The sequence below is a fragment of the Solea solea genome, chromosome 16 (genome assembly GCF_958295425.1).
Source record: "Solea solea chromosome 16, fSolSol10.1, whole genome shotgun sequence".
Classification (NCBI taxonomy): Eukaryota; Metazoa; Chordata; class Actinopteri; order Pleuronectiformes; family Soleidae; genus Solea; species Solea solea.
The window spans coordinates 10,119,581-10,245,666 of record NC_081149.1 but is presented as its reverse complement, the minus strand read 5'-3'; the positions used below and the strand labels follow the sequence as shown (position 1 = coordinate 10,245,666).

Sequence of the window (126,086 nt, the reverse complement as noted above, 5' to 3'; positions counted from 1 at the left end):
TGTGAATCAGTTAAAGAGCGGGTCAGGACCCACAGACAGGTTTGTGGGAGATATTTTTGAATCTCCACAGAAATTACCTGACATTTCCAAACCTTATGGTTAAGATTTATGTGCATATATTGAAAATAACATAGAATGAAGGTGTAATTCATTTACCATACAACTCTGGACTGGAAATGATTTGTTTTCCAATTCAAAAGGATTTTTGCTCTTGTAACTACTGATATTGTGATTTTGGACATGAAGTGGGTCCCCATATAGAAAGTTTGGGAAACACTGAGTTAAAGCATTTACAACCAGATTTGCACTACTCCAGGTAATTTAAAAACGTCCATGATACTGATATTTATGCAAAAACTAGATCCTGATATTGATTAAACATAATTGTGACATTTGACATTTTGACTGCAAATGAATGATGAAATATGATAAAATGCAAAATAACAAAATAACTTATTCGTCATATTTCAATATCTTTTAACTTACATTTCCCGGCCCCATTGACCAACAATATGTGTTTCAATTAATTTGGTCCAGTCTGTAGTGACAGACCTTGACTGAGCGAGTTCCACCTGTAATACCTGCAAGGTCCACCAGTGGGCCACGCCCCACACTTTGGGAATCACTGGTATTGCTGCATAAAGCAGTGCACACAAGCACAGCTTTGTATTCTTCTGTGAGTTTGTCTAGTTCAAATGTGTGTGTGTGTGTGTGTGTGTGTGTTTGGGGGGGTGGGGGTTATACAGCACAGTGGCTGTTTTCCAGGCCCAGCTAAGCCGGTGTTGCCAGTTTTGAATGGCTCATCACCAAGTTGGCAGCAGCTGCTTTCAGACCTTAGAGTCCAGAGCAAGAAACAGAATGGTAACTTTGTCTGCTGTTCTCTGCAGTTACAGTATTTTAGCTGACTGTCTCTAACTTGCAGTTTGTAATTCAGAGGAGTGAAGTTAGGGAAAGACCAGACCATGGCCACACATTCATGCATGTTACAGTATCATGCACTGACACTCACATTAGATCAGATTTGATGCTTCACACATTCACAATTACATGTGTCTTGCATCTGACTTTCATGTGAACGTGTCTGTCCTGTCATCGCCCCCAAAAGTCTATTAAATCTTTGATTACCACATGTCTCCGCTGACTACTATCACGACTGTCTGTCCTTCCATTTTAGTTTGACTTTGTCGCTCTGACAACGGTGCAGGTCGACAACAGCAATCAGTGCATGTGCTGTATATAGGCAAAAGCAGCTGCTGTAATGGATATATATCCAGTCTAGGATCACATGTTGATAATATAATATCACAACAAGTCTGTTTTGAATATTTCTGTGTGGGAAAAACAAAACAAAACAAAAAAAATCGGATATGAGTCACTTCGGCATGGTGATCTGAACACAGTCAAAAGACACCCTTCATGCTTCACTTTGTTATGAGCAGCAGTTGCATTAATCAGCCTGTGCCTTCCCGATAAGAAAAACACTTTGCGATGATGAAACAACCACTTTGTGGTGATAAAATAAAAAATTTAATTAGTGGTTATTGTTATGTTTTCTTCCTTGCAAGTGGCACATGCTGTAGGTTTGCCGCTGATATCCTTATTTACTGTGCGATCTGGATTTGTTTGTTACGCGATGAATGCTGTGTGTGAGCGTGTCTTTGGTCTAACCCCCCTTTGCTTGTGTGTGTGTGTGTGTGTGTGCGCGCGTGCTCGTGTCTGTGTTTATTTATGCTTTGTGGCAAGCATACATTTTCTTGCCGGGCAAAGAGGAACAGATGAGCAAACAGCAAGTGAAGGAGGGCTGGTGTGTGTGTGTGTCTATGTGTGTGTGTCTCTGTCTGTCTGTGTGTGTTTGTTTGTTTGATTAAACTCTGACCTTGTCAAGAGCAGTAGTTCTCATGAAGACCAACATCTGAAGCCCTAGTTTTAGCAAAGGTTGAACATTAACTGGTTATGGTTAAGGTTAGGGACAAGGCTTTGTTTAGGCTGCACAAATGAATGGGAGTCAATCCAAAAAGAAGAGCTGTGCAAACCTTTGTAGTTTTTAGCAATGAAACGAAACGATGAGCTATGTCAGCACACACAAGTCCAACGTAACTATGGGTCGTTTTGGTTAACCCGTGAATACAACCCATGGGTACGTTTTTGGCATTTTCTTTTTTGTAATCATTTGAAAAATACACCATACACCATAAAATAACATTTAACTGGAGACAGAAACTTACTGAGATAATGACAGACAAAAGGACGAGGTTTTGGGAGGTATAAGTGTGGGTGCTTGACGTGAGAATCAGGGTGCTCATTTCTTTACAGGTGTAACAGGCTAAATTAACCCCTGCCCAGGATAAACCCAGGCATAGTTTGGCCCAGGCCAGAGTATACCCAGGGAATAAACTGTCCTAGAACAAACTATACCTAAATAGATTATACCCCGGGTATATTATGGCCTATACTGCTTTAACCCTGGAGTATAAATTAGCCTATAGGCCAGATTATACCCCTCTAGGCCAGAGTATACCCCAGTTGTTTATACTCTGGGGTTAAAGCAGCCTAGGCCATAATATACCCGGGGTATAATCTAGCATAGGCCGGCTAGGGCTATGGCAATAATGAAAAAGAAATAACGTGTCGCATGTGTAAAAGTCTAACGTGGGAGTTGAACCTGTGTCGATCACATCAAAGTAGTTACTGTATTTGATGACGACACACCCGAGAGTACCAGATTGCTAAAAACGTACCCGTGGGTCGTAATTCCTGCATTGGACCACACAGACAGACGTCCCGTTGGAGGACAGTCTCGTCAGCGAGACGTGCGTCCTCCCTCCTGCAAAACACATAAATCACTGCCTCCCCCTGCTGAGTGACGACACAAACCCATCACTCTAACACAGCAGCGGCCAGCAATGTATTTCCTCGCCCTCACCTTTTACACACACATCTTTGTTGGCTATCGTTGAATGATGCTCATAAAATTGTAGGCTTTTTCTATTGAGGACTGCACAGGGTATTAAAGCTCTCACAAGACTATTTCCCCCCCTCTCTCTCCTTGTTTTCTTCGCCTCTAAAAGAGTGGTGGAAAGCGAAGAAGCACAGTGGTTGGATTCACCTCTCTCTATTAACGTCACATGTAAAATAGAGTACAAGCTGCAGCTAATGGCTTCTTCAGACCAGCGAGAAACTAACTGAGCTGAGTGTGGGGAGGCTTCCAGCACCATGAGTGTCATCCTGGCTTATAAAAGAGTCCTACACCCACGGGGCAGCCCTGGAGCCAAGGTCAAGGTCTGGCACTCTGGAGGAAACGTTGCTCAGCGGGGGCCAGAAGATCTGACTGGACGCCCAGAGCTGGCCACCACCACAGCCATGAGAGCGTGAACGCGTCTTATGCTGAGGGAGATTTCCCCGGGCAAAAACAAGCGCATGTTTATTTTTGTTGACCAAGCTAAAGCTGGCGGGTGCAAGGTTGTGTGATTTTTGTAAGTGGTGCAGATATGCAGCTGACAGCAGGTTGGCGAAAAGGAATACTCGGGATTTTTTGGTTTATTTCCCCTGCTGCACTGCTGTGTTTCATTTTCCACGAGTAATTTCTTCTTGTATGACTTCCTTGTATAGGCAGGGTTTTTTTTGTTGTTGTTAAATAATATCTAATGCAGTCCATGAGAATCCACTCCACCAAGCCAAATACCTCTCACTTGATCTTCTCTCAGGGTGAAATGAAAACACAAAGTTATCACTTTCAGCACGGGCTGCATTTTTCTTCATGAAGTGACTCGTCTCAAAATCCTGCCAACTGGCAGCCACATGCAAAGGTTGTTGGTGACAATAAAATTGGGGAATTGATTTAAGTAAATAAAGCAGACGCGTAATCCTGATGGATGGTGCTTATCTTTCACGATCCAAAGTGTTGACACCTGCACACAGAGATATATGGTCCGACTTAGTTTGAGAAAGAAGAAAAATGGAAGAGGAAAAGTGAACTAAAAGTGTGATAATTGTCTCGTCTGAAAGTCCTCGCCGAGCCACTCAGACACGGGAAACACGGGGGAAAATAGTTTTAATGTTTTCAATCACAAATGTGTCCGTGCCTGATATATACTTTCACTACGCCATTACAGTAATGCTTTCAGACTGAGTGTGAGTCAGTGAAGAAGGAGCTCTCTTACCTCCACGGAGTCAGTGCTGGCCAACCAAATTTGAAGTATTTAAAAATGGATTGCCCGTTTAAACTGCATGTAAAATTAAGCAGCTTATAGATGTTAGCATTTAGCACTTGCACTCACAAAGGCACTCTCTCTCTCTCTCTCTCTCTCTTTTCCCCATCCTTCTCCAATCCCCTCGACCTCAGCTGCCATTCTACCGTAATAATTCAGTCTTTATCTCTTCCGCACTGATTACTTCTTTTTCTAAGACAATGGCACAGACTCACTGTAAATGAGCGGAGATGTGTTCACTGTGGCATCGCCAAGGAAATTAGCCTGTGTCAGTGATTTTAATTTCAGATTTTCATACTTGTGTGTGTGTGTGTGTGTGTGCGCACGTGTGTTCTTGTGTTGGTATATTTGTGAGGACCAAAAAAAAAAACCTTATAAAGAGAGTGAGGACATTTTTAGGAACATGAGGATATTTTGAGGTTTAAATCTTGGTTTTAGGGTTAGAGGTTAGGCATTTAGATAGATAGATATATAGATAGATAGATAGATAGATAAATACATAGATACATAGATTTAAATAATCTATCTAATCTATCTAATTCATTATCCTTAGACTAACCAGCATGTCTTTGTAATCCAACATTCTATGGAAACATACACTCAGCAGTCACTGCACAGTTTTCTGACCTCTGGCATCAACAAGGTATTTCAGAGAACTGACACTTACTGGACATTATCTTTCTTTTTGGAGCATTCACTACAAACCTTAGAGATGGTTGTGTGTAAAAGAAAATCTGCAGTTTCTGAAATACCAACAACCAGACCCCACAGTCATAGTTTTAAATCACCTTTCTTCCTCATTCTGATGCCCAGTTTGAAGCTGCTGTTCCCAAATGAAACACAAAGTAAAATGTTAAAATGTGACCTTTCCATTTCTTCAAAATGTAACTGGAGCAAATTGGTTCAGGTCGAGCTTTTAACTGGGGTGAGCTGGTGGTGTTGCCTCAAAGTGGGTTGGGAGTGGGGTGAATCTGAGTGTCAATGGTTGTGTGTTAGGATGGTGGACCTGGGATTGACTCCAGCTCCAGCTATAAATAATGAACAGATGGAACCATATATAGTGGAATGTAAGCTTTTGCTAAGTTTTTATAATTGATTATGGTTAATGTATAGTCAGAATCATTTATACTCTGCACTTAAAGGCCTCAGTGTGTACACTGTGCACTCTGCACTGCTGATACACGCTTGCTAAGCTTGGAAATGATCTTAAGTTTAAGTTTGTGGTCAACAACCAGATGAAAGACTTGCAGACGAGACAAGCAAATGGACGTCAACTGTCTCCTGTCAGATCACTCAGCGTGTTAGAGGACTGCTTGGAAATTCTGAGAATGCGGGTTTGATACAAGGCTCGGGGAATTACTAACTCCAAAGTGAAAGCGGAAAAGCATCCAGAGAGATGCTCCTAATGCAGTCGGAGTCAGAGTGGGTTTGTTTGTGACTGCAAAGTGCTAGTGGGGCATCATCTGGCCCAAATCCCCATAATCCTCAAGTGTTTTGACAACACGAGCTTTGCAGTGATATCCTTATGCTTTATTTACCTTTACCAGCGCTTCCATACACAGGCTCCGAGTGGAATATATAGGCGGCAGTAGCCACACTTTGTCTCCACATGGATTTGGCAGTGAACATGTAATCAAAAGACACGAGAGGAGAAGGTGGACAGTCATTTTACTGGTAATGTAATAGAAAATAATCTAAAGACTGAAGCATCAGGGAACCAGAACTGACACACTTCTACTATTGTTTAAAAGCAAAATTCTCAAAATGAGACGGAATGAATGAAAGAATCTTTATATATAAGTAAATCAGAAATGGAATGATGATCATACTCAATGGTACAAACAATAGCAAAGTTCTTTTCTCAAATATCATAGATACCACACAACTACATTTATTCAAAGAATTCAAGGTCAGGGAGTTTAACTTTAAAAACATTATCCATTTTCCTTATCCTGTAATATTTCCATATGTAACCATTCTGCTTGACACAGCTGGTATTGTTGCTGGACCTGGTCCTAGGTATAGCCACACACTGGTTCTGTGACATCCCTAATAAGCATTCTAAGGTGTGAGATTTCAAGGTTAGAGCCTCAAATATTTTATCAAAAGAACCAGGATCGAGAGAGAGAGAGAGAGAGAGAGAGAGAGAAGGTCAGAGGGAGAAAGTGCACTGGTAACTTATCATTTTTGGCATCTAGCGAGCAAGTTTATTCACCGAGGTAAGATTTGAAGGCTACGATTGTAAAATAGGCTTTATCAAAAAGAAAAAGGATTAAGTCAACAAGCAATTTCTTTTTGTGAATAAATCCCTGGTTTTGTTAGTATAGATGGAGATTTCCTCAAAATGAAAAAAAAGCAACCCTCAAGAATAAAAGCATCCGCTGAAAGATACCAATTGGCAAACAGATAAAGCGACTCCTGAGAAGAGCCACGCCAACACTCCCCGTGTGGTCACAACACAAACAATCCACAACCAAGGACTTCAAAGGAGCCACACAAACGCCACACACAGGGTCTGTCTGAGACGTCTCCGGTCATGTGTCTCCACGCCAGGTGCACTCCACTGGGTCCTTGGCAACGCAACATGGTCATGGCCTCTGTCAGTTTTGACTAGCAGCCAGTCAGGGGCTCTCCGTCCTTTGAGGTGACTGTTTTGGGGGATCAGGCCACCTCCCACATTGGCTGAGCACCTGCTGCTCTCCAATATGCCCACCCGCTCCCCACAGCGCTACAACAGGCCTCTTATTCACACTCCTTCAAGCACTCCTCCCCATCTATCTCCCCCTGCCAGGTGGGACCAAACACATGCCCGCTGTCTCGCAAACACAAAGCTATGCCAGCGTTGCCCAGTTAGCTGTGAGGAGTCCTGAGAGATGTCAAACCACCACAAAGACTTGTGCCAAAGCCCAACAGTTGCAGGGATGAACCACGCAGCCAAAAAAAGAGAACAAATCCCACAGAACCTGAAAATACAGCGGCATGGAACCTGCTGACGAGCAGCGCACATGCAGCATTCAGAATGAATCAGACAATAGGAGGAGCAAGGCAGTGAAAGCAAAGGAAGACAGAAAAATGGCAGGGTAGGCGAAACAAACGTGACGGATTTTCAGCATGAATAAACACAGTGGAGTTCGTCTCCACACCATGTTTATAAAAGGGAAGAAGGAAAGCAAGGGCAAATGAGAAATTCCCTTTCCCCTTTTGTCTGTTCATTTCCTGCAAAGAGGCAATGATGACCAATACGTCTGCTCATCAAACCATAGCACTTTCCTGTAAATGGACATGTGATGTGGGCAGGAGTGGAGCTCCAGGCCAGCTGATGGAGCCAGAGCGGCTCGCCAATGACGACCCCCCCCCCCCCCCACCACACACACACACACACACACACAGGGGAAATCAAGCCAATCATTCACCCTCCCATCACACCCCCCCACACGCCACTTTCTCTCACTCATTTACCTCCAAATAACCACACTCATGTGTCTTTCTTTTCCCGCTGCCTATGTCAGTCTCTCGCAGCCTCCTCTGCCATCGATCTATTAAGCTCTGCTCCTCAGCAGAGGTGGGGTAATCTCAACCTGTCAAAACCTATTTCGACAGACAGTGTCGTGCTCTCCACTTCAGCTCCAAGCCGCTCCAATTAGAGTTCTTGAACTGGAAATTACATTTTCACAGCTTGCTAACACTGATTTAATGGCAATAATCATGGGTGTTTGCGATGGCGATGCAGTAAAAACTACTCGTGGAGCCAAATGAGCATTTTTGCCTTGAACCAAATGTTAATATCACTCGCGTTCAGCTTTTGTCAGCTGCAAATTGTATATGACACAGTGGACAATACTCGCAGCAATGGTTTCTTCAAACATTCACACCTCTTTTCCCCCACTCTCTTCACTCTGTTTCCTCTCAATGGAGTGAAGTGGTGTCGCACCGAATAAGAAAAGACGGCGGAAATGTAGATCATGGCAGCAGCAACATCCTGTGCATCAAATGACACATTTTAAAGAGTGAGGGGAAGATAGAGACAGAGGAAGAGTGCCACAAAGTGCTTGTGTGTCTAGTCGAGGGAGAGAGAGAATAAATGGAGAGAAAATGATGGCACCAGGGAGGGAAGTTAATAGTGATAAAGTACTGTGCTGGAACAAATTCCCCTCAAATCCATATAGCTGCTGTTCAACTGCCACCAGGAGAGGGGAAGCTAAAGATTTGTTTTGCTGGAGTTGACAGATTTGCAGTCTTTTAAAAATGTTCCATGGTGAATAAATAGAGTGAGTCACACACACACACACACACACACACACACACAAATAACATTTTTTCTCAGATAATAAACCGCTGCATGTGTGTTTTAAAATTATATCAAGACAGCCTACGGAGCAGAGGAGACATTACCTAAGCCTTACAAAAGAATTGTTCAGTCTACACACTGTGCTCTTGTCCACGGTTCGCTGAGATTGGTAGATAATGGATGGATGATGGAAGATAATGTTTTGATCTTGATTTGTATTCGAAATCGGAGTAAAATACGCCGTTTATTTGCATTTTACCTGGATGTGATCACATTCAGTTCCTTCTTACACAGTATAATCTCCCTACACTGTGGAATATGTCATGTTTAATGCAGGTAAATGTGTTTGCTGGAGGAGAGACAACACATCAAGGCAGAGTATTAACAATTAAAGTAGCATCCAAAAGTAGCATTGTGTGTGGATGTTATGACATGAGTTTGAAGTTTAATTTTTAATTTGTGTGTGCAAAATGTATGACACAATGATGAAAACTTTTAATTTTGTGTTCATGTTCAGAATGTAAGAAAGTAAACTTTGTTTTATTTGCAGACACAAATGTGGGGAGAATTAATTTATGGCCTGAAAAATGGCTAATTGGCCACAAAAACAAAAATATTGGTTTTCTATGAACACTGACATAATAGGAATCTCTGAGACCTCTTTTGCAAAAATCAATAATAGCTTCCATTTATGACCAGGGTTGCAATATCTCCCAAGAGCAAGTGAATAGCATGTTGCCCATTTTAATTTCAGTTATTATTGAAAGACTGGTGGCATTGAGTTTGAGATTTCAGCAATAAATACATCAAATTGAAATGATGTTACTGTACAGAAAGTGGATAGTGTTTCGTGTTTACGTTATCAAATAAAAATCTTTTCAAGCTTCAATCATAACATTTTATCATTTCATCATTTTATCTGCTGTATCGCGCCATTTTCCAAAAGCTATTCATGTTCCCGGGCCTTTTCCTTGTGGTGTGATGTGTAGCCGAAATTAGAATTTGAATATCACACATTGTGTAGTGGTGTGTAAATGAAATTCCCAATGATGATCACACCTGTCATTGACACCATCTGGATCCTCAACGTTCTGCTCTCTCGCTCACTCACACACTCTGATGCCTCGCTCTGCATCCACAGCTCTTACCTACACCAGTTGTGTGTGTGTGTGTGTGTGTGCTTTTGATAAATCATTTATCAGGCCGGTCAGGCAGGTCAGGCATCATAGCCTCCTCATATGATGGAGAACCTGCATATTTCCCCTGAATGGAAAAGGAGCTGATATGGTTGCTATGCAGCTCTAGGGTTGCCCCTGAAACTCCTGGCCACGTGAATAGGTACAGATACAACCACTTCTTCACCTAAATATTAAATCAAGCAGGCACATGGCAGCAACTCAATGCATGTCCACCTCAAAATGAGTGTCAGAGTAGTGGAGAAGTGTGAACAAACATCGCTTGTTGGTGCTAGATGGACCAGTCTGAGTATTTTCACGCACAACCATCTCTAGGTCTTACAGAGAATTGTTTGGAAAAGAAGAAATATCAGTTTGCTGGGGGAAAATGCCTCGTCCCCGCCAGGAATCAGAGAAGAATGACCAAACTGAGGTAGTGATAAAGTTCAGACAATGTGTGAGCGTCTCCTTCGGTTTTGTACGGTACATACATCAAAATATGCTCCCCTTAAACTTAGAGTAGTGGTATAACATGACTACATTTATTAGTGGGAGCATCTATCTTTGCTAACTAATATCTAGCGATCTATCTATCAAAGCTGATGTGGAAGCTACATGCAAATAATAATGTTGACAGGTATGAAAAAGGATTTCAAGGACAGCACTCAACCAAGCAAAGTTCAAAATCACCGACCTCACCACAAAGTTTCGGAATTTATGGGCATCGAAATGAAAGATGGGACTAGTAGCAGATTTTGAGAGGTAGCACGGATTGGTACAGGTGGAGCTAGACCCATAACAGTCTGATGGCCATCAGCGCACTCCCCGCCTACAAAGTAAAGGTACTGTTCTCAGTCGAAACCATACTGTACCACGATGGAAACACGGCATAACAGGGAAACACAGGATGCTGGGGAAAACGTGCTGTGGATGTACACAACTCATTAACATTAGCAGCGATAAGCTTGATTATCTCACTAATGACATGTTTGTCTCATAAAGAAGTTACAGCACAGGGATTAACAAATGTACAACAACTGTGTGTGTTGTAGCCTAAAAATAATATCAGATTCACTTCTCACAGCTTTGGACGGCTGAGTGGTTAAACTGCGTCTCCGTAAACAACAGCCAGGGTCAGACGCGGGTTAAAGTGTCACTTCACCCAAATTATTACACAGTGGATTCTCTCTCAAGTGTTTTATAGATATGCAAAAATTTCCCTGCCTCTAATAGAAGGTGAAATCATAGCTGCGGGGCTCATGCAACCTTTGGCCAATTGTTAAATTGCTTCTTTCTTTTTTTTTGGTCTGCACGTGGCGCAGTAACAGGTTTCTGCAGCAGGTTCTTGTTGGAGAAAGCACAACACACAGCTATTGACTGAGAGGCTGCTGTGGGCCAGTGGCCGTCTGCCCAGGAGCAGAGCGATGTTTTTTTTGTGTGTGTGCCCATTTGCTCTTTTCCCCCCACACAGAACCTCTATTGTGATTTTCTTTTGGTGCTCTGCGGTAACATCTGACCGTGTACTGGGACTTACAAGAAGACAGACAGGTGAAGGATCTAATCCAGGACAAAATGTGTGACCGAGGAGCGAGCGATTCACGTGCGAGGATGCGACAATAATGAGTTGTGAAAACATTAGAAATGTTAAGATCCACTAACAACGGGGAGAGAGAAAGTGTTCTCTAAACTTGGCTGTAGCTTTCTGTTTTGCAGAAGCTCATTTTCATCTCCTCTGATCAAGACAGCGTTGTTTTTTTTAGAGGGGGTAATGAGGCTTTTCATTTTTGGTCAGGTTCAGCATTAGACCATAGCTGCAGGTCACTGTGTAGACCAGGGGCCTCAAACTCAAAATGACCTGAAGGCCAGTGAACTTCTAGTCTGGTCTAGGGGGGCGGGGAGCCGGTCAAGCGAAAAAAGTAGAACAGTTTGGGAAAAATGAACTGTTTAGTGATTAGAAAATTAAAATTATATCTTGATAATCCATCATGATGTTAAAATGAATGATATTGCATACCATTTCAAAGTAAAAGTCTTTGTTTTGATATAACGTTCACAATAAAAAAAACATTCATAATGCAAAAATGAATCACAGACAGAAATATAATAGAATCAAAAGATTAAATCAAAATAACATGTAGACCATTGTAATTAAAACACTATACCAGCGAATACATGTATAATTCAATGTTTAATTTAATAATGTGATTAATATAGCCTTGTGTTTTATGACTATTATTATTATACAAATATTGTTCACGGTTGGTCAGTTTTCATTATAGTTTTAAAATACCCCTGGTGTAGACTAACCGTTGGTTGCCAACTAACTTTGTTATAAAATGAAGCCAGTATTTAGTCTCTGATGACATTTTTATTACATATAGCTCATTAAATATCAGCCTCCATGGTTATAAATAGTGAGTAACTGAAGTCTGCAAACATTCTAAACTTTGGATTATTCTGTTTGCTTTACAGAAATACAAGGTCTCAACATCACATCCCTTTTTGACAATAAGAAGCAGTGTGATCAAGTGTCAGGTGAGCACCTTCCTCACTGCAGGTCACTCAGCTTCTCTCCCTCCTCTCCTGTCAGTCATCCCGCTCCCCGCTGAGTGACAACTCTGTCAGCTCGTGGAGAGAAAGGGCCGACTCAGCAGGTCCGGTCACATCTGTTATTTTACAGGGATCTTATTATAACCCGGCCTGTCGAGACGATCAGGCACACGCGAGGATACGTATCACGCACGCGAGACAGCAAAGAACAGCCCCGTGTTCATTATTCTCCCAACAGAGGCGTGTTCATTTAAATAAGCAGCTTATTGAATACATGCATTAAAATAGTATGTGAACATGGCGACGACAAGGCAAAGAAAAGCTGCCGCCTCACAACAGTAAGTGACACGTGTCAGTATTCACTGCTCGTTTTGCTGCTGTTGGTGTGGAATTAAACTTTGGCTGCAAACAGACTAAAGGTGAACCAAAAGCAGACTTCAAAGTGATAAAGGCGGCCGTGAGGAGGTGGTGAGGTGCTGCTTCAGACTGCCCGCCGGCTTCTTGATCAGACAATGTAGTCTAATTTGAGTCACGAAATACTGATTCTGGTTTGCCATGCAAATTGAAGGTTTCTGTTTTAGTGTGTGTGTGTGTGTGTGGAGAATGAGTGCAGGGAGACGAGTGTAAAGGATAGCAAGGATAAAAGCAGCATGCATGCTGGGATATATATATGTTGATGCAAGTCATTGTGTCGCTTTGGTTTTCCATCAGGGCAGGCTGCCCATTGATTCCCCACCCATACCACACACACACACACACACACACACACACACACACACACACACACACACACAAACACAGGCGTACAGGTTTGTGCTGCTATTCTTTTTAGGACACTGCATTGACTTCCATTCATTTGGACATCCTGTATCCCAAACCTTAACTTAATTCAAATCTTAGCCCTAAACTTAAACAGGTTCTCAGAAATGAGGTTCAGCTGATGAGGACTGATGAGGACTACTGGTCCTGACAAGATCATTGTTTATACCAGAAAAAGTCCTAAAAAGTACACACACACACAAACAAATGCACTACCCTATGTGCTTTTTGCTGAAAGAGAGTTTTTATTGTTAGCGTTTCCTCATCGTCTCATCGTTTCTATTGGTTTTTATTCGTAAAACTGCAGCGTTTATACCTCATAATGTGGAATGAGGTATAAAATACCAGGTGATCAGGTGACCAAACGCTCTATTTGACTTTATTTGGAGATAAGCCCAAAGTGGGGTTTTTTTGCCGCCACAATCCCTCATCGTGCACAAACACAACTAAAGATCAAAATAAGACAGGATTTTATTCACTTTTCCAAATTCTGGATGACTCAATTGTAAAAGTATTTTGAGTTTTTTCAGTTGCTCACATTGCACTGGTCAAAAGAGAAATCACATGGATAATTTTTCACTGCTTTCACACAAAACACACTCCATGACCACATTTTCCAAAATCCATGAAGACTTTTTCCATTCGTTCTGCAACCACCTGCGAAACACAGCTAAGTGTCCAAATGCTACACCGCTGTTTTCGAACCTGAATAATGCCTTTTTCTGCAGGAACCATATTAAACCTTAAACCCGACATTGCAAGGTTTAAATCATGCTAAATTGAACGTTCCTCGTAGGGAACACTAAAAGCGACACTAAAACCTCCGATGTTTACAAAATGTTTTAACAAGGCGTGACTGGTGATTTACATGCTCCTCACTGAACACAAGATTGTGGACATAAACTGTGTCAAATGTGGCCCCTTTATGACCCCTGACTTTGAAGAAAGATCGGTTGCGCATTCAAACCTCCCCAAACCAACCTGACTTTCTGAGCAAATGTGATGAAAATGAGTGGTTTCAGTATTGACTGATGATTGTTCATTGAAACTGTAATAGGAATATATTCAAAGTTATTACAATACTCTGAAGCGATTGTTTCAAACAGAGGTGTAAGCAAACTAAATGGCTGCTTGGGGCCCCGCGATTTAGTGCAATGTGTTTTAAAAACCAAGGCTAGTAACCTAGTTTACTAGTTTGCAGAGCTGTAATATAATTTTATTTATTTTATTAGAGTTTAATTTCTTTCAATAATAGTCAAGCACAGTCGAGCATTCAGCTTAGGGCCCCATAAAGGCTTGGGCCGGCCCTGGTTTCAAAGAGATAAAACGTGCAAGTTGCTCTCATTTGTTACATTAAGACTATGTAACTATGTAAAATAATCTATTTAGTCAACAAAGTGGCTGCAAATAAAGTCTCAATACGCTTTGAACTGTGATCCCTTCCTCCTCTAACACTCTGCCTCTCAGTGACCATTAAATAATTCAGCAGACTCCTCGCTTTTAGTGAACACCCGCGACCTGTGCTCCCCGCGTGTCTCAGGATTTGTGATGGGCACACGCCGTGCGCACACTCCATAAGTAAGTCCAGTGTATTTTTAGTGTTTTTGATTTCTGATCTGTTTGGTCAGGAGTGGACATTAAGATTCACAGAGGAGCGTTTCAGATCCAGAGACATGTCAGGAGCGGAGAGCGAGAGAGAGAGAGAGAGAGAGAGAGAGTGGAGAGATGAGATGATAAACACACCGGCCTCAGGTCAACAAGCTCAAGACAACAAGCCCGAGGCCAGAGGAAGGTCACTGTCGTCTCAGTCAAACCACCTGGGCTCGCCGGCAGCATTTCTGTCCACACAGACTATTTGATGTTACATGTCATGATACTTAAGTTTCCCTGGTTATTCAGAAAAGCACAGACAGTTCTAAGCCTGGTTCCAGTTATGTGTCTGAGGGTTTAAGCTGCATATATATATATATATATATATATATATATATATATATATATATATATATATATATATATATTAAGACTCGTAAAGATAGCAGTTTCTGTTAATCTGGCTGCAGAAGTTTAACCTGCTTATCCAAGTGAAGAGGATAATAAACTTTCAAGAGACTAAAAACTCAGCTTTAAATGAGTTTTAATCCAACACAGCGTACAGCCTGAGACTCTCCTTGATCTGATGCATGGCTGTGAAGCACGAACACTTTCATATTTTTTTACAATATAATCTCTCGCCTGAGGCTACACACAATTCTTCTTTTCCTTAGACAATCCTTTGTGACCAGCGTCTTATCCAGAACTTATGTCCACTCCCAGTTATGTTTTTTCCCCAGAAACAAGTTGTGTTTCTTTATGTTTTAGAAACAGTGTACTTCCATTTATACACTCCACGCAGAATGTCAACTACACATGGGGTGTACAAATAAAGCTTCAGCACACACTCACTTTTTAGTTGATAAAGATTGTGACGAGAGCAAATTTGTGGTTTGGACCATTTTTACTGTAAATTTCTGTTATACCTACAGCAGGGCTACTCAATTACAAACTCAGCTGGGCCACATTTTCAAACCAAAATTTAAAACCAGAGCAAATTGATGATGAATTGAGGAAAAAAAAGTCAGAATTGTGAGATTAAAGTCAGAATTTTGAGAAAAAAGTAAGAATTGTGAGGAAAAGTCAGAATTGTGATCTTAAAGTCAGAATTGTGAGATTAAGTCAGTATTGTGAGATTAAGTCAGTATTGTGAAGAAAATAAATCAGAATAATTGTGAGGAAAAAATGTCAGAATTCTGAGATTGAAATCAGAATTATGAGATTACAATTCATGCTGTTTTATTCATTTTTCTTTCAAATTTTTTTTTACATGTGGTCCAAATACTCTTCGGTAGACTCCAGATGTAAAAGAAAGGCAGAATTGTTTAGTTTTTTTCATTTGTTCAGATTTGGTTACATTGCCATTTAAAAATTATAATTGTGACAATGGAAATACAATTGTTATAAAACTGTCTATTTTGTGACTTCTGCACAATTATTGCTACTTTATATCGCTGCTAAAAATTAATCATAACTTTGACTCAACAACACATAAGAAGACGAAGAAAATGCATTTTTTAAAAGCCTGAATATGTAACTTATATGTGTCCATATAAGGATATGTGTATTATTACTACTGCAATACACTTAGAGTGCACCTAGGGCACAGATCCATGCCGCGTGAGCAATGGGGGTTAAAGAAAAAGTTTGGACACCCCTCACATTTCAATTATTAAATAATAAAAAATGTACATCAATAATATTAATTCTGTTACATAAAATGTAATGTGTGAGTCATACTGTGTGGTGTCATTATCTCAGTTGCAATCAATTGTGCAAAAGAGGTAGCATATATATATATATATATATATATATGTATATATATGTATATATATATATACATATATATATATACATATATATATATATATATATATAGTGTTGTTTAGACACTAATCAGTCTGATATACAGTCTGAGCTATCAGTGATTAGGCTCTTGCTGTTGCAGACACTGAGACACAGTTCCCATCTTACGGCAAAGCTTTTCAAAGATGAGAGCAGCGAGGGCTTGTGAAATGCCCTGCATATAAAATAAGACAATTGATTGAAAGGTTTTCGCTGCATTCAAACCCCAACAAAAGCGTCCACATTTTTGCCTTCTCAGTTTGCTTTTTTTGGACGATTTAAACGCTCCTGAATCGATCCCGAACTGAACCGTGTGGAAAGACGAGGAAGGTTAAGAAGTGAGCTGGACACTTTGGTGCTGCACAACACAGGACGGCTACCAAAATAACCTCCATTAAGTCCACAACAGGTCTATTGATTCTTTTCTTTTTTTTTTTACCCCTCTGTGTCTGCCATATGGATGAAGATGGCAGATGTCTGTGCAGCCACAGTGTAAGCAGTGTATTCTGTGACAGTCTCAGAGTGATGAAGACGAGGGAGACCTCTGTGACATCGCTGCTGCTGCAAGACTACGACTGATTTGTGACACAAAAGAGCTTTTAATGTGGAAACACAGACCAAATGGTTGTTCGTGCAAAACATAGCAAATACACAGCACAGATATTATGATTAAGGAGCAAATGCTAAGAATGCTTCATCCAGATGATGATGCAAGGTTTTTATAGATAACTACAACGTAAAATTGTAGAAAATGTTGTCAATTGCTTATTGTTTTTGTTTACAATGTGGGACATAAGGCGATGCAAGTCAAACATAACAGTTGTTATGTAGTTAATTGGGTTGAGTTGGTTCATAAGTGGTTCCAATAACTTTTATTGGATTGTTTTAATTGTGTTTCCTCAGATTGAACTCCCTGAGACTCCTGGCTGTATGTTGTTATGTTCATGTGTGTCTTTAGTCTGTTGGTTGTATTTTTTACCTTTCAAATGATTCAGGTTACTTTCTTATAGGCCGTTACATTTGTGTCAGGCATGGTTGTTCCTCTGTCCTAATAACCTTTTGAAACGGCATCTTTTGCTGGGTTTTTCATGACATAATACTTATTATGACCTTTTTGAATCTTGTACCTGGCAAATTCTCCATATTACAAAAAACAACTCAAACTCAAAACCTAAATTAAAACTAAGCAGGCCTGCTCTAAAAACTAATTAAAACGAACATATTTTAAAGCTAAGTAAACATTATAGCTAATACAATTCTAAAACTATTATAGCCTTGTTATGAAGCCAAAAAAAGTTGTACAAAAGGTGATTCATAAAGGAAAAGTAGAGACTTTTCAAAGACTTGCACCCACAGACTGCAATCACACTCTATTCAGCCCACACTATTCACCAGCAGCACACTCCCAGATGCCCACGTGATCCCAAATTGCAAATCCCTTGACTTGTTTCCTTCCACATTCATATTCTATGTAAAGTCGTAGCCTCCTCTGCGTCCCCCCCGGCACCGTCACTCCCTGCTCCGGTGTCACGTCACGTCTCGTAGCCACAGGACAAATTTGAAACCAGCTGAGGAGACTTTGATCGCGCTGAATCCCAATGATGACACGGCTCAACAAAGAGGCCTCTCACATTTGCCGCTCTGTCGAGCCAGCCCGCTGCCTCTGAGGCACGCGGTGGTCAGATTAGCTGCACTGAAAGCACACGGAGATGCTCGGCCACGCAAACATATACAGAGACGATATACAGGGTACATAAAGGCACAGCAGGTGCTTTTTTTTGTCTGTCTTCCCTACAGAGATGACACAATCAGTTGAAAAATGAACCAGTTGAATAAAACAAATTTTAATTCTGATAATAAAGTGTCTCAAAAAAATGCAACAAGTGCTTGTTTGCACTCAAATTTCACTCGAGTTTGTTGCTTTTATCCATCTAAGATGATTGTACATTTACTTTTACTGAGGAATCTGAGCATGTGACTATCTCTAGTTTATTTCAAACATCTGTTAATGCAATGAGAGTCTGTCTGTCTGTCTGTCTGTCTGCCTGTCTGTTAGGGCACCAGTGTGTGCAGTGCTGACTTTGACATTATTTGGATAAGAAATGGAGGAGATACTTGTAAAAAATAAATAAAACAGGCACACATTGAACAGTGACTAAGTTACACTGAATGATTGATTAGATATCGTGGTATCTCTTTTGACAACGAACAAAAAGGAAGCTACCACTCGCAAGAACCACAAGAACAGTGTTGCACTCTCACAGAGAAGAAAGTTCTCATAGATCATTTTTAAACTTAATAGACAGTGCACTCTTCCTTTTGTCTCAAAGTTCCTTGAAGATAAGGGATGAGGGGAATTAGAGCGGAGGCCTAGCGAACTCGGTGTGTGAAGGTTCAGAGACGGGTGATATATCGTCACAGAGATGTTGGCTCTGTGTGACTTATTACTCGTCTAAAGCTTTTTCATGTAGTAGAAAAATCTTCATGTCTTCTTCTACCTTGATGTTCATAGTGCCGGCTCTGTGGGAGATGATGGACAGTCAGCCTGTGAACTACAGGCAATGCTGTCTGTTCTGTCTCAGCGTCTCGGCTTTGCTATTCGTCTCTTCTGGCAGTCGGGGTCTCTGCAACAGGGAAGCAACATTGCCTTTCATTGTTACCTCACTGGCTTCATCTCGCTGGAGCTCGTTCCAGTTGAGCAGCCATGACATTTTGAGGGTTGTTCGATTTGTGTTCGCGGGGTTGAGCAGCCAGAAATGATGTGTGTGTACACAAACTTTGTGCTTTTGGGGAATGTTTGCCGGGCTATTCTGGGACGGGAGCATGGGAAAATGTTGATTACCACATGTTGCAGGTAAATGTCAGAACAGAAAAGACCTTTTCTTTGAAACATTGCAAAAGTGTGTGGCTTCAAGTTCATATGAGATGATTAAACAACACCGGGGAAAACTGGTGTGTGAGTGAGTTGAGTTGAGTACAAATGTGTTCATAACTCTGGAAGGTCAATCATTTCATCTTTGTTAAACCTCCAAAATACAGAGTTTGGGTCACAAAAAATGTGTGTGCGTTTATCTTAAAAGGAAACACAGTCGCTCATTATGTTGCGTTACATTTGCGTTTGTAAAAATTCAACTTTACAAATAAAGTTACAAGGATTTGCTCACTTTTTGCTGTTCCTTATACATTAAAGCTGCTCACTTCATGGTGTCAAGAAGTTTTGGTGTATAATATACAAAGTTAGTGGCATAGTGTGCAGTAGTAGGGTCTAAGGATAGAAGGTGACACTCGCTGTACAGACTGTAAAGCCCTTCAAAATTGTGTTTGTGATGTTGAGTTGTATAAATTAAACTGACTTGACTTAATTAATAACAGAAACAATTAGTGCTGGCTTAAACTGGAATTACCTGACCAAACTGGAAGTCAGGAGTCTCTTGTTACTATGGATTTAAAGCTACATTTTTGCAATGTGACAATTTTCTCTCACATATAGTTTGTCACCAAGATCTAATGAGTGGCTGGCAAGAAGGTTACCGGTTCAAATCCTGGTTCGACTGTGGGCCTTTGTGGAGTTTGCGTGTGTGAATGGGTTCTCTCTGGGTTCTCTCTGGGTTCTCTCTGGGTTCTGTCTGGGTTCTGTCTGGGTTCTCTCTGGGTTCTCTCTGGGTTCTCTCTGGGTTCTCTCTGGGTTCTCTGGTTTCCTCCGGTACAAAAACACGCAGATGTTAATTGAGAGGATGGTGAATGCTTGTTTGTCTCTGTGTGTTGGAACTGTGATGGACTGGTCATCTGTCCAGGTTGAACCTCGCCTTCCACTCAATGTCGGCAGTGACTGGTTCCATCCGCCTTGTGGAGAATAAAGAGATAAACAACGAGTGAGAGGCTAATGATTTCATGACTAATAGGTGTAACTATTGCAATATGCTTTTCTCTATCTTGCCAAAAAGAACCCTGCTGACTGACAAACACCTGCTTGTTTTAATATGATATCATAGAGCCAGAATCTTCAGCTCTGCCACTGGTTTTCCCACAAAACCAGTGGAGAAGCTGCGTTTAGCTCCCAAAACTGTGGAACACCGTGGCCATGCAGCCACATCAGACGGATATCTTTAAAAAACAAGCATTTTGGTGGACACAGGACGCCTTCGCTTCTCTTTTTCTGCCTTTTAACATTGTTGACTTTTATGGATGCTTTTAAATCACCGCCTTTTATTGGATGTTTTATCTTTTATATTTCCCCCCCCCTGCATGCTCTTTAAAACCAGAATCACTTTCCATACTATATTTTTTATTTATCTGTTTATGCACGTTCTCTTCTTATAATCTTGAAAAAAATATGTATTGTGAAACATTTTAAGGTGCACTTATATATGAAAGATGCTCTATAAATAAATGTATAATTACTATTATTTTACTACATCCTGATGGTGCTCACTGTATCTCACCATACAATGCAGTATAACAGAGTTATGGAATAATTCACCTTGTGGCGCTAATGTGCTGTCACATTCTAACTTGAAGCCTTCGCGTGGTCGTAAATATCACGCAGCTGCTTCTCTGTGGCAAAGTCAGTCGTCCTCATAATCACCAGCAACAGCAACAGTGTACGCCTCATCATTGCTCCACCTCTTCCCACTCACGCACTCCTCTCCACTCCATGTCCTGGCTCCCACCCCTCGCTCTCAGACAGAGAAACTCATTATAGGTAAGGATAAGATCGATCTAGTATTGTGGGGGGTGGAGGATGGGGAGGGGCTCCGGCCCAGCAATGTATGCCCAACAATGGAGCTTGTCTCTGCATACGCTGTCTCCCTCACAGAGGAAAACACTCAAAGCTGCAAACCACTGGGTGACACACGCACAGAGTCTGGCTTCCATGACGTCTGAAGAGATTACACTGACTTTCATTCATTTCCTGGACACTCACTCCAACCTTAACCTCATCCTAACCACCACATGTCTTCACCTTGAAATGTAACAATCTACATTACGGGAACTTGCTTTTTGTCCCAACAATGCGATCGTGTAAACAGATGCCTAACCCTAAACCTAATTCTAAACTAGATCCAGGTCTTAACACACATTTAAGGTGTGACAGAAGGAAGGACAGGCCAAAATGTCCTCACTTTCATAAAATGTCCTCGCTTCCGGAGGTTTATAGGTTTTTTTGGTGTTCACAAAGACAAAAGTAGTGGAGTCCAGCTCAACCTGAGTTGAACGCCATAGAGTAAAAGTAGGTTTTTAAGGAAGATTTAAAATGCTCAACAGTCTGGGCAGGGCGTGTCCAACATCTGAACATTCATACATGTTTTGATGGTCAAAGGAAATCCACGCAAACTCTGCACAGAAAGGTCCCAGACCCTGGAATTAAACCCAGCATCTTCTTGTGAGACAATACATAGACCAACACTCTGAAAACCAGGATTTAACCCAATCAACAGCCCTTTTAAGGTGTGACAGAACATGGGGACCAGCCAAAATCCCCTCAAAAGTCAGATATGGTCTTCACAAAGATATATAAACACGAGTGAACACACACATCCAGCCATGGGTGCACATCTTCTAACTTACATAAAAACAAATGGATTAGGGAAGTACTTGTTAGTGCAGCCTGCACCCACAGAAATCTGCAGATGGCAGGTCAATAATGGGATTAAGCCAAGAAGCTCTTTGGTCAGAGAGATAGTTCGATTATCTTAAAAATGCATGCACATACACACACACAGAGAAACACAAGAGTACATTTATGTACTCTGTGTCATTCTGAGAAATCTGCTGCACAACAGGAGAGAACGGTCGCAGTAATGGAACACCCCCGACCCGCCTAACATTTTTATTCTGAAGGCTGAAGCGTTCTCGTCTAAGTGGGTTTGCTTCCACAGGAGAAGGCAGCGCCTCCTGCCATTGCCCTGGAAACCAGTGAGAGTAAACACAAGCGGGATTGGGTTGTTGCTCTGCGGCGCGTCTTCACAGTGGCCTCATCTCACTTCTCAGCCTATCTTTATTTCCCAGAGGGATAATATTGGCCTCAGTATCTGCTCCCCAGACTCAGGAATCCTCGGCTCCTCCAGGTGTGCGTGCACTGGAAACAAAATGTGCACACGTGTGCACTTTCAACGTTCACGCCTAATATTGTGGGGGTTAATAAGGGATTAAGCATCAAAGTAGTTAGCGGCGGAGCAGCCAAAGCTTTCCATAAATTAGCTTCACCTTTTGTCTTTATTTCCTTCCTTCGTTGAAACCGTCTTATTATTATTATTTTGGGTGGAAATCCATGCAAATGAGGATGTGTCTAATCCTGTCCCTGGCTTGCGATGATAATGGCGCCTTTTATTGTTTACAGGAGGGAATTACCATGTGGCAAGTTGACATCACTTCATTTTGTGACTTTCATTTCAAACAAAAGCCCCAAAATTCTTCAAAATGATCTCTAGGGGGTAGAAAATAGGGGAAAAAAGAATTAGAATAGCAATGAAGTATGTGAGACACAAAATAAAACACAAGTATTTGGATAATCTGATCTAAATTACAGAAGAGGATTAGGGCCAAATGTAAAATAAATAAATACATTGGAAAATAGCCTGACTTCTGAGATTAGACTCAGAATTCTGAGATTAGAGTCAAAATACTGACTTTTATTTTAAAATAAAAGTATTCTGAGATTAGACACAGGATTCTGAGATTAGTGTCAGTATTCTGACTTTTTTCTCAGAATTCTGATTGAGAAAAAGGAATGCTGAGATTAAAGATGGAATTCTGAAATTAAAGACAGAATTTTGAGATTAGAGTCAGAATTCAGATTTTTTTCAATTCAAGATTTAAAGATTTTCACTTCAGTGGAGTATTGTTTTTGTGTCTGATGTTCTTCTTGCTTGCACTTGCATATATGACCAACAGAGGCCACCAGAGTCTTGTTGCGGTGAATGGGGTGAAGTCTGCCAACTCTGATTGCCTTGTTTTTTAATTTGTTTCCAAAGTAATTCCCATGTGGCCCTAATCCTCTTCTGCACTAAACTGTATGAATCTCAACACAAGAAATATGTGATTTACTACCTCAAAATCAATCTATTTTGCTACATTAAAAAAGTGATTTGAAGGCATTTTTTTATAATTTTTGTTGCAAATCTGTCCGGTAATCTTGCTGACAAAGAAACAAAGAAACAAACATCGCCCGTTTCAAAGACGCAACGTTAGTAGTAAAAGTACAAAATTGAGTTAGTGAGACATTTTTTCAAACCTTATCTCCTGTATTTATTTATCACCTGAACATAACTGACATTGATGCAAACTGTGCAGGACCTAATTACGGCCCATAAAGGATGTTAATTACATTCCCAACAATGGCCAACAAACAAGACAACCGCGTGCAGATCCCAGACCCCCCCCTCTAAAAAAGTAAAGACTTGGAGAGTGGCCATAATTTTCTTTCACCACATGGACACCATCCATGGCCTGAGAACGAGCAGCATCCCACAGGCGAGGACGTGGTCCCATCTGCACAGAGGAGATAACTGCACCACACCCAGGCACCCACTCGTCTGCTGCCTCCACCAACCTGAGTCTGCACAGCAGTCATCCCTCTGGCCCTGCAAACATCTTTTTTTCCCTCTCTCTCTCTCTTACAACTGTCCATCACAGCACAGAACAACACACGCAGACTGATGCACGACACCGCTGCACCTCGCTGGAAAGACAAGGGGAGAGAAGAAAGACAGGAGCACAGATGAGTTTAGACAGCAACGTGACAGCAAAATGTTTTTTCCCCCCCTTCCTTCTCTTCCTGCTCTCGTCTTGGTGCCGAGTGTGTGAGTAACTCACTTTGATGTGTACGGCCTGTGATTTGGACTAAAGATTAAAGTGCGTATAAGACTAAAAATGTCTCTTCTGACAATGTGGCCCCACAGGGAAATGAGTTCCTAACCATCCTGCCACATTTGAATGTTTAATAAAACATGTTTAAAAATGAATTAAATGGATAATAAATGAATAAAAACGCTGCAGGATCCGAACACACACACACACACACACACACACACAGTGTGGTGACTGTCAGTGCAGTTTGTACAGAATGTAAACAGATGAACAAACATGTAGAGAAGTGACATTTTCACTGTTTTGGTTCAAGCACCTGCAGCCTCACAGCAGGAGGCCGCTCTTACTTTCTCTTCTTCTCCTCTAATTTATTTCCTCATCTTTAGGAATTTAAAATACAGCGGCGGTGATTTTGCATTGAGGGAAGACAACATTCAGCGTGTGGTTTAGATATATCATTACAGCGAAGTTGTCTAACATAAATAGTGTTTGTGACGAGGAGAATCTCTGCACCACGCTTGTTTTCATTTCCATTACTTGGGACTAAAAATCAATGGCTGATTCCTGGGTTCTCAGCTGGGAGTGAAGTGAAGCGTCTGTGCGCATGTCAGTGTTTACTGCAAAGTGTTTATCAGGCGACCCACTGGCCACTGGCCGAGGAGATTATTATATTGACTCCACACTCTCACACAGTTTGAAGGATTTCGGGGCAACGACAACAAGGATCCCGCGGTGACAACAGGTGGATGGAGAGCTTTCGTGTACTGAGGGATGACACACCAGAAGCAATAACCTTTATATAAAGTGATGCAGGCGCAAGTGCACTGAGCACCTATAACAGACCTCAGTTTTGGTTTCACCCACATTACAGCCACAAAATTAGCTTTTCATCGATATCCAGATAGTTTGGAGTTTATTACGTGGAGTTTTGATTTAATCTGTGGAACCGTCTAGGGTGTAAGGACTAGTGACATTTAAAGGTGATAAGCTGCAGTGTGCAACAAGCAGAGGACTCCCTTTCCCATGTGCGTTCCCATATATAGATCCTCCTTTAAAAAAAAGTGTGTTACAAGAACCAAACAAATGTTATTTTAAAGTGATATCAAATGGTGCATAAAATGTGTGGGTTTTCTCCGGGTTCTCCGGTTTCCTCTAAACTGGACACTCTAAATTCACCGTGAGTGTGAGAGTGAATGGTTGTACCCCGCCTTTCGCCCTCTGACCTGCAACCCTAATGTGGAGGATAAAGCAGTAGAAGAAGAGTGAGTGAGTGATAACAAAGTGGTGCCACACAGCGGAGTAGTGGCTGGCACTGTTGCCTCACAGCCAAGAAGGTCACTGCCTCAAATCCTGGTTCAACTGAGGGCCTTTGTGTATGTTGGTTTTCTCTGGGTGTTGGCCTGGCGACCGGTCCAGGGTGTGACCCCGCCTTTCATCCCACGTCAGCTGGGATTGGCTCTAGTCCCCTTGCGGCCGTCATGTGGAGGATAAAGCAGAAGAAAATGAGTGAGTGATTAAAAACATACTTATGGGTAGTTTATTCAATTTCTGCCAATAAACCATCCTAAATGTTACACAGTGGCCACGTAGAACAAAATGGTACGTTGAAAATGATTTGTTACTGGACACTAAGCTGTGATATTCCTTCTTTTTTATATATATGAAAGTCATTTTTCAGTCCAAATCCATTTACCTCCCTGGCATTAGGAAATGCGAGGCAATGTGAGGATGTGCAATATACTGTGAGAGGATAGAAATTCGTCAACCTTCACTGATTTTTCTATACCATTTATACGGTGAGAGGCAATGTCTTTAAAAAAATGTTGAATCACATCAGGCTTTTGTTGGCGATGCTGCGAATCAATGCCTTCACAACCACAACCTGGTGTTTAAAATACCAGATTTTCACCCGTGTGATGAATTGCAGACATTACGGACGTTCCCTTCCAGTTACTTTACCGCGAGGCGGTTTCTAAATTGAGTTTTCCCTGAAAAGTACATGATGATATATTGTATATCAATAACCGAGAAATAGACTCATATTGAGAAATACATTACAGTTTTATGGTGCTATTACAAACTTCAGCACTATCTGTAAAGCTGCACACTGAGGTGAACCAACCTTTATCTTTATTTTGAGGCATTTGTGAGCTTAATGGTTTATTCTGGTTATTGCTAGTGTCATCGCAGTCTCTTGAGTTCCCCAAATGTCTATTTTTTTCAGTGGTTTTTAAGTCATATCACTGACTCTTACACTCTACAAAATTGAATTAAAGCTGCAAGCAGCGTTGTGCGGCACCCAATTGCTGACATGGTGTTGGGATGAAGTACGTGTCTGTAGACGGGTCGGTCTCTTGTGTCACATATGACGTTTGACGAACTCCAAATTCAAAACGGCCGACTTCCTGTTGAGTCGAAGTCATAGCTCAATGGTGTTTTTGTTTTCGGCCTGCTCCATAGGCGTTTGACCTGAGGGGGCGCTACTTGGCCATTTTGCATTGTTTTTTTCCGCTTGTTCTGATTTGTGTGCCACTTTTTCGTCTGTTTTCATGCACGTTAAGGTCAAATTTAGGGTCAAAATCGAGATCCTTTGGGGAGAAAAAGGAAAATAATAACTACATGACGAACAATAGATCCTCGGGCCCTAACAACTATCCTAGACAAACACCTCTTTTACTTCTGCTCATCTCACCCATGACCCAATTACATCACTAACTACACACAGATTGGATTATGGCACTTTTTGTATATGTCAGAATACCATGTTTTTAAAAAAACAAGGTTGGTTGCACAGGCGGTCAATAGAAAGGGCAAAAGTATCAAATCGCAAAGATTAAACACGAGGAAAACATGAATGAAACACTGGACGCAGACAAGACAAACTGGCAGAAACTGAAAGGAGAGCAGCGGCTAAATACCGAGGTTAGTTAACTGGACACAGCTGACAGGAACGAGGGAGGAGCAGGTAAAGACACGGCGGAAAACATGCGTCATGAAAATAAAACAAATTAGGAACAACGTTAGCGAAACATGACGTGACTTTAGAGGTGATGTTACACACACATGGACCAGCGTATGACAACACACTGACGTGCACCAGCAGACAGTCCAAGGTTTCGAACAAATCCTTTCACTTTAATCATTCATGTTGTTTTGTAGATTCAAAAAAAGAACCAAAGTGCTGTTTGGTTAAAAGCCTGTGTCGTTTTTCCTTTAAAAACATGTTTTATATAGAACCGGTTTTGGAGCATGTTCCACTTCTGAGAAAAAGATGATCATTTCTTTCCTTTCAAAGGCTCCTCTTGTTTACAGAATCCTCTGTTACTCCCTCTCTCTCTCTCTCTCTCTCTCTCTCTCCTCCATTGCCAGACCAACAGCTGCTTCTCCCTTGGCCAGCGTCCAAATGGACGACTGAGGAGAGTGAATGGGTTTTTAATTTCACTTGTTAACGCTGTTTTCTCTCTGGTTCCTCCCTCACTCTCAGCTGCAGTGCCAACACTGTTAAGACAGGAAGAAGGGAAGTAAACAGCAGTTTATGGCCGTCACAAGAGCAGGATCCTAACACCAAACCCTCAAATTAAGAGGGCGTTGATTAGACGTGAGCCGAGATATTTGAGGCTTTCCATCTCATTTCCCTCCTCATCTCATGGTTAATTGGTCTAGAAGTGTTTTTTACTTGAAGTGTCTCGAGGAGGCATGAAGCAGTGGTTATTGTTCCTGTGTTCCTGCCACAGCAGAGACCTCCACCATCGCCGCTGCTGCTGTCCAAAACCCCTGACAGGTGCATTCAGGACGCCTCAGGCAAGATGGCTGCTTCACAGGCTGCGTTTCAACCTTTCTCCACCTGACAGTGACACATTTAAACTGCCCTCCCACAGAGTTCTGACTAAAAAAAGGTTAAAAGCTGGACGACTGACAAAATAACAAAACAAAAACATTATGATTAAAAATGGCTGGAAACATCTCAGGCTGACATTCTAATTTGTAATTTGTTTTTTCCCCTTCAGCTGTTGCCATGGAGACAAATCATTAATGAAGTATACTGTATGTTTTTGAAACACACCTGAATTAAATTTTTATTTGTATTTTTTTAAAAGTGTGCAGGAATTGTGGTAAATAGGGAAAGTAACAGACGTGTGGGCATCAAGTCATTTGTCTCCAAAGGTCCACAGCCAGACGCCCTGAGTTCACCTCACTTTACACTGAGGACAACAGAGAACAGAAGCACTTAAGAACAGTAATAGACTCAACACAACAAGTTACAGGACTTTTGGTGGAGTCGTGTCTGCGATTCGACAGAAAAGTTTCCTCACACCACAGAGACACACTTTAAAAACAACAGACGACTGGTCCGGGAGGCTTATGAATACAATAACAGCTGAAATACATAACCACGGGACGCTTTAAACAGATTGCCTGAGACGCACTGTTGGATGAGTTCTGACACCCCGTTCTAAGTGAGACAGATTACACAGAGCCAGTTTAATTTGAATAACAAGCAGTTAACCGGCTCAGATGTGATGATGCAGAGGTGCAGATATCTTCTTTTTTTTATGTGTGTTTGGTGAGGAAAAGGCCACAAGTTTCTATCACACCAGATGTTGTTGCCGGGTTAAAATATAGTATACTTTTCTCCATGTTGGCCTCGCATGATCCAGCTGTGGGATGGAGACCCACTCACACTCACAGGCCACTTTATTAGGGACACCTGTTCAGCCAGTTCTATGGCAGCAACTCAGCCTGTACGAGGCCAAGACACCCTACTGAAGTTCATCAGAATGTGGAAGAATTAAAGAGTGATTAAAGAGACTTTGGTGACAGACGGGCTGCTCTAAATATTTCATATGAATCAATAATATGTCAGAAACGGGGAAACTTATCAAGTGAGGTGTACAAAGGAGCTTCTCTGTACACGCTTTATTTGTGGTCCATGAGTGTACATGAGAAAAGGAGCAATTAATGAATGACTTTAATAAAATTGCAAATGAACATTTAGAACTGATTTATACATTTAATAACCTTAAGACAGTTTTATTGTCTTTATTACTTGGCTACTGCACCTATAACGTAATTTGCACATATATTTGTATTTATGTATTTCATATTGTTGGTTTGGTCATTTTCTTTACAGTCATTATGGGTTGTTTTTTTTCCAGGTCTCCTGGAATTAACTCATACCTGATTAAAGAAACTTGGCCTGGTGATTAAACCTGATTTAACAATGGTGACGTTTTCATAGATGGTGCAATAGTGGTCTGTGATAGTCAAGGGTCAACACGACCAGGAGCTGCCTAACAAAGCAGACGAGGTGTGCCCTCTTGTGGATAAACATCAGCATTGCAGTCAACTTTTCACACAGTGGATTTAGAATTTTTGCACTGAATTTGTCTCACACACAAGCCAGGTGCCGAGGGAGCAATGGGGAGATTGGGTGCCTGGCTCAGGGGCACCACAGCCCGTGGTCCTTCCCGGGATTGAACCAGCAACTTTGGAACCGACCTTGGAAACCTGACCGCAAAGTTTACTAACCACATCATTACTAACAGTTACCAGTGTTGTCTTCGTGTTATCTTTCTTTCGTGAATAATCCGCAAATAACTATGATGTCAGTGGCTTTGAGAACATGGACTTTATTCAGTTCATATAAAAGTGACACACAAACGTTTGGAAAGACAAACAAACAAACAAAAAAAGTCTGAACAGATTCTTCAGGTAATTAATATTCACAGGGACATGAGCCGTCCTGCATCGCCACGGGGCTGCTGCTGCTGCTGCTACGTCACCACATCACCACTGGAGTTCACATCTCCTGCACGTGGCCACAGACCTGTGCAGTTAACAACCAGCAGAGGCCGGGGTAAGCCTGGGACAAACCACTGCACCCTTTGCTCAACTCCTTTCCCTGCTTTTTTCCCCCTCTCTTCCTACATCCATAACTCCTCCTTTTTTTTTCTTCTTCTTCATCTGGTTTTTTCAATCCTCATTGTGACCCTTCATATCCCTGAGCCCTCCTTCTCTGATTGGTTCCAGACATGCCACTGAGCTCTTCTTGCCGACTCAACATTCCACAGCTGGAGACTGCACACACACACACACACACACACGGACACACACACGTTCCTATTTACTCTTTCTCTAAATACCTTCCCCCTCTATCTTAGTCCAACTCAAAGAGCAAAAAAAGGGAGATTTTTTTTCACAGCCTCAGACTGAAAAGGTTCCAAAGCATTCCTCTAGGCAGGAAAACAGAAATGCACTCAGAGGCAAGAGCTGAGGGAAAAAGAGAAAGAGGAGGCAATTCTGGTCATTACTGAAGCACAAATGTGAAATCTTACAAAAAGGTAGAAACAAAGAGAGAATTGGAGAAAGTTATGAAAGAGTGAACTCTTTTTTTTTAAGTCTTAAACTCCCACTCTTTGTGCATGAGGGATGTTTTCCTTTGTGGGTAAAAGAAGAAGAAGACGTTTCCAAATGTCTTCACCAGTTGTAGTAGATTGAAAACACATAATGAAACCTATGCTAGTGAAAATATACGAGTGGTCCATAGAAATGATAAATCAGGCCAAATCAGTGCCAAATTGCAGACCTTTTCTTCATGGTGAAAACAAGGAAAATTACGGTCAGTAAAAGTGCTGAATCAGCTCCAGATGGTGGCGCGAGGAGCCAAAACAAACACAAGTCAGGAAACACAAAGCTGCAACTGTGTCTTAAAGGATCACGAACAAAGGCGAGCGGAGGACTGAGACTGACCTGGATCAAGATAATAAAGGAAAGTGCCAAAATGTACACGGAGCCATAGATGCTGAGAGACAGCTCTACGTCCCGCTGAAACCAAAAGAGACAACGCAACCTATTTAAAGACCAGCTTTCAATACTAACTTCTACTTATGTGCACAATTGTAGTGTGCTGCCCTCAGACGCTTTAAGGTCACTGGTCCCGGTCGTCTTCCACACGTTCACATTTTGGACCTCTTCCTACTTTGCTCGTCTGACAGCTGGTGCTGACGTGTCGCGTCAGAAAAGGAGGAGAGAAGCAGGCTCACAAAAAAAAGAAACCACGCACACACATCATCCGTGACAGCTCTCCACAGCTGCAGAGGTAAGGACAATTCGATGGCAAGGACATGAACGCAACGCAACAACAAAACACACGTCAAGTTCTGGTTCTGGTAAATACAGTCATGGCAAAGAAGATTACAAAGGCTTATGGGTGAATTTGGTCCTGGCGGAGACTGATTGTGTATTAAGAGGGCAGAGACAAGTCCTTTAGTTGTGTTTTGTGAGTCTTTCAATCAAAATGGGAACAAGAAAGGATATATACACCAAGCAAAAGATTTACGCTGGCACCGGGGGAAGACGGCGAGGAGTCATTTCATTAAAAATGATTTTTGGTTGAACTTTTCCAGCTGCAATAAAACCAAACTCCCAGGAGATCCATTCACAGCCTCCATGCATGCTGTGTGGAGAAAAGTCGTACATATAGAATGATTTGTCTGGAGAGAAATTACTTAAACTGTTAAGTCTTGGCAAAAAAAAACCCAAAGTGACTGAAAAAAGCCTGGGATTCAATTTAAAAACTAAAATATCTGCTGCGCTCTACACAGCCCCTCAACGCAGGGGGGAAAATCTTTCTTCTTCTTTTTGTTTTTTTTCAGGGTTTAAAACATAAATGCCGCGATGAGTTTTTTGAGTCAACACATTGAAATCAACCTCTCTTGTGTGTCAGGTCAGATCCAGTCTAGTCTGATGGCCGGACGCTCCAAAGTCACTCGCCGCTACTCCGCCTGCTCGTTCAGCTCCATGTCTGACACCAGGATGTTCTTCTCGATCTGCTCGCCGTTGGTGGAGCTGGTGCGGCTGTAGCGAGCGCCTTCGTAGGAACCCCGCGACCCGAGAGTCCGCCGTCGGTACAAGAAGATCACGCCGACGATCAGCACCACCAGCACCAGGCCCGTCACTATGATAACAATCAGGGTGGGCAGATGGTCGCTGTCCACTTGGTGAAGACAAAAGATGGAGGTCTGGATTAGCACACACACACACACTCTGCACACGGCGTACACACTATGAACATGATGATTATCATACTCACTTTTTACGGCTGAAGTTTCAGTAACTGCACATGGAAGAAGGGAGAGATAAGTCATTAATTGCTCTAATTTTAGTAATAGTTTTAATTATACCACTTTCTCACATTTTCTGTGGCTGCCTCTGTGAAAACACTAGAATTTATTCAAGGTTCCGCATGTTCTTCTTTGAAATGATAAGTCAACATTCACCGCTTGACAGGTTTGACATTAAACGCCATTTCTCGTCATCTTCATTGTCAATACAGCTTGTACTTTGAGGGTCACAGTGGGAGCCGGAGCCACTTCCAGCTGACAATGGCCGTGTGGAAAGATTGCCAGGTCCATCACAGGGCAAGTGAGGTTATAATGATAAACTATAATCCCGTCCATACACGCCAAGCACTCAAAAACATCTTCAATCACATGGAAATGGAAAAACCTGACTGTTAAAGTGTTAAAAAGTCAACAGGTGGCGATATTACCGTAACTGAAACGCCTTGTGAAGACAAAACGTCACTAACTGTTCTCAAGTCAAGTCAAGTCAAATTTTATTTATATAGCACATATACATACGGCTGAGCTGCAACCAAAGTGCTTCACAGAAAGTGCTTAAGTGCTTAAGTGCTAAATACAAAAAGACATAAAAAGAAAAGAAAAGAAAAGGGTTAAAAGACAAAGACTGATTTAGACAATTTAAAAAGTAACTAAGGGACACTTTCAGGCGCTTTAAAAAAGACAAAAAAGAAAATAAAGGAGAGAAAATAGTTAAAAGACAAAGACTGAGTTAGACAATTCTGGTTGGCAGATAAAAAAAGTCCAGTTATCAATGCAAATACTAACAGTTTTCTGACATAATTACATAATTTGGCTCATGTAAACAAATATGATGACGCCTGAGGCCACAGTTGCACACCGGTTGATGCTACAAGCCAAATTCTTAGTTGTCTCTGACAGACACTGAATAGAGATTGTGAAAAACATCATTATAGCAGGAGTTTCCCCAAAATGTGTGTTTTCAGAGATCTAACCCACAGTTTCCATGAGTTTGAAAGACCAAAACACAAAGAAAAAGCAATGTTCTCCAAAAACATTGGCCTACGTGTGGACTGGACCACAAAGACACACATTGGACAAGTCTCCATTTAATCTGAAGCCAAACGTCTTTGGACTGAGAGAAGAAGCTGGAGCACTGAGAGAAAACCATGCAAAAGCTACACCAAAAAAAAACTAGGAATCAAACCTGGAACCATGTCTCTGTGAGACACCAGTGCTCACCACTGCACTACTGTGTTAGGGTATTGTACAGTGAAACCTGGAAAACAATCGTCCTGTTGTTGCATCATTGCATCTGGTTGATTTGTGACTGAAACTCTTGGAAAAACTTGGTGTTGTATGTGTGTGTGTGTGTGTGTGTGTGTGTGTGTGTGCTTACTGCGTGGCTGTTTGCAGATGACTCCGTGCGTTCGATTCCGACATGAGCCCGGTTTCCACAGGCCGCTGTTGCTCTGGATCCAGAAGCAGGAGTTTGGAGACAGAACAGAAAATGCAAGGTCGTGTTTTTCCCAGTTGGTGAATGACATCTCTGTGTCCTCGCTCCACACCAGACCTCTGCCTGTAGCAGGAACACAAGCATGCACACAGTGAAGTCAGCCGTCTGTAGTTTTAGAACCTTCTACCCATTAGCATTCAAATCAAATGATATAACCGGGGACAATGGACATTCACATTTCACATTCATTTGACTTGAGAGAAAGTCTTTATGGAGTTCATTCTATGTAATTCATTCTTTCATGGTTGTTCTGTGAAAATTGAAACACAATTAACCTGCTCAAATGTACTAAATTAGGACATTTATCTCCAAGCATAGCAAGAGCAGCGGTATGAAATGAATGAACACGTTTGGATTTGGACTTTTGATAAGATATGGACGGGTGCGTCTGAGGCTGGACCTTTTACGCTGATGCCCAGCCAGGCTCCGTGTGCCTGCTCTGCGTAGCTCTGGATGTGTTGCCACACAAATCCATTCTCCGTTTCATCCAAGATAGTGAGAAGTTCTGCGCCCACTAGACGAGAGGGGGGGGGGGGAGGAAGATTAGACAATGGAGCAGCTCAATAAAAAGCATCTACATTTAGACATATTGATACATGTGGTCTAGTGTGTGTTGCACTAGAGTGGATTTCAGTTTCAGTCTGTCTCATGTCAGCGCGTGGGAGCGTCTGCTGCTTCCCTACCTTTTTTGCAGGTCGTGCGCGCGTCCTGCTGTAGTTTAAGAGTGTGCAGGTTGAAGGCGTAGCAGTGGTTTCGGAAAGGCACCCACGCCGACTCTCCTACAGTTCGGGGACACTTGCCAGGGTAGATCCACTGGTGACCGACTGGCTCATCTGGCAGCATGGAAACACAGTTATGATGACGACAGTTTAACCACGGAAAAGGGATAAATCTCATGGTTTTGGTAAACAGTTACTCAGTAAGCTGAATATGTTATGTTTTAAGTACTAGTCCTTTTAAAGGTCCTAATATTACTGGTCTTATTACTTGGTATCATAAGTCATTTTACATTACTCATTCTATTATTTTGTAAATACAATCAAAAAGTGATAAAAGGTAAAAAAACTACTTTGCTTCCAAATTGTAATATTCTAATTAGGGTAAAATAATAATATCAGTAGTGGGTAATGCATACTGCCCCACACTATCGTTGGTAACGTGTAAACTACTCTATATCGTGTAAATATTCAACACAAATACCACTAATTTGACAGATAGCAGCCTCCAGTTTAGCATCACAGGGACTCATAGACCACTGGCCCGTCGTGGTCATGTGACCGCATCCAGCCATCTGATTGGGCTCCCCGTCGTTCCAGTTTGAATAGGACACATCCTCTGCACCCAACCAGGTGAAACTCCGTCCCTGAGAACATGAAAAATGAGTTGCAAAGCACTGACAGCATACAAAACACTGGTGAACTGAAGAAATGAATAAAACATAAAAAGTATGTACGTAAATGTCCAGTCAGTAACATTTGTTATATTATATGGATCTTGTATTTATATTCTTTTTCTTCTTCTTCAGTTTGTCTCTTGTAAATGTGTACAACTGATCTATGTGCCTTAAAATTGCCCCTCTGGGACAAATAAAGTTCTTTGAATTGAATTGAATTGAATTATTATAAATATACTACCCATCTGAGGCTGAGTGTGTATTTCATAGCCTCAGAATAAGCCTTTTATGTGTACTTTGTGCAAATGCAGTGCTTTATGGAAGCACTCTCCAACACCGCCATGTTTTTACATTAGTTCTAATGGACATACTGTGTGTTTGGCATTTTGAAGCAGAAAGGCAAATGTAAAAGGCCAATGTAGGTCCCTGATCTGCTTCAGTCTCCTACTACGACTTCAGCTACGAGCTGGACCTTTAATATAACGTATAAGTTAACAGACTCACTCCGAAGTTATAAAGCGAGATCCAGGCTGGCCGGCGCAGGCTGTTGATGAGCAGGGTGAGGTAAGCCTGCTGGAAGGGATCCTTCACTGTCGCCAGAGTCCCATTCAAAGAATTGCAGACGTGCAGAGCACCGGTCCAGTCCAGGCGCTTCTCTACCACTCGGTACGTCACTCCGCCCAGCTCGACTGGCGTCGCCAGGGAGGCAGGGATCAGGGCAGGCGCTGGAGGTAGATCTTGGTCTGAAGAGAGAAGAAAGTCAGATAGGATTTAATGTGAGTCGACTCACTCATTTTACAAGTCTTCACTTGTGAAATGCACATTGTCAGAGATTATATCTGATGACTCACCTTGACGCCTTTGACAAATGTAGCCGTTACTCTCCATCTCACAGGCTCGGGAGGCCCACATGCCAGTGTTCTTCTTTGGGCTCCCGTGAATCATCACCACACAGTTTCCCTGCGAGGTCGACAGTGAAATAATCAGAGCAGGAACAGATAGAGGACAATGCCGAGCTGTGACTGGTGGCTGTAAACTTGTAAGTACCCGTGTCTTGTTTTGGTGTGGACCACTGTTGTCGATTGGCTCTCCAGGACCCCAGTTGGTGTAGCTGAGCAGGCTGGTCTTAGTCCACTGGAAATGACCTTTGGAGTCTGAAGTCAAACCCACCCAAAGGTCAATGCTGGCATTGTTCAGCAGGGTGGTGATGAAAGCTGTGAGAAGGAGACAAGATTAAGAGAGACAGGTATGACACATTTATTAACTGTCACAAATAACAACAAGTGGCATATTGGATTAACATAAAATAAAATCAAATTATTGGATTTTTAAAAGGTGCTATTTTGAAAAATAGTTGAATAGTATTCAAACAGTATTCAAAACAAAAATGATAGAACTGTTACCATAGTTTTACAGTTTCCTCCCTGAAGCAAACACAGAAGTAACAATATACTGAATAGCCACCAGGGGGCAACTATGCTGGTTACAAAAGAACATTAGACTGGGAAAATTAAACTACCCCCTGAGGAATTAATGTTTTAAACCATTAATAGCAAATCATGTTCCCATTTAAAGGAAAAATACACAAATGTTCCTGTCAAATAGGAGCCTGGTTGTAGATGACGCCTCTGAACTTCCATTTACAAAACGTCAACATGGGCAAATCATGATTCTGTGTGCTTTCAAAATGGTCCAGTCTCTTCTGGGTAACTTAATAAACCTATCTTTGGTCTTATCTCCACCACCATGACTGTACGTCAGTTGTCCTCTGCTGTTATTACCTTGCTCCAAGTGATTGGACACCATGGCCAGTACACCTCCCTGTATCTCGCATTTCAACTTGGACGCAGACCATGTGACCTTGTACAGTTGATCAAACACCCTGAAACACTTAAAAAAAAAGCACAAAGAAGTCAGCTCAGGTCAAATTGGGTCAGTTTGATTAAGGACAGTATAAAATGTGCATTAAAGTTGAGCTGCTATACCTCCCCGGCCTGTTTTAACATGATAAATACACTTTCAAATCCTGTTGTGTCTTAGCTCTACCTTATGCTGAAAGGAAGCCCATCCTTGTGGACAGCCTGCGGGAGGGTGAGGGGATGCTGGGGTTGGAGGAATGGTGCCAGTGACATTCACTCTTTTACAGATGTAAGGCAGGTCAGAGTGGCACTTTTGATCGGACCAGTCCCCTGATTGGAAGTGAAAAAACACAAAATCATGTAAAGTGCATTGGATTTAGCCTCTTGAGGCCACATATTCTGGCTCTTTTTACCTTTACTGGCTGATAAGTAGACACATTTGCGGTCACGGCTGAGAGCATGCGGCCTCCCCAGAGCCCAGGACACGTAGTTGAGCACCGAGTGATCGGACCAGCGGAAACGGCCGTCATTTTCATAGGTGTGAAGCCCCACCCACCAGTTGTCGCCCTCCACTTTCACCATCTAAACAAGATAGAGAGAAACTGTGAAAAAGTGTGTCAAGACTGCGTGCTGATTTATATCACAGCAGGACTCCAAATGTGTGGTTGTACGATCCTGAACTGTAGTTACACAGTGCGGTTGCTATGCAGAATGTGGAGACACCATAATTAGTGGTGATCTTCACAAACACGTTTGTGCCTGATAACAGATTTGGCCAGATGAAGCCGGACCGCTGGCTGAGACAATCACGATGAATTGCAGCTCTGGGGTTAAATCAACGCCTATAAATGATAACGATGAACACGTTTATCATTGCCTTGCGTAAAGTGTTTGCCAGGAAAGCCTCTTCCCCTGCTGAGTGGACGGAGGCCAGTGAGGAATCGAACCAGGAGCAAATTCTCTGGGCCTGGTCCCAAGTGGTGCGGTGGTCAAAGAATTTATACTCGGCCTCCTGAAAGGTGACCCACTCTGGTGAACTGGTGCCTGACAGACGAGAGATAAAGAAGAAGAAGAAGAAGAAGAAGAAGGAAACATGGGCAGGTTTTCAGTGGTCATTTCTGGAAGTTCAGAAGTTAATTTGGAAGCTGAATAAAAAACTCACCTTCGGATACTTCTGGTTCCTGTTCCACACTACCTACAAACACACAATCAAACAAAAGGTGTGTTAATGACATAAAAACTAGTGCTTTAGGAAGGAAAACGCCAACTGAAGAAAAATAGAAATCATTATTTCATCCAAGTACATCCATTCAACTGCTTTTTAACCCGAAAATCGAAGCTGTCAATCAAATAGCAGCAATTCAATGTATTCAGACACGCAAACACAGACAAGACAAGTTCATACTGAGCATCAGAATGGGAAAGATGTGATTTAAGTGACTGTGAATGTGGCATGATAGTTAGTGCCAGGTGGGCTGGTCTTGATGATCGACAGAGATTTTCACAAAAATAATTTCCTCTAGGGTTTATAGAGAGTGGTCAGCAAAAGAAATGCCTTGTTGATGCCAGAGGTCAGAGGGGAATGAACAGATTGGTTAAAAATGATAGGAAGTAACTCAAATAACCAGAGGACCGGGTGCCACTCTTGCAACTTTATTAGGCGTCCTCTGTACCCAATAATGTGATCAGTGAGTATTTATACACCAATACTGATTCAATCGACATCATTAAATAAGTCTAGTGCGGTTTTACCTCTGGGGATCTTGCAGATCCAGTCGAGGTCAGAATCACAGTGCATGGCCAGCCAGGTCATGGTTCCTAAGTCTGCTGCAGCACACTGCCGAATGTTGTTAGCGTAGCGGCCAAAGTTCTGGTACGTGACCTGAGACAAACAGACACACATTTTGTTTTCAAATTAGGTTCAAAACTTTGCAGTAAAGTTGCATCTTTGTTTTTTTTTGACCAACTATTGTTGTCACAACTCACGGCCAATCCATCGCTCCACTTCCAGCTGCCGTTGTCCATGGGGTTCCTGCGGTTCAGTCCGATCCAAAACCAGTGCTGCTCATGCTCCTCTGATTCCCTGTGGACCGTATTGTCAGCATTGTCAAAAGGACAAGAGTCGCTCAAATATTTTTGGCCAACAAAGACCTCTCATGCCGGGTTCATTCCGAACAAGTCCTCAGAAAGTCATTTAGGGTTAATTCAAGTTCCCACTTATGTTCTCTATGATGAGTTTGTGCTTTAGAGGAAGACGTTTATTCCAGAGGTCATCAAACTGGGAACCAGTCCAAGAAATGTGTGTATACACCAGCAGTGCAGAGGCAGCCGGGGACACAACACTTATATACTGTTCAACTACTGAATGACAGACTTTTCATGGGTGCCTCTTTATGTTTTCAGTCATATTTCAATCTGTTTGTGACATAAAACACATCACTTCCTGTGTCTTGTGGAACTGATAGGCTTAATCAGAATTGTGTGAATTCATTTGACAATGATCTGAATCAATGGGTAATGTTAAATGAAGTCATTATCATGATCTTCGCCACAGTCAGAGGTGCACACCTACCCGAAGGTCTCATGAAGGATCTGCACCACATATTGCTCTTCGTCCGGGCCGGTGATGCTCAACAGGTTGGCTCCGTGTCTCCTGCAGTACAGGTGAGCCTGCAGCCAACTCTGCTTTTCCTCCAGCTGGGAGGAGTGAAACACCTGCACACAGATGACAAAGAGTAAATAACACTCAAGTCACACGTACAATGAGCACCAGCAGTGTGAGACATTTCCCAGAGTGAACCTTGTAACAGTAGCGCAGTTTATCGTTGCTCTTCCAGCCCCTGGGACAGGAGCCGCTGAGGCTCGGGGTCGGCTGAGGGACGGGGGGCTCGGGGCTCAGCGACGCGTCCTGGTTCTGTCGGCAGATGAATTTCGCCTTGTATGACGCACACTTCTTCACCTCCCACAGGCCGGTCGTGAAACCAGTCGCCATAGAAACGCAGCCGCCGCCGTCCACATTGACTGAAATAGACACAGGGTGAAATGTGGGTGAGAGCAAAAAAAAAAAAAAGAAAAAAAGGAGAAGATGCTGCACTGACGAAATACGTGGAAACACAGGAACCATGTGGAGGAGAGGAAAAGTGTGGGAAATAAGTTTCGAGACAGGGTTTCATTCCTTCACTCTCTGCTGCGGCTCATGTTTTCATAAATGGTGTGTACATTATTCACAGCTGGTCTTTTATTATATGGACGTCTTTTATTCTGACTGTACTGTACAGAATTTTGATTTTGAAAAACCAATTTCCTCACACGATATTATCTTAGGGTTGCGGTAGAGTCTATTGTATGTGGTCATCTGTATTTTAAATAAAAACATTTTTCTCTGTTACTGGCCAACCCAACCACAGCAATATTCTGGGAAGAGGTGAGTTCATATCTTTGAATCTTTCAGTGACTCAAAAGCAAGTCGATTCAGCTACAGCCTGCATTTTGAAAAGAGAGTCATTCGGTTTCCTGCCTCATTCCTGCTCTGATATCATCGCAGTGAGTTCAATAACTGGTTTCTGCTTTTGTTCGATCGGCAGAGTCAAATGAGGACATTTGTACATGAAACAAAGAAGGAAAGAACACATGGCAACGTTTATCGAGATTCCACTTGCAGATTCAATCCAAAACTGTCTCTGGTTCAGAATTGATCTCATGATCTGGGCAATTTGAAATCCCTGTTTATAGATTAGAGGAAACTTTAATGATCCCCTCAGGGGAGTGAACTCATTATAGCAACACAGACAATAAGGACACAAGCAGACAGAGGCTGACAACCAATAAACAAAACATAATGGAGCTGAATTGGATAGATCAAATGTAAAAACAATGTAAATAAAAATATGTATGTAATACATTGTGAAATCAATATACAAGAAACATTTGATTATCTTTGACATTAGCTCTGGTCGACCAAGCAAATATTTTTCCACGTTTGACAACAGGATCCGATTAAATGAATGATCTAAAATCATTCACAGGCTCATTTCAACATGATATGTTACCTGGTTGGTCACGGTTCCAGTTGGTGTAGGACACTTCATCCTTGCTGAGCCAGTGGAAGGAGCCGCGGTTGCTTTGGTTATGGAGGCCAATCCAGAAGGAATCCCCAGAGCGACCGAACAACAGGCTGTTGGCAAAGGCCTGTTCAAACCTATGAGGGTTGAGAAGAGTCTTATAATAGATGCAGCACTCACAAAACCATGCATTTTAATGGCTACACAGTAGAACACATGCGTGTCAAGGTGTGCGTTCATAGCTGTACACGCCTGTTGGTGATGGTAACAAGGGTGGCACGACTGTCCTCGCAGGATTTCCTGGCCTCATCGAAGGTGAGCAGATCTTCACCCACCCAGTAACAAGCTGGACTGTGCCACTTCCAGCCCTGAGAGGAGGGAAGACAAGAGGAGATGAGATTAGACAGACATGGGGGGGGGAAAAAGGCCTAAAAACTCACTTAAATAAAAGTGTATTGGTGCATTAAAATATGCATTCATTCAACTTAGTAAGGGGCTTTTAAAGTGATTATGTTTCAGAAGCACCATTTATGAAAAGGAAGTAATTCTATGTCATTTCAGGCCAACCAAAAATGATGAAGAGGTTAAGGGAAACAGAGGATCAAGTATTAAACGGGCAGACAGGGCATTTCTTCCACTTCAATCACTAACCGCTAAAGTCCTTTTGCCCTTAATCTTCCACGTAATGTCTTTCACATCTGTTCAGCACTCTCAGACATGTCACATTCACTCGCAGACAGACACCTCAAACCTTTTTTTAAAGGATCTCTCTCTCTCTCTCTCTCTCTCTCGGAGTGATGAAGAAAAAACTAATTTCTTCATATCAGCCAACTTTATCCCAAAAGTGGAATACAAAGAACAAGCCCATGCACGCAGAAAATAACATCTCCCTGGCCTCAATCCCTTCCTGCCAGCTCATGTACTGTAGCTGTGGACGTGTACAGATGCCAAGAGCAGCCAACACACAGAAGGTCACGAGGGGTGAGATAATGTGCAAGAATGAAAGCATGAGACACTTTTGTGTGAATATCCCACAACCACATTTGGCACCTGGACAGAAAGCTGAAAGATTACACCTGCTGGAGAGAAGCTCACGTCTTTCTCTCACACGTCTCTATCTATATCAAGACTTTAACAGCTATTGTTAGGTTTCTCCTAATAACACTTTTCCTTTCAGCATATTACAATGAACTTGTTTACACGCTCATGCTTCACAGGGAAGCTTTAAACTGTAGTGCATGACATTTAAATATGGACAAATACATTCAAACCATGATCAAATGAGTTCACACAACTCAGCTCAACACGACTCTCCGTGGGTTTCAAACACTGCACAGAGGAAGTGACTTGTTTCTTCTGATCATGACGATGACACAGAGGCAGAATAATTTCATCACCAACAACAACTAACAAAAACACTAAAAGTTACACACTGCAGCTTCAACCAAGCACATGTTTCATTCAGCCACATATCTCTACCTTACTTTTGTCAAAATCTCTTGGAAAAAAACCTGTGAAAACACAGTATTATTTTGAATATGATTTACTTTGTTAACCCAAACCAAAGAGCAAAAATTGCTCCTGTAATCTCTAATCCAAAACTCAGTTCCTGTCTCAGGGGTGCAGGACTCAGGATCTGTGTCTTTTAACAGTTTAAAGCGGTACAAAAGATGAACACGGGAACCCAGAGAGGTCAATTATTAGATTATATTGTGGGGACCCACTATGGTTGTGGGGCCTTAGCAGCTGCTTACGCCCCGGGCAGCATCTGACAATAGCGATTAATGTTTTCTAATCTTGCTCGAGCAGCTGAGCTACTCTCATTTAAAAAAGAAAAAAGATAAAAGAAAGCAGACAAACAATGGCTCTCCGTTGAGAAAGTAAAATGGCGACATTACAATAATGAGCAATCCATTCCATGTTTTCAGAGCAATGAGCTCAGCACTGGATGGGGTAAATGGTTTGCGGATCATGTTGTTTAATGTTGCAGAAATGGTCAGCGGGCTTCCTCGTCATCGTCGTGTGAAGTGAGATCATCTGCCGCAGGGCAACGCAGCGTGCGCTGTGGCAAATGACCCCCGTCACATTACCACCCATGATGCCTCACTCCCCCTGGGGAGACGCCTACAGATCCATTATGGCAAACAAATGGTCCATCCATACAGAGATCTTTGTTGAACGTTCACAGCTGAGCACCAGCACGACCCTCGGCTTCAGATGGTTTACATCATATATCAACACACAGACACAGAAATGTGACACTCCTCGAGATACACAGACACACTATATCTGTCCTCACGACGTGACTCGCCCCTGTGTGACACATTACTGAAAAGAACCTATTAAATCAGTCATTCCCAGAGACAGGGTTGGGACCCCAGGGCCGCAGGAGATATTTTATTTTTTATTGCACTTATAATCTGTTTACTACTCAGCCCTGAGATTCATTATTGGTGACAACTACAACACTAATCCCTGTGTCCTGTAGGAAAATGTCGGTCATTCTCACGAAACAACCAGCAGTAGCATCACCCGTAAGAACCAGGGACCTACAGGACGTCATCAGATGTCAATCAGAATATATATCATTATATTGAAGAACACCTGAAAGTATGGAAAATGTTGTGAATGATGTCAATCAAGTAGGAAGCAGGCTAATTTCTCCATAGACTTTTTACGCAAACAGAGTACTTTTTGAGACCGAGATTTACAATTTTTGCCATGTGAGGTTTTGCAACTGGAAATTCACAGATGTCACCTGCAACCAGGCACCCACTTTCTCTAAATGGGTGCATAATTTGCAAATTTGACACCTACAACTAGTGATTGAGACATTATAAATGAAGTGAGAGGGCACATTTCCCCATACAGTCATTCATTGTTTTGCAACCAGTGGAGTTGCCCCCTGGTGGCTGCTGAGTATACCATTACTTTAGAGTTGGCTTCAGGAAGGAAACAGTAAGACTTTATCCTTTTTTTTAATTTACTTTCTAGGGATGCACAAACTTTTACTAGTTTCGCAGCCCTATTTTTCATTTGAGAATATAATACTACATTTATTTGCAAGCAATATTTTTTATAAAAGTAACAATAAGACATTCAGTTGAAACTACTGCATAATTAAATGTATTATACTCAACATGAAATGACATACATATAAGATTGTTTGGCGTTTTAATTCCAGGTGTCCAGTTGATGTAATTATTTACTTAATTTTTAATATTAATAGATTTATTTTGCATCATAAATACGTTGTTATTGTGAAGTATCAAAACAACAACACTTTTACTTTGAAAGCCTATCTTCATTGCGATACCATGATGACATATTGTGTTATCATTTGAAGCTCATATTGCCCACCCACTACTGAACAGTTGTTTTTTTTGGCTGACCCCCTCTTGACCACACTAGATGCTCATTGGACCCCAGGTCATTTGAGTTTGACACCCGAGCTCTATGGAGACCGACAGCTCGCGTCGTCATATCTCTACAGCAGCCTGAATGTACGCTTTGTGTATAATTTTGTGTTTACATATACATATTTTTTTTCCAAGTCAAAAAAAAACAATGTCTGTTGCGTTTGTGTGTCCAGAGCGGAGATTGTCTAGTGAGCTTGTTAGTCTTAAGTCTTAAGGGAGTCATTTATATTACAGTTACAGACTGGGGGCCAGACTTGTGGGCCAGTGGAAGAATGAGAGACGGAGGACAGCTCTGGGTAACGGGGTCAAAGGTGAGGGAATGGCTGCAGTCGAGCTCACTGTGACACGACATACTGTGAGCAGCTGGAATAAGAGTGCAGAGACGTTGTATGGAGCGGCAAATCCAAAGAAAGAAAGAAAGAAAGAAAGAGAGGCTTACTTGTTTGCAGTCCTGGTGCTGTGGCTTCCCATCACCATTTGTTCCTGGTTTCTTACAGATGGAGGGCAGCGTCAAATTACAAGGGCTGTCATCCCAGCGGCCTTCCTGCACATGTCAGTAAGTAAGAAACAAACAGAGAGAGAGACAGCACAGCTGTTAAATATATATGCACGGAGGAGAATTTACTTAACTGCGAGGTGACTAAGGTCACTCACAGGTCCCCACATGGAGACGCAATCTTCTTGCGTGTTGCGGAAGTTGTTGGGTTCATATGGATGCCAGAAGGTGAAGGTGACGGGTGAGTGGTCAGTCCATTGGAAGTCCATTTGCATTTCAGTGTCATGAAGCCCAACCCATAGTTGGTCAATGTCTGAGAGAAGAAACGGATAGTACATTCTGGTTATGGAAGAAAACTTAAGATTATGACTCAGTCTTAAAGCTGTAGTGTGTAACTTTCAAATGCCAACGCCATTCACGTCATTCACGACTCTCTCCTCAAAATAGCAGTGTTTTGGTTTTGTGTTTGTCTGGACACAGTGATGTGTTTTACGTCACAGCTGTTGGAGGGAAAGCAGAAGTGAGACACCAGCAGAAATGCTGGAGTCATCCTTTCACAGAGCTCTGTAGACTCACCTGAGGTGTGGCGTTAGTGACACTAGCAGTGTTTTGGGGACAGAAGTTGCACACTGGAGCTTTAATATGAGATTTTCACATTTTCCCCGAGGTTCAATAACTTAGTTGGAGCAACTCCATGACCTCAAATACTTTATTCCTCATTTAATGTGCTGTTAATGAAGATATTTTGATCGAAATATTGCACAACTGAATTGCTTGGAATCGAAAAAACCCAACATATTTCTCAGTGTTGTGATAGATCTGAATGTGGACTCAGTGAACCCATTTTTCTTCAGCATCACTTGAATGACTGCCTGATCTGATTTCCCTCGACATTTATGCAGAACAAAATCAAACATCAAAATACCCTGCCCTACTCTGACAACAATACATTCTAATAGATGTTTCATTCCTTAATATTCAACGTCTGGTGGTGACCTCTGTAGCACATGTGTAGATTTCAGAAAACAGGCAACCATTCAACGTGGTTGGAAATAGGGAACAAACCGACAAAGTAAAGGGTGAATGTGACCTGTTGGGATTTAATTCAATTCCCGGGTCTTTATTGCAAAGCAATATAGGAAGAAAAATCACCTCTCTTCAAGTTGCGTATGATGAACTCCAGCTCAGGAAGAGTGTGGATGCTGACCAGGTTGGCTTCCACCTTCTGACAGGTTTTCCGAGCTGTGTGCCAGTCAGTCTTCTCCGAGGTCAGTTTGTAGCAGCCAGCCTGGAAAGACTGCCAGCCCACATCACATTCATATTTCTTATCATCAGTCCATGAATCTGTAGGAGCAAACAAAACAAAACTGATCAAACAGGTGGACCTCCTTGGCAGAGTGGCAGGACCGTAACTGCTGCGCTCAGCTTTAATGCCAACACACTGACCTGTAGTAAAGGGGTCCAGGGTTGCATTGGGCCTCTTCTTACAAACATAAGGCAGAGCAACGGAACAATCGCGACTTTGCCAACGACCGGATGACTCTGTCCTGATCACGGCACAGTTCTCCTCCTCAGCGTGGTTCGGTTGGTCTGAGGATGAGAGTCAGACATAAAGAGAGCATCAACAACAGCAAAATGCCCTTGTTCAAAGCACTTAACCCGAGAAACCTCTGGTTATCGAGAAGAGAAGACTGTGGCTGCATTGGAAGGCTGCCAGGTGTTTGTTTGAACGAAACATCAGAGAGATTAGAAAGGGTTGATTCTGTTTTTATGGACTAACCTTGCTCCCAGTTAAGATATTTCAGTGGTGAGGAGTCGGCCCACTGCCAGCCCCCGTTGACGTCCAAGTCATTGAGGCCAATCCACAGAGCTGCACTGTAGCCAGTCAATAAACCTAAAACAGCAAGACAACACCTTCCTCAAAACCTATTAAATATAACACAAGAACATACCATCTGTATTTTATTGCTTATTATTTTACCCTGTCCTGTGACAGAGTGAAATAACAGGATATTGTGGAGGAACAGCAACAGCAACTGAATAAAAATAGAGTATTCCTGAATTGAAATAGACAGTTTTTGCTCGTGTGTGACATCATGCTGCACAGCAAACTCCATCCCATCAGTGAATTTCGTGACTTTTATGTTTGCTATAAGCAGGCTTAAATAAATTGAAGCTTAAAATGGAAAAGAACAGCTTTTTTCTGTCAAAGGTCATTTTGTAATCCCCAAAACAACAAATGAGGGTTAAAATAGTACCTGATTCTGGGAGAAGAGAGTGGAATTTGATGTGAATGTGAAAACCCTAACATTAATATGCCAATTTCTGATTAATTGTGTTGCAAAGTTCTGTTACATGACAAAGAATGCTAATTTAATTTGATCAGTATGGGAATTGTGGTACGCGTTGTTGAGTAAGACACTATTTAAATTACAGAGCTGTGATATTTCTGCACATCTCTGTCCTTATTTTTTTAGAAATTGTTACATTTACAGCTTGTGACTATGAACGAGTAAGTCACTCGATGACAGTTTCCTGCTACATCAGGGTCATCAGCACTGTGTCAATGATGTTAACTTTACCGTTAATGTAGGTCTGCTCATGCAGCTTGGTGACGCTGAGCAGATCTGCCCCCTGCTGCTGGCAACTGATCCGAGCCTCACTCCATGACAGCGTAGCCTGGAAGTTAAACTGGTAACAGCTGTCGGCCAGTGGGTCAGTGTCCCAGAATGTCTCGCAGTTACTGCCTGACAAAAATGAAGAGTCAGTTAGATCAGATAAAATAGCAGGGAGGAAACAGGAGGTATGTAACTCATACGGACGAGAAGAAACTATACAGTACGTTTACATGCACAGGGTAATCGAGCTAAGGCAGTAGTCTGACTAAGACAGGCAACTGGATAACTTGTTGTTTCCGAGTATACATGCGGCCGTGTACGTCTGACTCCACCTCCGTAGGTGGCGCTGTATCTCTCTATCAATGAGTGCGTTTTGAATCAGTTTCCTGTTGACCTTTACATCACAGACAGCCAAACAGCGAATGGTGAGACGAATGGTGCTGTGGTTCTGTATGTTTCGTGCCTGCTGTACATGTTAAGCGTGACACAAATTAGATGGAGCATGGCTGTTGTGGTTGCTGTGCTGTCTGAAGAAAGACGCCACCATCTATGATAACTGGTAACAGTACTGCGGTTTATTCTACTTTCCTTCTACTTCCGGGACAAAGACAATTTAGTGCATGCGCAGAAAGCCAAGTCTGACTCCAGTCCGACTCAGCGTATACTTTTTAATCGGACTAAGCTACTCTTAGTTGGACTAAGGTGCTAACATGACATTAAAAAAAGAGGTTATTGTCTTAGTCCGACTAAAATCGCATGTAAACACACTGTATAGTGAAGCTCATAATGTTTCCAGTGAGCTGAGAGATGCACCTCTCAAAGTGATCACTTACTCTTGACAGGACAAAACCCCCAGCGCTCGTCCTTGCCATAGTCAAAGGTGGTGGCACACCAGAGATGACCGTCTTCACGGCCGATACTAGTGCAGCTGTGGAACCACTTTCCATCATACATGAAGGGCAGGTAGCAGGGGCGGCCGTGAGAGTTCCCCTGGATTGTATAGATCTCTGTCGGGGCAAAGAGAGGGGAAAGGCTTTTAAATCCCTGCCTGTGCATGAGTCGTCTTGTTATTAATTCCTAATCTGTTTTCTCAACGATGTGTACAATCAAACAAGGGATGATATTCCAGTCTAAACAATAAAGTCACACATTGGCCCACAGATGGAACAGTAAATAAATACGTCATTATCTTTTAATTATGAACTTAATGTGAAAATAAAACCAACAGCTGTGGAGTGGGAAAAAACAGAACTCTAATTATTCGTATAATAAATCAGAATCTTTAAGTGACTATTAATGGCTTTCTGGGTTTGTTTAATGACAGTTTGACAAAATACTATGAAGCTACTGTTGTACAGGAATCTTTTCACCAGTGCAGTATGGTGTGAGGAAAAGGGCAACAGTGAGAGAGAAAGAGGGAGAGGCTCGATCTGTAGTGTTACCAAAACACTTTAGGCCAAGGGAAAGTAGGGCAGACATGTTAAATAAGGGAGGAAAGATTTTTTTGACTTCCCCTGTTCTCCACCACTGACTGGCTGTGTGGCTACAGTCGAGCTGCTTCCCGGGTTGACTAATGTCAGAAATATTCCTCTCCAGCAGCGCGCTGACTTCACAGAGAAACTTGTGAAGTTCCGCGCATGAAAGTAACATTTCCCGACATAACCAACCCCACTTATACACACAAAAACAAACCGTAAAAGAGGAAGAATGAAGAAGGTGGTATAGGGAGATTTTACAGTCTTATATTTATGGTAGATGTGGTTTTAATTGCAGCGTCGACTACGGACGCCTTCGTCTGAGCATCGTGACACAGTTTGAACAACCACCACACTTGATACGGGTAAGAATGGTGCTGGTGGTGGAAATGAGCCCATGCTGCAAACCACCATGGTTATATTTAATCTACAGTGAAACTATATAAATACAAATATACTTAAGGCAGCGCACGACTCTGTGTTTACCGGCGTTTACAAACACCAGCAAAGTTTTCCTTGGCTTTCTGACTGGCAGCCAGCCGCATGTCCCAGAAACTTCCCTCAGCGCAAGAGTTTGCATGCGTCCATTTGATCAGATGCAGCTGTGGTGTCCACAACGGTAAGTCTATCCGCCATAGTGAGGCAGCAAAACATGCACTGAAGGAGCCGCTCGACAATTACTGCAGCCAGGAGGATGACAGATCCTTCAACAAGGGCTGTCTGGACATTTACACAAATTCAATAACGTGGCAAAAAGACAAAAAGAAATTGTATTATTACGATATTGAGTGTATGAACTGAATCCTTTACAGTGAATAGCGTGTGTTTCATCAGATCTGGCTGGCAAATGTATTTTTTTGATTTATATGCATTTGCACAATACTCCATCAGCTCCACACGACTCTCCCACGAGTTTGTCAGTATAGCTGTGCTTAGTTTTCGTGTCACATTCCCACGCTGCACATGAAGTGATGCACTTTATGTCACTGACTGATGGAGGGACGGCAGAAGCACAACAGCGACGCCAGTAAAGTGAAACAGCAAGATGACAGTGAGAGGTTGCTATATGGACTTGGAATCTTCCTTTGAGAAAGCTCAAAGTAGTTTTTGTTCAATTAACCTCTGCATGTTTTTGGTTTTCTCCACGTACTCCAGTTACAGGAAAACAACAGGGTCATGAACCCAGGATCAAGGCAACGGCGCTTACTGCTATGCATCAACAAAAAGATTCCGCCTCATCCGTTTAGTCCTGACTCATGCAGACAGCCTCTGTGAGTGTGTCACAGCAGTGAAGCAGGAGAGGACATGTCTTCCTCAAAGTAATGCCTCTCTCGCTCACTCGCTGCAGACACTCAGTCCACGTCTGCGGTTGTACCTTCTGAGAAACTACTACAGAAATATTACATAGTATTATGTAATAATTCACACAGGAGCCTCAAAGTACTACGAAACCTACAAAATGAGTATTTGCAGTCTTAGCATTTATATTGTCAACACACATGCATTAATGTACACACTAAAGTTAATACAGAAAATGAGTCGAGGAGATCATAAACACGTCAGTTTCTCAGCCTCTCTTGATATAAACACCTGTGTCAGTCCATTAAAGGGAACAAGACAGAGGTGAGATTGGAGCACAGCGGCCTTTCTGACATGTTTTAGCAGGATAGGCGTTGATCACATTAACAACGACATGCACCCTGGAACTGGAGGAAGTTAAACGGAGCTCAGCCATCACTGATTTGATTATTTACGCCTGTGACTTTCCTACTGTGAACGCTCTGCAAAGAGCCCGTGACTTACACGCATTAGCACCATTTAATATATTAGCATACATTATTACATAATTGTTTCTTGTCTATCATCAATAATGGGATATTGTGGTATTGCAAACCTCATGCAGAATCTTCCAGTGCGTGCAGTATCTGTTAACTCATTATTTATTTGTTGTTTTAGTATTTCTTTAGTGTTTTATTTGTTAAAATACTAAATTGCACAGTTATTCAAAACACTTATGGCACGTTTCCACCGGCTTGGCTCGACTCGCCTTGCCTCGGCACACGAGCGATAGTACCTGGTACGTGGTGCCGTCACAGGAAGAGGCGAGCAAGACATCCGACACACGAATCAAGCTGAACAATGCCGAACTGTAGCTCAGTTAAAAACACTTAACAATCCTAAAAACGTGGGTAAATTAATCTCCAACAATTACCAGGGAAATGTCTACAATCTCAATATTTAACAGAGGAGTCTGGTGTATTTAGCAACAGCACTGCTGATCAGCGACCAGCGAGCGGTATCACAAACCCTGCCGCTGTATTTCAGCCAAGTGTCTGTGTCAAGCGGAGTCTGTGCTCCAGTCATGGAGGAAGTACTTTTCAATGAACTGATTGTAATGATTCAGTTACACTCAAAACAACTGCTTTACAAGTCACTAGTCACTCGTTTGTGTGTGTGTGTGTGTGCGTGTAAAACAAAGTCATGGCAGTTTCATGCAGCCGTGCAGTGATGACTCCGCCCACGTTGAGTAGGTACTATTTTGTAGTGGAAAACCAACCTAAATCATGCCGTGCCGAGGCGAACTGGGACCACAGGTGGCTTTATATTCCCTTTGGGAAATATTCATATTCATGTATGTTAAGTGCCTCTATGTTTTGTTTACTGTATTTCCTTTTACTAAATGTTGGATTAATGGATTGAAAATTCATTGAGTCAGAAACTCTTTGTATTGTAGCTATGTTAAGACTGATTAAACCTTGCCATGTGGGTCTCTGATTTTGCTTACCTCCATATACTTTAGTACACAGGTCCTGTAAACCACCATGCAGAGTCCATTTCAGCTTAGAAGGACCATGCAGATTCCATTTCAGCTGAGAAGGAAGGGGGGATGAAGAGGAGTTCAAAATTGACGGCGCGGGCAGGTAGTTGTTGAGGTTGTCCAGCATCTGGCCACAGTTCCAGGTCCAGCGTATTCTGGGGGGCTCACGGTCACAGGTGTACACACCTAGAGGAGACTTGTCTGTCGAGGAGGTGAAATTACCAGTGGTCAAGCCCAGACACAGCGATGAGCCCAGGTTGAAGAGGCGTCCCCGGGTCACCCATTTCCAGCGCTGGTTGTCTTCCTCACAGGACTTTGACAGGACAAGGGAGTGATCCCGCACCCCCAGGCAGCCCTGGGCGCCCTCATGGAAGAAAGCAAAGTCATCGGAGTCCAGCGGCGCTGTGCAGGGAGAGAGAAACAGTGGCATCAGTCGATAATACTGATGAAAACAGAGTCCCATGTTAGCACCTAGTGTGACAAGAGAGGAGGTCGGGGAATGGGTCGATATCTCGTTTGCTGGCTGTTGTGTCGGGTTAGCTCGACTCTGGTGTGTCCGCCTAATAAACATTACCGTCACAAATCCTCTGACAATCCTGTGCATATGACAGAGGTCTCCACAGGATGTAATTGAAATGACACGCTATAAAGCTGCTAAAAGTGGTTGCACATGTTTTTAATGCAAGGTTGGACTTTTTCACTATGAACCACATGTCAAGAATTCACCTCGTTTAACCTGAAATAGCCTCTGTTCTTGTTCACTGCAGTTCAGTGGATAAATACATGATGACATGTATATCATAATGGGAACATGCAGAGTGACTTGTTCATACATTTGACACCATGCAACTCAATGTTAACAGGTCTGAATTTGATTAATTTGTTGAGAGTGCTATGATCCTCGGGGGGGGGGGGAAATGGGAATCTGGTTCCAGTCTGCAGATTTCTCTCAACTGCACACTGATGTCTTTATGGACATTACTGCAGTTTAATCCTCTGAGGAGCTATATAGACAAGCATGGTGTTACCCACAGAGGCCAATAGTATTCTCATACATGTTACCAACATCCAAAATAAGTAAAATGTTAACAAAAAACAAAGAGTTACTGAGAAAAAAGAAAGAAAGAAAAAGTGATGAACTTAACACATCCATGGCAATGGCGGAGCGCCAGATGCAGTGACTGGAATTTCGGGAACAAAACCCAACACCCTTTCTCCAAAAAAGATGTGGTTTTCCTTCTCTCGTGTTTTTCTTTTCTTTCTTTTTTCTTGAAAGATTTAGAAATTGGTATCCAAAAAAAAAAAATTCCACAGTGTTGGATGGTATTGGTGTGTGGTAGTAACTGTGAGTGAGGAGGGGAGAAAATAACGACGTGTAGGAGTGAATCTAAATTAAAACATACTAAAAAAAAACAGTATTAACATAGAGCTCATAGACATTCCTACTTGGCCAGCTCCTGTGAGAGGCCAGGAAGTGGGGTAAGTGAGAAAGATCACTGTGCGTTTGGTTAAAAAACACACAACTTGTGTGGGTATTTCAGTGCACTCTGAGTCTGAGGCAATCCCTCATTTCCTAACTCTCAGCTAAAACCTCCTGTGCTGCTTTTATGGACAACTGAGACAATAGAGTCTCATCAAAAGGCCCTATAAAAACCTCCCTGTAATCTGGTGGAGGCGACGGACACGCCCCTCTTCTCACACTCTGTGGTTGAGCTTCTCTGAAGCAGTGTTAGCTCATTCGGTTGAACACAGTAACGGCCTCGTGGCAGAGCGGCTCAGAGTAGGTTTTTGAATGTGTCTGAGTATAATCAGACATAATCACCACCCTGTTCTTTTTATAAAGCTGTTCATCTCTCACTTACAGGCAGCCGAGGGCCTTGTTTATACTGCCAAGTTTATTGTGTGAATCTCGAAAGATTCTCTCACCAAAGGGACACCAATCCTTTTTTTACAGACAGCTAGAAAAAGAAAACAATCGGCACAGATCTCAGTCGCTCCCGTGGCGAGACTTTGTTTCCATGAGGCTGTTACACTAGTCACTTCTATTAATGCAGCATAATCCAGAGCAGGACAAAATGTGGACAAAAAAAAAAAAAAAGTGCAGCGACCTGTTTCTGTGGAAATTCAAGAGTCTGGCGAATCCATTGAGTCACATGCTTCAAGGCAAAAACATCGCAGACCTCTGCCAGATCAGTACCTTCTCAAGTTTTCTCCAAACTATCTGCAAGCACAACCACTCCATTCTCCTGATATTCTCTTTAAAAACAATGCAAATTTAGTTTACTATCACAGAACACAAAGAAATCTAACAAGATTAATCCGCTAATTCTATCAGCTCGAGAAATCCTACCTGAGGCCCTCAGTAGAGATTATATAAACCCTCAGTATTGTCATTTATACTAATTTGCCTTCATGTCTCTGTCACAACAATCTCAGCTCAAGGTGCAATATCCGGTGCAAGTCAATAGAGTTTTCAGTTTTAGAAAATAGGTCACAGAGTCTGTGTAAAAAAAAAAAACCCGCATTACATCACTATTTGAATATAAACTATAGGTGACAATATGAGAGTTTCCTGCCAAAAGCTCTCAGAGCCACTCGACAACCTTGAGGATTACGTTCCAGACAGCAAAGAATCAGATTGAAAAGGGGACTTTTAATTCCACTCTGTGAAGAGGACATGATGGGATGTTTCATGTGGAGAAGTAAAAAAGAAAAACTCTCAGCGAGAGAGAGAGAGAGAGAGAGAGAGTGCAGAATTCCAGATTAACTTTAAGCCACTGAGCTCTGTGGAAGCTAAGCCACAACAGCTCTCCTGCTGTGATCTCATCCTCTTTTTTGCCCTGTCACCCCACACTGAGGACAGTTTCCTGCTGAAGAGAGAAGGAGGCTGAAAGAAACCTGTGGCCAAGAACAACCGGCAGAACCTGCCAAGAGAGGCCGATATTCCCAGAACTTCCACCTCCTCAACACTGTCATGTGCTGGATCAGGACTCAGGACAAGACTTGGGACTGTGGATGACTAATCAATAACACGTTTTCTGTTGAGTGGATGAGAGTGGCTCAGTACTGCTGCCTGATAATAACACTTTTCTATCTAATCTAAGAATCTAAACTCAAGCAGGATTTTCCATGAAACTGCATTGTGTTCTTACAGTAAAAAACAAGCGGGTGAGTGTGATGAAATGGCAACCAACAAATAAGACAGGAAATTCCAGCCCTCTGTGTTTGTGTCTTTGGTGTTTTATGGTGGTCTGGCCTCTGAAGCAACCCAAACTGTGGATAAGTTTTACCTCATCCAAGAAGCATGGGAGAGGAGGGAGACGAGAGGGGGGGGGGAGCGATGAGAGGAAAGGGCATATTTGCATTTTGCAGCTACACTCAGAAACTGACTGAACTGGAACCGTAGGAAGTGAAATTTTAGAAAGCAGTGAGCGAGAATAAGTGCACACAGTGTCGTAACTTTCCATCAGTCCCACACGTGGGCACAGTATAACGGCGATTACGAGAGCGCAGGTCTATACACGCAGTTCATAAGGAGCAACACTCAGTCAAAGCAGTGGGGAAAAGAATCCAAGTCTGGCCACTATTGAGCCGGGCAAATGTTATAACAGTAAAACTTCTCAGTAACAGTCAGACGGACAATTATCAAGTTACATAACACATCATTATTCAATTGATTTTCCTGCTTATTAGTGAAAGCCGAAGAAACCACGCAGTTCAACGTGGTTTTAGATGTTTGTTTATGAGCAGGGAAGTAAACAGATGTGCTTATGTGCAAACATTATGGCGAGATAACGGAACCTCTCTTGGATTACGTCTCAAATACATCACAAAAGTTATTGTTTTATTGTCCATCCCAACAGGACAAACCGAGAACACCACAGATGTGAGGCTGCTGGAGTCTTGATGTCATCACAGCAGCCTTTCATTTTGTACTCATGCCTGAATAAATGCAACTGCTCATCTGCTCCTCATGAACCAGGACGGAATATCCTGGGTGTCATTACTGACGATACATGTTCCTGAGTCTCATTTTTGTTTCATACTACAAGAAAGTTCATGACAGAACACTGAGCTGCTGCTGCTGATGTTTCACTTTTTTTAAACTGGTGGGTGGCTAAATTAAAATAAGAGTTCTCATGGCAACTCCGCCGAGACTACACGTCATTGATTCTTATCCGTTTGGTCGTAGGAGGAAAAAGCAACTCCAGCAACTTTCAGGGGACTTTGATGGCAGACATTTTAAAAATGAACTAATTTTTCCTCTAAGTAAACATCATCAGATTATGTAGGATCTAATCTATTACCTTGAAGGCTGAGAGTAAAACTCTGCATAAATCCAGCTATAATCAATCTCTCTAACCCTCAAACATAAAAATAGCTGCAAGTGCCAAATAGGACGATACCAAACAATTCAGTACGGTGACTTTAACACTTAGAAAACATCACTATCTGTATGACTACCGTAAACCAGGTAGATATTTAATGACGTGTATTTCTGTTTTGTGTTAGACTTCTTATTCCCAGTCACTCAGAGAGCAGTCGGGAAAATCACTGGCAGGAGAGTGAAGTTGGAAAAACTTTTGACTTCCAGGTGACAAGCTCTGACATCAGACTGTAGAACACCAGCATAGAACAATGTGGAATAATGTAACTCTGTCTCAGCACAGCCTGTCACTTGTCACATTGTCAATATCTGTCACATCTGTGCAATTACACTCTATGTTTCATACGTCAAGATACACATTTTCCTTTGCTCCATTTGACTGGGATTCTTTTTAATCATGCACTGGAAAAAGGCCACTCCACAAAATAAGCAAAACAAAATGTGTTTTTTGCTTGTAATAAGCAAAACATATCTGCCAATGGAACAAGTGAACATTCTCTTGGTAAGATTTTTTGAAATAAGACCGTTAAGCCTTAAAAGTGATCTTGAAATTAGCTGGGAAAACTCATTTGAGCTGTATTTTTACTAGTATTGTGATGTTTTGGGACACAAAAATAGTATTTTCCCCTCAAAAGTAGCATCTGTTTTTTGTCATCCTGTTTGTTTCAAGTGTATTTAATGAATTATTAGCTGTATAATTGTGACACTGTTCTAGATTTAAGTCCACCACTTGAAATTAGATTAGAAACTGAAATTTTGAGACAAAATGTCTTGAAGTCAGCATTCCTGACTCGTATTAGGCAGTGTAAGAAAAATAGTCACACTGCATTGTGAGTTGGGCATGTTGACCATGCAGTTTTCAATAAAGCAGATTTGTTGCCTCTAAGTCTATTTCTTGAAACAAGACGATTCATCTTTTACAAATAACACAGCAGTTTAAAAACTTTATGACATGTCAAAAAAGCTTGTTTCATCTGAGATATGACTCAAAACAAGACGTTTCCACTTAAGATATTCAAGATGCACTGTCTAAAAACAAACTCCTTTATCTCACTTAAATCTTACTCTTTAGGTGATTTTGTCTTACATTAAGTGATGAGATATTTTGACTAGAAGTTAGAAAATATACTTGGAAAGATTTTGAGTTTTACATGTTTATTTTGTTTCTTTTATTGTTTTTGCCAATTGCAAAACACATTTTCCCTTGAGAAACAATAAAGCTCTTAAAGGGGAAAATTCTAATCCCTGCAATACAACTGTGACTCTTAATAATCTTAATGTATTTTTTTCAATTGATATTTTGATTTGATTTTATGGCATTCTTGCATATTCTTATCTTAACCTTATCTTATATGAAGTGGTACTAAAACCAAAATAATGATTTTTTTATTTTACTATATTTTTGTTATATATGAACATAAAACAAGAAACACACAAACAAACAAAGAAAAGGAGGGCTAGGGCATGCCAGTACACACATTTTGAAAGTAGGAACAAATAAGAAAAGCATAGGTACAGTATACAACACAAATATCCACGCATTGGAATAGAAGAGTCTTAATGTTTGTAACGCCAGAAATAAGAGTTTGCAGTAGTGGATTGATTTTTCCAAATTTGAAGCCACGTTTCTTCTGGAATACCTGCACTAGCTTCTTTTTCCCAGCGCTGCCTAATGTAACCTGAGTTTTTATTCAATAACGTAAAGCTTTTGTATTGTTTCCCAGTGATAACTTTAGTAATTTTAGAATCGTAAGTGTCTATGAAGGAGGTTCAGCTAAATTAGGGGTCTTTATTATTTAAAAAAAAAAAAAAGTAGCAGACCTGTAAGCAACAATAAAAATCTTCCTTACCCAACCTATGATTGTACAAGTCCTCAAAAGAATTTAGGTTTCTGTTCTTTCTTATCCTACAGAAGGAGGTGATTCCTCGCTTCGTCCATTGTTTGCACTTATGGTCCTGTGAAGCTAGAGGGAAGTGCGGATGGAATGCAGGCCAGCTTAACAATTCAATTTCTCTATGAAGCTGATACCACGCCTGACCACATTTTCAGAGAGAAACTAGTACACTGATTTTGTAGCTGGTGGACATCATTAAACGTACCAGGGCAACGCACAACTGACTGAATAGGTATTTCCATTAAAGATAGGTCAATATCTTTCCACCTAGCTTCATAGGCTGGGTTACACCAACATACAAGATACTGTTATTGTTCCAGATGAACCTTGAAAAATGTTTGTCCAACTCTTTGAATCGTTTTGCAGGAACCTCTATTGGAAGTGCTGAAAATAGGTAATAACCGTGGGAGAATATTCATTTTGATTGTTCGGATTTCACCACCGAGGTCAAGGGGGAGCAAGCTCCACCTGCCCACATATAATTGTGAAGGTTTTTTTTTTGTCAGTAAGACACCAAGATATTTAAGTTGTGCCAATTCAATTGGTGCTTATACATCAATTGCTTTGAAGGCGCAAAAATGAACGGTCAAGACTTTTTTGCATGTTCAGTGTATAACCAGAATATTTCCCATACCTCCCCAGGATGTTCATGAGCAATGGGATACCAGATTCAGGATTTTTAAGTGTAACAAGGACGTCGTCCGCATATAGAACAATTTTGTTCTCTACACTTCCCACATCTATACCCTCCAGAGCAGTCTCCTCTCCGATAGCCTGGGCAAGGGGCTCCAAAATAACAATTATTTTGATCATCAATGAATCCGTCGATTAACCAATTAGTTGTTTTGTCTGTAAAATGTCAGAAAATGTTGTAAAATTTTGATTGGTCTTCTCCAAACCTCCCAAAATGATTTCTGCAAAAAAAATGTCTTTAAAAAACAGGAAAATATAACCACTATGAGGGTAAAATTACTTGTTTCAAGTGTATCAAGAAAAGGGCACTTCAAATTATCTTCAGTATCTTCAGCCTTAATAAGTAAATAAACCCAAAAGATGGTGTGAGATTAGATTAATACACTGAATTACAATTACACTATGTTTTCATTTGTTGCAGTCCTCGAACCAAAATTAATCTGTTTTAATAATGGCTTTGTTCTATGAAGCAAAGAATCCAAAGAATATTCACATTTAAGAAGCTGAAAAAAGCTTGTTTTAATTATCAGAGAAATACTCAAACTGATCAATCGAATATAAAACAGCTACAGCTTAAATTCGGAATCGATTCATTGTTGCAGCCCTAACTGAAATATATTGTTATTTATGTCCAATCTCATCTTTAGCAGAGGACATTGTTTTGAGTTGGGTTTTTTTTACCCACTAAAGGATCACATGTATGCTGTGTTCACTGGACTGAACGTGTTAATTGCAGCCTGTAACAGGATGTAAAGGTCACATCTGCCCTCAGGTTGTCCAGTGAAGCGTCATTACACGCCACTTTTACAATGTCGCCTTTAACATATACAAAAAACAACCCCCACATATCTTAACCAAAACTACAACAACAATGGAATTGAAGCGCGCGCTGATTTGTGCGTTTTTAGACAAACCTTTATGCAATTTCTTTTTTGTTTTTAAATGAAATCAGTAAAAAGTAGAAACTACAGTACGAGCATGCAGAGCTCATTCCCTCCTCCCCTTTTGCTTCTTCTTCTTCTTCTTCTTCTTCTCCACATCTGTTTCCACTCACTGCTCGGACTTTTGGTTCGTGGCATACCAAAGCACCAAATCCGGAATACGCAGAAAACTGCTTTCAGTCATTTGCTTTCTAAAGCGTTTTTATAGACTACAATTCGTTGCCAAAACAAAAAAACGGACATGCACTTTAGCTTCAATGTCTGCCCGGTTACTTAAATCGACTTTTGCATGAATGAAATCAAAAGAGAGTTCTCACCAGAAACGCTCCTCTGCAGTCCCACACTGAGCAATAATAAATATAAAGTGCATCTGTAAAATAAAAGTTGCCGGATTGTCCATGTTCCTCTTGGTTTGTTGTGTCGGGGACGGTCGGTGTCTTGCATGCTCACAAACTCGGCTACAACACACGCACAGACACGCACTCACTCACACACGTAAACACACACTCTCTCCCTCTAACTCCCTCTTACACTCACACACTGCAGGAACAGAGGAGGAGGAGGAGGAGGAGGAGAAAAGTGAAGCCGGAGAAACAACTGAGCGAGTGTTTTACTTTGAAGGCGGATGATACAGAGCTACTGCACAGTTGCTTTGACCGCTAGAGTCTGACTCTGAGTCAGATGAATGGAGCAGCGTCACCACTGTGTGTGTGTGTGTGTTTGTATGGTGTCCAACATGAGGGCCCGGGGACCTCCACAGGCCTGTCTCGCTCATTACATTTACATTATGTAGTACAAACATATTATTGGGTTAGTCCGGCTAACTCTGGACCTTTAACAAAAATACACGCAAACATGTTGTGGTGCTTTTCTATGGAATTAGATTTGTGTCTATAATATTTTCAAACAAGCAATACTTTTTTGAGAAGCGGATGATACTTTATGAATTGGGCAAATATCAATATAATCATTTAAAAATATTATATTTTTTGAAAATACACTTTTTGGTTGCAATGATGGGAATTTTGTTTGCTCTTTTGCGTTTGCACTCCATCACTTGTGGTTTTTTGTTTGCGATCCTTGGGGGGAGGGGCTTAGAAAGCTGCCTGCTGATTGGCTACTGAGTTTTGGAGCGACATTTTATAATCTGACAAACATTAAGATATTTACAATTATTTAGTCAACGAGGGAAAACTTGGGGTACGGGTTCCAGACGGACAGCGACTCCAAGCCCGTGACCACGTCCGGTCCATTGAACAGTCGCTCCAAAACTTAACCACAACACAAAAGCACTGTCAAAACTACAATCAGTAATATTTATGCCAAGGTCTGGTGTTATCTTTTGCATGTTTTTTTACAGACTCTGAAGCTACAAAGTGTTTTATAGAAAGACAGCTGAGGCAATTTTGACAAATCTCTTTGAGCAGCGAGACGACATTAAGATGAGGATCATGGCTGACCTATTTGCCTATCTGCACGCCACAGACAGAGTGGAGTGTAAAGATACCAACAACAGAGATCACAGTAATCCCCTCATAACCACCCTCTCTCTCTCTCACCTTTGTCTGCTGGGTTCTGTGAATGTCTCTCCACTCAGGTGTTGAAGTCTGTCTCAAGAACATCAGTCCGTAATGAGCAGCTGAAGAAATGAATCAGCGTCAATGACCTAAAAAAAAACAACAAAAAAGGGCAGAACAATGGTACAAACACACACATGCATACACTGCTCAGCTGATATTGGGTTGATAAGTTGATTATTTACTGAAGAATAAAACAGAACTAAAAAACAACAAAAGCGTGACCTCTTTGTGCGTTTCCGGACTCTGCAGTAGCTTCTTCCCTGCCGTTCATTTTTTCAAACATATCAGTCATGAGGAAGTGGACAAACGGAAGGGATCATTTGCAGTTGGCTACAGACATTTTACATCGCTGAGCCCCTTAAGAATTAGTGAGGTTCAACTCTTGGTTTTAAGGCCAAGGACAAACAGAACTGCTCAAAACCATGCTACAGGAGGATATTTTATCTTTAAATATAAAGAAAAGAATTGCTGCTCACACAAGGTTATAAGGTTTCAGCCTACAACTTTGGTTTACAAAGTTCTTTTTTGTACATTATTTGTCAATTGAACATGAACCACAAACCTCACTGGGTGGGTTTTCATCTGCCTGTTTTTAAGAGCATTTTCAGTTTGAGAAGGGAAACGCAGAAAAAGTACTCAACGATTGCTTTTAAGTTTTTAAGCTTGAAGGAGGTCGAACGTCACTCAACTGTAGTGGAATAATAGCAGAAAACGGTGGATTGAGCAGGCGAGAGGAAAAATATGTGGACTGATGAGAAAACCATAACATACCTCCACAAAACTTCAGGTTTTTGCCAGAACGTTTACAATGCAGGCTACAGCCCATGTGACATTACAACAGAGATGCACAGTCGTTTTTTTTTTCCTGACCCATTTACCCACTTGACAGATATCAAAACTGAATTCTGAATGTAAACTCTTAACAGGATTCTTTTTCTCCACTTGACATGGCTTGATTGCAAGGCTTCACTTGGAATATAGCTTTGAAAAGTAATCTGTGCTGGAAGATGATAAGCAGAAACTACAGACATAACACTCATGAACACACTGTCAGCTGGGTTGAAAACAGATGATAGTAAACGCAGAACAAACACATTTTAACCAATAGTATTTAATGGTTTATGCAACGGTCTGCTAAGGCCCATTCTCCCCCCACAGCACTATAAGGTAAACCAGTCCCCTTGCATTTTATTGGCCAAAAATAAATTCAAAACGTATCTAAATAAATATGTTTATGGTAAGGGGATGTCGATCAAAAATGATAACAGCTGTAATTAAAAGGCAACTCGCTAAACAACAGTTTTCAACAGTAAAACTGGTTAACATTGAAACGTGTTTTTGTTTTTTCTTAATGTGAGAGAGGTCGTTCCTCAACAGCTTCCACTTCATATCATGTAACACCGTTCTAAAACCATTCATTATAAAAACTGAGGTGGAACACTGCCACCAACTGGAAGTTCTAAGCTTTGGTCACAGGAGTTTGACGAGGAGATGAGAGGAGGGGCGTAGAGGGAGTAGTAGCTTCTGTCCCTCCTCGTCACAAATTATCTGGGTGTGGAATTTAAGTGGGGCAGAGGATTCCAGTAACGGCGAGTTGGATGAAATAGAGCCAAAGATAATTTGGATTTAATGTAACGGCAGCCAGACTTTTTCTCTCAGTTTGTTTCAGGGAGATGAGAAGAAACACCCTGTTAGAATTTGGGGAGTTCAACACTACCTCCGACCAGAGTGGCTCATGCATGGGTTCATGTCTGTGAGTGTGTATGGGTTATGAGGCCTTTCATCAGTCCTTCTCATCTGGCCAAGCTGAAGCACTTCTATACTTCCTTTGTTTTCTTTTTTTTAAGCAGAAAAGAAAAATCCAAATCACGGAACCCCACTTTTAACCAACATAGCGCCAAAAAACCTCGCCCCTGGCTGTGCAAGTCATCCAGGGCTTTGACCCCCAGATCGATGCCACTGCTTTTGCAAAATGAGGACAAGGACGTAGGGGTGGATGGACATGATGGGGATGAAAGGTGACACATGTCTCCCTTTCCAACCCATCTATGACTTCTCACGCACCCCTTGCTCTCACATTTGACCTCTTTTCTTGGACTCTTCGTGGTCTTAGCACCGGCCTTCTCCACTCTTTCAAATGGTTCAGCCACTCAGTTCAGTTTGAGGCGCTGTTATTGGGGGAGCTGGATGTGGAGGCCACAGCCATGCCCAAGGTGCCAGAGGAGGCCACTGACTTGCGGATGTGTGGCATGAGGAAGGGGTCACTGGCCAGCTGGTGCACATCAATACGGTCCTCCTTACGATAAACTAAACAGCGCCTTATAAAGGCCTGGAGGGAGAAAGGAAAAAAGAAAGATTGGAATGATTCAGAAAGAACAGATACAAATGGATTAATAGTGATTTGAGGAATTCCAGTACCTTAGCTTCAGGTGTGACTACAGGTTTAGGAGGAAACTGCACATCTGTTGCCTTCAGTATGGTGTTTTCCTGCAGGATGTCCTGCTGCGACTGGTTATGTCCAAAGGGCTAGAAAGCAAAGAGAAGGAGATGTTAAAGAAACATGTAGATAAGAAAATGTAAATCAAATTGTGATTAGGAACGAATAATTTACATTCATGTTCAGTATATTTTAACAGTAAAAAAGCCTTTTGTGTAGCCAACATGTTTTTTTCTATAGCAACAATTCAAGAAATCAATAATGTATAAATAAATGTCTTGTGACCCTCTTACCTTTCGGCCATACAAACACTGGTAGAAAATGACTCCCACAGACCAAACATCCACCTTGTTGGAGATCTTGGGTGGTTCCTTCCCAACTACAAAGCACTCAGGGGGCAGATACCTAAATAAGAAAGAAATATCCCCGTTAATAAATCCTGCCCAGTTTCAATGTACATTTTAAAGCATGAGAGAATTGTTTTTCCAACATGAGCACATGTCTTTGTTCAGGCAGCATGGTCAGAGTTTAATATCCATCAAATAAATAAAAGTTGAAGCCCTGTATATGTATGGAGACACATCCCCCTAATAACTACTATGAGAAAAGCAATGACTTTCAGCTACTACCAGTTGACACCGACAGGGGAAGTTTTTAATGCTGCTATAATCCCCCTAGAGGACATTACTGTCAGCAATGCGACAAAGAACTTACTGAACACATCTTATAATGTACCTACGGCCAAACATCTGATGTTCTACTCTGTTTACGAGAGCATTCATATACCTACTTGCAAGTTCTCGACATCGTGTGAAACAAAAAACACAATAAGTGTCTGCCTGATGCAATTAAATCCAATAGTATGCAACTGCTGGGCCTAGAGTGACGCTTCTGGCAAAACTAGACACTATCCAGTGTCCTGTCAGACTCAGTGACCATACAGGACACTGCTCTAAAGGCAGAGTGTCAAAACCTCCAGCACACTTTTCTAAAGGAGTTCCACAAACTAGTGTAGCAAGTGAAAGTTTCTCAGTTAGCTTGATCATTTAGCACAAATTGCATGATTTTCCTCACATATTCTGTATTGCTCTTGGGGTGCATATTCTCAGTTATTTATTCTGTCATTTCTTTACCGAACAGTTAAACAATGAATAAGAATAGGTTTTTTTTGTAATCGCATTGGAGTTTCGTCCACATGGAAACAGCATTTTGGGAGATGCTGGCATAACTGTCCCTATCTTTGCCGGCGTTGTCGTCACCATCTCCTTGTCTTTGGAGATTGTTTGGCAGTGTTGCCAACTACTTTCAACGAATAAGTAACTAAAGCCAGCCCGAAAAGACACATTACATTACATTACATGTCATTTAGCAGACGCTAAAGTACAATCAGCCAGGGGTGGAGTCGAACTTGCACTTGACACTAGATATCACTATCACATCCTGTCCTCGGTGACTTCAGATATAAGAGTTAAGATAAAAATAAGTGATGAAGATGAACAGTGAGACTGAATAGTAAAATAAGGGGAGGAGAAAACAGAGCCTAATTTCACACACACTATTTTTACTTCGATGAACAATGCAGATCCGTGGTTGCTCAACACACGCCTGACTCTGTGCTCTCTGTGTGGTCACAGTCAGACCAACTCTACGCCTGCAGTAAAAAGAGCTGGATGAAATTCACTCGTGCAGCAGAAATGGTTATTTGTTTGTCTGAAAGTAATTGGGATTATGCCATAAAGACGCTGGATGTCTGTAAATGGCAACACCTACTTTTTGATAAATTCTATTTCTTTCCCCTCCTCTCTTGTTTCTGTGATTGTATACAAATTGCCACCTACAAGCCCGACATATGTACTACAGTAGTTTGGGTCATTTTAGAGGGTTTCGTGTGGATAGAAAGACAAACGAGCAGCATTCTGGCTGCTTTTTCTCTGCAAAAATGCCTCTGCATAGAGGATTACGACTCTTAATGGACTGTGGTGGGTGAAAGCTCTCAAGCACACTCAAACTCATCAGCACAGACTATCTGACATAAATGTGACTTTTGAGGACTAAGGCTCGGTAGTAAAAATGAACAGCATGATTTATTATAGCACAGGTGATGACAGTCCTGTAGCAGAACAGGCTCCTCTTCTGTGCATCTTACCAGTATGTCCCTGCTCCCTGTGATGTTAGTTCCATCCCATCCACAGAGTTGTAGCTGTCATCATCCATGATTTTTGACAGGCCAAAGTCTGTAATCTTGATCTCACCACACGCAGTACCGTTCACCAGGAGGATGTTGCCTGAACACGGTGAAAAGATGTGTTATGGGTATGAAAGGAAATGTCAACATAGTTCATATTCATATTTTGAGTCAAATATGGCAATTAAAAAAGGGGCGATTGAACTCTGTGATAGGTACAATGATTGTGTTTTCTGTTAACATATCCAAATCACTTGAATGGAATAATTCGAGGCAACTGGATTAGAGGCCAAACCATGTTAAAGTACACAAGACTTCTTCATGGTCAATAGAAACTGCGCATTTTTTCCCAAGTAGTTATATTAAAGGGGACATATTATGCTAAATCAACTTTTTAACCATTTCAATACTTATATTTGGGACTCTGGAGGCCCTACCAGTCGCCAAAGTGTGGAAAAAGAATACTCCGTCATGTTTTCGTGGTTCCCCTTAGTGTAAGTATAGGCGATAAAACACTCGATGTTGAATTCCCTGCGCTTACGACGGCAGCATGCGCATTTCACCGCGAATGTTAACGCCCCACCAGTAAGTTTACTTCGAGAGCTTCACCTTAGCTCCTCCTTGTCCCTGCGAGAGTGCAGGCGAGGGAGGAAGAGCGGTATTATGTCAACGCGGAGGGAGTGTGCTGTTTGTGGCTGCACAGTGGAGCACAGTGTTTTACACAAACTTCCAGCCTCAGAGGATTTTATATATGAAGCTAATGTGCTGGATAAAGTCAGCAAACGTGTGTTCGTGTGTTCGCACCACTTCACAACAGACTGCGGCCGGCGGTCGCCGTATTTAGTCAGCGAACGTATTTCACCGACGTAACCGGAGCACAGACTCAGTCTGATACAGTCACATACAGCAGCTGGCGATCAGCGGTGCTGCACTCTCTGTGAAAATCAGTTAAAAAGACATAGGGACACCACCGTTGATCGCCAGCGGCGAGCTGCCTAAACTGCCGCCTCGCGACGCTGGCGATCAGCAGTGCTGTCCCCAAGTGTTTTTAACTGATTTACAGTTCGGCACTGTTCGGCTCGATCCTTATGTAGGACGTCTCTTCCTGTGACGGCACTCTCGCTGTTTTCTGCGCACGCTGCCATGTTGATATTGTCAGAGAACTAGTGGAGGGAGGGGGAGACGAATAGAGCTGTAAAGCACTGTAACGAGGACAAATCAGAAACCCCCTGGAAGAAGTGGGTGTGTGTTTGCCTGTGTCTCATTTGCATATAAAAGGGACCATGCATGTAAACCGAGCGTTCTGAAAGGGGTGGGTTTAGCAGGGTTATTGAACTGCTATTGTGCTTCATCCTTATGGTATTTTGACCAAGGCATGTCACTGACATGTTCATTAGGACACCAGGGAACTATTTTAATGGGGGAAATAGGGTATAATATGTCCACTTTAAATCATTTATTGCTAATTTTATCAAAACAAACATGTTTTGTCTCGAGCTGCTTATTGTTAATGAGTGTAAGGTAATGTAGTCTGCAAGAGTTGAATTAAATAAGCAATGACTCATGTTCATTTAATGGACAGTATTAACATTAAGTAAAGTGTAATGACGTACCAGGTTTAAGGTCATAGTGGATAATGGGCGGTCTGATCTCATTGAGGTACTTGAGGGCGTTAACAATCTGCATGATGATGGAGCGGCCTTCTTTCTCTGACATGAGCTTGTGCTGCTTCAGGTAGAAGTCCAAGTCATTGCCCTCACAGTACTCCAAGACGGTGCAGAACCTGTTTCACAATGGGAGGAGTAAAAGGAAGCAACTTTTATAACAGTCTCAGCAAAAGAGAGAGAGTTTCTTTAAAGGCACATGTAACTGAAAAAGCAACTTACGAGTCAGTGTCGAGTGAAAAGTAGTCATAGAGTTTAACTATTCGTGGGTGGTCCAGCTCTTTATGGATTCTATATTCTCTACATGCATGTCTGAAACAAAGATTTCCAACATTTACACCATTCATTATAAATGTGGACAGTACATATGCCTTTACAACGGTATAAGCCGAACACTCACTTGTGGTAATTTTCCTTCTTCTCATCCCTCCAGTTCTTGTTTAATTGGTGGATTTTGACCGCAACATACCTTTGCTCTGTTAGGTCAAAAGCCTGTCAAATACATTTCTCCCATTAGTTTGAAGTTTAACTCGACAGCATTTCTTTATGCTCATGTCATTTGGGTGTGTTCTTTTGGCATATTTTCCCCAATTTTGTGACAAGAGATTCTTGGAACATTGCTCATCTTGCATTAGAACAATCCTTCACTTTTAAATGTTGATGATCTTAGTGTAATCTAATGAAATGTGTATTTTCAAATATTTTCTGAAGAATGCAACAGTGCAAACGTCAGTAACAGTTTATGAAATGAAGACACTATTTAAGTAAAAATAAAACCTGTTAAGTTGTACTAATTAAGTAGCAACACTACAGCTCTACATTGACTATATAAGTGTTTTTTTTCCTTCTAAGTAAAAGATGCCGATTCTCTTACCTTGTAAACTTCACTAAAACCTCCCCGCCCAAGTAAATGAAGTAGCAGGTATCGGTCATTTAGCGTAGGGTGATCTTTAAATCTGTACAGAGTGAAATAAAACAACATAAACTCAGGGAATAAAACAGAGCACAGGAATATATCAGTAGTGGACAGGCTAACTTGCAAAGAGTGATAAGAGAAGAAATCATACTGGGAATTATCCTCATTGTGGATCCTTTTCAATTCACGAATGTGTAGATTTCGCACTCGCTCCAACCGCTCCAGCTCTGCCTGAATCTCAGCCTCCTCCTGCAAGGAAAAACAAGATTTAAAAAAAATCAGAAGCAGTGCAATGAGTGAGATCAGAGAAGGTATTTGGAAACTTAAATCACGACACAAATTTACTGAGCATTACCTTCTTAAGATGACCTAGTCTTAGTTTAAAGATTTCCTCTTGCTCGTGGTACTCTGCTTGTGATAACCTGCAAGAACACACAAGTTTAAACACAAATCAACTATGGGTATAAAAAATAAAATAAATAAAAAGATTAAAAAAGGGAAAAAGGCATCTTACGCTTCGCTTTCTGTTCCATTGGTCTTGCTTTTTCGTTTGTTTTGCTCCAGGCTTGGCGGGGGAGTCTGGGCCATGGAGGGTGGCTTTCGTTTGGCCAATAGCTTCCTCTGCCTTTCAATGTCTTCTCGCTGGGAGTTGATCCTTTCTTGTTGCCTAGAAAACACAAGACAATTTGCAAGTGTGATGCACACATTTAATTAACTTTCTCCATTTGTGTTAAATATACAGTAAGCTCTGTGTTGAGGAGGTGTCTTTATCTCTTATGAGAATACAGTGCTCTCATGGTAGGCCATCTTTCTTTATAGTTTAAAATACATACATTTTATATATAACCAATCGTATTTAGAGTGCTAGTTTTTAATTGCCTCTTGAAAAATATTATTTAAAAGTAACTACGGGGACAAAGAATGAAAGATTCTCACTTGATGAGGTTTTGGAAAGCATATCCATCCGTCCACTGCTCAGTAAAAGACGCTCCATGTCTCACTGTGGTAAAGTGGCCCAGTCGAAGTCTGTCTTGCATGCTTTTGTCCCGACATGCCATCTTCTCTTGCTTGGACTTAAGGAGGAACAGAGATGCAGAGGCGTCAAAACGGATTTCATGTGGCTTAAATTAGGGCTTATAAAACTAGCACACAACGAGCTAATCACTTAGGTAACCAATAACTCATAAACCAGACTTCTCATCAGAGAACATACTTTTTCAATCAGCAGCTTCTTAGACATGGTCACACATTTATTTAAGCGTTCCTTGTATCGCTCCAGCATCCTTTGCTGTTCATCTATCTGTCTCCTAAGATCACAGTTTGCCTGGAGCAAAAAAGATAAAAACAAGCAGGAAAAGGGTCAGATAAGTAGCAAAATGTTATCTTGATAATACAAATACAGATAGAGGGAAGGTGTCAACTTTTACATGGCTTGAGTGAAAAATCCGGACAAAGTACAAAATATTTTCACAATTCAAAATGTAATTAGAGTAGTACCCGAAGTAAATCGTCTATTCGTCCCTCCTTCTTCTCCAGGTCAGAGTTCTTGTTGTTCTCCATTGCTGTTAGTTTTTCTATAGTAAGGTCGGACTACAGGACAAATTGAGTACAAAATTGTTTGTTAATGGTGCGTCTTTCTGCATCAGACAAAAAATTGTCACATCAAACAGTACTTTCATTATGCTGATTATTCTAGCAATTAAATGGTTCATATACCAATTGTTTATGTCTGAGAGTATGTAAAATACCTGTGTCGCTTTGTGGAAAACATGAAGAGGAGTCGGTTTCAGTGAACCCGATGAATGCTCTGTGTTGGCTGAGCTGACAGAGGAGGGACTTCCCTGCTGCACCTGGGAAAGTAGACATTTACTCGGTAAAAACTTGAACTTACTAAGACAATGAATTGCTAGTCATGATAAAACATGAGATTAACTTGGCACAACTAATATGCATAAAATAAATCAGGTGAATTTGTATATATATAATGACTAAATTAACACATTAGATGTTTTACTGTCATGTAAAACAACTAAATAAATACATTTTACAGCCATTTATTTTAATAAAAGAAGTCTCCAAATACAACACACAAAATCTATGTGCAACTGGTTCATCAAAACTCTTATCCTCTTACTGTATGAGAGTGGTTGGTGTTCCTATAATATTGTGTTTCCCTACATGAATGCGTTGTTTGATGATGATAAGGATGATGATGATGATGATGGTGAATTAATGAGAAACTACAAAACTCATTCATCCCAACTGGGATTGGTGTTAATAAAAGGCACAGAAGAGAAAATGACAGAAAAAAAAGGTGTGGGAAGATTGAGAAGGAAACAGGAGACAGACCATAGAGCAAACATGCTCACCGTGACAGGGGGGTTGGATAGGGAGTGTTGTGGGGAAGAGCGGACCACTGGTGGGATTCCCCTGGCAGGGCTAGTACCAGGACCACTACCTCCCGCAAACTGACAGACATGTAAAGAAAGGGTAAAAGGAAAGATGTTTAGTGGAAGAGCCGAGATGGTTAAAATGAGGGTCAGAAAGTATGAAAAATGAATACTAAAGCCCTTGAAATTACATGTGCTTTGCTACATGCAAAGGTAAAAAAAAAAAGCCACTTACCTCAAAATAATCACTAATTTTATGCCCTCTTGGTCCTGCTTTGCCTGGAAGAGAGAGGCGGGGAGTTCAGAGAGAGTGTGACAGTTGGGATGCATGAGTTGAGCATCACAGCAGAGGGTCAAACCTACCTTGGCTGCTGTCAAAGTGGTCTGCTTTCCGTTTTCTTACCCTCTGGTCATTTGCTTTCTTCTCTGGCGTCTGTTGGTAAAGCAGTGAGAATCAACCAAGCGCAAAAACAAGGTAAGACAGAGAGACTGCTGGGATTTAAAAACAAAGTATGTTGATATGGAAGGCAGACCAACCTCTAGCTCTTTGTCACTGAGTGAGCCCACACTGCATAGACTCTGATTGGATGACTCATTTTGATTCTGACCAGAGCCCTGTTAAAATAAGGTTAAATCACATGAAAATAAAGCAGAGTGAGCAAACACAACACATGAATAAAAATGTAAAAAACATTATGTTCACATTCAACTGAATTTTCAGAAGCCTGTATGTATATGTATTAAGTGTGAATGTAATTAGAGAGCAAACGAGCCAAAAACAGGTGACCAACTAAGGTAAGAGAAGAGCTAAAGAACACCACCATAAACTTTCCAGTGAATCAGGACCTGCATCAGTCTTAATGCTGGTTCCCTAAGTGATGTCTCTCAGTCAAGTGAATAACATCAGAATTCAACAGGCACTGTCCAATCATGAAGAGATACTTAGTCATTCAGAGCACACTAGAGCTCTCTCTCACTGAACCCTCCTAAAATGGCTGAACATTAGGCATGCTGCTGGGGATGTATTCCTCCGTCTGTCACCTATATATAATGTTAGACATTTTTCTCCCCGATCTTTACAGTCTAAACCATTCTTTCTCCCTCTCCCTGGAAAATGCCAGTGAAAGGTGCTCTGCTTGATTTAAGAATGACTGCTTGCACTGCACTCCCTAAACACAATCTTTGTTCTGATATCAGACATGTTCAAATTCACTTTCCAATAATGTTAGTAGGCCCTCACTGTTCCATTACCAAAAAGGCGTTACCCATTTGTCACCAAAGGATGACAATGTTCCTTTCTTTTATGCCAACTCAGGGATGTCAGAGAGAGCAGCGCCAAAAAATGGCTACTCAAGGTCAAGAAAAAATACTAAGCTGCTCTGTGACACTGCAGGGCTTTTAGACCAACAAACGATATATCTATTTCTTGACACACATCTCCCTCAATCACCACACACATAGCATACCTTGCCATACAGGGTTGCTATGGCATGATGCTTTAGTGAGAGCTGCCATTTTCTCTGCGGCAGCAGCCATGCCATGCTCTGGGCTCAGCTCTGCCTATGGCTGGCACAGGGCCCACTCCTGGCGCTGATACTCGCTCCCTAACTGTTCCAAGATCACCTTCCACAAAGAGCACTCCATCCAAAGAAACATGCAAGGGGGTGGTAGGCTAAATGCTGCCTCCACTCTCACCTGGTCAAGAACTACTTTTTGCATTCCTCCTGTAACTTCACTCATCCTCCTCCCCCAACCACCCCTGTCCCAACTGTGGCCTTTTTGGCAGGCGCTGCCACTTGCATATACAGCCACTACATCATGAGCCAGGGAGAGATGCCATATCACACCAGCCAAAAAACACACACAGCTCAACCTTCTCCAGAGACAGACAAAGAAAAGGAGAGGGGCCAAGCTCGTCAGGGCCAAACAACAGAACGATACTGGGGCAGAGTGAGACAAAGAAGAGATTCACTAATATGTGTTAACAGAATCTGTAATTTTAAGCACTTTGACAGGAGATAGTTCATTTGCTTCTGCTCCATCTATGTGACATCTGCTGTAACACAAACCTTAGCTACACCAACTCCAGTGAAGCGAGCCTCCAACAGCTCTTGCCGTCGGGGGTCCAGGCTATGCAGTTCTTCCATCATGGCTGCAGAGACAAGAGCACAGATTAAGGAAGTGCCGTGAGGTCTAATGCATTCAAATGGGAGTGACAGATCACCATTTCAAAAGGCATTGGTTGTGATGAGTCATGGTTGTTTTTAGCTATATGGATGTGGAAAATTCCTGTTCTGAGTCATCAATAAACCTGACAATGATGTTTCCACTATCATGAGTGTTAAGTAAGCCTTGCAATTTGAGCACTCTGTGAAATACCTCAAGCAAAATAAACAATCATGACTGAATTATATCAGATATAACATGTATCAAAGGCATGAGGTGTCACTGTCTGGAAAATTATAACTTCATGTGATAACGCCCTGGGAATATGGGCATAAGTTACATGGCGTTTGAGTTGTGAAAGGTCACTAATGGAGGGGCTGCCAAGTACAATCACAGCCATGGAAAGGGCCACAACAGACAATAAGTGCTCGCTTGCTTGTGCAAAGGTTAACGTTTAAGTTACACGCCCAGTACAGACAGCTGTATCTTATGCTTGCATTCATTAGAAATGGCAAATGTAATCCACGGCTTTTGTGGAATAAGTTTCCACCATTATTCGTCTATTACTAATTCGGGAAAGTGTTTGCGGGTTCGGCTAACCTAACAATGACCAGCAGAATGACTTGTTAGGTCAGCACCAGAGAATGATAAGCGAGGTAGCTAGGTAACACGTAAGCTAACAAGGCTACTGCTGTTCACTGGGAGCTAACGCTGAACGTTAGCTAATAGCATAATGTATGTAATATATGTTTCCCCCCTCAAGATGGGACAAATATTATAATTCAGTTGACACAGCAGCAGAATTCTGGTTAGATAGCCACCCTCAAAACAACGTATCACAACTCCACTCTGCATTAGTAAATTATTTTACAAACACATAAAATAGCATACAATGCTAGTTAGCCAGCAAGTTAGCATTAGTTCGCCTGTCAAAAAGAAGCATCTCTTTAGTTGTGTGTTGTCAGGTGCTCGGGCCATGACGCCCGCATGTACTCAACAAAGACGAAATATTATTTTGATCGACACCATTACAAGATACTCACTGTGGTTTTTGATTTTCTCGGTCCTCCAGAGGGCTCGCTAATAACCTAAAACCGTCCCCGTTGTCTCTACAGTATTCAGCAGACCCTCCCAGGCTAGGCCGCATTCACAGCCGCGTCCCTCCCGTGGTGATTGTCCGCGATGGAGACGGGGGAGTGCGCCGTGTGGTTCACGGTAGACTCAGAGGATTCCCTCGCAGGCCTCGACGACTCCGGGTATCCCAAACCCGCCTTTCTGTTCTCCTTAGGCGGGGATGCCCATTACATCCCTCTCCCCGAGGACCATACCGTGCCTTTGTCGTTTGTCTACCTTCCACACAATGGCGACCCTCGAGATTCTGCGTTTTTTCGCCAGGTATAAATGATATCTTAAAGCCAGGGTTACAGTTACCACCTATTTCTTATTTTCTCCCCCGGTGGTGAGATGAATTTCGGGTCCTGGCTTTTCAGGTCGATGAAAACAAAAGTTCTGTTCCAGTCGCCTTCCTCGCTGCAGGGGAGAAACCAATCCTGTTTCGGAAGTTGTGCGGTTGCGATCCGTTTCAGCTGAATCCGGATCGATTCGGTTCTCGTGTTTTTGCAATGTAAACAATAATCGGTAAAATCTCACATTTTCTCGTGAGATTGTTCAAAGTATTTTCACCTTCGGTTCATTCGACGCCTGCCCAAAATCTCTTGTCTGGACCAATGAAAAATCTCTCTGTACACAACACAATTTAACAGTGCCCACCCACACAGCCATCAAAATGATCACTTATCAGAAAGTTGCCATTCCAATGATGTTCACACCCACACTCTGTACTAGTATATATGCGACAAAACTAAATTGGAGTTTAACCATTAAAAGATGCTGTGATGGATGGAAAAATACTGACACCGTCAATATAAAATGATAACAATCTTTTTGTGGTTGTGGGTTAAAACTTCAGGCCCTGGATTCCATTAGTGTCATAAACAGTTTTGTTTGTGTAGCGACTTATACCGATTTGTACTGAGAATTTAAGGAATGAATGTGCATTTAACTTCGTGCACTGTTGTGTTATTATACTTGTGAATTGTTGTGTCGCGTTAAGCCTTCACTGTTAATCAATTCATTTTACTTTTGAAAAAGTTGCCGCCTCACAATTTTAAAAGACACCATCACTTCATCCTAGTGCCAGGCCTGAATAATCACATAAAATGGATGTAAAAAAATGTTATATGAAAAGAAGGTTTTAGTGCACCAAGTAGCATTTATCAAATTTCTGAAAACAAAATCAGTTGATGACAAGAAAAAAAAGCCAGCTTCCCAACCACTATTTCAAAGTTTCAAAAAGAATCCATAGAGTTACTATAAAGTTCAGGTTTTTATTTATTTTGAATATAAAAAAGACAAATTGTATTTTTCAGACCATGATGCAATTAATATCAAAACACCCACTCATTTCATATCAGAATTTACTTCAGGGTAACCAGCCCTTCCTCCGAATACTGTACGCATTCGTAGAAAATGAAATCATTGCTGTTGCAGCTGGAAGTGCAGCACCAACAGGAACACTGGCCTTAAAACCACAGGTCTTAAATATAATAAAAGCTATCCTTTTATCACAATCACAACAGAGTTTCTCAATTCCATATGTCTCCACAAACAAGACCAGCACCTTCAGCTCCTGGTTTCAGTCTTGGTCTCAGTCCTGCATCTCAGGTGCCTGAACTGGAGCCTTGCTGTACTTGCACTGGATCCACACCCTGTACATTGTGAGCTGTTTGCCTCTGTTCACCTGCAGCCTTCTGTCCACAAGATTCTGCACTTTATCAAGTCCGGCCTCAGTGAACAGCTCATGAAGCTCATCTGAAGTAAACAGGGGCATAGAAAGATTGCTCAATTCTGCAAAAAAAAATATTGATGAATAACATTAACAGAGGCACCTGTTTACTTTACCTTGGGTAAAGAAATATACTCTTGTTCCATCACCTCGGACGTAAAAATTTTCTGACAGGCACCTTCCTATATGAAAGAATCACAACATACATGTTATTAGAAGTATTGTTCTTATATTTTAACATATTTAGGGACATTATACCTTTTTAAGTACTTAAAACCCTCACATAAACATAGTGGTTATTAATGTGAGTGTGCTACAAGAAACAGACTATTTTCAATAAAGCAGCCATAAATGATTGACCTCTGAATATGAAGTTTCTCAGCACCTGCTGGAAATCGACTCTTGGTAGATTTTATTCTGACAAACCTTTCTTGAAGCGGAGTTGTGCCATATCAAAGCGTCCATAGTCCCTGAGCAGCATCACTCCCCCAGGCTTAAGGAGCCGTGCCAATCTACTGATGGACGCCTGCATCCTGAGACAAAGGGGAAAAGTTATCGAGACTTAAGATTTACTGCCAAATATGTTTTTTCATATACAGAGAGACTATTTTGGTGCATAACAGTGATGGCATAATATTGAGTAGGTACTGTGGGGAGAGAGAAGAACATATACTTGTAGAGCTGAATAATCAGTGAAAAGGTCTACAATTTACAATGAAAATAACAACCAAGAGAGTAAGGAAGGCAACGGGAAAGTTCATACTTGTCGGGATGCAATGCTGAGAGCACAAAGATCAGCACTATAACATCAAGGGTTCCATCGGGGACGGGGTAATTGGCTTCCACATCACTCAGGTCGTGAACAAAGGCAAAGCAGCGCTCAGGGTCGTACTCGGGATTATTCTGGTCACAAGGAGGTGGTTTTAATTCATACAACCCCACAAGAGAAAAGTACCTTTCAACACACTATCCTTTCATTAACCTAATCATCTCACCTTTACTAACTCCACAGCAGTGCTGGAGAAGTCACAGCAGTAAACAAAGAGTCCTGGATCACTGCGGAAAACAAAGCTACAGTTGCTTACTTACTGACTGTACAGTCAATCTTTCAGTTACATATTGTACTGTAACCTGAAACCTGTCATTCTCAATGTCTCCTACGCACTTACTTGTTGGTCTTCAGTATTGGAAAAACTGTGTTCCCCACACCGCAGCCAACCTGTACAACAATTCATATAGCATTTAGCAAATTTTACCCCCCAAAAAGATCAGTTATTGCAAGAGGAGTCCATTTAAATGTCTTTTAAAATGATATTTAAATGTGCAACTTTACACAAAAAGTTTTGAAGATACAACTTTGTTGTAAATGTGTGTGGTGAATTTTAGATAATATATTATAATAATAATAATTAATATCTCACCTCCAGAATGCGATACGTGGCAGAAGAGCCTGGAAAGTCCTCATCAGCAACTCCTTCCCTCTTTTCTTGACCCAAATTGTTCTGCTGACCACCATCTGTGGTCAAGGCTTCAGGATGAGATTCATGGCTGAGGCTTCCCTGCGGCGCTAACTCGGGGAACTCCGTGAAGAGCCAGTGACGATCTTTAAAGAAACGATTCTCATGGATCGTGTAAAAGTCATTCCAATACTCATTGGCTCGGCCGTCGAATTCCTCTGCATGAAAAGGAGAGGCACAGTGATGGACCAATTATCTACCACATTTAGCGAACACAAATGATTGATAAAGCTTAGTAATAAATAACAAAACAAAAATAAGTGTCATTTTGTGAAACTCAACAATGTGACGCCTCAGGTCACCTTGTTTCTCTGGAGGTAAAGGCTGACTGTTTTCTGAGACTTTCTTCTTAGCAGCTGCTTCTTGTTCCTCTGTCCACTCAACATTGTCCCTGTTGACAACACAAAACCATTAGTGACCCGGTGAGGGGTTGTCATGGATAACAGCACACATACACTTGACAACACTTAAAATTATGAAAGTGACGTTCAAAAACGTTGGGAAATTTCCCAGCCCTTCCAGTGTGATGATATATTATATCTGATACAAGTTTAGAGTGTCCCAAAGAGTGTCCTTAGAGGACATGATAGTCAGTGCTGTATAGAACATGCCCATCATACGAACAGGTGTGTTTGTTTTTTCGCCGAGTAGAATGGTTTGGTTCATATTTTTATGCATTTTCATGAGGAATAGTACCAAAATAACCAGCCCCAATCTTTCCATTTTTCAGTACCTTTCCCTTGGGGTATGAGTGGAGCTCGACGGGCTCCTACTCATGAAAGTCATCGACAAAAAGCTTGTTTTCTCAAACGCCCGCAGTCTGTTCGCATACAAACTCTGATGTCTTGTGGAGACAAACAGCCACAAACCGAGCAGGAACAAGCTGCTGGATGTGGGGTGGAGTGGCTCAGTGGTTAAGACCGGTACCATGTGCGAAAGACATCATGGTCGCAAGTTGGACTCCACCCCTGGCCTGATTGTACTTAATTCCATTGAAAATCGCTTTGGATGATAGCGTCTGCTAAATGACATGTAATGTAATCCGTTAAGTTGTTGGTTGTGTTGTGTTTGATATTCGTTGTTGTCACGCTATGGATCTCGCTGACATGGCCCTTAAAGGTACTGTTTTCAGTGGAAACTCAGGCCTGACCCAAGGTTTACCATTGCAAACTGTACCATGATGGAAACACGTCTGTATATAGTAGTGGCGGGTGCGCACACTAGGTGCCCTTTAAATGTCCGCCCAAGCCCTTCCAAATGTCTGTGTACGCCACTGGAGAAGCCTGTACGTAACACCAATTTTAACCAAAGAAGGAACTAAAACAACAAACTAAACGTAGCAGTAAACACTGTCTAGCTGACAACACAAGTCAGAGCCGCTGAAATGGCAGATTTGATATATTGTTTTTACTGACCATGCGTTGTGCTGGAAAACCTGCCGCGGGTCGGTGAGGAAACGCGTCCCGAACTGTGGTCTCTTCTCGTCTGTGATGGATAAATGTGACAGATTAGGACCGGAATCACTGCCGTCTCCCTCCACTCCGACCACGGCACGGGGCGCCGCCATGCTGGATCTGACGCAACGGAAGAGGGGCGGGGCATTCAATTGTGCCGCGTTCAAAGTCAATCGGAATTCGGAAATATTCGAAACACGATTCTCAAAGTGTGGTGCGTGTACCACCAGTGTTACGCGAGCTTCTTCTGGGGGTACTTGGAGGAAAATCAGAAATACTGTTCTACTGTATATACCAGGGTATGTGATCAGAGTGGAGCTGAGGAAAATGAAAACAAAGTATCACTATCTCGCTACACCTTAATCTAATTTCACTATACCAGTGAAATTAGTCAGAGAATATGTGAAGAAGAGGAGAAATTATCTTATTGGCAATAAATCTGCCTCCAATGAAAAGAGCCTCTGGAGTTATTTTAGACAAAAAACAACAACACAAACAAAACAACACAGACACTGAGAACTACAATGGATACACATGTCAAATACAAATAAAAAAGATGCAAAAATGTTGCATGTGTTTTGGTTTATCAAATTTTATTTTCTAGGCCTCACAGAGAGAGAGAGAGAGAGAGAGAGAGAGAGAGAAGAATATTTCTTGTATAAAGCTGAGCTGTAAGATATTCTGTAACCTTTGTAATAAACTGAAACATTGGATGAACCGCTGCAACTGTCATTTTTGGTTTCTTGTAAACCCATGAGGGTTTGGCACGTCTTCACAAAAATCTATCTTATTGGTGCCACAACATTTCATTAGTGCATAACTTTCAACACTAGAGGGAGACACATACCAGAATTATCTTCACCAAGGCCTGTAGGAGCCACTGGGGTCACTTTGACTCGGTTAGGTTTTGTACATACTCTTGCTGCAACATGTTGAATTTATGGAGTGCTTCAGCTGCTGAATCCATTCTATTTTCAGCCTAGAGGTAAGAATTAAGTGATACATTCTCTAAATTCCTGGAGTAACCTTCAAGCATTAAAAGAAATGACATCTCTATATTTTCATAACTACTTTATTCACAGCTAAAAATGATTCTGTGCGGCTAGACCTACTGTAAAATGTTATTTTATTATTGGCAAATAGGAGTTTGGTGCTCACAAGTTTTAAAAACAGAATGTCGGCATATCTAATGTTCAGAGTACTCATACATACACATACAGTCTATCTTGTGTGACTAAAATGACAGTGACACCACAAGGCAGGTGGCAGCAAGATGTGGTCACAAAGATATGCTGTGCAATACAACCACAAATGAACACTAGAAACATTTCAAAAATACAGGAAAGGACATGACAAGTTTCCGGAAGGAAATATTCTGTGGCCTGATAAAGTCAATTGGTGGTGTCATAAAGACGTTCTTGTCTTTGCACAGTGACATCCATTTTCCAAGCTACAAAGCTCCAACGCATCATTGTTTCCTTCATACCATACTTCAGTGAGCCAAAGATGCGAGTATATACACATTTCTGCAAACTGTTAACATATTTTGTCATGAGACAAATGTCTCGCAGAGCAAATATGGGAAATGCAATCAGATTTTTGAAGGCTTTGGATGTGAAATATGAATCTCAAATACCTTGTCTTTACAGTGTTCTGTAATTCAGATCTTAATAAAGGATAAAAATAAAACCAACAGCTGTGGCAAGAAGAACCCAAATGGCAAACATCACACACCAAAATTGGAGAATTATGGTATAATGGATCTTTTTTAATTCCCATGTGAAGAATTAGAGATCAACCACAGGCTTCTTTTTGTGCAAAAACAAACAAACAAACAAATCAAACAGTGAGATTTCACACCATGTCCTGAGAGCTGTACAGCCTAAGATTTAGCTGTGTTATCTCCCATAGACTCAAATATATTACAAAAGAGCAAGTTCATCATACATTATCACATTATGGCCAAATCTGCTCATACACACAGGATATAGAATATGATATTTCAGTGTAACACAGTGCTGCTCAGTAGAAAATGAAACAAACTCAACATTCAACAACAAATACGGTTTCCACGGCTGAACCAATAAAACCGCCACAGTACCACTGCCAGTGTGCTTTTCAAAGACAACATAGATCACAATCATCAGTGTAAACCAGGTCTACCAGAGTGTGTGAACTCACCCATTAACAAAACAGTTTTAAAAGAAGAACAAAAAAAACCAGAAGGTATAATAAGAAATGAGAGGCATCAACGCATGTGCTCTGTGGGGCATTAAAATTCGTTAGTGCACATTTTATTTATATGGCTAAACTTGGTAGAGATTAATCTGAAACGCAATTGCAGACAATTAGATGTAAATAATACACCAAAGCTTGGGGAAACCCTCAAAATATGCATTAATGCATTACATAGTTACTTGCTAACTTTAACTAAACTACTTGTGGGAAAAAGTAAAAATTCTCAAACAGCTTTTCAGTGGTTTTTTCACCAAATGACCACAAAATGTGACAGAGGAAGCAGCAGCAGCTATTGCAAGTGGAACCAGACAGTGGTCTGAGTGTCTAGCTGACTGATCTGAGTGTCAGTCACATGCACAAAAGGAAACCAGGAACACATAACCACTGATGACTTACTGTAAGTTAACAGCTCTAGTTCTAGTTTTTTTTTACATTATGTACAGTTATTTTCACCCTTTCACACTGTTGACAGCAGTAATTACTTCTCAGCTACAGTAGCGAGTCACATAGCAGTGTTTGCACTCCACCATCCATCTTTGTGCTACTACATTCCGTCTTTGTCACTGACCCCTGAGTTTTCCTCAAGTCGTTTCGTCATCAGTTTCCTCGGTACGCTACGTTGGTGAAGGTGGATGTGGCTCCTTTATACAAGGGGTTGTTGGCCTGAGGAAGGAAAACAGAGGGGACATCATTTAATCTGTTTGTCAAAGACATCATTGTCCCTTTTTTCCCCACTGGCTCGTGCTGCATGAGCACAGTTCTTCAGTGATGCTGAGCAAAACGCAAGTGCAGCTGAATGCCATACTGCTCGCTAGGGCTGGGCAATTATTCTGAATTTTTTTTATCAAAATCGCAATACAGGCTACTGCAAGTTTCAAATCACAGATGGAAGCGCAATATTTTTTAAGAGCAAAAATTGTATTAAAATATAGGGTGAATTATTGTCCTAATCGTCACACATGTTAATCTACGGGCTGACGAGAACATCTTTGTTCTCACAGATCTGCACAAATATCACACAGTAACAGCAGCGTGCCGTGCCCCACCAGAGGGTGCTGCTGTGCAGGGGAGGATTGCAAGCTTTTATGTTTTCCTGTGTCAAAAATGTCATGGAGCACAAGTTAATAATACATTTAACGATGTCCCCAAAGAAATGTCCACAGTTTTCATTTGATTAACACAATTTCCACTGTAGACACATCGTGTTGTTGTATGTGAATAGTTGGTTGTGCCGGATGCTGCGCGTCCTCTGTTTCCGTTCGGTGGGGCGAGATATCCTCCCTGCAGGGTCGCGTACTGCAGAACTGCTGCGCGTGCATGCGCGTGTACAGCGCACGCTTCAGTTTCGGCAGTGGGGCCAGAAGTTCAGGGACCCAGAGCGCTTCTCATTGGTTGATTTGAAGCAAGGGCGGGCACTGGTTTGTGCACATGAAGGTCCGCAGAGCGTCATTCCTCTTCAAGAAGTGAGCGGTCAGTCTAATTTATTTTTTTATTCTAACTTGTAATTGATAATGTAGTTTACATTACAGCTGCACTTTTGTGTCAAAGGTGCTGTGGTCCCCTCTCTCACTTGCTACTGTGTTTTTGTTGTGAGGGTATGAGAGTAATATGTGGTATTTCTGGATTGCATTATAAGATTTTCCTGCATGGCCCCACCAGAATTTCCAGACCAAAATCGCCACTGCACAGTAATCCTTATTTTAAACATGTTTTTCGAATGAAAATGAGGATAATGGTGTCAAAATTACCATTCCCTCCGATATCCAATCGCAATTAGATATTAATAAGCACTTTCCATCTGAAATGGAGCCGTTTTGTATGTTTACATCTTTGCCCTTCAGAGGGTTTCTCACCGTGTCCCACTTGGCTTTGGATCTCTCCTCTTCGAACCTGGCAAACTCTCTGCGATCGTGGATGGTGATCAGTAACTTCCAGATGAGGAGAGCAGCAAGGCCCAGGAGAAGAATGGCTCCGGCCACCGACAAGAGCACGACCAAGATGTTCGCGCCCTCGGGGCACTCTGAAGAGAAGAGAGGAGCAGAAAGAGTTAATTCAGAACCAGATCCTCTCCGATGCTGCTTTCCATGATGCAGAGGAGCCCACTCATCAAGTTAAGCAACCGCTGCAGTCCAGTGACACACACTCGACTGCACAACCATTCAGCACACTGATGCATTTGGCTTTCTGTGGTTGTGGTTATCTGGCAGATGATGTGTTCTTTGGAGAATAGCATATTATAGCACTGTTCCCCTGATGCTGTAGCCTGCCAGACTCAGGCTGAAATGACATTCAGGAAACACACTACTCTGACCTAATAATGTACTCATAATATACAAGGTGCAGTTCTCTGGCAGTTTAGATGTGCTCAGAAACTCTAACCGTACAGTACCTGGCTCTTTCACCACAAACAAAATGGATTTGCCAGTTTCGTCTTCGTAGTACTGGAAGTGTACCATGCAGTCGACTTCATCTTTGTACGAGCAGTTCACTGCATTTGTGGAGGATGTTTGGGAAACTGCAGGACAGATATGATAAGAAGAGGAAATGTTGTTACTGAAAACTATTAATATTCATCAGTGCAGTATGTACCCAATTTTCAAGAGCATTTTGCAGCAACACAATGTTAAAACATCCAAGTTACACTATAAGCTGTATAAGAAATGATCGACGGCAGATTCCTCACCTAGTTCACCACCCAGATCTTCCACTACTCTGATTTCATCCTTGCAGATTCTATTGCAGCTGTTGTCACTGGTGTACTGGCCACGTTTGAAATGCTGACACTCGACACACTCCCTTCAAACAGAGTCACGTACCGTTACTTTTACACAGGACAACACAGGTTATCACTTGGTGGTAAAGTGTGGTTGTGTTTGTTAACAGCATTAACAGCAAAATATGTATTTGAGCAGTGCACAAAACCATTCTGTTGCAGAGTAGTTTGTTACCGTTGTCAGTCGTGTTCAGCCAGAAGGAGAATTTAAGAAACAGGATATTTAAGCTGTTATATGATACCGCCATGATAATCCATTGGCCAATATTTAGCTCCATATATTGTAAACTAGAGGTTGAATTTATATTTAATTTTATAATATTTATTATATATTATATATTAATATTTCATGCGTCTTCTCCAGAAATTAAGAAGACATCTAGCCCATTTACTTTACATGCTCATGATCCCCCAGTGGTTAAATCCTTCCTCTTTCGCACACTCCCTTGGCCTTTGCTTTGGCTTCAGCGTCAGTTCAAAATGTCAACATTGGACTTCATAAACCGATTCCATGGCAGACTGCATGGTATTTATCAAAGCACACTGCACACCTCCAGATAAATAAGCCCCATGGCATTTCCTCTCGTCCAGTGCCAACCTCAGCACCGAACACAATTTAGCCTCTCAAATATTGAAGTACTCTCGAGATGGGTGAATGTCTGTTCACTCATCTCTCTCGTCAGTCCGAATACTTAGCAAGGAACTCACTTCTTTATAGTGCAAGAATCAGGACAGGTGGGGCACTTCTCACAGGTGGCTCCGTAGGCACCGGGCTGAGTGCACTGACAAATCCCGCACTCGCAGTTTCCGCGGCCGTTGCACAGCAGGCCGATGCTGGACATGCAGGTGTCTATACGTGTGGAGCAGTTACAGTTTTCTCCTTTCCAGCCGGCATCACACTGGCAGAAGCCACAGCTACACTTCCCGTGATCTGAAAGCATATTAAGAGGAGGAGGGCGGCGTTAATCGCACAACGCTCCTTCACAATGTTTAATAGAGCTGCAACTAACGATTATTTTCATAATCGATGAATCTATCGATTATTTTCTCGATTAATCGATTAATCGATTAATCGTTTGGTGTTCAGAATATCAGAAAACCTTAAAAAATGTTGATTGTGTTCGTCAAACCTGGACATGATGATGTTCTCAAATGTCTTGTTTTGTCCACAAACCAAAATGATTGACTTTTAATGATTTCTTTGTTTTCCAGAGCAAAGAAATGAAGAAAATATTCATATTTAAGAAGCTTAAACAATCGGAAATCTTGTTTTAATCATGAAAAAAAGCTTCAAACTGATTATTCGATTATCAAAATAGTTGTCGATTAATTTAGTAATCGATTAATTATCGATTCATCGATTAATCGTTTCAGCTTTAATGTTTAATTTCTTCAGCTCCGATATTTACAGTTCAAATTCTATATCCTAACACATGTTCATTCACATGATGTGTTTAAGTGTTCATAACCACACGGGTGGGGCTGGGCAAACAAATAGAAATGACACAATCAGAAAATGAATCAGACTGTGTGTGGATTGTGTTCTGTCTGTGTTGTTGTTGCCTATAAACCTGTGCAAATGAAGAAACCATGGCCACATCTGTCGCTTACGCAACCATTTAATTACTGGGTAGGTGTTAAATGTTACTTAAGTGTAATTATTTGTTCGTTTTAAGATGAAAATTGAGCCATTTACCTTTACATTAAAAACAACAACAATAAAGCACTTGTCTGTCTTTTAAAACGGATTGACATCTGATAACAGTGGCTATAAACGGCTGTATTGCAGTAAAAAAATGTGCATCTTTGTTTTTTTTATATAAACATCCTCCATTAAACGAGGCAAAAGTTAGTTACAAAGTATCTTTGTGTGATAAATAATCTGGAATCGTATCTTACTCACACAGGGATATTACACACGCACATTTCTTAACCCTTCAACCCCCCCACCTATTGTTCTACACACTAATGTTTCCGTTTCTCAACACACACACACACACCCATACACACCAACAAATGCTCAGACTCCACTGATGTGTAGAAAGCACAAAAGCTAGGTCCGTGTAGGAAACAGATTTACAGTGGTGGAATGGTTTGTTGACAGAATCAAACTTTTCTTAAAGGGATTCAGAGAGCCGTGCCACATCAGCACATTAAACAACCCCAGAAACAAAAGCAGAACCCCAGAGACTACAGCGGGCTTAGCAAGAGACTAAACAGGATTAGGCAGTGGATGACTAAGAGCAAAGTGAGTCAAAGCCAAGCTGATCAGACTACGGGTGGTGGTGGTGGTGGTTGTGGTGGGTGGGGGGGAGACTCATCATGAAATATCACCTAATTCCAGGGATCAAAACAGATCATCAAGTGCTTTAAACTCTGAGTAAACATTTCCCCACACACAACTTGCCTCACTCGTGTCAAATTCAGTTTGTCCTTTGAGTTGCATTTACTGCACAGCCTGAATCACTGGTTAATGGTTAACACTCTCTTAGTTGTTGAGTAATCTTTCCTACTCTGTCTCTTAATGTTTTCTACAAGTCTCAGCTGCTCTTCTTGACAAAGTTTTCGTAATACCCCGGTTTGTCTTTTTTTTTTTTTTTAACTGCACAATAATCCTGCCCATTAATCACATTCCTGGGCTTTAGACGGGGCTAACACGAGGGGCCACGATAAAAGGAGAGAAACACAGATGAAGACAGGGAAGTAAAACATAACGCAGCTGGAGGACAGGAGGGAAGGTTGAAGACAAAAATATTTACTGGTGAAAGTAGAATTCGGGCCAATTGCCAGCAATGGAATGCAAACTTTCTTGTTCTCGCTGTCCTCATTTTTATGGGCCCTGGGGCCGCGCTTGCTTACTACTGCTCCTTGGACCTGCACCACTCCTTCATCCCGTCGGCAGAAGAAATATACAGCCACAGGGAATATCACAAACACGGAGCTTCAAGAAGCTCCAGTGGAGCCAGTGCTGAAGGAAAATTGCTCTTTAAAGACAGCGTCAGAAGTCTGCAGAGACACAGTGACTTTGCGGTCCCAGGTCGGGCTCTGTACTCTGTAGATATGATGTCATACATCATCTATATCCTCGTGTGCAAGTGTCTGTGACCCAGCCCTGGGTTTAATCTCTCATAATACCCGGCTCTAAAAATAACAGCCTTCACACAAACGTAACATCTACCTGGAAATTTTCAGCTTTCCATCTCACACACATTGCCCTCCATCGAGTGCAAAATAAAGACGTGTGTTCTATGAGCATGTGACAAGCATATGATACGAATAATTCTGTTACTATTATTCATCTTGATAGCATCCTTTAAACCCATTTTTTGAATAGATATTGCTGTGTCAAACAATGTTCTAACCACAATCCTCAGGTGTTAAAGCGATGCCTCTGATAGGTGGAGCTCTCTGTTACTATGGAAATGTTTGCCACAACTGACGTGCAATCTATGACTGAATCTTACAGCGTTTCATTATGCAACCACAGAACAGCAATTACTCCCATTTCTAATACTGCAGCACTATATTAAGAAGGTAAAATCAGATGTTGTATCAATGTGTGTTAGTTCCTTCTTTCTTTTTTTTTTTTTTTACTACAAAATCAAAAGCTTTTTTTGTCATGATTCAATTTGTAGCGAGTTGGTCTGGTTTCACATTTAAAATGATTTAAAAAGACAACAACAATGTTAACAGTGGTGAAATCTTGACTTTAAATGTCCTGCAGTGAAATGAATATTGATTGTACTTAATGTGTGTAAAGAAGCAAGAGCAATGTTTCTATTCTGCTCTTCCTACACTGCCCACCTTACAATCACAAGCCCAATCTGCTTTGACGTTAAATTACCCAGTAACACAGGCTATTAAACTTTTATCACCTTGAGTGAGTAACTGTACACTGAGCTGTGCAGACTTGTAATAGAGCACGGCTGCAAGAGCAACAATCAAACAATAATTGGGTGTGTTCTTAGAGCTGATTATTTACAATGTTTACTTTTCGTTCAGCACTTCAGTTACGCAATTATTTACATGTCGAGATGGGTCATAATCTTGGTGCTTTAGTTTAACAAAAAATAACTTTGTCAAGTTAAGTAAGAGAAAACTATATATATATATATACACACATATATACATATACATATACATATATGTATATACATATATAAAATAAAGAGACTAAAGTTGCATTTACACACTGAGAGTGACTGTAAGATTGGATGAGGTGTCTGATATCAGCTGCATGAAATAAAGTATGACAGTGCTAACTACTCACCAGAGCAAAGTGCCCCTTTAAAGCGCAAGCAGTTGTAGTCGTCACACTCGCAGTACTTTCCCCACACTTGGCCAAACTCATTTGCGCGGCACGTGCACTGTCCGCACAAACAGTCGCCTCTCCCGCTGCAGACTGGACTGTCCGGGTTTGGGATGCAGTTGGCGTCGTCAGATGGATTGTAGTCCTCCACTGAGCACTCACAATGAGGACCCAGACGACCCTCGTGACACTGGCACACGCCGCACTCATACGTCCCGTTGCCGTTGCTGCAGACTGGACTGTCCGCCTCTGCTTTGGCCTCACATTCGCAGTTGCAGGCGAAGTCCGCCGTGACCACCAGGGCGTCTTTGAAGCCGCGGGGTTTGATGGTAAAAGTGCTGTTCTTCTCCTTCGGGCAGCCGCGCAGCTCAGCCTCAACACTGAATGACACCTGAAGAGTAGAAGTCTCCGTCTATTGCTGTGTTTACAAAAATGAAATGTGGAACATGATAAGCGGATACATACCGTGTCTCCAATACTGAGGCCAGAACAGGACCGGAGTCCGGGTATGATCTCTCCATTGAGGCAAGTGGCATCGAAGGACAGATGCAACTCCTCCGGGACTCCCAGGAGTTCCAGCTCCACTTTAGAGCGAATTTTCTGCTCAAAATAAAGTCACCAATCGATGATACAAATTAAATAATTGTCATCAATGTCAGGTTAAACCCATTGTCCCATATTCAGGAAGTACTTACCGCATAAGCCTCTTCAATGAGCTGAATAACATTCCCAGAATCACCGGACAATGTTCCCACTGTTGTGCCAGGCATGAGGCGACTGTACTCCTGGGAAGAGAGTGGTGACAAGAAGAATTTTTGTATTTTTCATGCCAAAAGCTAAAATAAATGTCTCACGCAGTGTAGTTTGTATACCTTGTAGAGTGGCTCCACAATGTTGGTCACAGCAAATACTAAATTGATGTTGTTCTCAGACATTTTGTCAGTCATGAGGGCCAACGAGGGATAGTCCTGGAAGACACAGGATTGTAAATATAATGTCCAACACTGCAAATGAAAACTACAAACCAGCATTACAGCAATGACTTAAATGTCTGCCTTTACCAGTTCATTAGTTTTGTTGTAAATATTGTCATCATCAAGGTGACACAGGCCATCGTGGGGCTGGACGATGCCTGCTATGCGTCCGTCCAGTGCGATGTGAGTTTTGGCATCGGTGGTGAAAACCAGTAAGTGTGAAGCATCGGGGCGCCAGCCAATTTTATCCTAATAATGATGATGGACAACAAATTCAACAACGTGAAGGAAAGACCACATCCGTATTTATGAAAAACTATGAGAAATCTCTCAGCCTGTGCTTTTGTTTCTCTATACGGCGACGATTGCTATACCTTGCACACCACAGCCTGCATGACAGCATCAAATCCACCCTCTGGAGCATCTCTATTTCTGGACACCTGCTGTTTCTCCACCTCCTCGGTGAATCGCGCTACCTTCTCTGTCAGTGTTAGTACATGCTTGAACCCAAACTGAGCCAGGCATGTTTCACTGATCCTGTATGTATAGAATAGGTGAGGTGAGGTGGATAAGAAAATCAACAATGAACAAAAAAAAAAAAAAAAAAGTGTAAAAGTTTTCTCAGTTTCTTCCTTGAAACCTCTGCACCTACCCATTGCAAGGGTTTGTCACAGCCTCTGGTGGATAGGTGTACATGTAAGGGCCCATGGTCTTATCCACAAAGGCTCCAAAGCCCATGCGCAGATTGCTGGTGGTGCGGCCCATGGTCACGGCAAGCTCATTGCCCAAAGTGCGAAGGCGAGCCAAGTCGTCCTTCATGGAAAATGAAAGATCCATAAGGTAGTAGAGGTCCACCGGGTAATCCTCCACCTGTTTCACCGACACTGTGAAATGCTTTGAATCACCTGAGAAGATAAAAGTTGACATATAGATTCATTGCACTGCAGGTTGTCTTTCTCAATCCAGAATTTATGAAAAGTAAAACATTACAAATTGTCTGGTCCAATACTATTTTGTTATTGATGGTGTGCAATGAAAGAACGTACCTGGTCTTAGTGCCATGTGAAGTTTCTGAGGCCTTATCTGGGTGACATCACCTGTACCCGAGGCCTTGCTACTGAGCGCTGCGTCCTCTTGAATCGTCAGGGTGCTGGAGGGAAACTCCAGAGAGCTTTTAGTGCATCCTTCATCCACCAGATTCTCCTTCAGGTCACACCGGGACGCAGTGGATCCCTTCCCAAAGTCCTTAAAAATCACATCCAATCTGGTCACTTCTCAAGGCAGTGATGAGTCAATAAAGTTCAGTTTCAAAACAGTTTAAAGTGATCAAGGAAAAAAAAAAAGTATTGCTGCATTGTGCTTTATTCTGTTCGTCTATATTTGTGCTTTCTGATGTTATTTGTTTCGATAAACATACCCCGTCCGACTTTGCTTGGTCTGACTTGTAAAAGCAATTTTAATCTCAGTGTGACTTCCCAATGAAATAAATGTTAAATAAAAAACAAAACAGGAAAAAAATAAAGCAGATTACTAAAAGCCCTTTACAACCATAAACATGTTTAGGTATCTTCTTCATTGCTCTGTAATGAATTTGTTGAGAGGCAACATAAACAAAAGTGCAGGGGATGACAACCAGAGGAATGCTGCTGAGAAATGAGGTTTCTGTTAGAACTTGCTGCGCTGATCGATGAACAGGAGCAGAGTGATTCCACACGGTGTGTGTGTGTGTGTGTGTGTGTGTGTGTGTGCTTCAGTGTGCCTGGTGTTTGTACCGTCTGAGAGCACCATGCACAGGTGGGGTGAACAGCCAAGCACTGTTGACAAGTGGTAACTCCTCTCGATGTGCAGATGTTGGAACCTGGAAAAAAATCACACACTTTTTTACTTTTACAGCTAAGACTATGTAGAAAGTCTGGCACTGATGAAGAGCAAGGTTTTGCTATTTCACTAAACTCTGATTAACTTGAATCAGTTGGAGTTTTTCATTGCATGTTCACACATACAGTACAGTGAAACTCCTTAATATCTCTATGTAAAGTTGACCCATTAAACTAATAATACTAACCTGGTTACAACATTTCATTTTAAATAGCACATTGCAACAAACTTGACCTTTTTTTTTTTTATTCATATGTGATTTCAAGCTGCAGTAACTTGGTTGTTTGTTGTTGCTGATGATAAGCTGCCTTGAACAGAAACATTCATTCATCCTTTTCTTTTATGTTCATCATTTTAAAGTTTCCAATTTGCCTTATCCCCAAATCTGCATGTTTTTAGACCCACGCACACACGGGTACAACATGCAGAAAGGCCCTTTTTCCTGACCAGGTCACAAACTCAGGTCTTCTTGCCACAAAGGCCACTTTATCGTCCACAAGGGTCGCAGTGCTGCTGGACCAGATCCCAGTTGACACAGGGCGAGAGGCGCACACGAGGAGCATGCGCAAACTCCATACAGGAAGGCCCTCATTTTAAACTGGGTCGTGAACCCAGGTCTTTTTGCTGTAAAGCAACAGTGCTTTACACCATGTCACCGTGTGGCCCTTGTTTGACTGGATAAATGCTCCTTCACTTAGGTCTGATAGTTTTGCTTGACCTAGCCAATTTTCAGATGAACAACTGGGGTTTTGAGCGGGAGAATTCCCCGCTGAATCCTTCCGTGTCTTCTGCCATACTCTGACCTGTTTGCAGCCGTCTCTCTTTGCGAGCACAATGTTGCTATTGCGTCGCCTGCCTTGACATACGACAAATCACTTCCTGTGTGACAGCGGGTGACACGAGATATAAACTCCGCTATAGTGAAAAACGCACAGAGACAGGAAGAGAGAGAGAGTCCTGTGTCACGCTGATAGATTTAATCGCCATTTCACATGTCTTCATATTTAAAAGTTACACTACAGCTTTAAGGGTGTGATTTGCATTAGTGAATTTACTTTAAATAATAAATAAATAATTACATGCCTTTAAACACCAGTGTCAAATACTAAAGTCAGTCAGTCAGTCATCATCTACCGCTTTATCCTCCACCAGAGGGTCGCGGGGGGTGCTGTGCCAATCTCAGCTACATCGGGCGATAGGCGGGGTACACCCTGGACAGTTCGCCAGTCCATCGCAGGGCCACACACAGATAGAGACAAACAACCATTCACTCTCACACTCACTCCTATGGTCAATTTAGGGTGTCCAATTTACCTAATCCCCACATTGCATGTTTTTGGACTGTGGGAGGAAGCCGGAGAACCCTGAGAAAACCCACGCACACACGGGGACAACATGCAAACTTGATATAAAAAAAAACATGAACTCAAAGTCATTTATTTCTCAGCTACTTCAGTTTTTCCTAACTTTTTCATTTGTTTCAGACAGAATAGAAGGGTTTATATATATATATATATATATATATATACATATATATACATACATATATGTGTGTATATATATATATACATACATACATATATATATATATATATCTATATATATATCTATATATATATATATATATATATTCTATATATATATTTATGTATAGAAATGACAAAAAGTATATGAGCCATAAACCACATATAGGCATGGGTATAACATTGGACCCCACATGAATTATTTAAAATGAAAACAATAAGATTAAAAAGTGGAGATTTCCCAGTGTTTTTCCCAGTGTCTGGCCATGTCTCTTTAGGAAACACATCCTGACTATTTTCACTCCCTTATAAGGTAAAGGGTGGCGAAAGCATCAAACGCGCAGTGAAATTAACAACCAACACTATTCGAGTCAACTCACAGGGAATTATTCTGTCTTATTATTAATATCCATCAGCTTCGATCACACGGACACAGTTTAATTACACAGCCGCTTCAAAGATGGTCGTGAGGAAACACCCTCTGAGAAACTCCACTCTTAACAGACAGGTGAAAAGTTTTGTGAGAAAAATAATAACACAGTTAAAACAAGGAACAGCATCTTACCCCAAACATGTGCTGCCAATGAGAAGAAGAGAAACGCCGTCAGTGGACGGAGTAACAAAGTTGCCATGGCTGAAGAGTAACGGAGCAGACTCGTTGCCCCGTGGACTCGTTCACTTTGTAACTAGAAGGCTTTTCCTCATTCTTCACTTGACTAAACGCGTGTTGGGTCATAGCTTTGCCTCTTTACATGAAACCTCAGTGTGTGTGTGTGTGTGTGTGTTCGAGAGCAGATACAGGCACAGACTCGTCTGTACTGCTTTATAAATGAAGGACAGAAAGGAAAAAATCACCCATTAGTAAAAACTGAACCTGACATGAGGGTTTTTTCATTTGTGGATGAAAATTTACATAAAAAAAAAATATTGTTTAGGTGAAATTATTTTCATCTGCGCAGCAGTTGAAGATAAAAGAATATTAAAATTAAAGTACTTTCTTTTTTAATAGAAGTATACAATCTTTTTTGTTTTGATTGTATAAACCCATGGTTCTCAAACTGTGGTACGTGTACCACCAGTGGTACATGAACTTCCTCTAGTGCAGGGGTGTCCAAAGTTTTTTTTTTTTAACAAGGGCCAGATATGATCATTGTGCAGTGAGTAACGCGTTACTGTAATCAGATTACTTTTGTCTGTAACACAGTAATGTGACGCGTTAATGTCGATAACGTCAGTAATCACACTACAGTTACGAATCAAAAAAGGATGGATCTTGTGACTTGCGCTTCTTTGTGGGAGGACAGAAAACACAAATCAAGCGTAGACTTGACACGAGAGACGAAGGAGACGAGGAAGGACGCGCATATTCAGTGTTGTTTTCCTTTGAAGTCTCCTCAGCATCTAATACTGTCATGAGGGCGATAGACTTATTTTTGTTACCAACGCCAAGCTGGCAGGCAGTTTGCAGAATATACACAGTATGGCCTTGATATTTACATATTTATTATAAACAAAGATTGAACGTGGGATAATATTTAGGTATATTGCACTAACATACATATACAGTTTATTGCAGAGAGGTAGAGAGGAATGAGGAGCCTGGTTATGTGTGGTCTACTGAGAGCAGTGCTTGTTGTACAGTCTAACAGCTACAGGGAGGAATGACCTGCGACAGCGCTCCTTCAGATATTTAGGATGTCTCAGTCTGTTACTGAAGGAGCTGCCCAGTGCTGTGACAGTGTCAGAACACTCCAAAAAAGATGGCCGATGCCACTACTGAGTCGTAGAGTTCTCCCTGCACTCCAAAATGAAAAAATTCTACCTTTCTTTCACATCTGGATTCAAATATCATAACAACATAACAGGAGGTGAATGCAAGTATCTGTCTTGCCTCAACACTTGAAGGCATGTGTTGATTATCAGTTTAACATTTGAGAACTCTCAAAAATTGATCACCATAAGTTTGTATCACATAACTTAACGTGTTTCACATGTTACAATGTCACTCGTCAGGTTTTTCTCCTTTATGTTTACTTATTGTGCAAATTGGTCCACGTTGGTGGTTTGAATATCTCCATGTGATAATCATAATAATTGGGGATGAGAAGTATTATGGACTCTTGGACAACTGATACAGATCAGTTGACATTATAGAGCAGAGGTGTCAAATTGGGGGCCCGTGGGCCACGTGCGGCCCCCGGGTTGATTACATGTGGCCCACCACTTACTATCCTGCTATGATAGAAACACTGGCCGTGACCGCCTCGTCCTTTAAACACAGCGACACAGCTGCCAGTATGGTGACAAAATATAGACAGAATATAATACTAAATATGTTTTAAAATGGTAATAAGATATTTTCGGTTGTAATCAACACATTATTGATTGTATTACATCAAACAGTAAATGACATTTATATAAGCTTGTATGGTGTTTTAATTACAGTTGTCCATGTTATTGTTTACTTGATTTTAGATTAATTTCTCTTGTTTTCGATATTAATAGGTTAACTTTGCATCATAAATATTAGTCGTGTTGAATTATACATCATTCCATATCAAAACAAGCACTTTTACTTTCATATCATCATGATTCAATTTATTACAACATCATGATGGAATATTGTGTTCTAATTTTTGTTTGTTTTATTGTTTTATAAACGGCTGTTGTTTTTTTGTCTCTAGACTGGCCCCCACTTGACCAGACTAGATGCTCATTGGCCTGAAGGTCATTTGAGTTTGATACCCCTGCTATAGAGCTTTCTCTCAGCTCTCAAAATTGACTAGGTACCCTGCCCTCTAGTGGACTGAAAAGAGAACAACCTAGCAATTATTAGAATAGTCAAACTGGTAAAGGCTGCCGCTCAAGTTGAACTCTGTGCTTAAAATGAACTAATCGTCACAAAAATGTTGAAAAAGAAGGACCCCTAATGGAGAACAAGTCATTTGTTGTAAGAAATACGCAGCAGGACTCATCACAAGTGGGTAATTGTTTTGAGCATTCGGTCGCTTCCTGAAAGACGTTTTCTGTCACAAACTATTTCTATGTTTGATGCATTCTCTGGGAACAGTCGAGCCAATTGCTCCCTGTCCTCTTCACTAAATGTATGCATCTGATAAGTGTCTGCCACGGAAAACCTCTTCCCCATGTCAGCGAATGATGGAGCGTGCGGGGGAATTCGCCCGCTTGGGGAAGTTTAAGAAGAAGAAAATGAGGCAGAAAACGTGGGGGGAAAAAAGGTGAAGACTGCTCCAAAGAAATGAAACTCTGGGAAGTGTGTGTGTGTGTATGTGTTTGTGGAGAAGGCAAGGCTTCTTATCAATGCACTTGTCATTTTATTGAATCTTTATCTCTTTGCCCTGCTCTTATTCTCTAACTGGTTGCTAAGATACAGCCACCCCATGTCCAAGACTTGCGCCTAGAAGAAATGACAGATATAGAGATATAAGTAGAAAAGCTATAATAGTCAAATGTTCTGCTGGCATTAAACTCTTAGTGTGGGAGGATAGTGCAGGTAATACACTATGGGCAATAAAACCCCCTCTTCAGTACCGACTGATTTGGATCTATTGGTTCCAAAGACTTCTTCACTGACCACCCCCTCAAATTAACGTCATTTTGGGAAGAGCGGATAGCGCCAGTCGTCCTGTATAAAAAGCTACAGCCTGGGTCAGACGGCAGCCAATTAAGACTGAACATGTAGCAAGGAGGGGGGAGGGCGGAGGATGTAAGGGAGATGGACGGGTCCTGACCCGTGTTACAGATCCATCCAGAGACCTTTAAGCGTTTCACTCTTGGTTGGAGAGAGCCAATATCAAATTGCGCTCAGACAAAATCACTGTTTGGTTAACTACAACCGGCCTGTGTGACTGGTGAGAGGAAGGCTCGTGTGAGAAGATATGAGTTTTTCTTCAGGGTTAAAGGTCACCTGGCTTATGAAATGTGCCCCGAGAGTCACCGACTTTAATGGACAATGTGGATTTGTGTTGTCTGACGTGCCGTCTGTCTCCAGCGCCTCTTGGCCACACGAGGGATGGAGAAATGGAGAGAGTGTATGAGGGCACATGTTTTTGTGTTCACCCACACAAAGTAGTGGGGACGGGTTAGGAGGGTAAAAAGTTGCAAGAACAAAGAAACAAAACAGCCGAAATGGTGCAAATCATGGTAGCCTGCGATAGACCGGGAAGAGGAGACGTCTCTTTATGTAAATAAGGTTAATGGGTAGAAGCTGAGTGCATTTAAACGTCTGCACTGCAGAGACGGAGCAAGGTTTTCTTCATTTTGTAATCTGTGTCTCAAACAAACAGATTTTCAGCAGACATTCAGGCTGCAGGAGGTGCAGCACACGGGGATTTCTAATATACCGTACACATCAAACACGGGGAGGCTATTAACTCTTTAAAATAACTTTAATGACTGATGATTGTTTAGTGTGGGGTTGATGTGGAACTGCGTCTCTGAAATCTATGTTCGTTTGATGGAGTTAATGACTGTGTTTCCATTTGCGTGACAAAGATCATAACACGGCCTCAATAAAGTAACACCTTCTCTGTGATGCTGGATTTATTCATATTTTTGTTGTTATTTCTCTACCTCCGTTTGGGCTTCATTAAAACGAACCATGTAATATTGTTTGTAGGCTGTGTCATTCATCTGAAAGTATTCTCGGTCAGGCAATACTATCAGACCTGACTGAGGGAGCGTTTATGTGTGTACAGCAGCAGAGCTGCTTTTTATTCCTCCAAATTTGCTTTATGAACAGGTTTTTTGAGCAGTAGAATTCACTTATGAAGCTTTTTGTGGTCGTTTCTTTGTGTTTTTATTCTTACACAAACCTAGGGCTTCACGATATAGGGTTTCAAATCAGTCAATATTCGTTGTTGTCATGATATTTGGCGATGTTGTTTTGCTCTTGTATGAAATTAGTTTTTTCTCAAAGTGTGTTTGCATTGATACTGAATCTTTTTATTGAGTTAGGGCTATATATGCTTGGCCCAAGACACACAGATTTTGCCAAAGAAATTATAAGCATTTGTATACATTATTGTCCATATTCAGGGACTCACAAACCCAAACCATGATAAATAAAAGGCTTGTACGTGGTTGAAGATCCTTTGCTGTCAATGAAGTCTGGAAGCCACCAAACACAAATTCAACAGCTGCAGACCTTTATCTGCTTGGTCTGACAGGGAACAGCAGTGAGGTAACAGGCCACACACCTGGCTATAAAACAGCTTTTTAGTCAACTGTACAATCTCACAAATGTCTTTGTGGAAAAATGACAAAATATGTGACTTTGTCGAAATATACAGCATATGTATACATACATTATATTATACATTATATAGAATGCAATAGAATGCAATAGAAATACTTTATTCATCCCCAAGGGGAAATTGTTTTAATATATATACTATATACACACTTTTTTGTTTACTACATAGTTCTATTTGTGTTCATTCATAGCTTTGATGCCTTCAGTGAGAATCTATAATGTAAATAGTCATGAAAATAAGGAAAAAACATTAAATGAGAAGGTGTTAAACGGGTAGTCCAAACTGGTAGTGTATACGTATATATTTACACTATTGTAACTCTTGCTCACTCCTACTTCAACCTGTTTCCAGCTGCCTCGCTTTACTGTCGCAATGTTGTCGTGGCCTCCGTCTGTCTTGTCAAAGAATGAATCACTTCCTGTGTGCAGCACAGGAATGTTGCTGGTTGACACTATAGATCTAAAACACAGCCACACTGAGAAACCGTGCGGAGCTGATAGACTTAATCAGCATTGTGTGAACTCATTGACAGACGTTTGAAAGTAACAGACATTTTAATCGTCAAATGGCACTTGCACACTCCTGGTGTGCACACACAAACACACGCAGACACAGACATGGAAGTGACTTCCCTGCAGCATTTGTCTGTGCTTTGATCAGTTGTTAACGGGGCGTCTCTAAAAGAAACTGTTAATTGATAATGGGGAAGTTATGAGGGAAGTGTGATCACTCTGCAGGCTTAAAAGGATGAAGGTGACACTGATGTAGAGGTAAGGAGACAAGGGGAGATGGGTGGGGTCAAACACCACCTCTCAGTTGCTAGGGATGTCTTAGTTTGTGTTGCTAGGCTGCCAATTCCCTAATGTTAAGTGGAAACGTTTCCCCTCCTCTCCTCCATCCAGGCACCTCACCCCTCCCTCCCCGCTTCCCTCCCTCCCTCTACTTCTCCTCTAAACCAAAATAACTTCACCAACCATCTGTCACTGGGCTCACAGGTCTACTGTTGCTTAGGAACAAGTCCGACACGCACATGCATGTCCATATGCATCCTCACATGAATATATCTGCATACTGTATTCGGCAACAGTGACAATAAGCTGCTCGTTAGGGAGAAGTCTCTGCCGGTGACCGGGTTGCGTCAATGAAATGTGTGGCATTCGCAAAACTGGAGAGTGTGACAACAGGTTCATCGAGCTTTCAGACGGCAAAAACTTCTGCGGGGACATTTAACAGCGACGTGACACTTTAAAACCATCATGTTCTCTGACGTTTTCCAGTTTGTGTGTTTTTCTTTAAAAGGCAGCATCATCAGGTTTTAACTGTAGTGAGGGATTTACATATTGACAGAAAGATGAAGTGTAAGCACTTTGCCATAATCACACGGCAGCACACACACAACAGTGTTGACTGCCAATTAACTAAATCCAAAGTCTAATGAGATTGTTTGATCTAATTGCACACAAACACACACACACACACCCAAACACACACTCGCATGCACACAAACACTCCTTGTTTTTCTGTTATCCACCCATTTCCCAAAGTGAACTACCTCCAGTCTTATGGTACGTGTTTGTGGATGGAGCTAATTATTGTTTGTGCACATTCTTGTCACTTGGTGGCTGAAAGCTGCTTACCCAGACATATGGAACATCCCCGAATTGAATATCATGGCCTTTGTTTTTGGACAAACAGCAGATCAGTCTGACGAGGCCTGGGGAATACACACATACACATTAGGATTTAAAAGAAAAGAGACACCTGTTAGTGTGTTTACATTTAATTACACCATATTAACAGTTTTGGAGGATTTAGTACAGATGTAATCAGTGGGTTTTACATGGCAAATATTGAATTTTCTTAAAGCCCCTTGCACTTTTCATCCGTCAACTGTCCTAACATATAATGTGAAAAAGACCTGTTGTATTCTGTATCCACTTTTATTTTGAAATAATGCAATAAGGACGTCTGTGTAGTTATTTTTAAAATGACAAATATAATCCTGACTACTTAGATGCCATGGCCTCGAGAGAGAAAAGCATTTATTTCACCAAATGTTCCCAAACATACAGATATTTCATGCAGGGAGAATAAATACAGCAAAACAGCAATCAGTTTTTGTTACCAAGAATCGATGTTGATTTTAAACTCTCAGTTTCAGTTCACACAGCACCAGAACGACAAAATTATCATTTGAATAACAGTTGTATAAAAGCAAAAGCACTCATGTTCTGGGGGTTTGATTTTCAGTGGGTGCAGTGAAAACAGAGGGAGCCAATATTTCTGATAAATATTTGCCACGGCTGTAGTCCCAGTTTATTATTTCACACCTCCATTTAAAAGTTATATATTGATCTATGTCATGACTGTGACAGTTTCCCCCAGCAACCTGCAAAACCCGGTCAACGTTATAATTGTTTTCCAGTGACAATAATCTGCCATTCTTATTGATTGTGAATAAACTTTTAAATGGTTTTCATGAGAAGCTTTTAAGAAGAAGCTATTTTAGGTTTAATTTAAAATCAATACTGCCAAGGATATTATTGATGTACATAAATTGATTGTGAAGTGAGTTTTAGAAGCCAAGATGTCCATATTTATGAGTCATTTGGTCTAATTCCATCCTGACTCCACTAAACGTATTAAGGGATTTCAAAAAATCCTTGAATAATTGACTACACTCCATTATTGGAGACACCAATAATAATAATAATGTTTTGTACTGTACATCTGAGGAGCGCGTTATCTGCTGCCACATAACTACCTCCTCCTCCTGGTGAGCAGTGGTGTGGTCCGCGGGGATCTCATCATCACTTTAAAACGCACGAGAGACTTGGCACAAAAGAAGCCGCTCGCAGGCGAGCACGGGGACTGTCTCTTATTACATCAGGGGGTAAACACACGTTGTACCTGGCGCTCCGTCTCGGAAGACGCACTTAAAAAGTCGGGGGGCAAAAAAAAAAAGATGGAATTCGAGTTGTAGAAGATAAAACTCTCAGTTGCGCCTGCTGCAGGAAGTGGTCCAGTGATGTGGATGCAGCCATTACGCACTGGAACGGTACACACCTCCATGCTTGACTTTAAACTTTAAAGATATACATCTTTATTTGTATATTCCTTTCCTCTTATTTTTGTTTTGAGCAGTCACATGACGCAAAGTTTTACTTGGACTCCAGGTTTCGTGGTGAGACTGTGCGCCTACCAACTGGGGTCGTGTGCGTATTTGCAGATAACTCGGGAAACATGAACGTCTCCTTCTTCGACGTGACCCAGGGCGCACTGTTTAACGGGAGTCAGACCCTCCTCGCAGGAACCCTGGCTACATACTCCGGCAACGACACCGACAACGTGGTGACCGGCGACGGCGGAGGCTCCCTCGTGCTGCTGCAAGACGAGCGCAAACTGTTTGTCATGCGTGTGGTGCAAATCGCGGTACTGTGTGTGCTCTCGCTCACCGTTATGTTCGGGATATTTTTCCTCGGGTGCAACCTGATGATCAAGTCGGAGAGCATGATTAACTTCCTGGTGAAGGACCGTAGACCCTCCAAAGACGTGGAGACGGTCATGATCGGGCTTAGCTAGAACAGGAGGACCAGGAACAGTGGACAGCTGGAGCGGGGATCCGGTACGAGGAAATGGAGCGCTTTTCCAACCGCAGGTCAAGATCTGCATCTGCATGTATACTTCATAGACGTTCTATCTGTGCCCTCGTGAGGAAAGATATGCAAAAACTTCACATTTGCTTCCGAAAGTGACCACAGAAAAGCGGTCCTGCGACCAATGTCTGTGCGTAAAGTTTGTGCGTAAAAGCCGGGCAATTGTTTACACGTGGGCCGATCTGTTGAATCTTTGGAGTGAATTTAATATTGCCAACTTGAACAAAGTGATGAAATGTTTACAAGATGTTACCTCATTGTGTGTGTGTGTGTGTGTGTGTGTGTGTGTGTACATTTGAAATGAGTGTTAATGAATGTTGTCAAAAGCATGATTGTGAATTCCACGTGTCAGACGGTGTACTACGTGGACTTTATGAATATGTGGGTAATATTTGAAGTATTTTTCTTGGTCTCGTTTGGTAAATATAGTATAAATACAAAAAAAACTTGCACGTTTTTCAACGAACTCCGTCACAACTTTATGGAGTAATTGCTGGTTCCTTTTTGGCATGCTCGCTAAATGATCTGTAAAGTGATTTTTGGACCTGTTTTGCACTTTTGAAACCACTGATGCTGCATGAATTATTTTGTACCAAAAATAGCTTTGAACTTGAAAATTGCATCATGCAATTAAAAAAAACACTGAAATGACAACTTTAATCTCATCTCTGTCGTTTTTACTTTGCTTTGAGCAGTTTTGCAGAAAATTGTTTGTCAAGAAATGTCTTTGAAGTCGTTTAATTTAGAACTCAATCTTCCTCACTTTTTAATTATAAACTCAAATCAAACCAGACGGGCGTAAATAGTTCTTCACATCAACTCAGATCTGATTATCATTTATGCAAAAGATAAAAGTGATTTGCAAATCCATGAATGCACTTTTAATCGTTTAATTTCTTCCATGAAAGTTAGTGATTATATTAAAAAATATTTTCAAACAGTTTAAATCCAAAGCAGTCAATTCACATGGACAATCTTCGATGAATTCTCAGTAAAGGGAGTGTGGCATTTATTGCAGCTTTATATAGACAGGTGATGAGAGGCTAAGCTGAGTTGTCCATCTCGAGGACAACAGGACAAACTCATACTGACTTCCCAGCATTTAATCTGATCGCTCTGGAGAGTGACCATCAGCGATCAAGACACATACATGCTCACCCTGATGGCTTCACTTCCCAGCAGCCCCTGCTGTAACTGGGATAGGGTTAGATAATTAACTGACTGTAGCCGAACAGGAATACAAAGAAGTTTGTGTTTGTGACTTTGTACAGATTTCATACAAAGGACAATACAGGGTCATAATGAACTGTGGTTTTACTTTATGACATCATTCTGCCGTCTACATTGAACACACTTTTACAGAAAGAAATAAACCTTTGTCAGGACAGACAGAAAGAAACCAAAGAAAGTTTCATCACATGCGTCAGATATTTGGTTTTGATCTTCTCCAGTTCAGCATTTTGGGTCAATCTCATTTCAGGTTTTTTTTTCTATCTGGACGCCCTCCTCCGTCTCTCTCTCTCTCTCTCTCTCTCTCTCTCTCACATGCCCCACTCAGAAGCTACCAATGTTCTCATTATTATTTCAGTACTTGTTAGGAGAGATGGGGGTAGATGAATCCTTACAAACACAGCCAAGCATTCACACATGTGGCCATTCAGGATGCACACATCGGACACCAACGACTGGCTGACAAGGGAATCCGTCAGTATTTCAGACAAACAACATCAATAAATAAGAGTCATTAAATATGGAACGTGACAGCAACGCCGTGGTCACATGACACACAAACGTGCGATATGAAACAGAGTGAGACCATGTAAATCACCCCATTTTCAAAGTTATTTGTAGTGAAGCAGAGATGAAGGAGGATGTCAAAGCCTTGGGGTTTATTGCAGTGAATGCAAACATGGAGAAAAACAGCTTTCATAATGATTTGCTGCAACTCTCTGGGAACCTTACCCATTCTTCCACAGGCTGTCATGTAATCCTCCGGGAAAAACAATACACAAAATAATTGCTCACTATTGTTACCATGCACCCGTGATGCTTATTGGAAGCAAAAAGCATGCTATTTTTAGAGAGAGGATAGTTAATGGTTCTTAACTTGTTTCAGTGATACTAAGTTTAAAAAACATGGTGTTGTAAGTGACCGTGATGTAATAAAACTCTGAGTGACTTAAGATACTGAGAGCAACTCTGCAGCTAAAAGTGCTGGATGACAGAGGGTTTGAACATAAGAGCAAGGGCATGGGGGATTCTTAGAATACAAGAGTGTAGAAATATTACTTCACTGTGCCGGAGCCAGAAAGATAGAAGCAGAAATATGATAACAAGCATAGAAGGTATAGTCAGCAAACATGTCCAGGCAACAGCTGCTATACCAGAATATGTCTCAACTGAAAATGACAGTCATCAAAACATGAAGCTGGCGTTCCACAGCATAATCTGTTCACGCAGACAAATCAGGCTACATTGATACATTTGATATAGTGCAAAGTGCCAAGATTTAACATGCAACACATGCAGTCACGCGATTTATGATACAAAATTATCACATGTAACAATTAACTTACAGATTTTGCATGAACTAAAATTTGTGACTCTGGATGCAACTATCTCATCTTCACTTTATAATGCTCTAATGAATACAACATAATTATCATTAGAATTGCACAGAACCTTGCAAACCCTGTTTACTGTTGGTGAAAAAAATCACGACACATGAGCGCATGAAATATTGCAACCCTCTTTACCAGTTCTTGCTCAATGATGTAAGTTTTGACACTTTTTTTAGGTCTTATCTTAACTTGGCTAAATTTCAGTTAAATGACTCACCATCTTGCCAAAGATCTACTTAAAGTTCCAGTTCTTCTCACTTTGGAGGCTCCACAAGTCGCCCACTACCATTGAGCATATGCTAAAGAGTTAGCATGGAGCATCACCCGTTTGTCCACAATCTGCTGGAGACACATTTTCAGTGCACAGGCATAAGGAGCCTGTGCACTGATGCACTTAGAAGTTGGAGAGCTTGACAAGACGGGACTGTAGCGGCAACGGTTGCAATGTATTTAATTAATTATAACGTGCATGAAGAAAATATTAATAAGCCAATATTGCAGCGACAGTGCAGAAAGGAACACATTAACACGGCAACCCTTCACCCCAATCAACATGCATTCGGCTGTGCAGGTTTGGAGTGTTTCACACTCTCCCTCCACAGACCTGGTGTACATTTGCTTGTCAGGAAGCGTCACCAGTGACCTTTTACAACAGAGGCCTCACAGAAAATAATGAACCGTGCAGCAGCCGTAAAATCATGACAGAAATAATGGTGATTAAACTTGCAGTGGCATTCAGCTTTAAAACTTTGACTAAGATAGGTCTCTCACATGGCTTTATCTAAAACGCCTCATACGTCACAGTGAAGGTCCGGATTTCTCTCCATGTTCTTTCAGAACAGGTCTGATTTCTGATGCCGTCACAGGCCCCACGTGCATGAAGCAGCCTCTCGCATTCCCACTCCGTTTGTTTCAAACGGAAGGATGTGCAACGAGGAGGCAGTAACAACAACACGCAATCAAGTTGTAGAATGGAAACTGTATCGCACACAGGGGAGTGGACGGATGTAAACACTCTCTTCACACACAGACACACACACACACACACACACACACAATTTGTTTTCTTAAATAAATTCCATATTCTATCGGTGTGGTGCCACTCTAGTATTTTAAGTCCATTAAAACTAGGTGTAATTTTGGGGAAAAACTAAACTAAAAACCACCACTGTTAACACACAGGCATCAAATGCTCAACTGTGCGCATGTACACACCTGACAAATATACACACACACACACACCTTTATTTTCCATAACACCTCGGGCAAACTATGCCACTTCTAATTCAGTGGGGAACTGATAGAAATTTTAAATTAATCTATTATATGCAGGCAAACAAACTGCAATTGCCTCAGTCTTTCCATTACCCACAACACCATGAAGTTAAAAAGCTTACGTACACACACACACACACACACACACACACACACACTTTACTCAATTAAAGCATTTACAGAAGCGTACACCTACATCATTTCACATTCACAAATGTGTTTCTATGGTGCAGACATATTCGCAGCATGAAAGCGTCATTTGCCAAACTCACTACTGTTGATTTCATAATCATACTGTGCTGTCAGCTCTAACCCCGGGGCACCTTTTCAGGTGTGTGTGTGTGTGTTGGGGGAAGATGTGATGTGTCACGTTGTTGTTTTTTTTTACCTGCCCTGTCCTGAACTTCGCCTGTCAGTGTGTCAGTGTGTTCCCTCTCCAGCAGCTCTGTCCCGTTCTCTCCTGATGCTTTTTACCCGTCTGTGCTGTCAAAAAAGGAAGAAAAAAGCCTCCATTCTCAGATGCTGTAAACCAGCAGTGCCACTGAATCCGTATAAACACGAGTAATAATGGATGTAATGCATGAAATTGGGAGATAATGAGGAGCTACAGGACACTGACTGCAATGAAACACCACAGCCAGTCTGGTTTAACACGTAAAGTCTACTAGAGAAGACACAACAAACAACAAACTTTTGAACCCACATACAGCACCATTTGATCTCAAGTGGGCCGTACCAGTCAAATAATAGCATTATAACCTATTAACAACAAGCACTCACAATGTCTTCCTTTATTTTACATTAAATAAAGTATCTTTTTACAAAACACATTATGAACAACCTGAATTTTCTTGAGAAAAATAAGTGGAATTTCAACAAAATGATGCCTACGTTTACTATTTACAGGTATCTGTAACTGAAAAATATAATATTTCAATTTTCATTTTCACAAATTCATCCTGGTAGGCTGGTTCTGGCCTGTGGGCCGTACGTTTGACACCCCTGGACTAGACGATCCAGTCAAGAAGCATGAATCAGGGAGGAGATTCCAGGGATTTGGGATCAAACATGGCTGAGACGAAGGAATCAACTTGTACAAACAAAAGTTTGTACAAACATCCGTTTCCAGGTCAACTCGCTCTCATTGGTTATTGCGGGGTTCTGCTCACGGCCCGAATCGCGGTTCAGTCGTAAAATGTGTTTAATATTTATGATTCGAAATCGGCAAGCCGGCGCCGATGACATTAAAATCACGGCTGTTAACCCATCACACTACAAGATAATTTGGCCAGATAATCTGTTCTAATCAACCTAAAACCGGAAGACACCAATGATTGTCGGAAGGGCCAGATTAGGACCGAATTACCCTCCAGTGTGGGGCAGGCTTAACTCAAGAATAAGTCAAGGGTTTTGAAAGAAAAAAGGGCTTGTAAAATCGGAAACAACAGCTATAGTTAATTAAACAGCGGATATTCCAGTGCCTTTGGGGGCCACTGGTGAAAAGGACCTGGAGGGCATTGAATAAGACCATAAGACCACCACTCCACCCTCCCTAGATGACCTTTGATGTAACCATTTACAGTGAAGCTACAGATGAACTTCCTGTGTTTATAGCTAAAGCTCCAGTGTGTAAACAAACGTTTGTTTCATTCAAACCATTGTGCAATAAGATCACACAATCATGATTAAGACTATCAGCTCCACATGACTCTCTCTCTGCTTCTCAGGAAAGCAAGATTAAGATCTTGATATTCCCAAACTGCACACAGGAAGTGACTTGTTTTATGTCAAAACAGTTGGAGGTAACAGCAACACAGCAAGACTATGTAGTATGACCAGAAAACACAAAGAAGCACTCAGTGCATTTTAAAAATCCGATTTTAGTCAGACTAAGACAATAATTCTGGTTTTGTTAATGTCAGGTAAACACATTAGTCCGACTAAAATAGAGCTAGTTTTAGTCGGACTAACATACCTGGATAATGCGATACATAGTCCAATTACTCCTGCATGTATACACTTAGTCGGACTAGAGTCGGACTTGCCGTTCTGCGCATGCAACAAAGTTTTCTTTCCGGTCTCTGAACATTCAGCCCATTTACAGATGAAGGAGGCAGCATGCAAATAATGTCACATTGTTTTTAAATTGCAGCTACATGCAACATGGATGTGTTTGATTCTATAGAAGCACTTTTATGGACCAAAGAAACAATCATGTGATTCTTGGAGAGGAATTTTTACGGAGTAATTAACAAGTCAACGCAGGGAAGAAGTTCCATGTAAGTTGTATCAAGCACAAAGAAACTTCCCACATATATCACACGTCTCTCTTTTACTGCTTTATTGTCGCTTTATTGGATGTGTGAAAGGTATGAAAATGAAACCTCACAGTTTTAGGAGAATAAAGGGATTCACTGCATCTATTCCAACATGTAAAACACCACTGTTAACCATTCCCATGCATTTGTTTTTTATAAACAAAGTTAAAGTCGACACTTTCTTGTGTGTTCTTGTAACAAAGAATATTGAAGAATATGTGTAATTTACTACCATGGTTGACCTGATTCTTGCACTAAGTTATTACTAAGTTGGAGTTGCAATCATTATTTTGAGACGAAAGACGAGACAAACATCAGCTTTTCTTACTTACTTTATTTTTTTTATAGGATGATGGAATAAGCAGAAAGAATAAATAAAAGATTTGTAAAGTATTAGAGTAAAAGAAAAACAGGCAGAGACTTTCTTCACGTGATGGAGTATGGCCTTTTTAGAAATACTAACATATTTAAATGTTACAGGGTTAAAAGGTCAAGTAAGACTGACTTTATTTTATTAATACGTGTTGGAGGAATGTGAATTAAAAAAAATAAAATAAATATTTGAAAGTTAGAGAATTAGGGGTCAGAGAGAGACTGGCTTTATTTTATTTTTATATGATGAAATAAGCAGCAAGCACTCATGAAAAATTCAAAGGGTTAAAATGGAGAGAGAGAGATTGGCTGTGGTTATTTTTTTCATATAAAAGTTTAAAGAGTTTTTCAGGAAAATAAATATATTTTATTGGTGACATGGATTAACGTGCACGTTACAATAAAATGTAGGTGTTTGTAAGTGGTTCCTTATGGGGTATATATGCGTGTGGGGAGGTGTGTGAGCAAAAGTAAGTAATAATGTCACTTTTAATGTAATTCTTTACAGTACTTTACTTCTTTACATTGTTGTAATCCTACTGTACAGCACGCTGGGATTGGATTGTGAAAACTGCTGATGAGTAAACACTAAATCCACTGACAGATATCATTTTATTGACATCCTCTTTATCCAGTCTAGTTTCTTATCCAATCCAACCCAACTTTATTTATAAAGCACTTTAAAAACAACATCTGTGTCTAACATGCTGTGGAAGATTGTTCCACATTCACGGCGCAGCAACAGAAAAACCTCTCCTCTCAGTACATCACCTTGTGGTTTGGGGGATAGTGATGTATAGTAAGTTACGAGACAACTATCAGCGACTCTTTGCCGTTTGCTGCTACAAATTCAATCACTGCATAAGTAATTCATTCAGTGTAACACAATCTTTTTGAAGATATTCTGAAAATATGGAGCTTTTGGCAGCGAAATATGGCGTCACGGGGGCTTGTTAGTTTAAAAAAAATGAAAGACTCTTCTTTATAAATGTGGACACCTGTGAAAAGGTCAGTCTCTTCAACCCAAACCCCAGCTCACGTTGTATGAGTCATCACTTACTTAACACTTTGCATTCACAGGTTTCGGTCTCACGTGTTAATAGTTTAAATCACGTTCAGAAGTAACAGGTGTTTGCAATAAAACGAGGCAAACAGAGATGAAGCCAGTGGTAGTGACCAGGAGAGAGATCGTCTATTTCAGTGGGACCTTCATGGCTAAATCAAGGATGAATAAAATAAAATAAAAATAAAAATATTGTGCATGCAGTGTTTGTGCAGTTGGAGAAACAGAAGCGGAACTGGCATCAGTCTGTGAGTCACTCTTGTTGAGAATGACGCGCTCCTTCCCATGTGCCCAGCCTCTCAGTGAGGAAATCATAAACTATTCTTAATTAAATTATCTAATGAACCTGCAACCTGGAGGAAAGTTTCAGACGGGGCCTAATCACGGTGCGCCTCATAGTCCGAGAAAAGGCCTTCGGCAGCGAGGTTAAATGTAATTCTCTTGAGCGATGACGAGTCTTTCTTCTCCGCTTCTGTTCTTACTGCAAGCGAGGATCACACCTGGCTCTGCATCTGGATACATGTGCCTGACGCGGTCAGAGCGAGGAGACAGTTTGGCGCCGGGGATTTCACGAGGGAGCAGAAGCTCAAAGCTCAGCACAGGTTGCATCTGATTAAGTCAGTGCTCAGAGAGAAGCACTGAGGAGAAGGAGCTGAGGCACAATGACACCAGCTCAGCTGCCTTAAAAGGAGACGATCACCATGGGACTAATCAAGGCCCCTATAAACAAGAAAGAAAAACATTCAACATAATGGGAGCCTTTTTTTCCCCCGTTGAAGGCAAAGGGCAATTAATATGCTTTTCTCTCAGGGCTGCACCCGCTTAAGGAGACAGAAAGAGTCCCATGCATTGATTTCCACTGAAAATCACTTCCATTGACTGGTGTAGCATCACTGCCAACAACACACCTCCCCATCCACTTACATTTAAATGGCAAATGCAAGATAATGGGTGTCTGTGGCTAACTACTTTGTTACGTATTGATAAACTCAGAGTGTGCGTAGAGATGTGTTAATTGGCTCGAGATGGTGGTGGGCTCTATACAAAGCTTGCCCACAGGAGGAGGAGGAGGAGGAGGAGGTGGTGGAGGTGGAGGGTGTGGGGAGTGTCTGTCAGTCAGCACTTCTCCTCAGGGAGAAGAGGAAAAGAAGAGAGTGAGAGGAGATACTGTATATTCAAAGCCTTATCTGACACTGCTTCTGTGGCTGCCTCGTCCCAGCACATCAGAGAGTGGACCGATGAAGAGGAAATGACATTCAGCCTCTCCACACTGTCCTTCACTTTACATGCATTTCAAGTCTTTGTCCCCGTCATGTAACGGCTGTGTTCTGTGACGTTGGAAAGGGATCGCCTCGTTTCATCTCGTCTTTGTTATTTTTTTCACTCACAATCACAGAAGATTGTTGGTGAGGAAGCTCTGAGACCGGATCACCGGCTCCTAATGAGAAAGTGCAGGGACTTTCTGACTGTTGTTCTAATCAGAGATGCTCTAATCACCTGCCACAGGGGTTCAATCAGAAAAGAATAATAACAACACTGCCAGAAACAAATGTAGACTGGACTGCGTCATGTGAATTCTCATTTCCAGTCACTTAAAAATATCTTTTGCTGCTGTATAATGAAAATTGTATAATTCACTATATGTTCATGTATATTAACTAAACAAACCTCAAGAAATGCTCACACACGTGACAGTGAGTGCACACACACACACACACACACACACACACCCTGCTACCGCCACATGAGGGCTGCAGGGTGGTGTTGCCATAGGAACCGGGGAAGGTAATGGCCATGTTCTCAAGCTGATGCCGCAGGGGGTGAGGGGCAAAAGTGGTGCATGTGTGTGCGCCTATATATAGTGAGACACACTTATGAACTATAATGATAAGATCCTAAAAGTTCACATTTCTTCCATCTTATTGGACGCAATAAGTTCCGCACAAAGCTGATGCCACGCCATTTGCTTTTAATGCACTCGGCTAATGTGGTTAATGCTTTTAGCTTTGACGCGGAGAGAGAAAGCAGCGAGGAGTCTTGATGCGCAGCCTTCCCTCACCACCCGTGGGGTATAAATAAATGATCCCTAATGCAATGAGCTAAGCCAACAGTGATGCCCACCTCTGTGTGAGTGTGTGTGTGTGTGTGTATGAGTGTGATTAAATATTACTGAGAAGAGCAAATAATTTAATCATACCTCAGCAGTCAGTCCCTATATAGAGCTATTTCAGTGTCTGGAAGCTCTGGGGTCACGTTCAATTTCAACATATATCGCCTATGTATATGAGATTCCTGAAATATTCTGATAATGTCATGTAGAGTTTGTGTGTTTGACTGTGCGTGACCTCATGTGGATGTAATCAACATCATGATAAGACTCAACAATCAAATCTGTGCTTTCCCTGTGCTGATGAACATGATAAGAACAGTCAGGGCCTCCCCGTGCTCTCACAGCAGCCACAGTTCTGCAGCGGGATCACAACTTTTTTCTCACAACGTGACTTTTTTTCACATCCTTGCTGCGGATTCGCTCGCGCCGTGCTGTGAATCAAATGTTCTGCCACATCCCAAAGGTGTTTTATTGGATCCGGCTCCACGCCGAACTCACTGTCACGTTCATGAAACCAGTGGAAGTAAGTAAGAGCACTTTTGCTCTGTGACACGGCGTATTATTAAGCTAGATGGAGCCAGAGAGAGAGAGAGTGGTGAACTGTGGATGAAAAGGGGAACCACATGGTCAGTAGTAGTAATTATACTCCATTCCCACTGGTCAAATAACCGGTCTAAATGGGGTTTTGACCAGTGGGAATGTGTTGAACCAACATTCACCTCAAGCTTCAGCTCAGATTGGGAATTCAAGACCCGCATTTCAAAACCCTGCATCATTTTTTGCTGCAATGCTAGGACACAAATTCATCGTCTGGCAGTAGACCATGAATGTTTGTAACAAACATAAATCTGCTCTGTACATACCGCCTGTCCTGGAGGAAGAATTCCTCATCTGTCACCATTTCTGGGCCAGAAAATGTCCTGTGAGTAAGAGCTTTTGCCCGTTTTTTCCAGAATAACTTTCAATATCTGGCAGTACTTTACAATTCACTTTAAGTTTTATTTAGAAAAACACTGTAGTTGTGCAAATTTAGTGCATGTTTGAGTCTTTGTCTCAATGTGCAAAAACAGGCCAAAAAAACGGAAACTATGTTCAGGTGATTTTTAAACTCTCTGTTCTCTGGTGACAAATACGCTGATTTGTGAGCTTCCTGCAACGACACGAGTGAAATCACCGTAGTAAGTAAGTAAGTTACCGTAGTAACCAGGTTGATCAGAGCTGCTGGGACTGAGTGCGCCGCCACAATCGACCAACCTCACTGAATGTTCATATATGTATTTGTGAAGAGAAAATGTAAACTCCACACAGACTGGGAATCAAACCCAGCTCCTTCTTGCTGTGAGGCAACAGTGCTCACCACTAGACCACCATGTGCCACACCGGCCAAGGGTAACTAATTTGATGTGACACTATGGTCAATGAACCCCCAGTCTGTGGGAGGAAGCAGAGACACACGAGGAGACGTATACACGCAACCTTCTCTGTGTGCGACGCCAGTGCAGCTGCACCGACACCAACCATATTAAAAACTATTGCCATTAAGGATGGTTTTTGTCTTTGATTGTTTCATTAAAACTAAATTGGAATGTGCGTTTGTGCCGTACTGTTCTTTCTTCTCATGAAAAAATAAATGTGTTTTTCCAAAGGGGCTGATGTGAGGCGCGTGGGCCGCATTGGACAACAGGATGAGAATTATCTTTCAGCCACATTGCCAATTAAACATAGTTTATTAGTTTCCTCATCCCTCACACAGAACTGGTCATCACCTGCTGCGGTTGTTCCCATCTCCCCCCCTCCCTCCCTCCCTCCTCCTCCTCCTCTCTTGCTGTTTGATGCCTCCCTTTGTGTCACGTTGCCCACTCGATGACAGGGTTTTTTTTAAAAATAGAGACGAGCTACCCAGATTACAGTGTTTTAATTACAGAGCTAGAGATGCGAAGGGGGTGTAGAGGCCCCTTCCACTGACAGCCAGGGCGGGTGGAGGGAGTTGGAAGGCAAAGTGGTTACAGTGAATGTAAACTGTGTGCTAATTAGTGTCGTCTGCCATAGTGAAACGCTCACGCTGGAACCATCTATTATACAAGCTTTGTTGGTGGCGTCGCCTTCAATGCGCACACCTGTGGCCACCTGTGGCCACAACACACAATATTAATGCTCGTAGAAATCACCTGTGGGGACACCGTGGGGAATTCAAATCAGGGACAAATGTGGATTGTGATGAAAGTTCTAGAGAAACATTCTTATCCTTTTTAGCTTATTTTTTTTTTATTTTGTTTCATTGAACCTCTATTTATCCAGGAAATATCATAAAAATGAGCAACAGCACATTTTGCATGAACTCAAAACAAGCAATTAAAACGTGGAACAAGGATGATGCCAGTCAAATACAACTTCTTTATACTTCTTATCGTTAAAACTTTAAAGTAATAAAACATTTAAAAGAATGAAACGCAGAGAGGAAAAGGCAAACATAGTATGAGCAGTTAATAAAAGGTTTTACACTTTAAAAGGTGAAACACTCCACAGAATTTGAATTGTTAATCATTTAAGCAGGTGAAATTTAAATGGTTTATTATGATAAGAATATACTAATTTCACATTAAAGCTTATTAAAGTTATTGAAGTGTATTTCTCAGCATCATTTTCACAGCACACTCAAAAGTGTTTCATCTGCTTAAAACCCACTTAACACGCCCGTGTCATGCCATTTTTACTTTTACTGGATTTTATTATACTCTATTTTAAGCGTGTGCAGCACTTTTGGCAACGGGAGTCCTTTTGAAATGTGCTTTTTTGGATTAACGTTGACTATTTATCTTTGTGTAACAGTTGAGTTGATGCTCTGGTTACTGGATTCATAGTTCATAGTTGTTATGATACACATGATAAAACACTCTAATTTGTGTTGTGTATGTTATCCACTTATGTAATAATAATCCAACCAATAAGCAACATTTTAATATGCAACTGAACCACAAGCATAATTTGAGCAGCACCTTCTCTTGTCAGCGGTCACATGCAATTATTTCATCATCTCATATGGACAATAAAGGTGTGTGCATGTTCATTCTGAAACCCAATATTGTTCTCTAAAAAATTATTATTGGATGACACAAATAAATAAAGTCTCACCTCGGTCCCGCACTTACACCTACTTAGGTTCTTAATTCAAATGAATCTGTAGCTATTTTTATTTTACCTTGACATTTAAGACTTCTGTGTGTTTCTCACTTGATCAGTGGCATGAAAAAACTAAATTACACTTTAGTGATTCACTTCTGTAGAAGCAGAGGGAAGAGGAAAAAAAAGCAGCAAATGTGGAGGCATATGTTTAGTATCATAGTCACCAGCTGCTCTGCTTTTTAAGTCAGAAGAACAACACAAATAATCCACTCTGCATACTTTGGGTCGATGTAGTGATCACACATGCAGTGTTTGTGTATGTGTTGTGTGGGTGAGGGTGAGTGTGAGTGTGTGTGTATGTTGCGTGTGTTTTGGCACCGTGGCAACCTGCTATTGTGTGCTTCTGCACTTCAGCAATCAGGATATAATTACTCGCCGAGTATCAGCTGAAGCTCTCACGCATGGCGTGGACAGAAGATATTTACCCACACTTGGAGCCGTGCGATCCAATCGCTTTCCAGACATTTGCTGTAAGTGTGCAATACATTGTTAATTATCATCCGCCCATAGCTGGTGCTTTGACTGTCAGCTGAAGCTCACGGTTTAATGATTAAATCTGCTCTGTGTGGAGCAGATTTAATCATTTGTTTACATGTGAGGAAAAAATGATTAATTGATTAGTTTTCTCCTCCCTGTGGAGCAGTTTCACCTCATGTACAGGTGGATACAGTGTCTTATTCTCAGGCTGCACCGAGCCCTCATTACAGTCCCTCCTCTCCTCCCCAGTCTCCTCAGCAGCCCACCACTATCCTGCAACAGCAGCAACTTTCAGTGACCAGAACGCCTCCCTACTTGGCTCCTTCCATTAGGCCTGGCGGTCACGTCAAGAAAGGTACGGCAGACTGTCACCATGCAGAAAACTAAAATCTCAAGATTTCACACTCACAGCTGTCCGCGCCTCCCTGTCACATCACTGCCTTGTTTTGGAAGCAGCCGGATACATTATTTATGGTCTGTGCTTGAGCTTGGACAATTGCAGCAAAGGAGTTTATGTATGCGAGTGAGTCACAGCAGGACGTTTATTACTTCTAAGAAGAGTTGTTTTAAGAAATAAATGTCAGAGTAAATAAGAAGTCACACTCACCACCCTGAAACAGAGTCACTGTCTACACTTATGCAGGTCAGAAATATCATGGATGGGATACCTTCTTTTTTTCTCGTGTGAAATACACTTAATTTAATAAGTCACAAGGAAAAGATGAGGCTCCCTATTGTGGCACATAAACAAAAAAAAAATCACAAGGACTGTATGTTAGAGAGTGAGTGAGTTAGAAAGGGATTTTCAAGTCACTCGTGAAATGTTTATGTTCATCTCTGTTCACGATTGTCACGATAGTAGAAATTCACCACAGTTAACTTACTGTAAGTGCCTTTTTATCGCGATGAGCGATAATATCCTGTATTTTCCCATCAATAGTGCAAATACAAGTTGTTTTCTTTTAATTAAAAGGGGGAAGAGATTTTTTCTACCTCTGACGCTCCACTGAATGGGAACAGATCTAATAAGTTTATTCTACCATTCTTGAAAAAGCGAATGGTGAATGAAGAAGGCTGTAAGGATTTTGTCTTTACTTATATACATAACCAAACGGGAACAGCACAGAAAAAAACAGGGGAGCACACCACCTTTGACCTTCTAACCATCACCTGGAAAAGAGAGTAGATTTACACAAAGCACAACTATATCTTAATAATAATCCATAATGTAAATCTCATATTATGACAATCCATTTGTCGATTGTGGACGGTTGTCTTGTGATGTATTTTATAACAGTAGTTTTTTTTGTCTTTAATATTGCAGGTTTCAAACTGTATGTTGCCCTAATGCATAGCTTCCCATGTCAATGGGATATTGACACCAAATACATCTGTACTATGTTCCCAGTAAGTCTTCATCACCTGGCAGTAGTGTTGTAGTCAAGACCACCTAAACCGAGACCAAGTCGAGACCAAGACTTTGAGGGGTTGAGACCGAGACAAGACCAAGACCGTTAGCGTCGCTTTGCAGAATTTACACGTTGCGCTGTGTTTTGTTTTGGAGGTATTTATGCACAAAAAGTCTTTGTGCTTCAGGTAACCACATTTTATTATAGATGAGTTGGCTGACATCTTCTCACGGCCTCTTCTCCTGTCACTCACAATCACTTTTGTGGGGGGGGCATGTGAAAGGGGGCGGGAGGGGTGACAGCCGTTAACGGTGACAAAAATTTCAAATGTGCCCGAAGCAATACGATTTACGCAAAATCACAGTAATGATATTAACAAGTTCATCCAAAAATGAATGAATATGCATATTGATATCCCAACAATTGTGGTCTTGACCGGTCTTGAAATAAAATCCCGAGTCCGCTTCGTCCGAGACAAGACCAAGTAAAAATACAGTCGATTCCGAGACGAGACCTTCAAAAAGTGCTCTTGAGACCAAGACCGATCTCGAGTACTACAACACTACCAGGCAGTCCCAAAAAGACATGAAAGAGGTTTAGACGGGTCCATTCTTGAAATGTGTAAATAACCATACGTTTTTATTTATTTATCCCTGTAATACAGTTTTTTTTAAGTCTGTGGTGCCCAGTTCAGAGTCTCAGAATTTTAAAAATATCTCTCAACAGCCTCCAGTTGTGATTTACTTCAGCTACATGTACAGCGTGTTCCCAAAATGTCAAAAAAATAAAGTACGTCTGTGGAAGTCTGTGGATTTCAGGAAACAGGTATCATGACTGCCCTGAACTTAGAGTTATTGTTTATCTCATTTATAAGGGGGGTCACAAGTTAACCCAGTGCTCCAACTGACATTGAATTCATTTGAAAACGTGACATTCTGGTGATTTTAATGATTAAAAACAGCCTTCAGTTTCCTCCTGGTATGTTTTTTTTTTATTTCCTGACAATTCACTGTCTTGTTGCCATATAGCTTTTTTTTTAGTTGTTATTTTTAATTTGTGTGGACATAATAAAAAAAAAAGAAAAAGCCTTATCCAATTAAGATGTGCAGATATGTACAGATATGTACAGTCTTGGTAAGAGGAGATGGGGACTTATTGTTACAACAATGCCTTGATGGGTTTTCTAACTTTAACATTAATTGACTGCCAACATTTAAAACAAATTGGCTGCGGCGCCGGAGTGTGTGTGAATTTGTGCGTCTCATTTGCCTTCATTTGCCGAGTTAAACACGGTTTGGCTTTGATCGTGCGCCGAATAGCAATCGGCACGACCACTTTACACAAGTAATGACGACACCTTGCAATGAGCCTCACCAGAAAGAATAACACCGAGAAGCACAATTGTAGCGTTTCAGTGAGTCACGTGTTCTTTGCATGGACTTACACTGACATCATTATCTTACTGGAATGTCACAAGCTTTGTGAATTTTGTATCACTCCACTAATAAAACAGGTCAATGCCACAGAGATCATCAACGAAAGGAATTAATAGTTTATTAGGATGACGATTATTTCTTAAAACTATCGTCAGCCACATGTATGAAATAAAGTTGGCGGTGTCACTGAGACGTTCCTCGAGTCCCTGTCAGGAAACATATTTATAGGATGTTGCTGGGAAGGACTGAAAAAGGACAGATGAGTCACTACCAAATAAAAAAACTAAACAAAATAAATTATTGAACAAATGGATGAGACAGGGGTGTGTGTGTGTGTGTGCGCTTGATATTCTTAATACACAGACCTCGTGGAGCTGATGATGATTCAGAATGCACCAGGTCATCATGAGCAACATGACCATGGCGGCTCTCGGGTCGTTTGGAGACGCCGACCCTCTGCTGGGTCCCGAGGTGGGTCCAGTCTATCACCTTTTTTTGATATAATGAAGCTGATTTAATTAATTTGATGTATTTGTTTTTTTATTGAGATTCGAATCAAAGTTTCCACCTCTCCTTATTTTATTTGAAACATTATTTATTCAACCTTTATTTAACCAGGTTGGTCCCATCTTTTGCAAGGGAGACCTGGCCAAGAGGGCAGCAGCATAATTACATAAAAAAAAACAATAAACGGATACAATTTAAGTTACATAAAACACTTGCACACGGACAAAATGATTTCACCAGAGCTTTGATCTCAAGTTAAAACTTCAGATTGTAATTTGTTCCATGTCGAAAAACTTCTTGCCCAGTTCGTACTGCAAAACAAATAGCAAAACATTCATTGATTGGAGATTTTACCTGACTTCCATCAGGTAAAAGTGACAATTTACTGATTTAAAGCTTAAAATTTTAAATATAAACAAATGTCTATACAACTCTAGGTGTCGAGGTGGTTTAAAATATCAATTTGATGATGCGTCTTTCTCGCATTATGACGATAATCGATACACCAGGGCAAATATCAACATTTTAATTAACAAATTAATATGCTCTAAAGTAAACAGTCCCTGCTACTAAATGTCTCCTCGCGGCGGCGCTGTGAGGAGTTTCCTGGCTGAAGAAGAGGGAGTTAACATTACGTTAAAAGATGCTCCATCCACGTTCAATACATAGACTTTACGCATTTTGTTCTCCATGTTGTGAATAAATAGAGAAATCCTGCACTTTTCAATTTTCATGGACATTTTGTTTTCTTCAATCAGACAAATATTTTCATGTATCGCTATATGCAATATGTTGATAATCACAGAACTGTTGTATCACAATATTATTGGTATCGCGGACCATGCATCGCGTATTGTATGTATCGTGAGGCATCCTGTGATTCCCACCCCTATTCCCAACATTATGCAAGTAAATTGACATGGAGTATGACTGAAAAGATAAAAAAGCACCGAACCGAAGCAAATAATGAGCAATGTTACATTATTCTATTAACAAAGAGCAAACTGAGATCAAAAAGGTCAACAAAAATCACCAAAAGTCACACACTGCAGCTGTAGGAATCCACCTGAGACTCCAACTCAGACTTGATGTTAAACTTTGCACCGATTATGTGAAACTGTTTTTCCCCTTTTGCTGCATCAGCCTCCCAGAGAACTGGCTTTAATTGAGGAGGATGAGGCCGATCCAAAGATATACCACCACTATTACCCGTCCCCCCCTCACCTGTCCCTCCCTCCATGGCTCCTGCCTCAGGCCACCTTTGTCCACCAAGAGGACGCCAACAATCCCACTTCTTCTTCTTCTTGAGACAGGTGATCATAAAAAACCCACACATGCTCAACATTTTTACACACAGCCACTCATCACTGCTGCTGGTGCAGAGAATTACCTGTCAAGTTAAATAAAGAGTCAAAGGCACACTCGTAACGCTGAAACAGAATGACTAACTCTTGCAAACTTATTAAACTTATTAAGGAGGCTGTTTGTATTAAACCTCCACCTGGTGGCAGAGACGTTTTTATAGCAGGCACCAGGATTATTTTTGGACTGGCAGCGCAAATATGAGATTTTTAATTTAAGGGGAAGAGACATTTTGTGTACCTTGTGTAGTGCGAAGCAGAGCCAATCATTTTATTCTCCTGCCCTTAAAATAGCTCAGGCTGGTCCATGGTTTAGGTGTTAATGAGTGAAAAGTGTACATTACTGAAGGTGGTGACCATTTTTAAGTACATATGTGTGTGTGTGGTTTGGTGTATTTCATTTTAATCACTGTAAGAGAAAACAAAAATTAGATTAAAACTTGGGCTGCAACTAACGATTATGTTAGTGCTTTGTTATATGGAGCAAAGAAACCAGAAAACATTCACTTTTCCGAAGCTGAAAAATCTATAAAAACTGATTAATCGATTCATTTAGTAATCAATTAATCATTGCAGCCCAAATTAGAACTAATTTGAACTCCATTTTGAGAATAGTTATCCTTCAATATTTATTTATTAAAAGACTGGCTTTGAAGCTTAATGGTTGAGGTTTTACTGTTTCAATTTATCATCCAAATGAAAGTACATTTTGACTGTGATCATCCACTGTCATTTAAAAAGTAGAGGTTTGATCAGAAAGTTTGATGGAAAGTGTGTTTGCTGCCATGAAAACTGAGATTAGAACTAAAGTGTTACACGTGCCACCTCAGCTCAGCCCAAGCTGTTTTGATGAGACATCTAAAAACCCCCGCTCACAGATTGTGGTGGGGTTAATTTGACCACATGATTGTGACTATGACAAATGGTTGTCCCTGCATGTTGACCCCGTGTTAGGCTACGGACCTGTCTTGGGTTGACCCTGTGTCAGCTGGGATTGGGTCCAGCTCCCCCGGGGGCAACCCACAGAGGATGAGACGTATAGATATTGGATGCGTGGATGGGTTTCAAGAATGAGTCACATGAGTAAGGGAAGGAATGCTACTCTGTTTTTTTAAGGAACTGTGTTTACCCTTTTAGTGACTGTCAACACTCCTGGGAATGAAGAAAACGTAGCTGGAAAGAACTAAGCTACTGGAAAGAACCTGGAAAGAGTCAATAGAGCTTCTGCAGCGGAAGTCATGCCATCCCATCGTGCAACACCGACACAACACCATTTTAGCGAATCCATAGACACATAATACCAGGCAACTCATCTCTTCGCCCACTGTATTCATAAAAAGTGAAGATGGAGGATAGCTGACTGTTGTACCCTGGGATGACAACACATTCAGGGACAAGTAAATGCTGGGAAAACAAATTTCCTGGATCACCAAAGATCCCGAGAGAGGAAAAACAAACAAAAAACATGCTCAAATCAAGCAATTGAAATTGAAGACGGAGGAATGGAAAGCAACAGGAAACAGATTCCACTCATGTTGGATATCCAACGCTAAATACAGTAACTAATTAACACACTTTTATTGTGATATATAAGTGTTTTCTTTAGTAAGATGAGGGAAATTTGATCAGAAAGTTGAAGATGTCAGGATACTGCAGGTCTGGAATAATGTCCACTCATAAGATACATGAAAAGCACAGTGGGGACATTATAAGACATATTCTGTCCCTCACGTTTGGTGATATATTGCTCAGTGATAAAAAAAAAAAAAGATAAAGCATCCAGGAGACATCATCTCACTCACTCATTATCTACTGCTTTATCCTCCACATGAGGGTGACAGGGGGACACTGGTGCCAACCCTAGCTGACATAGGGTGAAAGGCAGAGGACACCCTGGACAGGTCGCCAGTCCATCAGAGGGACACATTTACAATTACAGTGTAACCTGGAGAAAACCCACGCACACATGAGGAGAACATGCAAACTCCATGCAGAAAGGCATCACAGAGACCTGACACAATAATAAATCTTTTTAAATGTTGTGTAATCAGGCCTGCTGTCCATCATCCACCTCCTCCTCTCCAGCCCGTCACCTCAGTTTCTCCTCCTGCAGCAGGTACAGTATAACCAACAACACCACACCACCCAGCTGACAGTCCACTAACAAGCTCTGCTCCCCAAGACCTGACCAGGTGACAACAGCTATAACATCATAGGAAGTACAGTGTGTAACAACAGAGCACAAATAGAAATCAGTTTAAAAACATGTACCAAAAAAAAACACTTCTCCAAATTGAAGATATGAAATAGCTATATAAAGAATTGGTTTAGTTCATGTTTATTTTATATAGTGATAATGGTCTTTTAAGTAATGTAGTTTCTTTGTTCTTTTTTTGTCCTTCATTTTGTAGCATAGAAGCCTCTCAAACACAACATGTTGGACACCAGGCAGGAGAACAATCAGAGAACAAAACCTGGCAGTATTTAGGTTTGCTTACTTCTTTGTTATGGGAACAAAACAACAACATAGTAGGAAAACACGAGTAATTAATGCAGTCATGTTTTTCTTATAGACAAACGATAATTGAATTACAGCTACTCAACCAATGACTCAAAACATCTCTCATGAAGTCATTAATATCACTTAAACTAACCAAACAAACAAACTCAAAATCAGTTGTCAGAGATAAACCACAAAAATGATCAAAGGCTTTTTTCATGAAAGAAAACATAATTTGTGCTGTGTGAGAGTCAGTGTGTGTGTTTGAAGGAACTAATTAAGGTCAGATGGAAGGAATATGTACACACACATGCAATTCAGTTCACTTCTGAGGGATGTTTGGGTGTTTGTGAACCAAGAGTCTCAGAGTAATACTGAACTTATCCGTCACTTGTGTGTCATCCAACTCTGGGGTTCAGTCACTGAATCCAAACAGATGAGAAGTAGAACCAGCTTCAGGGATCGGCTCATTTCTCCAGGGTCTTGTTTTTTCCACACAGTGAAATATTCCAGGTTTAGATTTCCTTGTAGTTAATCCAAAACAGCTTAATGAAACTTTAAGACTATTTCCTCAATTTTCCATCCCCACTTCCCACAGCATTTCAGGCGTCCTTCATGCCTCTTTGTTAGTTTTCCCTCTCTTTTTTTTTGAGCTCACAGGTGTGACTGATTTATCAGCTCACTTCCTGCTCAGGTGTAAAAAAAAGAAGGAGCAGTTCGGCCATTTTCCTTATTTTTCTTTCCCTCTTCTTGTTACAATGTGTATAGTACGGAAGAGCATTAGGGCCAAATGTAGAATACATTTAGAAAACAGCCTGACTTTTGAGATTTAAATTTTGTTTCCAAAAAAACTCTCATATGTGGCCCCAATCCTCTTCCATAGTATATTACATATTTTTATTTTACATGTTTGAAATAAATAATACATTATTCATGAATTCATTCATTAACTCTGATTAAAGAAAAACATTCTGACTTGGGGAAGCTGCAAGAGATTACAGTGCTGCTAATTGTAAATGGCTGAAGAGACTGTTTTTTTTAGTTCCTATTAATTTATATGGTGTTTTGTTATCAGTCTTCTTGTATTGTTGTATTTCCCTTCTGGGATTTTGAAATGCCCATGTGGTGTTGTCACAAAAGCAATTTCGATGAAAATGAAGGGCTTTAATTTATTTTTATTTTGTTTTATCTTTTCATAAAGAACAACAGCACCACTGAGGCGGACGCCAAAAAGAAGAGGTTGTAATGAAATTAAAGATCATAATTTCACACATGTCATTGTCCTATTGTTATTACACTTAAAACACATAACACTTGCAAATAAATATGAGAATAGTTGGACCAATTTAATTGCATTTTGATACCTTTACTTCGTGTATTACCTAAATTAACCAGTAGGGAGCAGCAACAGATGATAATTGGGGCGGCAAATGGACCACAAGCTGTAATGACAGGCATGCACAATGACTCAGCATGCCACAGGCAAAAGTGCAGATGTAGGCCATCACAAAACACTGCAGGGAACATAGCAAGCATGTGACAAGACACAAGATCTATTTCTGTGCAACACTGTTTGACCTTGTTTTTAAATACACCGTGATAGAACTATCAGAGAAGCAGCAGCAGCAGCTCTCAAACTCGTGAAAATCCTCACAAAGTTACATGAAAACGTTGCAATTCTGGGATTTAATTGAATATCTTGGATATTTCTGTGTAAGAAAAAAGGGGTGAGGCGTTTGAGTGTTGTAGCTCAAAATCAGGTTCAGGAGTTTTCCAAATAGAATAGGCTGCAGCTGAGGCAGCTGAGGCATCGGAAAGAATTCCACTGTCAATTTAGCTCAATCCCCACATTCCTTGGCCCTCCACTGAAAATAGTCCCAGTGTTTTTAAGGGGTTCTTTGGAGTTTGGAAACGGGATTATGCATGTGACAGTGCAGCGTGCAGGGCAGGCACATGGTTCCAACAGGGTAAATGTAAAGATAGGGACGGATGTCAGTGCAGCCAAGCCTAAAAACATCAAAACACCACGATTAAAGAGCTCAGATGGGAGGAATGTGATGATACAGCTGCCTCTCCATTGTCTCCAGGGCAATGCCAGTGTTTACCCAGCTATTAATATCAAACTAACACACGCTGCCTATCACAGGGAGACAAGTGGGCGCGACAAGACACAGGAGGCACAGGAGGTCAAAGTGGCGTAAGAGACCCAACATTCTGCAGAGTGATGAGAGAAGGAGTTATCAGCGATAAACTGGACTGAGTAAAATTGGAGATTTAGATATTTAATGATGAAGTGCATCCAGTTCTGCTCTGCTCTGTAAGAGGAGAACAGTGCGTTCTGTGCTGAGAGCACAGAACACGTGGGGTGGAACATGAAAGCTAAATGAGGGTTGTTGGAAAGTGGTGATGTGGGGTTTGTTTTGGAGGAGGGAGGACACTGTGACTGCGTTTCCAAATTACGGGAGACAGATACCCGGCTATTTATATCAGCTCATCTGGCATCTCTTGTTATTCTGTTCCCTCATTAAGTGCACTCATTCCACCGAAGGATTAGCCAGTCTGCGTATCACTCAGTATCAATATCTATCAGACACTGATCAAAATCACTGGATATCGCAAAGAGAAAAAATCTGATACAGACCTTAAACCTGTGTGAATGCTTCACTAAGTGCAGGCTGAAAAGAGAGACGCAAGCCTCTGCATGTGATGAGGATGTGATTGACGGCTGCACATGTCTGCCACGCTGCAGTAATTATGTCTGCCGTGTGGATGTATTTTAAAGTAAAAAAAAATGGGGGAAAAAGCTTAATATTATAGTATAAATTAGTTGATGGCAAAGCCACTGTTTGGGCTAGTTATTTCTTCCTTAATGGAAGGAGAATATTTGTTACAAATAGCTGGTAATGGTTAAGTAGTTAATGCATCAGCACAATTGTGTGAATAACGGGATTAAAAGACTGTATCATGTCAATATTGTATCAAACATGAAAGGCTGGGTATAAAGCCAACATTTATTTCTATTTATTTAGGTAGCTTCACAAGTCTTCATACCATATCACATCGTATAGTATGGTATGGTATGGTATCGTATCTCGTATTGTATATCAGAACGCACCACATTGTTTATATCGCATTGTATATCGTACCGGATCGTACCAGATCGCACCGTACCGTATGGTGTCCCGTACCATTGTATCGTATCTTATCGTATCGTATCGTATCGTATCGCGTCGTATCGTACTGTATCGTACCGTATAGTATCATATCATATTGTACTGTACCGAATATTGCACTGCATATCGTATCGTACATTTACGCATCGTGCCGTACACCATAAAGACTTTTCTGTATTGATGTTTCTCACTTTTCTTTGTTAACATCCCAGTTTTCCTTTGCTCACATCACACAATCTTATTGATCACTAACTTGTCTTGTCTTTAAATGTTATTGAGTCACAAAGTAAAGGTTAATCCAAACCCTTATCTTAACACCCTTAGCTTCACCCTTTAATATCGTCATCATTGAGTTATGTTCATGTCGCCTCTTTGAACGAAAACATGACAAGCAGCAAATTGGATGAGTGCCATAGCTTTTATTTGTAAAAATATCATTAATAGTAATAATCTACATCAACATCATTAGCACACATTTGCAAATCCATCCACTATAGAGTCTGATTTCTCTCAACTAACGAACCAGATCAGTTGATACACAGT

The 126,086-nt window shown here is 41.3% G+C and overlaps 6 protein-coding genes across 8 annotated transcripts in view; 1 reads left to right on the top strand and 5 right to left on the bottom strand.

Moving 5' to 3' along the window:
• Positions 1-29,890: 29,890 nt before the first annotated feature.
• mrc2 (mannose receptor, C type 2) lies at positions 29,891-60,603 on the bottom strand. Of its 2 annotated transcripts, XM_058653197.1 has the most exons (30): positions 60,275-60,603; positions 52,096-52,443; positions 52,009-52,065; positions 48,582-48,755; positions 47,713-47,877; positions 46,911-47,024; positions 46,577-46,720; positions 46,283-46,474; positions 45,289-45,443; positions 45,074-45,178; positions 41,468-41,583; positions 41,204-41,352; positions 39,955-40,175; positions 39,727-39,869; positions 39,141-39,237; positions 38,907-39,036; positions 38,317-38,349; positions 38,032-38,198; positions 37,568-37,736; positions 37,342-37,484; positions 37,077-37,185; positions 36,343-36,509; positions 36,147-36,255; positions 35,800-36,038; positions 35,103-35,265; positions 34,586-34,735; positions 34,303-34,416; positions 33,786-33,965; positions 32,377-32,400; positions 29,891-32,280 (listed from the first exon to the last, which is right to left on the bottom strand). In XM_058653197.1, exons 1-30 carry the CDS (start codon positions 60,399-60,401, stop codon positions 32,060-32,062), a joined length of 4,425 nt encoding a protein of 1,474 aa, XP_058509180.1. In that variant the 5' UTR covers positions 60,402-60,603; the 3' UTR covers positions 29,891-32,059. The 2 variants fall into 2 exon arrangements, with proteins under 2 accessions (XP_058509180.1, XP_058509179.1); XM_058653196.1 differs by having other exon boundaries at positions 52,009-52,443.
• A 2,025-nt stretch (positions 60,604-62,628) lies between these two features.
• On the bottom strand, positions 62,629-75,033 carry tlk2 (tousled-like kinase 2). 2 transcript variants are annotated; one of them, XM_058652826.1, is made up of 21 exons: positions 74,339-75,033; positions 73,199-73,281; positions 71,667-71,744; positions 71,493-71,562; positions 71,365-71,408; positions 71,109-71,207; positions 70,488-70,589; positions 70,237-70,329; positions 69,953-70,063; positions 69,676-69,812; positions 69,254-69,406; positions 69,095-69,161; positions 68,891-68,988; positions 68,698-68,779; positions 68,224-68,315; positions 68,046-68,135; positions 67,773-67,942; positions 66,121-66,259; positions 64,268-64,379; positions 63,956-64,063; positions 62,629-63,866 (listed from the first exon to the last, which is right to left on the bottom strand). In XM_058652826.1, exons 2-21 carry the CDS (start codon positions 73,277-73,279, stop codon positions 63,693-63,695), a joined length of 2,100 nt encoding a protein of 699 aa, XP_058508809.1. In that variant the 5' UTR covers positions 73,280-73,281; positions 74,339-75,033; the 3' UTR covers positions 62,629-63,692. The 2 variants fall into 2 exon arrangements, with proteins under 2 accessions (XP_058508809.1, XP_058508810.1); XM_058652827.1 differs by lacking the exon at positions 71,109-71,207 and having other exon boundaries at positions 74,339-75,031.
• A 635-nt stretch (positions 75,034-75,668) lies between these two features.
• Positions 75,669-79,250, bottom strand: mettl2a (methyltransferase 2A, methylcytidine). The gene is made up of 9 exons (XM_058652829.1): positions 79,073-79,250; positions 77,960-78,048; positions 77,562-77,815; positions 77,310-77,359; positions 77,136-77,196; positions 76,904-77,043; positions 76,567-76,673; positions 76,257-76,322; positions 75,669-76,166 (listed from the first exon to the last, which is right to left on the bottom strand). The coding sequence occupies exons 1-9, from the start codon at positions 79,222-79,224 to the stop codon at positions 76,003-76,005; spliced, it is 1,083 nt and encodes a 360-aa protein (XP_058508812.1). The 5' UTR covers positions 79,225-79,250; the 3' UTR covers positions 75,669-76,002.
• A 1,608-nt stretch (positions 79,251-80,858) lies between these two features.
• Positions 80,859-93,528, bottom strand: LOC131475027 (integrin beta-3-like). The gene is made up of 15 exons (XM_058652825.1): positions 93,372-93,528; positions 91,178-91,263; positions 90,452-90,650; positions 90,058-90,310; positions 89,780-89,942; positions 89,493-89,654; positions 89,304-89,399; positions 89,127-89,216; positions 88,897-89,031; positions 88,393-88,822; positions 84,831-85,053; positions 84,033-84,145; positions 83,739-83,864; positions 83,203-83,369; positions 80,859-82,012 (listed from the first exon to the last, which is right to left on the bottom strand). Exons 1-15 carry the CDS (start codon positions 93,436-93,438, stop codon positions 81,947-81,949), a joined length of 2,376 nt encoding a protein of 791 aa, XP_058508808.1. The 5' UTR covers positions 93,439-93,528; the 3' UTR covers positions 80,859-81,946.
• Positions 93,529-100,871: 7,343 nt separating this feature from the next.
• Positions 100,872-102,398, top strand: rprml (reprimo-like). The gene is made up of 2 exons (XM_058653876.1): positions 100,872-101,140; positions 101,259-102,398. Exon 2 carries the CDS (start codon positions 101,326-101,328, stop codon positions 101,662-101,664), a length of 339 nt encoding a protein of 112 aa, XP_058509859.1. The 5' UTR covers positions 100,872-101,140; positions 101,259-101,325; the 3' UTR covers positions 101,665-102,398.
• A 23,549-nt stretch (positions 102,399-125,947) lies between these two features.
• tcap (titin-cap (telethonin)) overlaps positions 125,948-126,086 on the bottom strand; it is a 1,694-nt gene continuing 1,555 nt past the window's right edge. Inside the window, exon 2 of the mRNA XM_058653765.1 lies at positions 125,948-126,086. This exon is cut by the window's right edge and continues 1,131 nt beyond it. The gene's annotated coding sequence lies outside the window, so the exon portion shown is untranslated.

What these genes read in the sequence shown, in the direction of transcription:
- mrc2 (XM_058653196.1), bottom strand. Translation starts at nt 60,401, where the DNA reads ATGCAAGACACCGACCGTCCCCGACACAACAAACCAAGAGGAACATGG. An exon ending in TGAGCAGACCTACATTAACG is followed by an intron (nt 47,025 to 47,712) that starts GTAAAGTTAACA and finishes TTGCTGTTTTAG; the next exon opens with GTTTATTGACTGGCTACAGT. An exon ending in CATCTGCAAACAGCCACGCA is followed by an intron (nt 32,401 to 33,785) that starts GTAAGCACACAC and finishes TTCCATGTGCAG; the next exon opens with TTACTGAAACTTCAGCCGTA.
- tlk2 (XM_058652826.1), bottom strand. Translation starts at nt 73,279, where the DNA reads ATGATGGAAGAACTGCATAGCCTGGACCCCCGACGGCAAGAGCTGTTG. An exon ending in GAATAGACGATTTACTTCGG is followed by an intron (nt 70,064 to 70,236) that starts GTACTACTCTAA and finishes TTTTTGCTCCAG; the next exon opens with GCAAACTGTGATCTTAGGAG. An exon ending in GTTTTAGTGAAGTTTACAAG is followed by an intron (nt 68,316 to 68,697) that starts GTAAGAGAATCG and finishes TGTATTTGACAG; the next exon opens with GCTTTTGACCTAACAGAGCA.
- mettl2a (XM_058652829.1), bottom strand. Translation starts at nt 79,224, where the DNA reads ATGGCGGCGCCCCGTGCCGTGGTCGGAGTGGAGGGAGACGGCAGTGAT. An exon ending in CCACGTATCGCATTCTGGAG is followed by an intron (nt 77,360 to 77,561) that starts GTGAGATATTAA and finishes ATTGTTGTACAG; the next exon opens with GTTGGCTGCGGTGTGGGGAA. An exon ending in TCAGCATTGCATCCCGACAA is followed by an intron (nt 76,674 to 76,903) that starts GTATGAACTTTC and finishes CCTTTGTCTCAG; the next exon opens with GATGCAGGCGTCCATCAGTA.
- LOC131475027 (XM_058652825.1), bottom strand. Translation starts at nt 93,438, where the DNA reads ATGGCAACTTTGTTACTCCGTCCACTGACGGCGTTTCTCTTCTTCTCA. An exon ending in GTGACAAACCCTTGCAATGG is followed by an intron (nt 89,943 to 90,057) that starts GTAGGTGCAGAG and finishes CTATACATACAG; the next exon opens with GATCAGTGAAACATGCCTGG. An exon ending in TAAAGGGGCACTTTGCTCTG is followed by an intron (nt 85,054 to 88,392) that starts GTGAGTAGTTAG and finishes ATATGCTTTCAG; the next exon opens with ATCACGGGAAGTGTAGCTGT.
- rprml (XM_058653876.1), top strand. Translation starts at nt 101,326, where the DNA reads ATGAACGTCTCCTTCTTCGACGTGACCCAGGGCGCACTGTTTAACGGG.